The 144,179-nt window shown below is 37.3% G+C and overlaps 1 protein-coding gene, 4 non-coding genes and 2 pseudogenes across 5 annotated transcripts; 3 read left to right on the top strand and 4 right to left on the bottom strand.

The window, feature by feature from the left end:
- Positions 1-58,339: 58,339 nt before the first annotated feature.
- LOC148549146 (uncharacterized) lies at positions 58,340-59,213 on the bottom strand (annotated as a pseudogene).
- Positions 59,214-68,871: 9,658 nt separating this feature from the next.
- MYB67 (myb domain protein 67) lies at positions 68,872-71,721 on the bottom strand. Its single transcript, XM_016313908.3, has 3 exons — positions 71,442-71,721; positions 70,676-70,805; positions 68,872-69,718 (listed from the first exon to the last, which is right to left on the bottom strand). The coding sequence occupies exons 1-3, from the start codon at positions 71,719-71,721 to the stop codon at positions 69,004-69,006; spliced, it is 1,125 nt and encodes a 374-aa protein (XP_016169394.2). The 3' UTR covers positions 68,872-69,003.
- Positions 71,722-89,811: 18,090 nt separating this feature from the next.
- On the top strand, positions 89,812-89,919 carry LOC148549145 (small nucleolar RNA R71). The gene has a single exon (XR_015897647.1). It is a non-coding gene; the product is annotated as a small nucleolar RNA R71 (small nucleolar RNA).
- Positions 89,920-94,743: 4,824 nt separating this feature from the next.
- LOC148549144 (small nucleolar RNA R71) lies at positions 94,744-94,851 on the top strand. The gene has a single exon (XR_015898678.1). It is a non-coding gene; the product is annotated as a small nucleolar RNA R71 (small nucleolar RNA).
- A 9,710-nt stretch (positions 94,852-104,561) lies between these two features.
- LOC148549143 (small nucleolar RNA R71) lies at positions 104,562-104,669 on the bottom strand. The gene has a single exon (XR_015897753.1). It is a non-coding gene; the product is annotated as a small nucleolar RNA R71 (small nucleolar RNA).
- Positions 104,670-111,243: 6,574 nt separating this feature from the next.
- LOC148549142 (uncharacterized) lies at positions 111,244-138,962 on the bottom strand (annotated as a pseudogene).
- LOC148549141 (small nucleolar RNA R71) lies at positions 138,957-139,064 on the top strand. The gene has a single exon (XR_015897706.1). It is a non-coding gene; the product is annotated as a small nucleolar RNA R71 (small nucleolar RNA).
- The last annotated feature ends 5,115 nt before the right edge of the window (positions 139,065-144,179 follow it).

Genomic DNA, 144,179 nt, shown 5'->3' with positions numbered 1-144,179 from the left:
AGTGTGGAACGCCCAATGAAATCCAGCCAACCCTTAGCAACTGCTTTGAGATCCAATCTTCTCAGTTGGTTTGGTTTACATTTTGTGTTATTGATCCACTGAGTTTCAGGTAGACATATGTCTTCTAGAATCTGATCCAGTTTTGGATCAGCTACCACTCTTCTATTAAAGGATTTTGGATCATCCCTTTGTGGAGGTAATTTAAAGATCTCTCTCACCTTGTCAAGATGAAAATAGAGAGTCTTTCCCCGGACCATGGTGCGAAAAGTATGGAACCCTTGTCCATCTTTCTTTTGCTTATCTGTCATCCATAGATTTGCATAGAATTCGTGGACCATTGTTATTCCAACATTGGTCATAGGGTCGGCCAGGATATCCCATCCTCTCTTTTGAATTTGCTCTTGGATCTCTGGGTACTCATCTTCTTTTAATTCAAATCTGGCTTCTAAGATCACTGTCCTCTTGCACATTATTTTGTAATAATATTCTTCATGCTGCTTGGTGTAGAATCTAAAAGGTTTGAAAACAGCTGTTGGGTCGTCTTCTTTCTTGCTTCTTGAAGTGGGTTTTCCACTTTTTGGAGCCATGGAATTCGAATGGAGTGAGAAAGCAAGGCTCTTTTCACACCAAACTTAAAAGGTTTGCTTGTCCCTGAGCAAAAAGAAAAGAAATAAGACAAATAGAAGGAGAAGAATTCGAATGAAATATGGATGAGCAAGGGATGGTTTCGGTTGGTATAAGGGAGGGATAGGGTGGATTTCGAAATTTGAAAAAGATAGTGAAGATATGAGTCAAAATTTGATAAAATATAAGTTTTAAAATTGTTAGAGTATTAAAGATATGAAAAAGATAAAGAAAGATAATATATAAGTTATTAAGGATATGGAACATATTTGAAAGTTTAATAAAGGATTTGAAAAAGAATTGCAAAAGATATAAAAGTTTAAAAAAGATTTCAAAAAGAATTGAGAAAGATTTGAAAAGATTTTGAATTTGAAAGGAATTTGAAATTGAAAGATGATGGTTGAAAGAATCTTGTTTAAAAGATATGATTAGAAAGATAAGGTTTGGAGAAGATACGTTTTGAAAAAGTCAAAAACCCTCTTACCTTTGTTGGGCGTTGAATGCCCAGAATGCCCCTATTCTGGCGTTCAACGCCAACCTTGTGCTCCTCTTGGGCGTTGAACGCCCAGACCGTATCCCATGGCTGGCGTTCAACGCTAGCTTGCCATTCCTTTTTGGGCGTTGAACGCCCAACCAGCGTCCCCTGGCTGGCATTCAACGCCAGCTTTCTTCCCCCCTTCAGGGCGTTGAACGCCCAGCCAGTACTCCCTGGCTGGCGTTCAACGCCCATCCTTCCCTCTTGTCTGGCGTTCAACGTCAGCAAGGGGCTTTTCCCAGGGTGCTCTATTTGTTTTTTTTTTTTTTTTTGCTCTAAACATTGCTGTCTCTGTTCTAGGAGGTACACATGATCATAAACATTAGAAATCAAAGTAACTATGAAAAATACTTGAAATTTCAAGAAAACTAGATTAAATGAGAACAATTTAAAGAAACTGAAAACAATAATATGCTACTAATCTTTGGGAACCCAAGTAATGTTTCATTCTCTGGCCATTAATAGTAAATCTTTTATCAGAGTGGTTACTCTGAAGTTCTATATGACCATAGGGTGATACATTAGTGATCAGGAAAATTCCTATCCAACGTGACTTGAGCTTACCTGGGAAGAGCTTTAGTCTAGAATTGAAGAGTAGAACTTTCTATCCAGGTTCAAAGACTCTGGAAGCTATCTTTCTGTCATGCCACTTCCTGGCCCTTTCTTTATAAATTTTTGTATTTTCAAATGCAGCAAGTCAGAATTCATCCAACTCATTTAGCTGGAGCAACTGTTTCTCTCCTGCTGTCTTTGCATCAAGGTTTAGGAGTTTGGTTGCCCAGTAGGCCTTGTGTTCCAGCTCCACTGGCAGGTGGCACGCCTTCCTATACACCAATTGATATGGTGACGTTCCGATAGGGATCTTGAAAGCTGTTCTGTATGCCCAGGGAGCATCATCAAGCTTTATTGCCCAATCCTTTCTAGAGGTGCTAACCGTCATTTCCAAGATTCTCTTTAGTTCAATATTTGAGACCTCAGCTTGCCCATTTCTCTGTGGATGATATGTGGTGGCCACTTTATGGCGAACTCCATATCGGTTCAGAATATACTCAAGCTGTTTATTGCAGAAATGAGTTCCTCCATCACTAATCAGTGTCCAAGGGACACCAAGCCTACTGAAGATGTTCTTCTGTAGGAACTTCATCACTACTCTAGTGTCATTCGTAGGTGATACGACTGACTCAACCTATTTAGACACATAATCCACTGCCATGAGGATATAGTTGTTTGAGTATGAAGGTGGGAAATGTCCCATGAAGTCTATACCCCATACATCAAACAGCTCAATCTCTAGGATTCCTTGCTGAGGCATGTCGTGACCATGAGTGAGATTGCTAGGCCTTTGGCAACTGTCACAGTGACGAACAAACTCTCAAGAATCCTTAAAGAGTGTGGGCTAGTAAAAACCACTTTGGAGAACCTTTGTGACTGCTCGCTCACCTCCAAAGTGTCCTCCATAATCGGAGTCATGACAATGCCATAGGATTTTATGTGCCTCTTCTTCAGACATATAGTCGCGGATTATACCATCCGAGCATCTCTTAAAGAGATATGGTTCATTCCAGAAGTAGTATCTTGCATCATGAATGAGTTTTCGAGCTTGCTGCCTACTGTATTCTTTGGTGATGAACCTTATAGCCTTGTAATTCACAATATCTGCGAACCAGGGTGTCATCTGAATGGCAAAGAGTTGCTCATCCAGGATGGTTTTAGACACCTCAATAGAGGGAGGAGATGTCCCTGCTACTGGTTCAATCCGAGACAATTGGTCAGCCACTTGATTTTCTGACCTTTTTTGTCTCTGATTTTTATATCAAACTCTTGCAGGAGTAGTACCCATCTTATTAGTCGTGGCTTAGAATCCTGCTTGGTGAGTAAATATTTGAGAGCAGCATGGTTAGTGTAGATAATGACCTTAGATCCTATTAAATAGGATCTTAACTTGTCAATGGCATAAACCACTGCAAGCAATTCTTTCTCTGTGGTAGTGTAGTTCTTCTGTGCGTCATTTAGAACATGGCTGGCATAATAAATGACATGCAGAAGCTTGTCACATCTCTGCCCCAGCAATGCGCCAATGGCATGGTCACTGGCATAATACATCAGTTCGAATGGTAAGTCCTAGTTGGGTGCAGAGATGACATGTGCAGTGATAAGCTTAGCCTTCAGAATTTCAAAGGCATGTAGGCACTCATGGTCAAAGACAAATGGAGTGTCAGTAGCTAATAAGTTGCCCAAGGGTTTTGCAATTTTGGAAAAATCCTTTATGAACCTCCTGTAGAACCCTACATGTCCCAGGAAACTTCTGATTCCTTTAACCTTAGTGGGTGGTGGTAATCGCTCAATTACCTCCACCTTAACTTGATCCACTTCTATTCTCTTGTTCGAAATCTGATGCCCAAGAACAATGCCTTCAGTCACCATGAAGTGGCATTTTTTCCAGCTTAAAACCAGGTTTGTCTCTTGGCATTGTTTGAGAAGTAGGGCCAAATGGTCAAGACAGGAATCAAATGAGTCCCCAAAGACGGAGAAGTCATCCATGAACACTTCAAGGAATTTCTCCACCATATCAGAGAAAATGGAGAGCATGCACCTCTGAAAGGTTGCAGGTGCATTGCACATCCCAAATGGCATCCTCTAATAAGCAAACACGTCATATGGGCATGTAAATGCTGTCTTTTCTTGGTCCTGAAGATCTATTGAAATTTGATTATAGCCTGAATAGCCATCCAAAAAGCATTAGAATGCATGACCCACTAGTCTCTCCATCATTTGATCTATAAATGGCAAAGGAAAATGATTCTTTCTGGTGGCGTTATTGAGCCTCCTATAGTCAATACACATACGCCATCCTGTAGCTGTTTTTGTGGGAATCAGTTCATTCTTTTCATTATGAACCACTATCATGCCTCCCTTTTTGGGGACAACTTAGACAGGGCTCACCCAAGGACTGTCAGAAATAGGATAAATAATCCCAGCCTCCCATAATTTTGTGAGTTACTTTTGCACCACTTCCTTCATGGCTGGATTCAGTCGCTTTTGTGGTTGCACCACTGGTTTGGCATCGTCTTTCAGCAGGATCTTGTGCATGCATCGGGTTGGGCTAATTCCCTTAAGGTCACTTCTTGTCCACCCAAGAGCTGTCTTGTGTGTCTTTAGCACTTGGATTAGTGCCTTTTCTTCTTGTGGTTCTAAGACAGAACTTATAATCACAGGATAAGTATCTCCATCTCCTAAAAATGCATATTTCAAGGATGATGATAATGGCTTGAGCTCGAATTTAGGAGGTTTATCCTCTTCTCTAGGAGTTTTCAAAGGCTCCTTCATTTCTTCTGGCTCCTTTAAATTAGGCTGGGCATCATAAAATATGTCATTTAGCTCTTCTTCAAGTCTCTCAACCATGTTCACTTCTTCCACCAGGAAATCAATGATATCAATACTCATGCACTCCTCTTGGGTGTCTGGATGCTGCATAGCTTTGACAGCATTTAGCACGAACTTATCCTCATTGACTCTCAGGGTCACTTAGCACGAACGTCAATAAGGGTCCGTCCTGTTGCTAGGAATGGTCTTCCTAGAATGAGGGATGCACTCTTGTGCTCGTCTATTTCCAGCACCACAAATCTGTGGGGAAAGCAAAGGGTCCAACCCTAACAATCATGTCCTCAATCACGCCTGATGAAAGCTTAATAGAGCCATCAGCAAGTTGAAGATATATGCGGGTCGGTTTAACTTCGTGAGTTAAACAGAGCCTCTTTATTAATGATGTAGGTATTAGGTTAATAATTGCTCCAAGATCACATAGGGTTGTCCTTGTACAGGCATTCCCTAGGGTGCATGGTATCATAAAGCTCTCAGGGTCTTGCAGTTTCTCTGGTAAGCTCTTTTGGATTACTGCACTGCATTCTTCAGTGAGGAGGACTGTTTCTGCCTCTCTCCAATCCTTCTTATGACTTAAGATGTCTTTCATGAACTTAGCATAAGAAAGTATCTGCTCAAGAGCCTCTATAAATGGGATCTTAATTTCAAGTGTCTTGAGATAATTTGCAAAGCAGGCAAACTGTTTATCTTTTTCCGCTTGGCGAAGCTTCTGAGGAAATGGCATCTTAGCCCTGTACTCATCAACCTTAGTTGATGTAGGTTGTATGCCTACAGAATTAGAAGAGGGTTTATTGGCCTGCTTAGGAGGGGTCTCATCAGCACTTGTATGTGTCTGACTATTCCTGTTTGGGTGTTCAACGCCCTTGTTACCCCTTTCCTTGCGTTCAACGCCAGGAACACTGTCCCCTTCCTAGCGTTAGATGCCAGGAGTGCTGCCCCCTGCTTGGTGTTGAACGCCAATGACATTCCTCTCTAGGTGTTCAATGCCCTTAGAGGTGTCTTAGGCTGCAATTTGGTTATCCTCTGTCAGCTGTTCCTCTCCTGGTTTCCTGTTGTACTGAGGTTGGGTGTTTAATGTTTTTCCACTCTTTAGTTGAATAGTTTGACATTCTTCTTTTATCTGTTTAGATAATTGTTGCCTAGTTTGACTCAGTTGTGCTTCTATATTCTTGTTAGAAGGCTGAGTTTCTCACAAAGCTTCTTGCAGTTCCAGCAACTGCTGTACAAGGGCGTGTAGCTGCTGAGTCAATGGGCCATTTTGTTCTGGAGGGTTTGAATCAGAAGATACTGCTTTAACGTCTCCTTTCATGGAAGTCTCATCAACCGAATACAGATGTTGGTTTGTGGAAACTGTCTTAATAAGTTCATGAGCCTCTTCAATTGTTTTCCTCATATGTATAGATCCACCAGCAGAGTGGGCTAGAGACATCCTGGCCATGTCTGTGAGGCTGTAATGAAAGATGTCTAATTGCACCCATTCTGAAAATATTTCAGTGGGGCATTTCCATAGCATTCTTCTATACCTCCCCAGGCATCATGAAGAGATTCATTATTCTCTTGTTTGAAGCCTTGGATGTCCAGCCTTAATAGGGTTAACCTCCTTGGGGGGAATTATTGATTCAGAAACATGTATACTAACTGCTTCCATGTTTTCAAGCTAGAATTGGGTTAGTTATCTAACCACCTCTTTGCTTGGTTTCTTACAGCAAAGAAAAAGAGCAGCAGTCTATAGACATCCTGATCCATTCCCTCATTGTGTATTGTATCAGCAATTTGTAAGAAATTTGCCAGGAACTCGATACGCTCTTCTTGTGGAAGTCCAGAATACTGGCAGTTTTGCTGCAGCAGAGTAATGAGCTGAGGGTTTAGCTCAAAATTACTTGCTTTAATGGGAGGTACACGATAAACCACTATTTTTATGGTTTATCTTGTATTTAATTGAGTGGTTTCATCAAGTCTTCACCCACTTATTCATACCAATTGCATGATTTTATAATCCCTTCCTAGTATTGTTTTATGATTGAAAACTTGCTTCCTAGAGATCTTTAATTTGTATATTTTAATTCTCCTTTATACCATTCGATGCTGTGATCCGTGTGTTAAGTGTTTCAGGCTTTATAGGGCAGGAATGGCTTAGAGAATGGAGAGGAAGCTCACAAAAATAGAAGGAACACAAGAAACTAAGGAGATGACCAGCGAGCACCGACGCGCGCGCATGGCTCACACGAGTGCGCAGAATGGAGGAAATTGTAGCGACGCGTGCGCGTGCCTAACGCATACGCGTGGAATGGAGTTCTGCAAGATGACGCACACGCATGGACGACGCGTACGCGTGACGAGAAAATTCGCCAAATGACGCGCACGCGTGACTGACGTGTACGCGTAACCTGCACGATCTGCAGAATTAACAGAAAATGCTGGGGGCGATTTCAGGTCACGTTTTGACCCAGCTTTCGGCCCAGAAACACAGAATAAAGCCAAGGAACATGCAGAGACTCAAGACAGACACACAGAGACACATTCACATATTCTCATTGGGATAGTTTTTAAGTTTTTAGATCTGAATCTAGAGAGAGAATTACTCTTCCTCTAGTTTCTCTTTACATTCCTAGTTTGTTAGTTTTGTGCTTTTTCTTTTTGGATATTAAAGAATCATCACCTCTGTTGAAGATATTATTCTAGTTTGTTTTCTTCCTTAAGCTTTTATTTATTTATTCCATATTCTTAATTCTTGTTAAAAGTGGTAATTGGATTATTTTCATGGATTGTTAATGCAAAGGATTACTTTTACTTTTAATTAATTTTGAATCCCTATTTTATTTAAATTATCATGTCTTCTTCTTATGTTTTTTTTATTATTATATTCATGTCAATGGAGTAGATTCCCTACTTGACATGTGGGTTGATTAAAAGGAGACACTTGAGTTGGAAGGCTTAAGTGATGGTTAAATTGGAAGTTGTTGGCTAGTTATGTATTTACTAACGCTAGACCTTCCCAAGGGAGAGGACTAGGATTTGCGAATAAGAGTTAGCTCAATCACTTAACTTTCCTTTATTTAGTAAGGGTTAACTAAGTGAAAAACAACAACCTTTTTGATACTACTTAAGAGATCCCAACAAGGATAGAACTTCCGATTAATCATTCCCCCAGTCAAGGCTTTTTATTTAGAATATTATTAATCTCTTTTAATTTTCATTGCACTAAATTACAATTGTTTATTTTCTGTTAATCAATTCTCAAAACTCTCGGAAAACTCCTGATTAATAAATTAGCACCCTTTCTAGCAACTCGTTGGGAGACGACCTGGGACTCATACTCCCAGTATTTTTATTTGAAACTTTTGTGACAACCTTTCTAAATTGATGAGGAGGATTTTAGCTGGTTAAGAGCTATACTCACAACGCTGTCCTATTACATTATAATCTCTTAATTGGTCTAACTTCTGCCGCTCGTCAGTTTTTGGCGCCGTTGCCGGGGAGTTGCAATTGTGTGCTAAATTATTAATTAGTGTACATTTTTTTATTTTATTTGCGTATTTTATTTTATTTTATTTTATTTTATTACCATGAGATATATATTTCTTTCATTGAATGAGCGTTCACTGCCTGATCTGAGCTTAGCCGCATTTGATCCTGAAATTGAAAGAACTATTTCACGTATTAGGCGAGCTCGACGTCGGTTAGCCTCTGAGGGTGGTGAAGTGATTGTTATCGATTCACCAGTCTCATCTGAGGGCGAATCTGAACCGCCATCTGAGAGCAAAATAAGCTCCTTTACTACTGATTCAGTTGATTCACGTGCAGATAACATGACAGCACCTAGGAGGATTACTCTCCAGGAAGCTGGAGCCCCAGATTTTACACTGCAGCCATATCAAGTGCATCATCCAACTCTGGCTACAGATTTTAAGCTGAAGACTGCATTAATCAACTTGATTCCCAAGTTTCATGGCTTACCTGCTCAGGAGCCCATCAAGCACCTCAAGGATTTTCAGACAGCCTGTTCTACTGTTAGGCGTCATGGTGCAAATGAAACTTCTATTTTGTTAACCGCCTTCCCGTTTTCTCTTGAGGGAAAGGCAAGGGAGTGGTACTACTCCCAACCTGAAGCAACTATTACCAACTGGGATACGCTCAGGAGAGAATTTTTGGAAAAATAATTTCCAGTTGAAGTTACAGACAGATTGAGGAAAGAGATCTTCTGTATTGTTCAAGGAGAATCAGAGACTCTTTATGAGTACTGGGAGCATTTTAAGAACCTTCTAGACGCATGCCCCCATCACATGATTGACAGGCTAGTGTTAATAAGCTATTTCACTCAAGGCATGAAGCTTCGGGATAAAACTACACTAGATGGTGCCAGTAATGGTTCTCTGAAAAAGTACAAGACCGCAGATAAAGCATGGAAACTGATCAGCGACTTAACTGAGTCTACCAGGAATCACAGGCATAGGAGCAGCCACTCAAAAGCTGTTGCAAAAATTTCCTCTAGCACTGAGACTTTTTCTCTTACACAGAGTATATGTCAAATGACCAACCTACTGAAGCAAATGCAGTTGAACCAACAACAACAAGCTCAGCCTTCCCCACCACAACAAAGCCAACAGTTAGTCCCACAAAAAGTATGCGGAATATGTGCTGATTATAGTCATTATACTGATGAACGCTCGTAGCTCCAACAAGAAGACAACACTGTGGCAGCTACTCATAACTTCTATGACCGCTCAAATCAAGGATACGATCAACAAGGCGGCAACTACAACCAAGGTGGGAACTATAACCAAGGATGGCAGGACAACACCAACCAAGGTTGGAGAGATAATTCAAACCATGGATGGAGGGACAACTACAACAGAGGAGGCAGAGATAACAATAGAAATCAGAGGTAGAATAACAACAATAGACAGCAGAATCAGAACCAACCTTACAGAGCTCCTCACCTAAGACAGTCACAAGGACCCCAGCATAACCAACAACAAGTCCCATAGATCACTTATCCCACTTCCTCATCAAATGACGAGATGCTTCGTTCTCTTGCACAAGAATAACAAGATATGCAGACTACACTGAACTCTACTTTAAATGGTTTGAATGCCACTTTACAAGCTTTCGCCGCCCGGATAGATTCATTACCTACTTCCACTAACCAACCTTTAAGCTCCGGTAGAATTCCTTCTCAACCCTTACCTAACCCCAAGGGTGGCATCAATGCCATCACTTTGAGGTCCGGAACCACACTGCAAGAGAGGACCCAAGAGGAGCCAAGCCCAATAGAAAACACCCAAATTAAAGACTCAGTGGACGTGGAAGACGCTGAAATGAGAGATGTTGAAGAGGAAGATGAAGTACAAGACAAGGTTGAAGAAGAAGCAGCTCAGCCAAGGAATGGAGCACCAAAGGATGCAGAGGCTGTAAGTGGCGACATTCCTATCCCATTTCCACACCTTGCAAGGAAGTCCAAAAAGCAGATGGAACTTGATCCCAAAATGGTAGAAATTTTCAAAAAGATTGAGGTAACTGTTCCCCTTTTTGATGTCATTCAGCAAGTACCTAAATATGCAAAGTTTCTGAAAGATTTATGCATATAAAGATAAAATTAATGAATTAGAAACTATTCCTTTATGTAGTTCTATATCTACTTTAATGGGAGGTATACCTGAAAAATGTAGTGACCCAGGTCCATGTATGGTAAATTATACCATTAGAGGTGTAATATTTTCTGATTGCATGTGCAATTTAGGAGCGTGTGTTAGTATAATGCCATTGCCTATATATGATACCTTAAGGCTCCCTCCCTTAAAAAGGTCGGTAGCTCATTTTGTGTTAACAGATAAAAGTATTATTACAGTAGTTGGAATTGCTGAAGATGTACTAGTCAGCATTAAGGGGCTCACTTTTCCCATTGACTTCTATATCCTGGAAATGCCCCCTAATGACTCAGGAAGACCATCATCAATCCTGCTTGGAAGACCATTCCTGAAGACTTCAAAGTTCAAGCTGGATGCATTCTCAGGAACTTACTCCTTTGAAATAGATGGCAGAATAGTGAGTTTCAGTTTAAATGAAGCTATGAAGCACCCTCCGAAAAGAAGTGACCAAGTTACTTGAAGCAGATATCATTTACCCCATCTTAGATAGTGAATGGGTCAGTCCAGTACAAGTGGTGCCCAAGAAGTCTGGAGTCACAACAGTAAAGAATGAGCATGGAGAGCTCCTGACAACTAAAGTGCAGAATTCATGGAGGGTTTGCATTGACTATAGGCGTCTCAACCAAGCTACTCGCAAGAATCACTACCCCTTGCCATTCATTGATCAGATGCTTGATCGCCTATCAGGTAAATCCCATTACTGCTTTTTAGATGGTTATACAGGATATTTTCAAATTCATATAGCTCCTAAAGATCAGGAGAAAACTACTTTTACATGTCCCTTTGGAACGTATGCATACAAAAGGATGCCTTTTGGCTTATGTAATGCACCGTCTACTTTCCAAAGATGCATGATGAGTATCTTTTCAGATCTTATTGAGAACTGTATGGAAGTTTTTATGGATGATTTTAGCGTATATGGTGATTCGTTTAACCTTTGCTTGAATAGTTTAGCTAGAGTATTAGACAGGTGTGTTAGTTCAAACCTTGTATTTAATTTTGAAAAATGTCACTTTATGGTAAAACAAGAGATTGTTCTAGGACATGTTGTTTCTAATACGAGTATTTCTGTAGATCCAGCAAAGGTAAATGTCATTTCTAGTTTACCTTACCCCTCCTCCGTGAGGGAAGTCCGTTCGTTCCTTGGCCATGCAGGTTTTTATAGGAGATTCATTAAGGACTTTAGTAAGGTAGCATTACCTTTATCCAGACTGTTGCAGAAATATATTGAGTTCGAGTTCAGTGAGGATTGCATGCAAGCATTTGATAAGCTGAAGATCGCCCTGACTCAAGCTCTAATTGTGAGAGGACCAGACTGGAGCCAACCTTTTGAGATTATGTGTGATGCCTCCAACCATGCAGTAGAAGCGGCGCTGGCTCAGCGCGAAGGTAAGGATCCTTTCGTAATTGCTTATGCATCTAAGACCTTAGACGCTGCTCAGTCTAATTACACTACTACTGAAAAAGAGCTTCTAGCTATTGTTTTTGCTCTGGATAAATTCTAAGCCTATTTACTTGGTACTAAGGTAGTAGTGTACTCAGACCATGCAGATCTAAAATATTTATTAGCTAAAAAAGAGTCCAAACCAAGGTTGATACGTTGGATACTGTTGCTGCAAGAATTTGATTTAGAAATTAAGGATAGGAGTGGTAACCAGAATTTAGTGGCAGACCACTTGAGTCACCTTGAACACCTTAAGAATGACTCCACTCCTATAAATGATGCTTTTCTATTTGACAGTTTGCAAGCAGTATCTGAAGTAGTTCCTTGGTATGCACCTATGGCTAATTATCTATTTAGCCATACTTTCCCTCCAAATTTTACCAAGCATCAAAGAGACAAGCTGAAAAGTGAGTCTAAATATTATATATGGGATGATCCATATTTGTGGAGGTGTGGTGCTGATCGGGTAATTAGAAGGTGTGTGCCTCAAACAGAATTTCAGTCCGTTTTAGAGGCCTACCACTCTTCTGAGAGTGGAGAAAATTTTGGCCCTCAAAGAACAGCTAGAAAAATTTTAGACTGTGAATTCTGGTGGCCTCTTTTTAAAGATGCTGCTGCATTTTGTAAATCTTGTTTCCCATGCCAAAGATTTGGTAATATATCCAAGAGGGATGAGATGCCTCAACAGATTATGCTTTTCTGTGAAATTTTTTATGTTTGAGCCATTGACTTCATGGGTCCATTTCCAAACTCTAATGGTTACCTTTATATACTGTTAGCTGTAGATTATGTTTCTAAATGGGTGGAAGCAATTCCTACCGGTACTGATGATGCTAACACTGTTGTTTCCTTTGTTAGAAACCACATTATTTGTCGCTTTGGATCACCACGAGCAATCGTGAGTGATCAAGGCACTCAGTTTTGTAACAGGAGACTGACAGGATTACTGAAAAAGCATGGGATTGTTCATAAATTAGCAACAACTTATCATCCCCAAACCAATGGACAAGCAGAAGTGTTTAACAGGGAGATTAAACGTATTCTGGAGAAGATAGTAAAGCCTCATAGGAAGGACTGGAGTGCTAGGCTACAAGATGCATTCTGGGCATATAGAACAGCGTACAAGACACCCATTGGGATGAGCCCCTTCCGCTTAGTGTACGGAAAGGCTTGCCACCTTCCAGTAGAAGTGGAACACAAGGCTTTCTGGGCTGTAACGGAGTGCAACATGAATTTTGAAAAAGCTGGTGTTGAAAGGAAGCTGCAACTAGCAGAATTGGAGAATCTTCGCCTAGAAGCATATGACAACTCCAGGAGATACAAAGAAAAGATGAAGGCTGTCCATGACAAGCACATAAAAAGGAGAGAATTCAGACCAGGGGAGTTAGTTCTTCTTTATAACTCCAGACTGAGTCTTATGCCAAGCAAACTAAGATCAAGATGGGAAGGTCCCTACAGAGTAGAGAAGACAGAGCCATACGGAGTTTTTCACCTGCGTCATCCTTCTAGTTCCAAATTCATGAAGGTCAATGGACATCGCCTAAACCTTTATCATGGTGAGAAGATGAAGGATCACAAAGAGCTAGAGGTTTTCCTCTTGGAAGACCCACCAACAGAAGCAGAATAAGCTTGAAGACCGTCCAACTTAAGGATGTAAAAGCAAAGTGCTAGGTGGGAGACAACCCACCATGGTATGATTGTTCCGTTTCAGTCTTAGTTTTATTTTACTTTTTGTTAATGACTCTTCTCATATTCTCTGCATATAGCCTGCATTTGCATTTGCATATTGCATAAAAAAAAAGCACGTGACGCGCAAGCGTTGCTGACGTGTCCGCGTCATAGGTGCATTAGAAACAAGGAAGAAAAGAAGCAGAGAGTCACGCGGGAGCGTGGCTAGAGGCGTGCCTTAGGCACAAGCATGCCCACGCGAACGCGTCCCTGACGCGTCCACGTCATTTGACAAATCAACCTCCCACGCATGCGCGTTGCCCATGCGCACACGTGACCCTGCAAAATCGATGTAAAGAGGTGTATGGTAGAGAGTTATGATAGAGTAGGGCTGGAATGATGCTGGAAGCACAAGCCCTATCACGCGAACGCGTGCCCCACGCGTCCGCGTCACTTTTAAAAGTAAGGCCATTCACGCGTGCGTGTCACCCACACGCACGCGTCACCCTAAATTTTGGCATTATGCTAACGGAATAGAGAGTTGTGCGTACGTGAGGCTGCTCTCACGCCAATGGCACAGTTCACTTCACGCGAATGCGTGACCCACACATCCGCGTCACTGGAACATAGTGCTAATCACGCGAGCGCGTGCCCCACGCGTCCGCGTCACATGCGACGCACAGTTTATCCAAATCAGCGTCAGATATCTTATCTTTTGTTCCCCAATCTTAATTTTCCCTTCTCACTTCTTATTTATTTCTTCCTCATTCTTTCTTCTCTATCCCTTCTTACTTTTTATCTTTTTCTCCCCTCTTTTTCACATCCATTCTCAAGGTTCTTTTCTTTCTTCTTCCCTTTTTTACTTTTCCATTATTATTATTATTATTATTATTTATATTTTCTTCTTCTTTTTCTTTTTACTTTCATACTCTATGTTTCTTTTTTTTTCTTTTTCTTTTTACATTCTTTTCATTGGTGTTAGAAATTTATTTGGGTAATTATTTTCTTCTATAATTGCTTGTGGATTATTAAGGACTTGTTTGATAATTATCAATTCTTTTTGGGTTGCTTATATGTTCAAATTCAATACTTTCAATAACATATTTATCATGCATGCTAAGTGTTTGTGAAAAAGCCCGTATGGCATTGTGCATTATTTTTAAATTATTCTGTTCTACTACTCTAATGCCTGCTTTTCACAAAACCCCTTTTTATATATTATTGATTGAATATAATTGTCAATACAAACAGGTTGTTAGTTTCACAGACTTGATAATCAAATTGGGTAATTAATGCTTGATCTATGCTACTCATGCCTTTGCCAGCATGCCAATAAACATCTTGCATCTACTTGCCATAACATGCACTTGCTATATTTCCATTGATGAACTTCTCGCATGTAGTCGCGACCATGTGTTAACGACATCCTTCTTTACCGTGCATTGATTATCACTTATACTATCCTCTTCCTTGCTCTAACCCTTAGCTTTAAAAGTTACTTACTTTTTCCCTTTTCAGGATGGCCACCAAGAAGGGTAAAGAGAAAGCTACTTCCAAACCACAAGCGAAGAAAGGAACAAAAAGAGCACTAGCTGCAGAGCCATTTCAACAGCCGTAAAGCCCTCAACAAAAAGAATCAAGAGGATCATTAAGGTCGATGAAAAAGAGAAAGCCTTTCCAGCAAAGGACACTGCGCGGTTCACTAACCGCTACTGTGAGCAGATGTTCCCTATCCTGGCTGAGAGGAATTATAATAATGAATACGTTTTCGTCCTCCCAACCAATATTGTTGAATTTGTTGAGCCTCGCATTGAGCAAAGACATTGGGATTCCTACGGAGACAGTCACGGCAGGTTAATCTTTCATGGGTAGTTGAATTCTACTCCAATTTTCACATGCCAACCATGCAGTATATCTATGTCCGTCAGAAGCAAGTCCCCGTAACTGAAGAGGCCATTCAAAAAGCTTTAGATCTTCCCCCTGCTGATGCGTGAGCATCTTTCCTATCTTTTTCTAGTGAATTTGTATTTAAATTGTTGAGTTTAATCAAGAATTAATTATCTTTTAGCCACTATGGATGCTACTTTGAGTCTTGTATAATTCTGTTTATTTTAGGTAGCATTTGGCTGGATTTGATGGAGTTTCCGCAATAAAAAAGAAGAAGGTGAATGATGTTGTCAACCCGGACCTCTCTGCACTCAAACCTGAATAACTCGAGCTACAAAAATCTAATGGACGTGATTCTAGTGGCGTTAGAAAGCTAACTTCTAGAGCTTTCCAACGATATATAATAGTTTATACTTATTCTCTGAACTCGCTGCCAAGGCTGCGCCTAACTTGAGAAATGCCTAACTTGAGATTTCTCAAGTTAGGCGCAAGACACAACAACAATACGCGAGATTGGTCCTGCCCACTTCAAGTTAGGTGCACTAAAGCCCAAGTTAGGCGTAGATTCACTTAACTAAACTCCAATTCATGCTGCCAAGCCCAAGTTAGGTGTGGATCCTAGTGAAGCCAAGTGGTCCCCATCCATCAATTGAAGATTTGCTGATTGCTATAATTAATTCTGATTTAAATTCAAATTTTAAAAATAGGAAAAGATATTATTTTAATTTTTAGTTTTAGATATTATATTTTTAAATAATTAGGATTAGTTATAAAAATGAGAAACTACTCTTCTAGGAGGCCATCAGATTGGAACTCAATACATTTTACCTAAATCCTTATTTTCTTTCTGAACCATGAGCAACTAAACCTCCACTATTAAGGTTAGGAGCTCTGTCTATTGTATGGATTGATATTATTATTTTCCTATTTTAATTCATGTTTTGATTTATATTTAAATAATTGTTTTCGTTCTTCATTTTATGAATTTGGGTGGAACGGAAGTATGACCCATGTTCTAATTGAGTTCTTGTATAACTTGGAAAAGCTCTTTACTTGAACAATAGCTTGAAAACATATTATCCTGAATTTCTAATTGTTTGTCTTTAACGGGATACGTGACATATAATCCCTTTATTTTTGGATAATTAGGATTCTTGTGGCATATAAACTAGAATTTGATCATCACCCTCTAATTGGAATTAATTGTCCAAGGAATTGGCAGTTGATAAATTTTAGAGGAGACTAGGAAGGTCTAGGGAATTAGGGTCTAGTCACAAATAGTTTTCCATGAATTAAATCTTACATGATTAAAATTAGTTAATAAGAAAAGTCAATCCAAAAAATAGATAACTCTGAAACCTTAACTGTTTTCCCATATATATTTCACAACTCATTTGTTGCTTACTTTCTGAAATTCTTAATTTACTGTTTAATGCTTTTGAATACCAAAACACTCTTTTCTGTTTGTCTAACTAATCCTATCAAACATTATTGTTGCTTAATCCATCAATCCTCGTGGGATCGACCCTTACTCATGTAAGGTATTACTTGGTACGACCTAGTGCACTTGCCGGATAGTCTGTGGTTATAAATACCGCACCACCTGCTCCAGAAGAATTGGACGCATTCCAAGAAGCCTCATTCAAGCACCAGACATACCAATTCGACTGGGACACCGTTCTCAGAGTTATAGCACAACCTGGCAGCAGATGGATCTATGGATACCATCGATTTCGACCTAAGAGCATATTGGCTTCAGCACTCACCTTGGAGGCTCGAGTATGGGCACAAATCATGTCCCATTACATCTTTCTGAGCACTCACGAGTCCTCCTTCACTGCAGACATGGCTGTTCTACTCTAGTGTATTCTTACAGACCAGCACCTCAATTTATCAAGACACATCCGGAATGCTATGGGACACGTACAGATTGCGAGCAACCTACCTTTTCCTGCCTTGGTTTCAGATCTAGTCTCAGTAGCTGGAGTCTCCTATAGAGCTGGGGACACCAATGCCATGATTCTACGAGATGACCAGATAGTCCCTAACGGGAAGTATATCAGATCTCTAGCAGCCACTACCAATCGGAACACAGAACCAGCAGAAGATATCCCTTCTCCTTCCACATCACAAGCATCTTCAACAAACCAACTGCTCCATCAGATACTTGAGAGGTTAGACCGGCATGACCGGAAAGGAAAGCAAAGAGAGCGCCGTAACAAACGCCGATTTACATACCTCGTTGCTTGTTGGTAACCATCCACTTGAAGAAAAACCAGACACCTCGGACTCCACTTCATTTACCAGCACAGGGAGCCATGACGGTCCCGATTGTGGAGATGCTGCTACCAGCCCCCCGTTGTTCCTGACTGATGGCACCGAGGACGGTGCCAAGCTTTAAGTGTGGGGAGGTCGGCTAGTACCTGACTTCCGGAGGTAATTTCTCTTTCTTAACACTAATAAAATAGGATATTTATTTATTTTTCTTTTAGGATAGGATAAATAGCATAGTAATAGGTATTTGCATGCATGTTCTAATTGGTTGAAAAATAATATGTTTCTTCTCAAGACTTTATTTTGAAAATTTTCACTAATTTAAATAAAAAATTTTTGTGTTAAACTTGTTTAAAGATTGTATTTGGAACATGAATTATAGCAAAGAACACACAACCTGTGAGATTTGAGCTTAATTATATGGTTACAATATTTAACCATGATATTTTATTCTTGTGTGTTTGCTTCTCTATGATTGTAATCTATATTTTGTTCCTTCCTATATGTCAAATATTTAATGTGTTATATGCATACATATGATTGAGGCCATTGTTTGATTATTAACTCACTTATCCCAAATAGCCTACCCTTCCATTTACCTTTGTTAGCCACCTTGATCCTTTTAAATCCTATTTGTTCTATATTTTACCACGTTACTAGCCTTAAGCAAAAAAACAAGTAATACCCCAATTTGAATCTTTGGTTAAGCTTAAGATAGAAATTGTGTGTCAATAAAGTATGGGAAAATTGTGGGAACATGGGTTAATAAGGGAATGTGTCATGATAAAATATTAGGAATTTGGGTACCTACTCATGTGAAACTAGAAAAATTATAAGTCCATATGCGTTGATAATGTTATGTTTATTTTTATGCTTCAAAAAAAAACCAAAAATATTCAAGTAATTAAGTGATTAAATAAATAAATAAGGGGACAAAATTACCCCAATGCTAAGCAAGTTAATGAAAAAATCAATGCATATGTGATACAAGTTAAGAGAAAAGTTGATACATGAGTATATGATACAAAAGTGGGAAAATTTTGGATAGCTAGGCATGAATTTAAAAGTATAGAGTGTGTGTGTGTTTAGGTGAGAGCTTAGGTTGATCAAAGATTCAATTTATAGCTCACTTAGCCATATATATATATATATATATATATATATATATATACCCTCACCTTTACTTTGGCCCCATTACAACCTTTAAAAGACGTCATGATATTTGCATTAGTACATTAAATACTTGTTGATTGGTTAGGTGAAGAACAAGGTTTAGAAAGCATGATTAGAGAAGAGTAGAGTGATTACCCTATACACTAGAGTGACTAGAGTGCATATACACCATCAGTGAGGGTTCAATGCTTAATTCTATGTTCTCTGCTTTCATGAGCTGTCTTTCTACAAGTTTACTTGTTTTTACTGTATAAATTTTAATTAGTGATATTTGGTTTATTTTTGTCTTGAAGAACTTATTTACTTTTAACCAAGTAGGCAAAATCATTTTAGCATATAGTTGCATTCATATACATAGGTTGCATTGCATTGTATGAGTCTTACTTTTCCCTACTCATTTATTTTGTCTCCTTAAGCTTAGCATGAGGACATGCTAATGTTTAAGTGTGGGGAGGTTGATAAACCACAATTTTATAGTTTATCTTGTGTTTAATTGAGTGGTTTCATCAAGTCTTCACCCACTTATTCATACTAATTGCATGATTTTATAATCCCTTCCTAGTATTGTTTTATGATTGAAAACTTGCTTCTTAGAGATCTTTAATTGTATATTTAAATTCTCTTTTATACCATTCGACGTCATAATCCGTATGTTAAGTGTTTCAGGCTTTATAGGGCAGGAATGGCTTAGAGAATGGAGAGGAAGCTCGCAAAAATAGAAGGAACACAAGAAACTAAGGAGATGACCAGCGAGCACCGACGCGCGCGCATGGCTCACGCGAGCGCACGGAATGGAGGAAATTGCAGCGACGCATGTGCGTGCCTGACGCGTACGCGTAGAATGGAGCTCTACAAGACGACGCGCACGCATGGACGACGCGTACGCGTGACGAGAAAATTCGCCAAATGACGCGCACGTGTGATTGACGCGTACGCGTGACCTGCACAATCTACAGAATTAACAGAAAATGCTGGGGGCAATTTTGGGCCACGTTTTGACCCAGTTTTCGGCCGAGAAACACAGAATAAAGCCAGGGAACATGCAGAGACTCAAGACAGACATACAGAGACACATTCACATATTCTCATTAGGATAGTTTTTAGGTTTTTAGATCTGAATCTAGAGAGAGAATTACTCTTCCTCTAGTTTCTCTTTACATTCATAGTTTATTAGTTTTATGCTTTTGCTTTTGGATATTAAAGAGTCATCACCTCCGTTGAAGATATTATTCTAGTTTGTTTTCTTCCTTAAGCTTTTATTTATTTATTCCACATTCTTAATTCTTGTTTAAAGTGGTAATTGGATTATTTTCATGGATTGTTAATGCGAAGGATTACTTTTACTTTTAATTAATTTTGAATCCCTATTTTATTTAAATTATCATGTCTTCTTCTTATGTTTTTCTTATTATTATATTCATGTCAATGGAGTAGATTCCCTACTGAAGAACTGAAGATTGATGGTTTAGAAGTTATAGTAAACTCTCGTTGCAAGTATAGTTACTAAACCAATCAATCAAACTTTCTTACAAACGTTTTGGTTGTCACAAGTAACAAACCCCTTTAAAATTGATAACCGAGTATTTAAACCTCGGGTCGTCTTCTCAAGGAATTGCATGGAAGTATGTTCTTATTATTGGTTATGAGTCTTGTAAATTGGGGGTTTTGAAAGTAAGGAAGCAGTATGTTAAATGATAAGAAAAATAAAATAGTAATAATAAAATAAACTCTTGGCAAGGTAATAGAATTGGAAGTCCTATCCTTGTCAATTGTGATGAGAATTGGATTTTAATTCCACTTTGTTAACCTCTAACTATGAAGGTAATTCAAGTGGATTAATTAGCTTAATCCTCAGGTCCTAGTCAATTCCTATGGAAAGACTAGAGTTATTGGAGCAACTCCCAATTTCAACCACTGCTTTATTTGACAGCTCAAGCGTTACCAATTACTTAACCAAAGCCAAAAGGGAAGTGAATCTACTTGAATGAAAAAAATTTTGATAAATCGAAAGCATTCATAGCATAAATAAAACAATCATAAACTGAAATACCTCAAAATATATTAAATAGAACATTCAAATCTTGACATGGGAAGGTTCATAAGCTAAATTGGAACATTAACAAGTAAGAGAATTGGAATAATTAAAAATAGAAGAGAGACATTAATTAAAAGAAAATATTGGACCTGGTATTGAAGCAATAAAATTAAAAGGAATCCTAAATCCTAATCCTAAGAGAGAGGAGAGAACCTCGCTCTCTAAAAACTACATCTAAATCCTAAAATTGTGTATTATGAGCTTGTGTTTTTTGAATGGATGCATTCCTCCACTTTATAGCCTCTAATCTATGTTTTTTGGGCCGAAAACTAGGTCAAAAATAGCCGAGAAATTGCCCCCAGCGATTTCTGTTACGTTCAGGTCGCGGGAAAGTGACGCGGAGGCGTCGCCCACGCGTTCGCGCGGATTGCAATTCACAGATGCGACGCGGGCGCGTCATTCACGCGTTCGTGTCACCTAACTTCGGGGAAGTTATAAAAAGTTATATATCGTTGCGAAGCTTCGGACGTTAGCTTTCCAACGCAACTAGAACCGCGTCGTTTGGATCTCTGTAGCTAAAGGTATAGCCGTTTGAGTGCGAAGAGGTCAGGCTGGACAGCTTAGCAATTTCTCCAACTTCTTGTATTCCTTCTACTTTTGCATGCTTCCTTTCCATCCTCTGAGCCATTCCTGCCCTGTAATCTCTGAAATCATGTTTTCAATCAAAGCACATAATTAGGAAGGCAAATGTAAAACCATGCAAATAGTATGAATAAGTGGGTAAAGAGTTAATAAAATCCACTCAATTGAGCACAAGATAAACCATAAAATAGTGGTTTATCAACCTCCCCACACTTAAACATTAGCATGTCCTCATGCTAAGCTCAAGAGAAGCTATAAAGAAGTGAAGAGGAATGATAGAATGTATGAAATGCAATCCTATCTATATGAATGCAACTATATGCAAAATATTTCTACCTACTTGGTTAAAAGTAAATGAATCTTTCAAGACAAACATAAATCAGATTTCACTAATTCAAATTATACAATAAAAGACAAGTAAACTTGTAAGAAGATAGCTCATGAAAGCAGGGAACATAGAATCAAGCATTGAACCCGTACTGGTAGTGTATATCACTCTAGTCTCTCAAGTGTATAGGGTAATTCACTCTACTCTTCTCTAGTCATGCTTTCTAAATCTTTGTTCTTCATCTAACTAATCAACAAATATTTAATATACTAATGCAAACTTCATGAGGTCTTTTTAGGGTTGTAATGGGGCTGAGGTAAAGGTAAGGATATATGTATGGCCAAGTGAGCTTTATAAAGTGAATCCTTCATTAGTCTAAGATCTCACCTAACATATACATAGTTTATACAATTTTAAAATACCTTACCTAGCTACCCAAATTTTTCCCACTTTTGTATTACATGCTCAAGTATCAAACTTATTTTTGAATTTTGTCCATGTGCATTGATTCTTTTTATTTTGCATTTGGGGTAATATTATTTTTCTTCTCTTTTTTTTTTCTTCTCTCTTTTTTTTTTTTTGTATCCCCTTATTTAATTACTTAATATTTTTTTTCAATGCACATGGTAATTTAATTATTTTGATTTCACATGAGCATGCTTCCCAAATTTTCAAATAACTTATTCAATTTAATTCCCTACTTTTTATATCATCCCATGTTCCCATAAAATTCCCCACACTTAAATTATACACAATATCTATCTTAAGCTAGCCAAGGATTCAACTTGGGATTTATTATTTTGTTTTTCTGCTTAAGGCTAGTAATGTGGTTTATAGAACAAGAGGGGATTAAAAAGCTCAAGGGGGTTAACAAGGGTGATGTAAAAGGTAGGCTTATTTGAGATAACTGAGCTAATAACAAATAATAGCCTCAATCATATGCAAGCATGTAAATACACTAAATAATGGACATATAGAATGGAACAAAGCAAAGATTGCAATTATAGAGAAAAAAACACACAAGAATAAAATATTTATGGTTAAATAATGTAACCATGTAAATAAGCTCAAAATCTCACAGGTTGTGTGTTCTTTGGCTCAAAAATCATGTTCCAAATACAACTTCAAACAAGTTTTAATAGAAAAATTTTTAATTTAAATTAGTGAAATACTATAAAAATTTCTTGAAAAAGAAAATATTACTTCAACCAAGTGGTAACTAAATGCATAAAATCAAACAAACATGCAATTAAATATGCAAATGCAGCAATGAACAAACAAAGAAAATAAAATATTGGTGTTGAGATAGAAGAGTAACTAACCCATGGAGATTGGTATCGACCTCCCCACACTTAAAGATTGCACCGTCATCGGTGCATGCTAAGATGTGCAAGTGGATGGGTTGCTTCAACTGACACTTTTCTCATCAAGGAATGTGCGTAGGAACTTGTTTGTCTCTCCTATGTAAACATCTTCGGGTTCTCTTCCTGGTGGCCATCCTGAAAGAAAAAGGGAAGAAAAGTAACCCAAAATAAAGATAGAAAATAAATAAAATATGGGTATTAATGCCAGATGATAAGGGTCTCATTTGCATGGAAGCTTCAACATGTTCGTGAGAAAACAATAGAAGCACATGGCATATCAGTGGTGCAGAAATTGCAACAAAGGAGAGGAGAATATGGGTAATGCAAGATAGTATAAGTTCATATCAATGCAAGAGAAGTACAAGTATCATAAAAGATTAGCATTGATTTAAATAATGTTACCCAATCAGAATAAAATAAGTCATAAGCACCAAGATAATACCAGAAAAGATATAACAGTTGAATAAGAACATTTGAACACCAATGGTAAAATAATAAATTTAGAAAAGAAAATAAAAATATGAACAAAATTAAAATGCAATGAATGAAAGTATGCAAATAAATTAAATAAAATAAAAAGAAAAATAAGAAGGATGAGAAGGAAAAGAAATATAGTAAGAAAGAAAGAAGAAAAAAAAGAAAAGATAGAAGAGATTAGAATTAGAAAAGAAAAGATAAGATAATTGGCGCTGATCTGGATAAGTTGTGCGGCGCAGGCAACGCGGACGCGTGAGTGACGCGTGAGTGACGCGGACGCGTGAGTGACGCGGTCGCGTGGTGCGCGATAAGGTCAGGTGACGCGGACGCGTAGGTCACGCGATTGCGTGGCCTGATTTGTGTGATTGGCGCGAGTGCAGCCTCGCGTTCACACAACTCTCTGTTCAAAACTCTTTTCGCCAAAAATTTTTTTTTTGGGTGACGCGGTCGCGTGGTTGACGCGATCGCGCGGGTGGTCTTATTTCCAATATGACGCGGACGCGTGGGTGACACGTTCGCGTGGTGGGGCTTGTGCTGCTAGCACCATTCCAGCCCCGCTCCATTATAACTCTCTGCCATGCACCCCTTTACGTCGATTTTACAGAGCCACGCATTCGCGTGGGAGGCATATTTCCCACATGACGCGTACGCGTCAGCGACGCGGTCACGTGGATCAATTTGTGCCAAAGGCACGCCTCCAGCCACGCTCTCGCGTGACTCTCTGTTCACTTTTCTTTTCTTCCTTAATGCACTTGTGACGCGGACACGTCAGCGACGCTTCCGCGTCGCGTGCGTGCTTTTTTTTATGCAAAATGTAGAATGCAGTATGCAGATGTTATGAGTAATTCCAGATTCAATGAAATAAAATAAAATTCAAAAACAAATAAAACTAAATAAAATTATAATTAAAAAAGGAGCGATCATACCATGGTGGGTTGTCTCCCACCTAGCACTTTTAGTTAAAGTCCTTAAGTTGGACATTTGGTGAGCTCCCTGTTATGGTGGCTTGTGCTTGAACTCATCCAGGAATTTTCACCAATGTTTGTAATTCCAATGGCCTCCGGAATCCCAAACTAGGCACATAAAGCCTTTGAGCAGCTTCAAACAGATTCTTAGGCTCCCGGGGTGTTGATTTCTAGACTGAATTCCGGGGTCCCAAATCTTGCTTCTGCACCCGTCTTCTTGTTGATCATCATTTTTCCACTTGGGTGGTGAACAGTCGGAATTCTCACTGAGACATCCAAACAGCTTCCTAGACCCATTCAGTTGAGCTTTATACCAACCTTTGCATTTAAACTTTGAGCACACAACCATGTTGAACCTTGCTTGACAACTCCAACCACTAACTGTCTTCCTATTACTCTTAATGCCACAAAGAGCTCTAAGTTGACCATCCGTCTCCAGTAGCCCATATTCAAGTGGAATTAGAAAGCTAAGGGATATGAATTTTACCCACTTGAATGTTGTGAAGGATGATGGCAAGTAAGGGGGAGGGGTCTCCAATAACTTCGGCAAGGTGATTTCAAGCTCCATTCCCCTGGGCTCTTCTTTAACAGTTTCCACCTCTTTGCAAGCTTCTTCAATTTCAACCTCTTCCTCTTGGTAGCTATCTTCCAATTCAATCTCTTCTTCATTGTTCACCAAGAGTGTGGGAGGTTGTGCTTTTTCTTCTTCCATCTCCATGTCAAGTTCAATGGGAGAGGATTCAATTACGGATAAGAATTCATCAATGATTGAATCCATCTCTTGATCAACCTCTTTAAAGTCTTCAACCATGATATGTCTTGGAGGTTGTACACCCTCTTCAACATCAATTTTAAACGTCTTTGAAGGAGGCTCTATGTGTTGACTTTCCCAAGGAGGTTCATCATCTCCTAAGTCTTCAACCACTTCTTCTTCTTCAATAATTCCGGCTTCCTCCACTTGTTCCAGTACAAATTCATGCTCCTTGCTGTCCACCGGAGTTTCTAATGTCTCCTTCATACTACATTCTTCATTAGATTATCCACATGAAGCCATGGGGGTTCCTTGAGTGTCCGAACGTTGGGAAGCTAATTGATTTATCGCTTGATTCAATTGGTGAAGGGTTGCATGAAATCTTTCCACTGTTTCCTTGAGACGATCCTTTGATTCTTGTTGTGCTCGGCTATCAAAAGTAGGATCATAGTGCTCTTGGATTGATGGATATGGAGATGGTGAATATTGAGGTGGTGGTTCTGAGCGTGGTTCATATGGTGGTTGGTGTGATGGATAAGGATTAGGGTTATATGGTGGTGTTTGGTGGTAAGGGGCTTGTGAGTATGGTGGTTCAAAGTTGTGTTGAGGAGATGGTTTATTGGCATATGATGGAGCTTGCTGGTAACTACAAGGGGGTCCACCATATCTATTGTCTTGGCATGCATTGTAGGATGGTCGTTGTCCATGGTATTTTGGAAGGTGATGTTGCCGAAAGGGTTGATCAGATCCTCGTGGCTCCTTCCATCTCTGATTGTTTTGACCTCGATGCATGTCCCTGTTATAATTTCCATTCCTTGCAACAACATTGGAACCAAACTCAAAGCGAGAGGGGTGAGAACTCATAATAGTAAATAAAAATTAAAAACGAAAATAAAAACAAATTTTAAATTAAAAGGTTATTTAAATTTTGAATTTGAAAATTAAATTTTTGAAATTTGATTTTTGAAATAAGATAAGATAAGATAAAAATTTTAAAATAAAAATCTGAAATTTTTTTTTTCGCAAATTTCCAAAATTCAATTAAAATAAAGGAAAAAAGATATTTTTGAATTAAATGAGGAAAGAGAAAAACAATAAAATGGCAACAAACTTAAAATTTTTAGATTAAAATGGAGAAAACAACTAAGAACAACTTGAAGGTCAAGATGAACACGAAGAACAAATTTTTGAAAAATTTTTTAATAACTAAATAAAAACCAATAACCTCTTAATTTATGAAAAAGCAAAAATAAAAACAAAAATAAAAACAAATAAACAAGCAAAAAGTAAATATTTACAATAACCAATAATAAGGCACACGTTTGCAATTCCCCGGCAACGGCGCCATTTTGAAGAATTGAAGATTGATGGTTTAGAAGTTATAGTAAACTCTCGTTGCAAGTATAGTTACTAAACCAAGCAATCAACCTTTCTTACAAACGTTTTGGTTGTCACAAGTAACAAACCCCTTTAAAATTGATAATCGAGTATTTAAACCTTGGGTCGTCTTCTCAAGGAATTGCAGGGAAGTATGTTCTTATTATTGGTTATGAGTCTTGTAAATTGGTGGTTTTGAAAGTAAGGAAGCAGTATGTTAAATGATAAGAAAAATAAAATAGTAATAATAAAATAAACTCTTGGCAAGGTAATAGAATTGGAAATCCTATCCTTGTCAATTGTGATGAGAATTAGATTTTAATCCCACTTTGTTAACCTCTAACTACGAAGGTAATTCAAGTGGATTAATTAGCTTAATCCTCAGGTCCTAGTCAATTCCTATGGAAAGACTAGAGTTATTGGAGCAACTCCCAATTTCAACCACTGCTTTATTTGACAGCTCAAGCGTTACCAATTACTTAACCAAAGCCAAAAGGGAAGAGAATCTACTTGAATGAAAATAATTTGGATAAATTGAAAGCATTCATAGCATAAATAAAACAATCATAAACTGAAATACCTCAAAATATATTAAATAGAACATTCAAATCTTTACATGGGAAGGTTCATAAACTAAATTGGAACATTAACAAGTAAAAAAATTGGAATAATTAAAAATAGAAGAGAGACATTAATTAAAGGAAAATATTGGACCTGGTATTGAAGCAATAAAATTAAAAAGAATCCTAAATCCTAATCCTAAGAGAGAGGAGAGAACCTGTCTCTCTAAAAACTACATCTAAATCCTAAAAGTGTGTATTGTGAGCTTGTGTTTTTTGAATGGATGCATTTCTCCACTTTATAGCCTCTAATCTGTGTTTATCGAGCCGAAAACTGGGTCAAAAATAGCCCAGAAATTGCCCCCAGCAATTTCTGTTACGTTCAGGTCGCTGGAAAGTGACGCGGAGGCGTCGTCCACGCGTTCGCGCGGATTGCAATTCGCAAATGCGGCGTGGGCGCGTCATTCATGCGTTCGTGTCACCTAACTTCGGGGCAGCTATGGAAAATTATATATCTTTGTGAAGCCCCGGACGTTAGCTTTCCAACGCAACTGGAACCGCGTCGTTTGGACCTCTGTAGTTAAAGTTATAGCCATTTGAGTGCGAAGAGGTCAGGCTGGACAACTTAGCAATTTCTCCAACTTCTTGTATTCCTTCCACTTTTGCATGATTCCTTTCCATCCTCTGAGCCATTCCTGCCCTGTAATCTCTGAAATCACTTAACACACATATCAAGACATCTAATGGTAATAAGAGAGGATTTAAACATAGGGAACTTAAGGCCAGAGAAGCATGTTTTCAATCAAAGCACATAATTAGGAAAGCAAATGTAAAACCATGCAAATAGTATGAATAAGTGGGTAAAGAGTTAATAAAAATCACTCAATTGAGCACAAGATAAACCATAAAATAGTGGTTTATCACCTACTTGACATGGGGGTTGATTAAAAGGAGACACTTGAGTTGGAAGGCTTAAGTGATGGTTAAATTGGAAGTTGTTGGCTAGTTCTGTATTTACTAACGCTAGAACATCCCAAGGGAGAGGACTAGGATTTGTGAATAAAAGTTAGCTCAATCACTTGACTTTCCTTTATTTAGTAAGGGTTAACTAAGTGAAAACAACATCCTTTTTGATACTACACTTAAGAGATCCCAACAAGGATAGAACTTCCGATTAATCATTCCTCCAGTCAAGGCTTTTTATTTAGAATATTATAAATCTCTTTTAATTTTTATTGCACTAAATTACAATTGTTTATTTTCTGTTAATCAATTCTCAAAACTCTCGAAAAACTCCTGATTAATAAATTAACACCCTTTCTAGCAACTCGTTGGGAGACGACCTGGGACTCATACTCCCAGTATTTTTATTTAAAACTTTTGTGACAACATTTCTAAATTGATGAGGCAGATTTTAGCTGGTTAAGAGCTATACTCGCAACGCTGTCCTATTACATTATAATCTCTTAATTGATCTAACTTCTGCCACTCGTCAGTACACTGATACTTCTTCCAAATAAGTCAGGCGTGGGGGCTGTATAGGACCCCAAAGTTCTTCTGAACTGTTCATTTCCATTTGAGTCCATGGTGAAAGAAGGTAGGAGAATTCGAATAATTAGAAGTAAAAATAGAAATTAGAATTAAAATATTTTTATCTTTATTTTATTTATTTATTTATTTCCAAAAATAAGAAGAAAATTAAAAGCAAATTAACTAAAAGGAATTGGAAATTGAAAGGTGATTTTCGAAATTAGAAGAAAGAAATATTTAAAATTGAAAAGACTTTGATTTTAAAAGAATGTAAGTTAGGTGAGTTTTAAAATTATAGAGAAAAAGATAAGATAAAGATTTTAAAAAGATAAGGTGATATTTCTTAACCTTTTTTCAAAGATAGGATTTAAATTAAAAAGATTTGAAAATTAAATTTGAAAAAGATAGTAAAGATTTAAAAAGATTTGAAATTAAAATTTGAAAGAAGATAAGATAGAAAAGTCTTAAATTAAAAAGATAGGATAAGATTTGAAAAGATTTGAAAAGATAGGATAAATCTAAAGATGAAAACTTTACTAACAAGAAAACACCAAACTTAAAATTTTTAAATCAAGATAAGAAAAGAAAGCAAGGTTTTCGAAAAATTGAATAAAGATAAAAGAAATATATTTTTTGATTTTTTTTTGAATTAAAGAAGAAAGAGAAAAATAACTAAAAGACACCAAACTTAAAATTTTTTTATCAAACATACTAATTTTTCGAAAATTAGAAAGAAAAACACCAAAAGACACCAATCTTAAAAATTTTAAGATCATACAAAGAAAAGAAACAAGAACAACTTTAATACCAAGAAAAACACTCAAGAACAATTAAAAGTGCCTAATCTAAGCAACAAGGTAGTCTGGTAGTTTGTCAAACTTGAACAATCCCCGGCAACTGTGCCAAAAACTTGGTGCACAAAATTGACTCCGCAATATTTGCACAGATAGACCGGCAAGTGCACTGGGTCGTCCAAGTAATACTTCAGGTGAGTGAGGGTCGATCTCACAGAGATTGTTAGTTTGAACAAGCAATAACTATCTTGTAGATCTTAGTCAGGCAGATAGAAAATATAGTTGTTGTGGAAAAACGCATAAAAATAGAATAGAAAAAGTATTACTGGGTAGATGTGAAATCGATGATAAGAGAATGGTTGAGGCTTCAGATATGCTTCCTCCTTCTTGATCAACTTTTCTCACTGTCTACTTCAACTTCTGATGATTCATTCCATGGCAGGCTGTAAGTGATTAACACCAGGTCAGTGGTCATTAATCTCCTATGCTTCAGATCAAATATTAGGTCAGTGGTCATCCAATCTGAACAGGGGTGAAGCTCCTACAGTCCATTCCCTTGGTGATTCTACTCAAAGCGCCACAGACAAGTCGGATCTTCCATATCAGAGAATGCTGCTCCATTGATTCTAGCCTATACCACAAAGGCCCTAATCGCCCCGCACCTCGGCTGAACTGATGTCTCCAAGTCCCCAACGAAGTTGTGGATTAGCCGTCTAAGAGATGTATAATCAAGCTTGTGGTTCAGTACTATCCCGACAAAGGCTTTGCAAGAACCCATGTAGAATAGGGATGACGGTCAAGTTACACTCCCAATTCATTAGGATGAAGAACGAAGATACATCCTAGAATGGAATCAAGCATAGAATGAAATAGAACAATGATATTATTAATCCATAAGAATCAGCAGAGCTCCTAACCTTAACCTAGGAGGTTAGTGTCTCATAGCTTACAGAAAGTAATAGTGTATTCGAAAATATGGCATAAAGTTTTGAACAAGGGTGATCCTTGTTCTATATATACTAATCTAATAATTAAGAAGTACAAAAGTATGATAGACTAAACTAGAGGTGCAAAATCCATCCTTGGGCCCACTTGAGTTGAGTGTTTGGGTTGAGCTTGGGTGAAGCCACAAGTGGTACTCCCTCTGGGGCGTTGGACGCCAGCTGCTCCCTTTTGGGCGTCCAATGCCAGGAATAGGGTTGGTAGCTGGTGTTGAAGGCCAGCTTTGGGCCTTCATTTCCAGAGCAAACTATAAACTACTTTATATTGCTGGAAATCCCTAGATGTTAGCTTTCCATAGCCATTGAGAGCGCACCATTTGAACCTCTATAGCCCCAGAAATGCTCCTTCGAGTGCATGGATATCAGAATTTGACAGCATCTGTAGTCCTTTCTTTGTCTCCCAATCAGACTCTTCCAAAGCTCTTCAATTTCAGCCAGAAAATACCTGAAATCATCTTAAAACACACAAACTCAAAATAGAATCCAAAAATATGAATTTTGCACTAAAACCTATGAAAATATAATAAAACTTAAACAAAATATAACTAAACCTATATGAATATGATGCCAAAAAGCGTATAAAATATCTGCTCATCATTGGCGCTGGAGTAAATCATCGCCAGAGCATATCGCTTAGACAACGTCATTTTTGTCCTTCCTCTAACACAGTGGCAGCATCGTTTTTGCTTTGGTGTGTAATTTCAAGGTTGAGTCAGAGTTTTGGATTATTTTAAATAATGGGCACAGATAATGGCGGTTAAAACCGCCCAGTCGCTCAAAATTGCCATTTTATGCAAATTAATTATGGCAGCAACATAAAATGCCATAATATCCGAATATTATGGCAGTTCTTTAGAACTGCTGTAATATTAATGCCATTTTAAACTATTTTTTTTAGTGTGGGGAACCCCTGATTTTCTTACTTAATTAGTGGGCTACTGCTTTTGTATAAGATAATAGTTTCCTTTAATTTTAATTTTTTTCTGGCATAACTTATGACAGAAAGCAAAAGATAAAATGAGAGGGATGAGGCATTCTTTTGATGTATGACTAATACAAGAAACAAAATTCATAAATGAAATAACTCAACGAGATATCATGATTAACAAAGCATAAGGTTAATCAATTTAAGAAGTGAAATAACATAGAATTTTTAAGTAGAAAATCATTATAAACAGATGAGCATCAACCAATTGCATGAGATGATTTTTCAAGCAAGAAATTAACTACATAAAAAGTTAAAATGAACAAAAATACTAGCTGCCAAATGTACCTGTAATTAGTTCAGGGTACAAAGTTAGCAAGCTTCCCACATTCTGGATCATCCTCAATACTTTGTGTGTCAAGAGCAACCTTCCAGGCCTCTCTACCATGCCAGACAACAACATCTATGATAGGCCCTTTATGATCATAGCTCTAAAACAAAGAACCTTTTTGCCTTCTTGGAGTACGAAAATCAATTGAGTATATACTAAGAAAATAGTGGGTAATTAAACAAGAACACAAAGTAACATGTTTGGCACCCACATCCTCAGATTGCTTTCTCAGAAGATCAAGCCTATTTTGGAGATCTTCACGCACCTTTTTAAGTTCAGCATTTTCTATAGTGAACCAAAACATGCCACTCTCAAGAGAAAGTTACAAAGCCATTATTGAATTGGCAACAAATTCCTTAACTTATTAAAATTATGCTAAAAATGAAAGTAAAATAAATTCAATAAACATGACCATTATATTATGTGTGTGTGTGTATGTATTGATTAAACTAATAATTTTTAATGATGGTAAAACTGATGGCCATTGAAGGGTTAAAAGCGACATAAATACAGAGTAAGAAAATAATGGCAATAGGTAGAGTAAAGAACAACAATAGGCCTGAAAAATAGCCAATTTTAATATACAAGAATAGCTTCCTCACTGACAAGAAGTGCCATTATTCTATTATTGCAGTAAGCTATTTTCTTTTACATCACTGAATTATGTTCCTCTGCATCTCAAAATAAAATCAGTCTATGCACACAAAAATGATAAAAAAGTTTACATAATTCAATAAATATTAGGGGCTAACACACTTTACCGCTTACATTGAGAAAATTCTCAAATCAAGATCCATCTTATTTTCATCAATAAAAAAATAAGATAATAAAGCAAATATATTATGATTAGAAACATACTTCCAATTGCAGTGCACAAATTTTCTTCTTTGTACTTGTGGATATAATCAAGAAAAATACATTGATGTACAAAATTAGCAAAATGAAGGAAAATATCTTTAATAAGCTAAGGCAGGAGTTATGAACTGAAAATAGCATCAATTGAACATAAACCAACTAAAGAATGATAAAATGAATCTAGTTCCTTATACATAAATTTCAATATCAGACTCACATTAAGCTTTAAGTATAAGACAACAACCCAGTAAATTAGTAAATCACAGCTCATGGTCATAGACAGTATTATGACAATAGTTACCAAAAAAGAAAAGCAATTAAATAGATAAAAAAAGTAAGACTAAAACTAATTTTAAAGTTAATAAAAAATTTTAGAACAAAACAAACAAAAAAGAACAAACCAAAAGTGAATGAGCAAAGCAAATGGAAGGAGGCACTAGTAGCGAGCAGAACCTACAGGAGAATTATGTCCAATGTGGAGCTTTTAATTTTTCAGCGATTTGAAGTGGCATGAGTAGACGTTGGAGAGTAGCTAGGACAGATCTGAACTATGATGAGTGGCAGCGGTGATGGAGGCTAGAGGTTACAATGGTGGGACTCTTCTCCAACTGCATCATATTTAAACCTCTCACTGCACAGGCGGAGATTGCGATCAAATCGACGTGAGAGACAAAGCAGAGAAGCATGACGTTAACCCCGAATCCGGTAATAACAGTGCTTTTTTCAAAGATGGGAAAGGTGCGTGTGACGAAGTTAGTGGAAACGAATGTGAGATTGGAAGGATATGAAAGTTCGAGGATAGATAGGCGACAAAAGCTAGGTTTTACTCATTTGAGTTGTCGTGAAAGATAAAAGAGATGAGATTGAGGGAGGAGAGAGAAAAAAGGCATATTAATTTCCGTTTCCACCTAAATTGAACTAGGAGATATAATAGCTGCTTCCAGTTTCGCTGCAACAACTGTCGCAAAATGGATAGATAACGGAAACTTTAAAAATCACTGCTAATTAGCTGCCACTATCTACCATTTCTATTGTAGTGGCATTCTTGCATTTGTTCCAGCTCCTGCCTCAAGGACTCTAGCTCGACATCTCGAGCATCCCTCTCTGCTATGCGTGCAAGGAGTTCCTTATACCTCTCCGTAGCCAGATATAGCTGTTGACCCTGATCTTGGAGGCTCTAGGTCAGGTTGTAGATTTGCTTACACAAATTGACATCATGAGGATTTGCAGGGCTGGTGGCTGAGATGGACGAATCCCTTAAGGTACAAGGTGGAGGTGCAGAGGTTACTGGCGAAAAATGATCCCAGCCTGTAAACACGGTTCTTGTACGGCTTGAATGCAATTTGGTACCACACTGCATCAATATCGACTATAGAAGCAGATAAGTTGTTGATGTCCTCCCCACTCTGCTTTGAGATTGCTAGGTTGCAACCTCTAAGTTCTGCGTATATAATTCTTAATACATGATATACAAATGTTAGGATGACAACTATATATAGTTAACATTAATTAAAAATGATTATATGTTATGAAATAAATTAAAATGATTACTCACATAATAATCTGCTGATTGCTAATCAGCGAATCTGTTCGTGTTCTCCTTTAGAGTGTGAGTGTACTTGAAGACCTCCATTATCGTCGCCTCACAGTCCAACAACTTAAGTTGCACATATTGAATGAATAGGTTAAATCAGGTAATAATTAATTTAAAAATCAAAGATAAAATGAGCTTAATATGTTTAAACAAGTCATATACCTTCTGGTCTTTGTCTTCGTAAAAGTGGCTAAACCGCCATTATACTTGCATGCCTTATTGGCCTTATTTGTGGCCTGGTGATATTTAACCCGTCATCATTCTCCCAATACTCATAGAGGGCCTTCTTAATGTCCACCCAAAGCCACTAAATAAGGTGGTTTTGTATCTCATGTACATCCTCAAGTATCTACTGAAACTGCCTAGCCATGTGGTGGTGGATATCTTCTAGATCATGGCATTGTGACTATTTTCATATGTAAATTTCTCCTTGATATATAAACAATTTGTATTAGTCCATCAAATTAAATACATAAACAAAACAAAAGATAGAAACTAAGAAGTTTGAATAAATACACATTTTACCCTGTGCTTATCAAACCATCGCTCTCTGGCTTGGAAATCTTCTTGTAGCTCGGTCATCGGTGGTCATACATCAGCTTGATTATATTAGTACACTCTTATGTACGTGCATTGTTATATGGTGCAAATCTATCAAGGAATACCTTAAGATTTGTAAACACAAATATTATTTAACAATTTCAATATAAATTTCATTTAAAGCCAATTAAAATAGTGCTCACACAGTTAATCCATCAACCAAATTGTAATCTTAATGACCCATTATGTTAGGAGATCTGATTGAAATCCATGAGAGGATTCAAGCACTGTGGTGTTTATCACAGAAAGTGGCATAGATGTAGTGGGCAGCTGAAGGGGGTAGCGACGGTAGAGGAGTCCACTCTAGTGAAGCAGTAAGATGATCAACAGGAGGAGCAACAAGTGCAACAACAAGTCTAACATAATTGGAGTTAGGTACCATAATGAAGGGCTGGTGCTTTGTGGCCTGTGCCTATAACATCCCAAGGGTAGTTGAAGTATAGGGCGATGATTGAAAAGTCCAAGGGTTGCGGTCACCCTCCCTTTACTTGAACGACAAGCCCAACTCCCGACACCTCTACCTATCATCATGTCTACCTGAAACAAAAATGAAATGGTTAAAAATAAGGTAATTCTATTACAATATAATTAATGTTTAATATATAATAAAGAAACACATAAAATGGAACTAAGGCCAATGCAAACCAAAATAAGGTTATTCTTATTCGGATTCATCTTCATCTTTTTGTTCGTCTTCCTCTTCGGAGGTACCTTCCTAATCATCGGAATCGTCTTCATCTTCTTCATCCCCATAGACCCTTTTTTCTTTTTCATCGTTATGCTTCTCTGGTGATAGCTCACTACAAGAAAAAAGGCATGTGGCCACGCTTTTTTCATGCCACACTTTAAAAGATGGCCAAAAGGGTCAATGGTCACGCTTTTATGAGGGTAACAATTGATTAGAGATTTGCCACATTTTTTCTTGTCATGCTTTAAAAGCGTGACAAAAAGGAGTCAATGGCCATGCTTTTTTAAGGGTAGCAATTGATTAGAGATTGGGCCACACTTTTTTTGCCGCGCTTTAGAGAAAAACAGGCACGCTTTTGAAGCGTGGGGAGATAGTTTCGTTATAGTGACATTTTAAAAGCATAGCCGTTTCCTGTAACTCTTTTGGCACGCTTTAAAAGCGTGGCCAAAAGGTTCCCTAAACTAAAAAAAGCTTTCATTTAGAAGAACCATTATTTTTTTGTGGCACACCTTGAGACTCTCGAAACTCTTTCTTCGAAACCCTAAACCTTTTTGTGCTTCATCCTAAATACTGATGGCGCTCTGAAGAACCCCAGCACTCCGAAGAACATCGTTGGCACTCGCAATGCCTCCGTCGGTGCTCCTTTTCGGCACTCCCACCATCGCTACTCCCACCATAAACCCTTAACCCTCTTCTCGGAGGTGACTGATGACAAGTCATATTAGCCTAGTTTTACAAGTCTTTTTCTTTGTTTTTATTAGGTTTTATGCACTTTCTTGCATTCTAAGTAAGTAATTTGGAATGGAATTATATAGTTTCTTTGAATCAAACAACCACCATTTAATTGACACTAAATCATGAGGTTTAAGCTAAATTTAATTGATTTTTAATGATTTATAAACCTTGTGAATTTGGTGATACTTTGATTGGTTGTTTTGATTAATTATAGGTGAAGAAAAGAAGAAAAGAAGAAAGCGTGGCTGAAGAAGTGTGGCCCAAGGAAGAAAGAGTGTGGCAAAGAAAAGTGGGAAGCGTGGCACATGGAAGGAGGAAGCTTTCTCCAAGAGCCCAGTGCTCTCCAAGGGAGCGCAACATTCTCTCAAGGAAGCAATAATGGACCAAGGCAACAAGGCTCAATGCTCTGCTCCTCTTGAGAGCGGAGCACAATTTGAGAAACAAGAAACAAGGGAGCAAAAGCAATGCTCCGCTCTCCTTGGGAGCATTATCGGGCATCCTCCAAATATAAATCAAAGGAAATATTTGCCAAATGCTTCCTCCAAGATTCGAACCAAGTACCTCAAGGAAAACAGGAGAGAGAAGCGCTACTTCCTTCACAAAAGAAAAGAAGCCAGTGTGCCTCCAGCCAGGATCGAACCAGGGACCTCCTCTTGGAAGCATCAATGCTCAGCTCACAAGGAGAGCAGAGCGCTACTCCTTGGCACACACGAGCATCATGACACGGTCCAGGGAAGCAAGGCGCGCGCAAGACATCCCACACAAGGCTCCAATGCTCCGCTCCCCACATGAGCGGAGCATTCCCCTGATGCCTCCCAGCCTTGGACGCAACAAGGATCCCCACACAAGCTTCAATGCTCCGCTCTCCACAAGAGCAGAGCATCCTCCTGGGAGCAACTTGGGCTGAATTTCAATTAAAAATCAAACTTAATTCATTTCTTCACCAAATTAAAAGCCCATCCAAATTCTAAAATCCAAGAATAGAAAGTGTATAAATAGAAGCTAGTTTGATTAAGTTAGGACCTCTAGACTTTACTTTGAAATTTTCTTTACATTTTCATTTTCATTTTTGAGCTTTTACTTTTGAATTTAGATCTTAGAGAATTGGGAAGGGGAATTGATCTCTCTTCTTCCTGGTTCTTGCTTGAGCACTCTTTTGTTTTCTTGCTTTGGATTTTGGGTGGAGAATTGAAGAACTTCTGTTTCAATCTCACCTTGAGATCTCTTGTTTACTTTTCTGCATAATTCAATTTCCATTTCTGTCTACTGATTCATCTTCTACTCTTTCTGCAATTTACTTTTCTTTATTTATTTTGTAATTGCTCTTGTTGGATCAAGGAAGAATTTGAGATCTAGACTTGTTTTCTAGTCTCTTCCACTCCTGAGATCTTCAACCTTCTTTTGAATTGCTGCAATTAAGCATCTGTCACTTTCTGTTTTAATTTCTCAAGCATTTCTACTTTTCTGTTTAGATCTACTTTACTTCAATTCACCTTCTACTCTTCTGTTTAATTGCAATTCACTTGTTCTTGTTTAAATTCTGCAATCCCAATTCCCAATTCCTTTTATAATTTAAGCAATTTACATTTCTTGCACTTTAAGATTCAGCCATTTATATTTTTTGCAATCTAAGTTTCTGCAATTTACATTACTTGTTCTTTAAGATTCAGCACTTTTATTTTCTGTTCTCTTTAATTTACTGCAATTCTTCCCTCTTCCTTTATAATTCATGCAATTTAGTTTCTGCCAAATACAAACTACTCAACCAATACTTGATTCGCTTGACTAAATCAACCACTAAACCAAAATTGCTCAATCCTTCAATCCCTGTGGGATCGACCTCACTCATGTGAGTTATTACTACTTGATGCGACCCGGTATACTTGTCGGTGAGTTTCGTGTTGGATCGTTTTCCACACCATCAAGTTTTTGGCGCCGTTGCCGGGGATTGATTAGATTGACAATGATTAAGTGAAGTGGAGATCTAGATCTAACACTTTTTATTTTCTGTTTCTTTAACTTTTAACTAACACACTAACTATTTGAATTTTTGCTTAAGCTAACTAAAATTTCACTCTAGCAATGGGTTTTGTGTGATTCTTTTTGTTTTGATTGTATGTCAGGTACAAGGAGAGTTATACCCACTTTTGTGAACAAGACGAAAGAACTCTTAGGAGATTAAAAAGAGATGAAAGAGGGAAAAACATTGTTGGAGAAGAGGATTCAGAAGAAGAATTCCAAGATATGGAGGAACACTTAACAAATCCACCAAATCCACCAGAAGGAGCAGCCAATAACAACAATAATCCACCACAGAGGAGAGTTTTGGCTTCCTACACTTTTGCAAATCCTAGACATTGTGGGAGTAGTATCCTTACCCCAAATGTTAATGCAAATAATTTTGAACTGAAGCCACAACTCATCACCTTGGTCCAAAATAATTGTTCCTATGGAGGAGGACCACTTGAAGACCCTAACTGACACTTGTCTACCTTCTTGAGGATTTGTGACACTGTCAAAACTAATGGAGTGCATCCTGACAGTTACAAGCTACTGCTATTTCCATTCTCCCTCAGGGACAAAGCCACTCAATGGTTGGAATTCTTTCCAAGAGACAGCATAAACAATTGGGATGATCTAGTAACCAAGTTCCTTGCTAAATTTTACCCGCCTCAAAGGATCATTAGGTTGAAGACTGAGGTACAAACATTCACACAAATGGAAGCTGAACCCATCTATGAGGCATGGGAGAGATACAAGGCTCTAATCAGGAAGTGCCCTCCTGAAATGTTCACTGAGTGGGATAAGCTGCAGAATTTTTATGAAGGCTTGACTTTGAAATCCTAGGAAGCGTTGGATCATTCAGCTGGAGGCTCTTTGCAACTCATGAAAACTGCAGAGGAAGCCTAAAATCTCATTGATATGGTGGTCAACAACCAATATTTCTTTGCTCACCAAAGGCAACGCCAACCATCACAAAGGAAAGGAGTGATGGAGTTGGAAGGACTGGACTCAATCTTAGCTCAAAATAAGATGATGCAGTAGTAAATTCAACAACAATTTGAGCAAATGGCCAAGAAGATTCACAATCTCCAAGTTGCAGCAATCAACACAAGCTAACCATCAACCACATGGGAGCAAAATGAAGAGACTCAAGAGGAGCAATAGCAAGAACAAGTCCAGTACATGCATAACCAAAATTCTGGGCCAAATGAAGTCTATGGTGATACTTACAACCCCTCATGGAAGAACCATCCTAACCTCAGATGGGGAGACAATCACAATCAACCTCAACAACCATGGCAAAGAAACTCAAACCAAAACAGTTGAAAAAACACAAACCACAACAACCAACAGAATAATAACCAAAACACATACAGAAAACCATAAAACACTTACCCCAACTCTAACCATCATCCATCCAATAACCAAGCCTTCAACCAAAATAATTACCCTCAGCCCTCAACACCCCACAATCAACCAATCGCACAAGACTCTCAGAGGATCACCAATTTGGAGCTCTTGATGGATAAAATGATGAAGTACCAAGAGATGACAATAAAGAACCAGGAAGCCTCCATGAAGAATATGGAGAGGCAAATTGGACAGCTCTCCAAGCAGATTACCATCGAAAGACCATCAAGCTCACTACCAAGTGACACCATTCCTAACCCAAAAGAGGAGTGTAAAGCAATACAACTAAGGAGTGAAAAGATCTTGGTGAAAAATGAAGAAGCAACTAAGAAGCCAAAGGAAGGTGACAAGAAACAAGCTGAAGAAGAGAAAGCCAATGATGAGGATGTAACAGCAAGCAAGCAAACTCAGAATCAGGCTCAAGAAAAGGGAGACCAGCCATAAAAATCAAGAAAAGAGAAGGAAGCAATGGGAGAACCACCCAAGGACCAAAGGCAAGGAGTAAACTTCACACCTCTATTGCCATATCCTCAAAGGTTCAGCAAAGAGACTAAGGACCAACACTTCCCTAAATTTCTTGAAGTCTTCAAAAAATTAGAGATAAATATTCCACTGGCTGAAGCATTGGAACAGATGCCCCTGTATGCAAAGTTCCTGAAAGAGCTTATCAACAACAAGAGGAGTTGGCAAGAGAAGGAAACGATACTTCTCACTGAAGAATGTAGTGCTGTGATTCAAGGAGGTATCCCACCAAAGCTTAAAGATCCAGGGAGCTTTGTAGTTTCATGTACCATAGGCAAAATGACCTTAGACAAAGCTCTCTGTGACCTTGGTGCTAGCATTAATCTGATGCCGTTATCAATGATGAGAAAGCTTGCCATAGAAGAACTTAAACCTACCAGGATGTCTTTGGTGATGGCTGACAGATCAATCAAGACACCCAATGGCATTGTGGAAAACCTGTTAGTGAAGGTTGGGGAGTTTATCTTCCTTGCAGACTTTGTAATTCTGGATACAGAGGAAGAAGGAAACAATTCAATCATCTTGGGAAGGCCATTTTTAGCCACAGCCAGAGCCATTATTGATGTAGAGAAGGGAGAGATGATTTTCAGGGTGCATAATGAGCAAATGGTCATCAATGTCTTCAAATCAATGCAACACCCCCCTGAACAAGAGAACTACATGAAGGTGGACATGATAGAAAGTCTGGTGGAGGAAATGTTAGAAGCCACTTGTCATGAGCAACAGGAAGAAGAAGTGGTAGAAATCTCCAGTGAAGACAAGGAGAAAGAGAAGCCAAAACAGGAGTTGAAGCCTCTCCCCCCCTCACCTCAAATATGCATTCCTGGGAGAAGAAGAGACCCTACCAATGATCGTTAACTCCTCCTTGAACATGGAAGAAGAAACAAGGTTGATTGAAGTGTTGAAAGCTCACAAAGCAACCTTGGGTTGGACAATTGACGATATCAAAGGCATTAGCCCAGCCATTTGTATGCATAAAATTTTGCTAGAAGAATAATCAAAGCCTGTGGTTCAACCCCAAAGAAGGCTCAACCCAGCCATGAAGGAGGTAGTTCAAAAAGAAGTCATGAAGTTATGGAATGCTGGAATAATTTTTCCAATCTCTGACAGCTCATGGGTGAGCTCGGTTCAAGTTGTACCAAAAAAGGGAGGAATGACGGTCATCACCAATGAGAAGAATGAGTTGATCCCTACTAGGACAGTGACTGGGTGGAGGATGTCCATAGATTATAGAAGATTGAATGATGCCACAAGGAAAGATCATTTCCCTTTCCCATTCATTGATCAGATGCTGGAAAGATTGGCCGGCCATGCCTATTATTGCTTCTTGGATGGGTATTCTGGTTACAATCAAATCGTGGTGGACCCCAAGGATCAAGAGAAGACTGCCTTCACATGTCCATTTGGAGTTTTTGCATACAGGAGGATACCCTTTGGGCTATGCAATGCCCCAGCCACATTTCAGAGGTGTATGCTTTCCATTTTCTCTGATATGGTTGAAAAATTTTTAGAAGTCTTCATGGATGATTTTTCTGTCTTTGGCAATTCATTTAACACCTGTTTGCATCATTTAACTCTTGTTTTGAAAAGATGCCAAGAAACTAACTTGGTCTTGAATTGGGAAAAATGCCATTTCATGGTTCCTGAATGGATAGTTCTTGGGCATAAAGTGTCATGCAAAGGTATAGAAGTTGATAAAGCTAAAATAGAAATTATTGAAAAACTTCCTATACCCGTTAATGTGAAAGCAGTAAGGAGTTTTCTTGGGCATGCTGGTTTCTACAGAAGGTTCATCAAAGATTTCTCAAAAATAGCAAAGCCATTGAGCAATTTGCTAGTGATTGACAACCCTTTCATCTTTGATGGCAACTGTAAGCATGCCTTTGAAACCTTAAAGAGAAAACTCATCACAGCACCAATCATCACACCCCCTGATTGGAACTTACCTTTTGAACTTATGTGTGATGCAAGTGACCTTGCTATTGGTGCTGTGCTGGGACAAAAGAAAGATAAGTTGCACCATGTCATATATTATGCCAGCAAAGTGTTAAATGAAACACAGAAAAATTATACCACCACAGAGAAAGAACTTTTGGCAATTGTTTATGCATTTGATAAGTTTAGGCAATACTTGATTGGCTCAAAAGTTATAGTATACACTGACCATGCTGCTCTCAAGTATTTAATGTCTAAACAGGATTCAAAGCCAAGGCTTATTAGGTGGGTACTGCTGCTACAAGAGTTTGATATTGAAGTAAGAGATAGGAAGGAAAGTGAAAATCAAGTAGCAGATCATTTATCAAGAGTACCACAAGAAGCCTATCAAGATAGACCACAACAAGTAAATGGGAACTTCCCTGATGAGCACCTATTCCAAGTTCAACAAACACCTTGGTTTGCTGAGATAGCAAATTACAAAGTAGGAAGGAAGATACCTCAAGAATTTTCTAAGCAACAAGTGAAGAAGCTACTCAATGAAGCAAGGAAGTTCTTGTGGGACGAACCATTTTTATTCAAAAGGTGCTCTGATGGAATGATTAGGAGGTGTGTCCCTGAAAATGAAATGAAGGACATATTGTGGCATTGTCATGGTTCAGCATACGGTGGACACTTTGGACCAGAGAGAACAGCTGCAAAGATACTACAAAGCGGCTTCTATTGGCCAACTATCTTCAAAAATGTCAGAGAATTTGTTCACCAATGCAATGAATGCCAAAGAGCTAGAGGATTGACAAAAAGGAATGAGATGCCTCAAAATTTCATCTTGGAAGTGGAGCTATTTGACCTATGAGGCATTGATTTCATGGGACCCTTTCCCCCTTCTTACTCTTTCAGATACATCTTGGTGGCAGTGGAGTATGTCTCAAAGTGGGTGGAAGCCATAGCCACAACCGCTTGTGATGCACAGATTGTCCTTCAGTTCCTTAAGAAGAAAATTTTCACTAGATATGGAGTGCCCAAGGGTCTTGTCAACGATGGTGGTGGACACTTCTACAACAAACAAATGGAGAAACTCCTCCACAAATATGGAGTAATCCATAAAGTAGCCACACCATACCATCCTCAAACTAATGGGCAGGCTGAATTAGCAAATAGAGAGTTGAAGAAAATTTTAGAAAAAACAGTGAGAAGCACAAGAAAAGATTGGGCCAGGAAGTTAGAAGATGCACTTTGGGCATACAGGACAGCTTTCAAAACTCCCATTGGAAGGTCCCCCTTTCAGCTATTATATGGAAAATCTTGTCACCTCCCTGTAGAGCTTAAACATAAAGCTTTTTGGGCTACCAAAATCCTCAACCTTGATTCTCAAGCAGCAGGAGAAAAGAGGCTGCTACAACTAAATGAGTTGGATGAGTTTAGACTAGAAGCTTATGAGAGTGCTAAGATATACAAGGAAAGAGCTAAGAGGTGGCATGACAAGAAGATTTCAAAGAAAGAGTTCAAGCCAGGTCAGCAAGTGCTCCTGTATAACTCAAGGCTCAAGATCTTCCCTGGCAAGCTCAAGTCCAAATGAACAGGTCCGTATCTAGTAACAAAAGTTCTCCCTTATGGAAGTCTTGAGCTGCTAGATGAAGCTACACAGAGCCACTTCACAGCAAATGGGCACAGAGCAAAGCCTTACTTAGGAGGACAATGGGACAAGGAAAAAGAAGTTCAGAACCTGAACTGAACAAGCATAGAGGATGTCAAGCTAGTGACAATAAAAGAGCGTTTGTTGGGAGGCAACCCAACCTGAGGTAGTTATCTCTTCATCGCCATTTCAATAAAAAGGTTGATTAGCCTTATCTGTAATGCAAGAAGCAAAGTTTGGTGTTGCACACCAAAATAATATAAGGAGAATGAAGGATTCTAAGTTTGGTGTTCCACCAAAATCTCATCATAAAACATATTCTCATCTCCTGCATAATGCTAGCTTCACGCATTTAGATAAACTAGTTAACTATTTTGCTGTTTTCTAGTTATTAGTTTTATTTCTTTTGAAAAAGAAAAAGATTTCACATATAATTTGTTGCATGAGAAACATTGGCAAGGAACTAAGTTTGGTGTTCACACACCAAAGTAAGTTCGAGAGCCCACACATAAGCTTGACAGATTAACCGGATACCTAAAGAGGTTGAAAAGCAAGCAACATTTGAGGAGTATACAGGAAAACAGCCAACAAATTAGGGAATATTTGCATTATGACTTACAAGGAGCAAACAGAAGGGAGAACAAAAAGCTGCAACCCAACAGGTTGTATTTATACTTGATCCTTATTGTTATGTAATGATTTAATTTAGAGATTCATTTATGTCTGGCTGGAATGATCATTTAGTTGCAATCAGGAAGTACATGTTAGAGAAAGCTATTTGCATAATTTTTGCTTAAAAACTATCTGCATAATAATTGTCATCATTCATTAGCTTGAGTATTTTGCTTTGTTTCCCTTGCTGTTTGAATAAAAGAGAGATGTTTGATTTAGAAGAGTAATTGTTCAATGTTGCAAAAGTTAGAATGAAAGTTTGTGCTTGATTTAATTGATAGCTCATAGAATAAATGCTACAAAATGACTTGTAACTCGAAGCTTAAGCTAGTTTGCTGCTATGATCCTTCAATTTATGAAATTCCCTTGCAAATAAACCAAAACAGAAAGAAAAAGAAATAGAAAAAGCCAAAGAAAGTGGCAAAAAAACAAACAATAAGGCTAGACACCAATAGCTTGGACCCTAGGACACATGCATGTGGTGTTTTTGTACTAGGATATGCTTGGACAAGTAAGTTCTAAGGAGTATTTCAAAACTTGGCCACTTAGATCAACTGATTTGGGATTGCCAACTGAAAGTCCACAATAAAGAGCAACCTAGCTACAAAACACTTAGTGATCCAAAGAGATGCTGGGCATCAATGATCCTAGGAGGAAAAAGGTGAGCCATGTGTCTGTGGTGAAGAAATGTTGAGTGAAATTAAGCCAAAGGCCACTGCAACATTTGCCACCAAGCCTTCAATGAGTAATAAGCTCTCTAAGCAAAAGAAAGAAGAAAGAAAATTAACAAGGGAAGTAAGCAAAAAGTAAGGCATTGTAGCAGCAACCTTGGTGAACCCTTAAGGACACATTGTTTGTTTTGACAGCAAGTAATAAATGAGCTACTATTGATCTACATAAAGCCCCATAAACCAAATTCAACTATCTGCTTAATAAGAACATATATACTTCTCTATTTTTCATTCTATCTTCTCTTATGTTTAGTGCTTGCTTGGGGACAAGCAAGTTTTAAGTTTGGTGTTGTGATGACAAGTCATATTAGCCTAGTTTTACTAGTCTTTTTCTTTGTTTTTTATTAGGTTTTATGCACTTTCTTGCATTCTAAGTAAGTAATTTGGAATGGAATTATATAGTTTCTTTGAATCAAACAACCACCATTTAATTGACACTAAATCATGAGGTTTAAGCTAAATTTAATTGATTTTTAATGATTTATAAACCTTGTGAATTTGGTGATACTTTGATTGGCTATTTTGATTAATTATAGGTGAAGAAAAGAAGAAAAGAAGAAAGTGTGGCTGAAGAAGTGTGGCCCAAGGAAGAAAAGAGTGTGGCAAAGAAAAGTGGAAAGCGTGGCACATGGAAGGAGGAAGCTTTTTCCAAGAGCCCAGTGCTCTCCAAGGGAGCGCAACATTCTCTCAAGGAAGCAATAATGGACCAAGGCAACAAGGCTCAATGCTCTGCTCCTCTTGAGAGCGGAGCACAATTTGAGAAACAAGAAACAAGGGAGCAAAAGCAATGCTCCGCTCTCCTTGGGAGCATTATCGGGCATCCTCCAAAATAAATCGAAGTAAATATTTGCCAAATGCTTCCTCCAAGATTCGAACCAAGTACCTCAAGGAAAAGAGGAGAGAGAAGCGCTACTTCCTTCACAAAAGAAAAGAAGCCAGCGTGCCTCCAGCCAGGATCGAACAAGGGACCTCCTCTTGGAAGCATCAATGCTCAGCTCACAAGGAGAGCAGAGCGCTACTCCTTGGCACACACGAGCATCATGACACGGTCTAGGGAAGCAAGGCACGCGCAAGACACCCCACACAAGGCTCCAATGTTCCGCTCCCCACATGAGCGGAGCATTCCCCTGATGCCTCCCAGCCTTGGACGCAACAAGGATCCCCACACAAGCTTCAATGCTCTGCTCTCCACAAGAGCAGAGCATCCTCCTGGGAGCAACTTGGGCTGAATTTCAATTAAAAATCAAACTTAATTCATTTCTTCACCAAATTAAAAGCCAATCCAAATTCTAAAATCCAAGAATAGAAAGTGTATAAATAGAAGCTAGTTTAATTAAGTTAGGACCTCTAGACTTTACTTTGAAATTTTCTTTTCATTTTCATTTTCATTTTTGAGCTTTTACTTTTGAATTTAGATCTTAGAGAATTGGAAAGGGGAATTGATCTCTCTTCTTCCTGGTTCTTGCTTGAGCACTCTTTTGTTTTCTTGCTTTGGATCTTGGGTGGAGAATTGAAGAACTTCTGTTTCAATCTCACCTTGAGATCTCTTGTTTACTTTTCTGCATAATTCAATTTCCATTTCTGTCTACTGATTCATCTTCTACTCTTTCTGCAATTTACTTTTCTTTATTTCTTTTGTAATTGCTCTTGTTGGATCAAGGAAGGATTTGAGATCTAGACTTGTTTTCTAGTCTCTTCCACTCCTGAGATCTTCAACCTTCTTTTGAATTGCTGCAATTAAGCATCTGTCACTTTCTGTTTTAATTTCTCAAGCATTTCTACTTTTCTATTTAGGTCTACTTTACTTCAATTCACCTTCTACTCTTCTGTTTAATTGCAATTCACTTGTTCTTATTTAAATTCTGCAATCCCAATTCCCAATTCCTTTTATAATTCAAGTAATTTATATTTCTTGCACTTTAAGATTCAGCCACTTACATTTCTTGCAATCTAAGTTTCTGCAATTTACATTACTTGTTCTTTAAGATTCAGCACTTTTATTTTCTGTTCTCTTTAATTTACTGCAATTCTTCCCTCTTCCTTTACAATTCATGCAATTTAGTTTCTGCCAAATACAAACTACTCAACCAATACTTGATTCGCTTGACTAAATCAACCACTAAACCAAAATTGCTCAATCCTTCAATTCCTGTGGGATCGACCTCACTCATGTGAGTTATTACTACTTGATGCGACCCGATATACTTGCCGGTGAGTTTCGTGTTGGATCGTTTTCCACACCATCAGTGACTCTCTCTGGCGGTGACTCCCTCGATGCTCACTATCCCTCGCAACCCCTCCGTCCATTCTCCCTCTGCCGTTGCTCCCTTCCGTCGCTACTAACCCCTTCTGCCGCCGCTCCCTTCCATCGAAGCATTGGAGAAGGTTTGTTGTTCAGGGCCACTCCCTTCCGTTGCTCGAAAGAAACCCTTCCTCGTGCAGGACCGAGCTGGTTTTGAGACCTCTGCCACCACTGTTATATTTTGAGAGCTCGAAAGAAACATTGCTTCAAAATGCTGGTAAACCCTAATTCATTATACATTATTAAAGTAGCTGCTAGGGGTGTTCATGGGACGGGTGAAACCGGGTTTGATGTGACCCAGACCCGACCTGAAATATATACCAGCTCTATTTGTTAGACCCGAACCCGGCCCTAAACTTGATAAAACCTACACACTTTTGGGCCACAATTATACCTGGTGAAAACCGGGCCATTAACATTACCTTCTTGTAAGCTAGCATGTGAAAATATCCAAATTTCCAAGACTCCAACCATTATTTGACATGATAAAATTCACTTAAAAAAATATAACAAGAACCAACCCTTTTCTAAAATTAAAGCATAACCACAATCAATACTAATATTGTCTAATAACACCAAATATTTAAATCAATACAAATAAGTGAATAACACAATATTATGCATTAGTCTAGTTAGTCTTATGCATTTTAAACATAAAACATTAACTTATAGTCTTATAATGACTAATAACACAAAATATTAAGGTTTACAATACTTAAATTCCACATAAGAATAGCCATCACTAATAACACAAAATATTAATTGTGTATGATGACCGGGCCACCAGGCCGAGTTCGGGTGACCCGAGCAATGGCCCTGACCCGACCCGAAATAATGACCGAGTCTATTTTTGAGACCCTTACTCGGCCCTAGACCCGGTGAAATCACATCAAATTAGCCCCTAAATTGTTTGGAGCCGGGCTGGGCCATGTACACCCCTAGTAGCTGCTATTGATGGATCATGGATGTCTTACGAATTTATGTGATTTTTGGTGTTAGAGGTTTTGCTTCAAATGAAATTTAGCTCCTTTCGATGTTAAATTTCAGTGTTCCTAACTGTTGTTCTTTTTAATTTTAACTGTAAATGAACTATATACTTTGCATTATTCACTAGTGCTCTATAGATTCTGATTCAGAGAAAATTTTTTACTTTGTATAGTATATCTTAAATTTTTAGTTGAGTTGGGCGTGCTATGTGTTAATCTTTTCCTGATTAATGTGCAGTGCAATGGTTATGGGGTTTGGTTGTGTACAAAGAACAAAGGATTGTGCTTTTTTAAATGGGGAATACAATTGATGTGAATCTTATTGTCAATAATTAGAATTGTTCATCCATTCAATTTCAGAGGCTCTAATCTATGGTGGTTTGGGTTGTGGAGTTCCTACTCTTTTCATACTGCATTTTCTGAATGCTACTTGAAAATGTTTTGCAGAATGCGATATAAAGAAGAAAGTAAGAAAAAGGCACTACAAGATTAAACATATGTTTTGAGTTGTTTGTTCATGCTCATGTCTTTTCATAGTGGTTGTTGTGGTCAGAAAATTCTGCAAAAAAAAGGGTTGAATAAGATCTATTATATTATTCTGCATATATTATATGGCAAATCTTTTAGGTTGAATAATATTATTGGTTGTGTGAGTGATTATTGAATAATGCATGAATATCTTCATTAATTGATTTGATCAATCTAACATTAAACCCTTTTATTTTTAGCTAATTATCCAAAATTACGACAATTATAGTTATTTTATGATGAAGATAGAATTACAGGGATATAATATCGAGCTTATTGTACTATTTGAGTTGCAACCTAATTAATAGTACCACCTAGAATCTGATATTGATGTAGTATAGCATTTATATAGTGATAAGGATTTAAATATGAACTTTTAACATCAATTGATAGTAGTACAACTCTTAATATAAATTCTATTATAAAATTTAGCATCTCGATTGGTTATTTTTTCATATAGTAGTACATTATTATATTGAGACAAGGTCTATATCTCGATTGGGTGATATGGGCAGCCATCCAGGTGCATCTGGATTTCCCAGGGGCATGTTTGGTGATGATATTTTCACTTCGTTTAGGCATCCATCTGGAGAAGGCTCTACCAATATGCCAAGGAAAAGTGCACCCACCGAGAGAACATTGCAGTGCAATTTGGAGGATTTGTACAAAGGGATCACCAAGAAAATGAAGATCACCAGGGATGTTACATATGCCAGCGGATGAGCTATTTACTCTTAAATTATTTTCATGCTTCATATTTCTTTTACTTTCATGAAGAAACATGAAGTTGCTTCCACAGTTGCACTGATTGTTTTATTTAAACTCAATTCTAATTTCGAAGTCAGTGTTAGAGCTTCCATTACTATTTAACTATGATTTTCTGATCTTGTTGATAGATAAGAACTGAGCTATCCCATTGCCATTTTATATGCTCAATCTTATGCTAGGATCTTTATTTTTGTCACGGTAATTGTAGACTTGTGTTCTTAGTAGTGTTCTAAATTTTTTCCAAGATACTAGTTGAAACAAATTGCTTATAAATTATAATAACTTTTCTCTTCCATTCAAACTAGTTTTGTAGATGATTCATGATTTCCCTTTTTTTCCGTTTTATAAATATATTCTGTTAAATGAGCAGGCCGATAACAAAATTCAAGTATTGGGCTAGCCAATCCCATTTTTGGCAGAGTAAGCCCAATAGTGATACCACTTTTTTTTCATGAGAGCAAAAGTTTCAAAGAGAAGTTTCTCTGAAATGGAAAAAGATCCTCTAAAGTGATAATGTTAGTAAAGTGGTAAAGTAATACTTTAATCACCTTTGAATTTGTAACATTTATTATGTGTGAATCCCACTATCTTAATTCAATGATGATTAATGGTGTACTTTTTTTCTTAAAGTGACAATACAGGATCCAGATCCCCTGAAATAATAACTAAAAGGCACATATTTTACTCTAATTTTCTGAAGGATCTTGTTTGGTATCTTGAGACAATACCATTTGTGCTTCTTCATTTCAATAGCTAAAGGGAAACCAGAAATGAATCTATGGTGAAAATAAGGATGCTAAATGTAAAGCTGAAATAGAATAAAGGATATATTTATTGACATTGAAGTAACAAAGGGGACTTAGATTAGCCAGTGCGTAAGTATTTGCTTAAGTCCATTATTAGCTGAAGAAGAGGCCACTTATGATGCGGCTTTTCCTTATCTCTTAGCTATGGATTGAACATAATAAGATATGTTGCAATTGATTTACTATGGTCACATGCACGCATGTTCCTAGATACTAATAGTACCTGGTGCGTGGGTAATTGCTTTAATTTTGTTTTATTTTAAATAAAAATCTGATTCCCCCATAATATATGCTAGAGAGCCATTGAGCATGGATTAATTGTCTGGTATTAATGAATGATTTCAATAGGACTAGATGCCCTTGCGATTGCAAAATGTAAAGGATCTCAAAATGATGGAGTGTTCAAGGTCCCAAAACCAAGAACCATTTCTATTGCAGCATCTGCAGAAGATGAATGCAAGTATGAGTTTATTGTCATTGAAGATGAAAGCAGGCTTGGTGGAATTTCTAGTAATGACAGACGAGCTAATACGAGATACCGAAAATTAACAAATGAATCACCACAAGCAGGTCATAATTTTTAAAATCAATATCTGTTCATTTTGCTATCATTTGAATTTATTTGCAGGTTTTTTCAATTGTGAAAGATCAATGTGTAGGAAAAAAGATATTGTTTAAAACTCATACTAATGTTGGAAGTTCATGTTATTGTGTTGAGTTAATGGTGCCGTGTTTGAAGTTGCAAACGCATGGCACGTGAATCATCTGTCTCAATAGTAATTAGTTTGTTCTTATATTCATATTTGATGCAAATGAATGCTTTTGGTAGCATTAAGATCAACCTTTTAATTTAGTAAAGGGTACTCATTGAGGGTTTATGAAGGTGTCATACTTCGCACCCATTAAGATAGTTGCTACTTACAAAGGCCAATTCAGTTATTATAAAGGAAAATTTTCAAATTCAACATGTTTAATCTATGCAAAATGATTATTTCAAGCTGTCTTAGATGAAATATGAATGTGTATGGGTTTTTAGTATGCATAGAACAATTATCTCAAATGGTTCTCTGGCTTTGTACATGCAGAAAGTTCTGTGACTAAAGATCATGATAGTGATTCACATGAAACTCGTTCAAAGGAGCATGGGGTTCAGATGTAAGATTTTTCTCTCTTTCTCTGAATTTTTTCTTTCATATTCATGGCCCTGTTCCTTTTGCCCTTTTAGGATAAATATTTAGTTTGTCATGATGTTGTCCTAGTTCCTAGTATATTTTTTGTGAAACCGACCCTTGAGTGTATATTTGTTTTATGAAGGATATGAAGAATATTTTTATTGATTATTGAATATGCCAATGATTGCTTTTGTTAATCTATGCAATCAATAATCAATACAATATTTTTCTGTCCACAATAAGTGTTCTTACGTTTTCACTGCTCAATATTATATCCCTTCTTACTGTTGCTTTCATCAATTAGCAATTCTTGTTCAATTAAAATATAAGATGCACTAATACAAAAATATTTAAAATTATGCAAGGTAATAATGAAAACAATTTCGCTCACAACGGATGATTAGTGATTATGAAGTTTCATATTTTGTAATGAAGTATGTAAAGGAAGTAGATAATGTAATAGTTGTTAGAATTGTAATTCATGTATTAGAAATTCATGAGAAGTTGTTTTCACCTTGATTTTTGGTATTTTATTAGAGCATGTCATGTGATCAAACACACTTTTTTGTTTATTAGGTGGTCATTGTCTAATTTTAAAATTATCTATAAATTTTGTAAAGTTTTATTACGAAGATTAAAAATGAATAAGTTACTGAACAAACCTATAGCCATGCTTTAAAAGAGTAGCCATATTGTACGGTAGTAATCAACAGCCACGCTTTAAAAGCGAGCCATATCTCTCCTTATAGGCACGCTTTAAAAGCGCAGCCATATCTCTCACTATTGGCATGCTTTAAAAACGTAGTCATATCTCTCCCATACCGCCACGCTTTTAAGTGTGACAATCTATAAAAGCGTGACAAAAAATAAAGCGTGGTGATAGGTCACCAAAAGCATGGTGATAGAGCAACTGGCACGTTTGCAAATGTGACCCTTTCAAAAGCGTGCCGGTAGCTTAAAAAGTATGGCGAAAAGCTATCATTATGCTGTTTTCAACTTTTCGCGCTTTAAAAGCGTAGCAAAATCCTGATTTTCTTGTAGCATGTCATCTTCTACCCTAAAGTTAATGATGTCATCGTCCATAAAAGGTGACCTAAAGGTGATCGAATCACTAGTTTCAACCACTATCTTCAAAGGAGTTAGGTCATCAACTTAGTAAGGTTCCTGACCCTCTATCCCATCAGACTCAAAACAACCTCTTGGGTTAGTCTTAACCACAACCACCTAACTAGGCTTGCATGATTCTGGGTATGGCAAATAGTATACTTGTCGTGCATAATAGAGAATGATTGAGTGATGTATCAAGATTTTTTTCTCAAAATAAACTAGGATGCAATAGTATAAATAAGAAAATTTTACATTGCTCAATGGTTCATCAAATAAAGAAGTTACACTCTTATTTGAAACATTGATAAGTTAAAAGATATACGTAATGTAGGGTGGAACCTGGTCAAAGTTAAGCAATACATGTGGATGTGAAGCCTAAATTTTCTTCTTAGCTAACCAATATTCACTACCGGCATCCATTACAAATCCTTCCTAAACAAAGATTTGGTAGGTTGGTCCACTTGACGAAGATTCTCTCCTATCATTGTTCCTTGCAACTCTTGTGTTAGTCGATAAGCATAAGATAAATATACTCAAGAAGGGGGTGAATTAAGTATTAATGACAAATTAAAAACTTTGGGAAATATAGATAAAAAATTGTTGAAATATAAACTTGCAAACAAAGGCGACCTACTTCTACCGTGGGCTTATAAGTGAACTTCAAGCGTTTAAACTAGGTACTTAAGATTTTTCGTACCACTTATATAATATAAATAAAACTTTAAATGCGAGTGGTTTCATACTAGAACTATTCCAAGGGTTTGAAGAAGTTTCCAAGCACCTATAAGGAGCTAACTTTTTACACCACTTTAGAAATGTAAATAGTATACCAACCCAACTTCTAGCATGTGATGTGAGATATTTGTCGGTCTAGAATTTACCAATAAATTTTGTCGTGAGTATAGTCTAAACCAATAAGCTATCTTGCACCAAATTTATAAAATGTGTCACCACAATTCAAAATCAATAACCGGGAGTAGAACCCCAGATCGTTCTCCCTAGGAGTTGCCCTAAGATGCACATCATTGGTTAGGAGTTCTCTTGATATTTTGGAGTTGAACACAAGAAAAATAAATGAACTTGAATTAAAACAACGAGCACTAACAATTGGACTAAGGAAACCAATAAATTAAACTAACAAGGGTGAATGACAATCAATCAATGTAAAATCCTTGGCTAGGGGTGAGAATTGGAATTCTTATCATCATTGCCTCCATCAATTGTGACAATAATTGGCTATTGCCCCACTTAGTTAACCTCTAACTATGAAGGAAAGTCAAGTGGAGATAATCAATTTAAGTCCACAAGTACTAGTCAAATCCTAAGGAAAGACTAGCTTTAGTGGCATTCAAATCGACTAGCAACTTCCAATTGTCAATCAGCAAAAGACTTTGACAATTCAAGTGTCTCCAATTACCCAACCCCCAAGCCAAGAGTGAAAATCTACTCCATAACTATAATTGATATTTCCTCAAACACTTGGTGAGCAATAATGAAAGACATTATGAAATTGAGAAGAGAATTCAAACTAAAGCTATCTACTACAAACAATTAACAACAATAAAGCAATTAAGAACAATGAACATGAAATTCCTCAATGCATTAATAGAAATCAATGTAAACAAGATCCAAATCTAAGATCCAAAATAACTAGAATAACAAGAACACTAAATGAGAGTAGGAGAATGAGATCTACAAATAAAAGCAATGAAAAATTGAATTCAAAACAGATCTAACCAAAGGATCCAAGTGAAATTGAAATTGAGAAGGCTAAAACCTAGAGAGAAGTGAGAATTTCTCTCTTTAGAAACATAAACTCAAAAACTAGCCAAAAATTCCCTAATGTGTGAATCCCCCCTTCCTCCTTGGTTCCATGGGTCTTTTCCCTCTAGAATTCAGCTCAGATTGGGCCTAGAGCTCTCCAGAAATCGCCAGCCACAATTTTACTAATGAAGTCACGTGCCGAGCGTCACGCATGCGCGTCGGCCACGTGTACGCATCATCTGAGTTTTTGCAAGCCACGCGTACGCGTCAAGCACGCGTACCTGTTGATGGAATTTTTGCTCAGCCACGCGAATGCGTCAACCTTTGCGCCCCAATCCCAGCAACATGCTCCCATACGTGCGCGTCGCAGCCAAATCTCCAAAGCTCCATTCTTCATGTTCCTTCCACTTGTGCACACTTCCTTTCTCTCTTCTAGGCCATTCTTGCCCTATAAACTCTGAAATCACTTAACAAACATATCAAGGCATCGAATGGTAATAGAAGAGGATTAAAATATAGCACTTTTAAGGTCAAAGAAGCATGTTTTCAACCATGAAGCAAAATAAGGAAGGAGACACAAAACTATGCATTTTATGTGAATAAGTGGGAAAGAATATTGATAAAACCACCCAAATTCTACACAAGATAAACCCTAAAATTGGGGTTTATCAAACCTCCCCACACTTAAACCAAGCATGTCCTCGTGCTAAAAATTGAAAGACCAAAGAACATAGGAGAATGGAGTTTATTAAATGAAAATTACTTATATGGATGCAACTAATGAAAATGTATCTATCTACTTGGTCAAATGTGAATCAACTTCCAAGAACATAAATGAGCGAATAGGGCCAAAGTGATAAGATAATTCATGAACTCTACCAATTCAAATATCAATATAGAGTGTAAATGACTTGCATGAAGAAAGCTCATGAAAGCTGAAATAAGGAGTTGGGCATCAAACCCTCACCGAAAGTGTTTCCGCTCTAGTCGCTCAAGTGTATGGGGTCGATCCACTCAATTCTCTACTAATCTTGATTTTTAAGGCTTGCTCTTCTTCTAACAATCAACATATGTTTAATGCATGAATACACATATCAAGAGGTCTTTTCAAGGGTTGTAATGGGGTTAGGGTGAAGGTAGGATTGTATTTGGTCAAGTTGACTAAAATTGAATCCTTGATTAACCTAAACTTTCCACCTAACTTAAAATACCACACTTGGTCTCTGAAGCCTTCATTCTTCTTGGCGTGTGACACGTCCCATTTGTGGCATGTAAAATGCCCAAGAAATGCTCTAAAGAAGCGTCGAAAGCGTGTAACTTTTGCACGCCCATAATCTTTGGCGTGTAAAATGCCAACTATTCCTAGGGCGGTCATGCATATGTATGACGAGCAAAAATCTCTATTTGTGCATACGCATGGAGCATGCGTACGCATGAATCCTCAATATCCCAGTCTTTGTGCGTATGGGTGATACGTACGCACAACTCAGTAATCTTCAGGTGTTGTGCGTACGCATGGGAAATCCGTACGCACAAATGCCACTTCGAAGGCATTTCAATTTCCCATTCCAACTCATCGTGGCATGTGAAACACCATGCATGCAATACCCTGGGAGTGGTATTTTCATGGCGTGTGACATGCCACTTCCTTGGCGTGTTGTACGCCTATTTCATGCTCAAATTACCTTGGGTCTGATCCTCTGGAAAGTTAGCCCAGCGTGCAATGCCGTGTCTCGGCTTGTTGCACGTCAGGTTCTTCATTGGACATGTGCCATGCCGGTTTCTCGGCGTATCACACGCCAAAGCAATGGCCATCCTAGGAGTGAATTCGTTGGGCGTGTTGCACGCTTGGGAGTTGGCGTGTGACATGCCACTATGCCTCTATCTTTGGCTTCTTGGAACTTGGTCTGGCATGTCACACCCCCTGTCTGGCATGTAAACGCTAGTTCTCTGCCTTTTGTAGGATGCTTTTCTGGTTGCTTTCTTTTGCTTGTGCTTTGCTTTTCTTTTGCTATCCTTTTCCTACATTTAACAAGAGCTCAAAAGACTCAAAGTACTAATAAAATATCATATAAAAGCACATGATAATCAAGTAAAAAGTCATGAATTTCACCTAAGAAACACCCAAGAAAAGTACATAAGATGCCGGTGCATCACCCAAATTGGCCCGGTCCAACCGATTTTGTATTTTTGGTTCATTTGGTCCAACTTCGGGCCAAAACCTTTAAATAAGTGTCCGATTTTCTATTCTAAATATTTTTCTAAGTATTTCTGTAGTTTTATTTTCTCATACACAGTACCGGATAGACTTAAGCTGGTACTGTCGACTAAATTACCGGTACATATTTTTACGCAATTTTTCACAAAAAAATATATTTTTCCACTCAAAAAAAATCCATTGAATCTAAATCTTACCTTTAACAATCATCACAATAAAAAAAATTCAAAACTAACTAAATTTGTATAAAAAATAAAAAATTAATTAAAACTTATGTAAATGTATGTATTTTTTAATCAATAAATTAGATTTTATCATGTACTAATAATACACTAAGCACCTTCCATGTTGCCTTCCGTATCATTCATGGCACCAACAGGAGGTTTGAAATAAGTTCGAAAAATGGTATCATGCTTAAAAACAACATTGTTTGATAATAGCCAGTTTTATTATTAGGTGGCACTACAAGAAAACACGTCTATTGCCACGCTTTTAAAGCGTGGCGAAAAGATGAAAAAGCATGGCGATAGCTTTTCGCCACGCTTTTTGAGCTACCGCCACGCTTTTGAAAGGGTGACCTATGAAAGGGTGGCGGTTGCTCTATCGCCACGCTTATTTCAGTCTATCACCACGCTTTTTTTTCCCACGCTTTTTTACAAATTGGCACTTTTAAAAGCGTGGCTGTAGGTGGGAGATATGGCCACGCTTTTAAAGCGTGGCGATAGGTAGAGATATGGCCACGCTGTTAAAGCGTGGCGATAGGGCAGATCTGGCCACACTTTTACAAGCGTGGCAGTAGACGAGATATGGCCACACTTTTAAAGCGTGGCAGTAGACGAGATATGGCCACGCTTTTAAAGCGTGGCAAAAGGGGAGGTATGGCCACGCTTTTAAAGCGTGGCGAAAGCCTTGTTAAATTAAAAAAAATTCTTTTCCTTACTTGATCTTTATTGCTACACAATATAAATTTTCAATCCTTTTTTATTATCAAAACTACAAATATAGTATGCAATTTTTATTACAAGACATATCAAAAAATAATTAGTGACATATATAATTTAGTATAATTGTTTTATACATTAAAAAATTAATATTCAAATACAAAATAAACCAGGCAGCTCAGACTATACACTCAACATTAAGAAAGATAAGAACAACCCTAAACCAGGCAGCTCAGAAAATTCTAACCATAACCAAAACCAGCCCTTCTCACGTATCACATATGTACAAGTACAATTTACAACTTCAAGCAGATGAACACGAAGAGTGAGATTCCCACAAAATTTAAAACGATCACAGCAAAACAATACTTAAAATCTCGATTTAAGAAACATAATAAAAATAGTAACAAGTTATCATGGAAATGCTCTAACCTTACTTTCAGCTTTGACATCCATATTCGGCATAGCAGGGCTCCCCAATCGGACCATTTCACCACAAAGAAATCACTCATTTAGATTTTTGAAGATTAAAAAAAATGCAAATAGTCATTGAAACTAAACCGTACCATCACTCCGATTGTTCACAACAGGTTATTCAGCAGCTAGGGTTCCTGAATTTGACCCCATCGGAGGTTTATCTGAACTCTTCATCATGCCGCGCTGTGACTTAGTTTCGCAAGGCGATTCGCTAGCTCGTTCTTCTCCCTTTGACGCCTTCCCTTCTTGTCCTTGTTCGTTTCCACCTTCGCTGCCTTCTGAATCCTTCTCTTTTGGGAGAAGCTCCAGCACTCCCTCCGTGCTTTCAACTTTCTCATTCCCCCTGAACTTCCACTTGAGGCGCTTTATCTGCAGCACCCTGTCGCCGTCGACAGAGAAAGAGAGCTTGGAGGAGGCAGAGTCGTTATCCCTGGAGGAGCCACAGTCGATTTAAATACGGCGGGTCTTTCCGCCAAAAATAGAGGTGGTGGAGTAAACGGTGTCGGCAAAGACGTGTTCCTTCTTGAGGAGTATGGAGTGGGGGTTGTTATCATGGAGAGCCTTGGACTTGGAGTAGGTGTCTTTGGGGGAATCGCCGAGGAGGAGAATGATGCGGTTGTGGACGACGAGAGTGAGGTAGAAGGAGGAGTGGGATTCGGGGGAGAATGAGGAAGAGAACTTGGCCTTGGAGAGGTTCCAGAAGAGTCGCGTGGTGGAAGAGAGGGTTTTGGATCCGTGCTTCTTTCAGAATATGAAGGGCTTTATAAGGAGGATGGGAATCGAAGGGGTTGTGGTTGTGGACGTGGACGTGGACGTGGAGGGAGCGGCCTAAGATAGAGCGTGACCATGTTAGAGTCACGAGGCCCATGTCGGTGTGGTATAGGTACATGGTTAGGTTGGGGTTGGAGGGGCCTGGTGGCGCCGGTGGTGGAGGATAATTACGGCAGGTGTGGGATGGCCGAAAGCAGTAAAGGAATGGCGATGACATCAAAATGGCACAGCAAGGGCGGGGATCTGAGCTCTTCTCCTCAAATCCTCAAAATGGCGCAGCGAGGGAAGATTGCCATAAATCGATGAGAGTGACGGTGTAAGAGTTGAGAGTGAGAGTCTCGATGAGGGGTTATTGGGTTTGGGGCGGGTTATTAGGTTTTTTTTTTTAAAAAAACCTTTTGGCCACGCTTTTAAAGCGTGCCAAAAGAGCATCAGGATATGGCCACGCTTTAAAAGCGTGGCAAAAGAGCCCCAGGATATGGCCACGCTTTATAAACGTTACTGTAGTGAAACCTTGTTGCCACACTTTCAAAACGTCCCTGTTTTTGTCTATGGTCACACTTTTGAAGTGTGGCAGAAAAAAAACGTGGCCATATCTCTATTCAACTACCACCCTTACAAAAGCGTGGCCATTGACCCTTTTCGCCACGCTTTTGAAGCGTGGCGAAAAAACGTGGCTGAATCTATATTCAATCGCTACCCTCACAAAAGTGTGGCCATTGACCACTTTTGGCCACGCTTTTAAAGCGTGACAAAAAAAGCGTGGCCATAGGTCTTTTTTCTTGTAGTGTGGTAACTATTGATGATAAAGAAAATATTTAAAAAAATATTGTATAAGAATTTTTTTTACAATTAAAAAAATAAAATATTACGTATATAATAAAAATTAATCTTTATATATATATATATATATATATATATATATATATAATTAAGTACTTTCTTCGTCCTTAAGATTTTGGGTCAAAATCAAAATCGTTTCTAACCTTTTTTTCGTAGTAAAATCATTCTCAACGTTACAAAATGTTATAAAATTGTCCTTTTGTTCATAAACAATCTTTTTTAGACGATTTTTCCCTTAAAAAAACCCCTCCCCCTCCCACTAACCCCAACCCCCTTCATTATCATCATCACCAAGCTTATTTCTCTCTTTCTTTTTCTAGACTCCTACTCTCCCTCACCAAATCATCAAAACCAAACTTTTCCTTTCCTTCACTCTCCATGATTCAAAACACGTAAAAGGTTGTAACTTTGATGGAATAGAATTCAGCAGTTGAAGAAACTCGATCTGGGTCTGAATGGGAGTACAATTATACGAAAAGTTTTTTTTCTCCTCTGAAATTTAGGTAAGCGAGAGAAAGGATTGAGAAAAAGGTTTATGTTTCTGGTTCGTTCTCTTTAGGGGAGATGACGAAGCAACGCAACAGTTCTGCATCAGAGTGATTATCACCGTCTAATTCGAGAAGTTGTTGGAATGGATGAGAGGGGAAGTGAAATTGGAGTGGGAAGCATTGTGATAGGGAGGAGGGGTGTTTGATGGGGAGGCCTTCGAATTCATCCTAGTCCAGAAATCGAAGGTGGTGGGCGGCAGTTTCGGGAGATTGGAGGGTGCGGGTTTGGGATCGAGTTTTGGGAAAGGGAGAGACGGCGCTTGTAGTAGCTACTGGCTTTCGACGGATGGCGGCGGTGGGTGGTAGTTGGAAGGAAGAGAAAGAAGAAAAGAAAGGGAGGAAGAAGAAGGGTAGAACCGGGCGGCGCAGCCAGAGGTTGATGGCAGTAGGTTTCCCGCACCATCACTTTCTTCCTCCTCTTTTCGTTTTTTTTTTTATTTTTTTTAATTTTTGAAGAACATAACCATCATTTCTTTGTTTTTAATTTTTTTTATTTTGATCCAAAATTTTAGAGACAAAAAAAATACTTAACCCATTCTATTTTAATGTATATTTTATATTTTATTATATATACTAGTACTGATTTTAGTATATATCTAACATGATTATAATAAAATTTCTTTCCTTTAATACTTAACCATAAAAATTACTTTGCAACAATAATTATATTTAGTAATAGTTAGGAAAAGGAGAGAAAAAAAAACTAATTTTTTAGCGATTATCAAATGGCCCCATTGGTTACTGAGGTAACCATAAATGTAGAAACGAGCTAGCTGTACTTGAAACTTGGTGTTTACTCACGAATTTTAATTTGGTGTCTCTCAAAGGTGGTCTGATTGAGTGTCATTTGGGTCATGTATGCCACTAACGAATGCTAATTGAAATTCGCTTTCGAAGACTTTTCTATGCGAAGTGTCAAAGTCCAGTGCCATTGATTGCACCCCGACAATGTACAACATACTTTCTCCACACACATGAATTTAATTTGAAGACAAGTATTATCATTGTGTTACAAATTCATAAACGTACGAGAGTACTACTTCAAAACAACTGGGAAATACATGAAAAATTAAATGGATAATTTAACTATTATAGTCAGACTTGCACGTTAGACTTTAAAAACGTTTGGTGTATCTTAGCTTGTAATTGCACTTTGGTGTATCTGAGATTAATTCTTTGTTTTATTTTGTTTTTTATTTAATCTAAGTTGACTAATTTAGGACAAGTTATCCTTGTCGGAATAAGCCATTATTCATGATTGATTGTATTCTTAGTTGGCATCAAAATAAATTATATATTTAAATTGTAAGGAACCATGATGTAGGGATATTTATAACTTATCTGATTTCTCTTTTTTTACTTTTTTTTTTTTGGTAAATTTCTAAAAGTTGCACCTGGGTAATTTTATCACTGATAAAAATACACTCAAATTTTATTATCGACAAAAATGTCCTCAAATAATTAAAAAACGCGACAAAAAGTCCAACATTAAATATGTATTCTCAAAAAAATACTTTAGAGATAGAATTTTGATTCGGTTTTTGCAAACATAATTAAAAAATGAGAAATACATATTTAATGTTGAATATTTTTGTCGCATTATAAAATTATTTGAGGATATTTTTGTCGATAAAAAAATTAGAATATATTTTTGTCAGCGACAAAATTATTCGAGTGCATTTTTTGTAGTTTACCTTTTTTTTTGTATCACTGTATTACACATTTTATTATTTGATAAAGTGTGGAGTCCAATAATTTTGTACTTATTAGATGCATCACTTTTTATGAACTATTAGATTTTATTAAATAAAAATAAAAAAATATGATAAAAAAATGTTACTAGACTTACAAATATAAAACATATTAGTACATACATATATAAATATATTTTAATATATAATATTTTAAAAATAACAAGTGTAGTTTTTTGTTTCTAAATAAATAATTTGACAGTAATATCACAATAATAAGTCCCTAATAATTTGACAATGATATACTCATCACCCAAATGTTTCACCAAAGTAATTTTCATTACAAATTAATGGTAAAGATGACAAAGAGATCGCATTTTTCCAAAGCGTTAAAGGATAAAAATCAAATTGATTTTTTTTTATTAAGAAGCACTTTATCCTTCAAGATAATGGTTAAAGATTGGGATGGGTGTTTATTCTGAACAAATCATACCTCGCAAAAAAACTAAGCCCAAATCAAATTCTAAATGTTCACCGCAAGAAAACAGCTCTATTGCCATATTTTTAAAGCGTGGCGATAGCTTTTTGCCACTCTTTTTGAGTTATTGCCACGCTTTTGAAAAGGTGACGTCTGCAAGCGTGGCGGTTGCTCTATCGCCACGCTTTTGGTAACCTATCGTCACGTTTTTTTTGCCACGCTTTTTATAAATTGCCATGCTTAAAAGCGTGGCCACAGAGATACAGCCACGCTTTTAAAGCATGGCCATAGAGAGAGATATGGTCACGCTTTTAAAGTGTGGCGATAGAGAGATATATGGCCACGCTTTTGAAGCGTGGCGATAGCTAGTGATACAGCCACGCTTTAAAAGCGTAGCAATAGCCTTATAAAATTAAAAAATCCTTTTTCTTATTTTTACCTTCACCGCTGCAAAATATAAATTTTCAGTCCTTTTTTATTACCAAACCTATAAATATAGTATGCAATTTTTATTACAAGACAAATCAAGCAATAATTAGTGACATATAATTTTTACTATAATTGTTTTATACATTAAAAAAGTAATACTCAAATACAAAATAAATCTCGAGTTTAAATTCCAAAACTAAAAACTGAAGAAAAATACAGAAACAATACAACTTAAACCCTAAGTCCTTTGTTGTTCTTCCTTCCTCTGATCTAGTCCTGTCAAACTTCCTTCCCTTAGATCGTACATAAGGCTTGGGGATTTTACAAGCCTTGTGTTGAACTGGAAGTCATAGAAGGCCTTCCCCCTTTGCATAAAGGATACAGAGTATCTATTGCAGAAAATAAAAAAGAATAGTAAGCTCATACAACAATCAAAATATGAAATTCAGAAATAGCAAAATCAACAAGGGAACACAAAATATATTTAGAAATTTCCTTAACTGGCAACTAAAATTCACTCTCAACTAGAATTACATAGCATGTCTTTGATCATCATAGTAGAAATCCACCTCACAAGAACTTAAAGGAAGAAAAAACATGACCAGAAGATAATCAATTATAGGAACTCATGATGTCAAACTCAGTATTTGACTGATTTGGTATGGAAGGTGCTATCAGAAATTCATAAATACTCTTCCAACGGTGACAATAACTAAAGTTCAAGATGCCAATAGATTTTACATCTTAGCACAAAGAATAAAGCATGAGACATATACACATTCATCTATCATAAAGAATCTCAAGCAAAATATTCAAGGCAGGAAAAAGGAAGCCGGGAATATTTGCCGACTTATGATATTTGAGAACTTGGTGGTTGAACATCCAAGAATGTCAAATCACCACCTGCATAATTGAACCAAAATCAATAATTCAGTATACAATGATGGGAAAAATAAAGTAAATTAAAACTCATGATACACATTTAAAATGTGTTAAAAATCTTCCAACAGATGTCTGAATGGTATTGTTCTCTAGTGAGAGAATAGATCATTCTAACAGTAGTAGAGATAGAAACCAAGAAATCATCATAATTAAATGTTTAAACCTCAGCATGACTAGTCTTGGAAGACTACCTTGTCCAGCAGAGGAGATGTAGGAGTTAACTGAATTTTGAGGAAGCCATGGTTCGGCAATACCACTATGGAAAGTGGGTTGTAATTGTGCATCGGGCAGAGCAGCTTGCAATGAGCTAAGATCAAGAAACTGCAAGTGACATAGCAAACATTATAGGTACGTTACAGCAAACTGGAAACAAGTTTACAATTTCTGTCTCCTATCCCTTAAATAACATTGTCAAATTTGTATCTTTTAATTATGTAGCAACGAAGTGTTACTACTCAGTTCTAAATTGACATAACTGATAAATGAATGTACTGAATTATATATCATGCAATCAAGTGAAAAAGCAAAATAAAAGCATTAAACATTGATTATACATGTTCTTATCCCACTGGAAAGAGGTGAAAGAAGAATGGTCATAACACACAAATTATATATGATTCACATTTGCACAAAAATCCAGAATTCGAATTATATCAGCTAACCAACTTCTATAGGCAGACTAAAACAATAGATGTAAATACAGAAGAAGCTCAATACAAGCAAAACCTGAGGTCGAGGTGAAATTAATCATATTTACAAAGCAGAAGAGAAATATTCAATCAAACTAAGAAACTAGTGTCAAAGTGTGATACCAAATTAAAAGAGTGTAAAAAAATGCAGAAATACCAAATGTTACTAAAACTGGTTTATTGAATGTGATATGCACCAAGATATACACATCATCAGCCATACCCTATTCAAATTACATGACATACCATATTACCGTGCTCTACATCTGATACATCAGCATCATCAATAAAATCAAATGGATTAGTTGATTTATGACTGTTTCCATTAGGTTGACTCTCTCCCTGAAAGGAATAACAAAATGATAAGCTAAAGCAAACTGAAACAGACATAATATGAAACGATCCTAAAATTTGTAATTAGATGGTATGTTTTTATGGGCAGAATATCAAGCTAGCCCTTTAAAGATTTTGGACAAAAAATAATTATTTATTTTAAGAAATAAGAATTAAACTGATACGTAAACAAAGAACATTAGATAACTAACTAAACTATGTCAATTTTGAAAGCATCCACTTTGAAAGATGTCTCCATTAGATAACTAACTAATATGTCTCCTGCTGCACATTAATAATGAGGAAAGGAACAGTTTTGCTGCATGAAGAAACAGTTTTTCAGCGCAAGTGAAATGAAGATAGCAAATTGTACAGGATTATTGAATGTAAGTACATAGAAAATATTCGCAACTGAAGATAGGACTCTGCAGCCTCTACCAAGAGGTAAAGAAGCAGATAATTAACAAATCCTAAAGTTCCTCCTCCAACTACGAGATTCCCAAATGACAATCCTAAAGTTTCTCCTCCAACTACAAGATTCCCAAATCCCAATTAACAAATGCCAATTCTATGCCCATCACAAATAACACAAAGCATACTAGTCTAAACTCTCAAGAAACACAATCTGTATCTACAAGATAAAATGCAATCTCTGAAAATGCAAAGTTGCATATATCACTCAAAAATAATAGTATATCTTTCTATCACCTAGGTATCCCATGCTTAGAAATATCATAATAAGGCATCCATAAATTCCTTTGATAAGATAATTTCTTTCAAAAAAGGTTTCATCTGACTAAATAAAAAATCTCATACCTCTAAGCAGAATAAATGCTTTACTTTCTTTTGAAATAAATGTACAAACATGGCTTATGGAATAGCATTTGTTCCACAAATTAATGGAAGAAAAGCTGAATAAAAGAGTAGATTTTCTATTTAGATTCTCTCAACACTTCTAAGAATAGTAAAGCTGCAAAACTCAGTAGCTACTTTTAACATATATGATCATGATAATATATATTCGTTATTATTGTTTCACATTTTCAACAAACCATAGGAAAATGGTACATAGAAGTCTAAAACTTTATCAAGAACAAAAAAAGTAGACATAGTATATATATGATTGGTTCATCATTTTCTCTCATTCTTGGAGTAAAATCTCAGTACTAAGTAGAAGAAGAACCTGTAAAGAACACCCCAAGCTAGCAGGGTCAAGATATCATACCTGGTGAGTACATGAATTATGGGCTGGGTGCTGCCATCTGTCAACGGGTTAAATGGGCTGGGTATCGGATCATCACGTCCACCGTGGAAGCAAGCAGCTGCACACAGTCATTAATTAAAATCGCCAACATACACACATTATTTAACTAACTAAAATCACCACTTCATGCCTTTTCTCTCTTACCTGCGCAGTATATAAACCTAAGATCTGTTTCACCCCCAATATGAATAACCATAAAACTATTTAACATAAATAAAATCATAACAAAAATAGAAAATCAAGAAGTTTAGGGGAAAGAAAACCTAAACCAAATATCAGAATAGAAGAAAAAATAGTAGTTTAGAAAAATCATAAAAAATGAAGAACCAGAGCAGGGGCAACCTTTCATGTAACCATTAATAGTGGATAGTTCCTAAAACATGATATCTAGTTAGCCATCAAGATAGCAATTCTGCTAACAGAGAGAGGTGACAACAATGAACGAACAACCAAAAAACAATATACAACAACTTAATTTCTACCTTTCTATTCTACTATTATTCTTTTTTTCATCACTCATTGCCGCTTATATAAAAACTAACTTCTATATTCTAACACCAGTTAATAAGGCAAATTTTAAAGAGAAGAAAAAGAAAATTCCATGGGGTAATTAATCCAACAATACCAATGGGTTCTTTGAGGACATAACTCTTGAAAGTTTCCATGGGAAGAGAAACGGGTGCCTTCTGCTTAGCGTCGAGTTTCTCGGCAAGGTCAGGGTAAAACTCGAAGCAACCAGCAACATCATCCTAACATAAAATCAAGCGTGAATCAGAGAATTACAGTAACAATCAGAGAGAATGATCTGAAATTGAAGCAGAATTGAAGTACCATGTCCCAGGCAGCTTCATCGAATGGTTTTCCGCAATCAAGGGATTCAAGCTTAGCGAGGTGATCCTTTCTCTCGACGATCTTGGCAGCGATGGCGCAGAGATAGCGGGCTCGGTGAGCGCTGGAAGCAGAAGGCCATTCGTTGCCTTTGTTGCGGTTGAGTGCTCTTCTAGCGGCGGTGACGGCACAGTCAAAACGTGCATTGACTATGCAAAGCAAGCGAACCTCTTGGTGTTAGGGAGGAGGGTAAAGAATGGCGGCGCGGAGGAAGGAAAGGCGACCTCCATTGGTTGACCGACACCATGAGTAGTGTGCGCAGGGAATGCGAGCTCTAGTAGAAACAGATTAGGGGAGACGACGGAGGGAGTGCCGGCAGAGGAGAGAGTGCAAGCGCCGATGATGAGCCCTATCTGAGTTGGGGATGAGCAACAGAGTCTGAGTGTTAGGGTTTCAAAGCATTAGTGTAAGTATCAGGGGAGAAGAGTAGAAGAGTCTGATGAGTCTTATAGCTTGTTGGGAACCTTTTCGCCACGCTTTTTTAGGGGTGCCAAGATCATAAACTTTTTGCCACGTTTTAAAAGTGTCCCTGTTTCTCTCTATGGCCACGCTTTTGAAGCATGGCAAAAAAAAAGTGTGGCCAAATTTTTAATCAATTGTCACCCTCATACAAGCGTGGCCATAGATCCTTTTTGCCACGCTTTTTAAGCGTAACAAGAAAAAACGTGGCCAAATATCTAATCAATCGCCACCCTCATAAAAACGTGGCCATTGACCACTTTTGGCCACGCTTTTAAAGCGTGACAAGAAAAAAGCGTGACCATAGGCCTTTTTTCTTGTAGTGGTTATTATATAAAGCTCTTTCAGATGTTACCATTGTTGAATATTGAATGTTATACAATATTGTTTATATATTTTTTAATATATCCTGAAAAAATACGAAAATAGTGAAATTTAAATGTTAATGTGTTTTATGTCAAATTATTGAGTTTAAACTATGCAGTATAAATTGGAGCATTTTTTGTTTATATAATTTTAGTTTATAAATTTTTGTTTGATTTATATTTTCATGAATGATTTTGATATTTTATATTTTATTTATGTTTATTTGAGTTATTATTATTTCTTTTTTACATTGGATAGTTGTAGTTTTATTATTTATTATAATTTATGAAATTTTATGTTTATGCACACCAAGTGTTTGATAAAATACTTAGACTATTTATAGAGTAGATTTTATATTCTTGGCTTGGGTTAAAAAATTGGGTGACCTTAAAATTTAAATTATTGATGTCCAAGTTAATTGATAATTTAGAGATATTAATTAGTCTTATTTTTACTAATGCTAATTTTTTACTAATTAAATTAGTAAGTTAGTTAGGACTTGTGGATTAAGATTAATTAAACTTAATTGGCTTTTTTCAATTTGTAGAGATTGACACATCGAGTTTGCTTTTTGTAATTATCATGTTGTGGTTAGTGATAAGGATATTAAATCGTGACCACAAACCTATGGTCATCCTTTTTACTAACTTTCACCATGACCATAATTTTTTTTTTTTCTGTAGTGAAGTATTAATTAAAAAAGGTCAATTGTAATATTTTTACTAGATTTTATTAAATTTTTAGAAGAATGTTAGTAAAACTCTTTAATAACATAGAATATATTTAATATTTGTTAAAATATTATTAATATATATAGATAATATTTTAATATTTTAATAACAATTTTTAAATATTAATAAAAGTAAAGTATGTAGCATGAAGTATCTAATAGTGATAAGAGTTTGTTAGCTAGCAAAATGAGATGGTTTATACTGGAACAGATACTTAGATTTGTCTTCAAGATCGAAAATACCTTAAGAATTTGTAATCGGTAAACTATTATGTAATTTATGAAAGAAATCTAATCTACATGCATATATTACTTCTATTATGTCGGAACGATAAATGAAGCATGGTCTAAAAGTTCCATGCAAGTTCATCCATATAGTTGATATCATGAGACATGAATTCAGAGTTAAGTACACTTTCCAGCAACCCAAAGTCAAAATTATTATTATTATTATCATTATTGGAGCCCTCCAAAGAAGCATTAGTATTCATCTCAATGATATTATTAGCTTCTCTGATCTCGTTATCATCATCATCAGCAGCATGTAGTGAATGTTGCATTCCTTGCCCTTCTTCCAATGTCTGAACTCTGAAATCTTCAGCATCATGATCAGTCCTTGAACTCCATAATAAGCTATTCTTAGATGGGATACTATTGGAGACATTACTATTAGTACTATTATTATTCTCTATTATTATTGATGGTTCATAATAAAAATCCGATGAGGTAACAATGCTAGACGGTGCTTGAACAACACTTGGTTGAGCCTGATTATTGGTAGGTAGTGAAGAAGAAGAAGAAGAAAGGCCTTGGCTAGTTTCAATAATGGGAGCATTATTATTAGCACTGTTTGGCATATTTGAAGTAATAATGAGAAAGGAATCATTATTATTGTTAGAGAAGTTTGATGATGATGAGGTTGTTCTCCTGTGAGAAGAGAGAAGAGTGTGTGTTTGTGGATCTAGGCCTTGAGATATGAGCTTCTTTTTAATGCAAGAGTTCCAGAAATTCTTGACCTCATTGTCTGTTCTACCAGGTAGGTGCTTCGCTATTTGAGCCCATCTGAAACAACACATAAACTTTTCTTTCACAAATACATTCATCATTATTTCTTGATTAATTATAGAACAAATTAAAGGGTTAAACACTAAATTGGATATCCCAAAATCTTGTAAGTTATCCAAAAGAAGAGTTAGGTACGCAGTAGTCTGATTTTATTAGTTATTTTTAATAATCATTCATGAAGGTAAAATAAAAATAGTTATTAAATATTATGTAATTAAATATACGTATAAAATTATTTTATATTAATAATATATTAAAATTAAATTCATAAAAAAAATTCAAACGATATGTATAAAAGATTTAACTCGAGAATTAATTATTTTTCTGTCAATATTAACTATTTTTTTAATTTTAAACTCTAAATTTTAAATGAAAATTTTAGATATAAATTCTAGAATCTTTCAAAATATAATAATTAAAAAGTAATTTTGCAATAAGAGAAAAAAATTAGTTAATATTAATTAACTAAAAGTTCATTTTTATATTTAAAAAATAAAATATGTGTCAAAACGGTCCAATCAGCATAGATTAAAAAATTTAGAATCACATACAACAATCGTTTGCATTATCTTTAAAAATTAGGATAAAGATTTATTTAATTGCATACCTGAGTTGATTTGCAAATATTTACATACTTAACCTAAGCAGCAATAGTTGAATAAATTTTCACGTACTTTTATTTAATTTTTTTAGTGCTTAGATTTAATGCATATTTTAATCAACACCAATTATTCAACGTGTATAAAAAATTAAAAATTACTTGTGAGAAAATGATATTAAAAAATAATTGACAATAATCTCATTAAATATGTTCTAAAAAAAGTTAGAAATATTTCTCTTTTCTGATCTATATAAATTTAGATATTGCGGCCGTAATTTTGTCGGGGTAGTCCCTTTTACTATTGTGGCATTTTGTTTGTGTGCTTCTAACTTTCTAAGTTTAGCCTTTATTACCTGTTTCCGAGAATTCTATGAATGTCAATTATGATCTGCTCTTCCTCTAAAGTGAAGGAGCCCCTCTTCAGATCTGGCCTCAGGTAATTTATCCATCTCAATCTGCAACTCTTTCCGCATCTTTGCAATCCTGCCCCAAAAAATAGAAAAATCACACACACAGCCCCCATATTATCTCTAATTTGATTTCTACTAGAGTTCTATATCTTTTTTGTCTCATACTATACACTAAATTAACACAAGAAAAATATTATAGATATAATATAATTTATTATTTTTAGTCAACGATTAGCTAATAATATTTAAAAGTATTAATTAAAAATATAATGTTACACTGCTGAACTAAAAATGTTAACCCGATAACTAAAAATATTAACCAATATAAACTAAAATTGTTAATCCTTAAAATTTTTTCTTAATACAAATATTTTTATTACTAAAGGACACATAAAATTTAAGCTCATGTAAATTTCATTTATTATCTAATGATAACAAGTGTATAAATATATCAACTTAGTATATATAACTATTATATTAAAAACTTTTTATTCTACTGCTTTTTCTTCCAAAACCCAAATTCCTATTGCATCTTTTCTTAAAAAATAAAAATTACTCCTATGATAGAGAAGCTCACTAAAAAAATTTATTAGCGAAAATGTTATCCTTTACTCAACTTGACTCTACTAAAATTTTTTTCCAACATTTACCCAGAATTTAATTGTTTATGCTTATATATATATAGGGAAGAGATCAGAGAATGAAATGCCTGCAAATTTAGGGACAGAACTCCAACTTTTGTGGCCATGAGTTGTGATATATCTGAGAAGCTTCTCATCTTCTTCAGGAGACCACAACCCTCTTTTGATCTTCTGTTTGGTGCAGCAACGATGCCCCATTTCTCTTTCTCTCTCTCTTCCAAAACCAGCACTAATAATGCTCTCAAGAGTGAATTGATACCAGCTTTTGAATTTGGAGGCACTCCATTTATAAATGGTAACCTTTGTTAAGTGACATAATACAAAATGGGTCCCACGCTGTTGGATCATGAGTGAGATAGACTGTGAGAGAAATAATGATGGTTACTATAGAGTGCATGACAAGTACTATATGCAATGGATTCTCTCTATCATTTGCCCAAATTGCAACACATAAAGTGTGTGCTAAGACTTTCAATTTTTATAAGTAATAGAAACCTTTTTATCTTTTTTCTTTTAAGATAATTCAACTTTTAACTAAAATAAATTATTTTTGGAATTTAAACTGACAGAAAAAGACATGTAATTATTTTTAAGTGTCTTCATAAATAGTTATATTTTTAACATATTCTTTCAAATAAAAATCTTTTTAAATTTGCATAAATAATTCTACAAATCTTCTATTTTTTTAATTTATTTGCTTTTTTTAAATAATAATAAGGATCAAATTCTAAATTTCTTTATCATAAAAGCTCCAGTATTCATTATGAAATTAAACTATTTTACTCAAAAATTTAAACCAATAAAAAAAAAGTACATCAATTAATATCAAACAAAAAAAAAAAGGATTAGAAATCAAATTGGGTAGGAAGAAAAACTATTAGGTGTTCTAATATATACATGAGAAGAAAATTATTTATTTTTCTGTGTGGTAGGAAGAGAACAGTAAACGTAATAATCATGAGGGTATTTTCTTCTCCAATTTGTCTAGTTTGTTTAAGAATTTTATTAAAGTGGTGGGATCCCTTAGCTTGCTCAGAATAAAAGATATAAGAATGGGGTTTTTGTGAATAAAATAAACTACTCAATGGAAAAACATAAATAATATTTCTTTCTATTAAGAGAAACGCAACAGTAAACCTTTGGGAAAAAGAAGCAATAATATAAGCTATTTTGGGTGTTGATTCCTTCGCAAAGTTGATATGTCTCCTTATAAAGTATAAGCATAATTATTTTTTGTACAAGTATGTAATTAACCTGCATGTTCTTATATTTCTATTTTTCATCGAAGCCATATATATAATGCATGTAAAAGTATTTTGGGAAAGTAAGGTTTATTTTAAATTCTTGACTATATATATATATATATATATCGAGATCGAGAGAGAGAGAGAGAGAGAGTTTAAGATTAGGAAGAGACAACAATTGAGATCATAGGCATTTATTAACGTGTTTTTAAAAATTCTTTGACGTGAAGATAAGGACGATGAAGTTATTGGCTTTGGCAATACAAGTATTCATGGTCTATAGTGATCTTTTGTGTTTTTGACTCTAATCTAAATTATTAAAAATGGGTTAATTACCAATTTAATATTTAAAAGATTTTATCGCTGACAAACAAATATTTAAAAGATATTATTGACAAAATAATTTTAAATTGATTTAAAAATATCAAAAAAAACTAATAAATAATATATTTTATTAAAAAATAAAAAAATTATATTTAACAAATAGTTTATCTATTTAATTTAAATTTTTGTGACACTATTTGAATAAATATTTAAAAGATATAAAATAAATTTGGAATAAAATTTGAATTCTCAGTTTTGTTTATTTTAAAAAAAATATGGTCATTCACAAAAAAAATTTAAAACTTGACTTGACAAAAAGTTACTAAATTTTAAGGATGAAAATCTTATTTTTTAATAATGATTACAAAAAATTATATTAAAATTTAATTTCTAAAGTTATATTTTTTAGAATATATATTTAATATCTAATTATTTTTATCGTATTTTTAAATTTTTTGAAAATTTATTTGTAGTTAGTATTCTTTATGATTTTTTTGTCAGCGATATAAACTTTTAAATATTATTATAGTATTTAATTCAATTAAGAATGTTTAGTAGATAAGAAAAATCAACTCAAAATTATTTTATTTTATATTCTTTAATTAATTACTACTTATCTTATTTTATATCTTTTAATTATTAACAAAATAATTGAATAATATTAAATATAATAAATATATAATTATGTATGTTACATGCATAAATTTTTTATTGTTAAATTAAATAAGCTAGTTTTAGGTTATTATCTCCATAGAATAATTCCTAAAGTTTTATGGTGGATTTCGTTTTCTCCCTTCTCTCATTCAAGTCGTATTGTTATTGTATTTAGTTCTAAATTTAGTAAATGTAGTACGCTCATATTTTTTAAGAAAAATGTCCAAAAGCCATCAAATTTTATTATTATTGATTATTTGTAGTTATTAACTCAATTTTTTTTAATCTAATAATTTAATAATATACTTTAACCCATATTTTTAAATATTAATAATTAATTAATTATTAAAAATAATAAATTTTAATAACAGTCTTGTATTTTTTATTTTTTAATATAAAATTTGGAGGTTTGATTTTTCTTTAAGAGTCAAGCAAGCATATATATATATAAAAGAAGAATGTTAGGGCCAGCAATTTTGGTGTTTTGTAATCATCAATTGGTCATCAATAGTGTTTTTAATGGTGTGAGATTACATCTAATGGTAGGAAATCACTCACTTTTATTTTGATAGTTAAGTGTTGGCCAAAAAACACAAAAGTTGCTGACCCCTAGATTTTTCTATATAAAATTTCAGATTGTATAGCATTATTTTTCCCAAGTCTAGTTCCGTGTTATGTGGCCTCGTATTCGTATTTCGTATGCAATGTCAATGCAAGAAATAAACAATCAGTAAATTGTAAATTAAAGCAAGGGAATCATCAACATAAAAAGAAAGGGAAAAGGGGGAAAGAGTTATCAAAATGGCCAATTTATTACCAAGACAAATCACGGTTTTATTTTATATTTAAAAAATGAGCTGTACTTAACACTTCATGTTTACTCATCAAGTTGGTGTGTCCCTCAAAGGTCTAATTGAGTGTCACCTTGTTAGCCATGTCACTAATAACGATAATGCACAGCATAGTTTCTCCACACACATGAATTTGAAAACTAAATAAAAAAGGTTATTGTGTTATATAATTCATACACCTACAAGAATATATAGTAGTATGTACTTCAACAACAGTAGGGAAAAAGATGTAATGAATAATCTAATTTATTTGTTATAGTCAGACTTGCACGTTAGACTTTGAAAATTCTGGGTGTGTCGTCTTAGCCAGTAATTCCACTTTGGTGGGTCTAACAACTCTTTAAGTAATTCTATATATGACCACCGAGACTAATTCTAATGTATTAGGACAAATTATATATCGCTGTTGGAAATAAGCAATTCATGAATGCTTGTATATATTCTTAGTTGACAAAAAAAAAAAAAAATTTGAGAACCTTTGTTACGTGATGTAGGGATTTTGTAATTTTATTCCACTGCTTATTATGCATAGGATCACACACATAATATTCCTCTTCATTGGATCCTTCATTAAGCATATATTTTACGTCTTGGATGCATATAACGTTTACTAAGCAATTACATTACCTTGTTTCCCCTTCTTATGAGTATTTTGGATGTCATATGGTTGTTTCTCTTTGTCGCTTGATACGTACATCACTTGATGCAGTGTAATTGGTAGAAGAGTTGTATGAGAGTCCATTCTGTATGTAGCTGTCATTAAGGCAAAGAATTTGATAATCCATCATGTTTGGACTATTTAATGGCCTTAATATAAAATATATTTTTTAAAATTTTTTTAATAATTATTAAATATTTTTATTTAATTTTATTTTTAAATTAATTTTTTATTTATTATTTAATTCTAAAATTGATATTTTATTTTATAATTATTATTTTATTATTCATTATTTATATTTATTAACAATTAGAAACAACAATAAAATAAATCTTCTATTAATCATGATTTCCATAAATATTTTGACAAAATCAACTAATTTTTTCTCTTGATCTATTACATTCATAAATATAAAAACAATAATAACAATAACAAGGAACTCATCTTCACCGTGGAAACTTGGAGACCCACTACTGATCTTCGTTTTTACGAGCTAGAGAAAACAAGCTTCAAACACGAGGAATATATAATTGATCACTCTATGTGATACTAAAGTTTGTTAACACATAATACAGTTGATATTAGTAATGTCAAATCAGATTTAGTAAAGGGAACAAAGTGCTTCACTTCTAAAGATTAGAATGGGTAATAATCAACGTGGCTAGTTTTAAGTAACTGCGATTACGTCGACCAGGATCACTTAATAATTTATTTTAGATGTATTTTGATTTGGTATACACCAACATACTTACAATGATATATACAGTTCACCTTCAAAAATTCAATTACAAAATCAAAATTCCTAATTTTCTCGCGAAACTGAAGGCAGAAGAGAACTGAGGGAAGCAGAATTTTTGTCTTTCTACGTGGATTTTATGGACACAACGTGCTTATGCTGTTAGACGGTTTTTGGAACTGTCCTTCTATCGGGATCACCGTCGCAAGACATTTGTGAAAATAAGGGGTTAGGGCATCAATTGGGAATTTTGATTTTCATAGTGTTTCTAATTTTTATCGATTTAATGGATCGAGAAAAAAAAAATGGTTAATTTACATTGTCAAAATATTTATAGAGGTCACTATTAATGAAAAATATATTTTGTTATTGTTTCTAATTGTTAATAAATATAAATGATGAATAATAAAATAATAATTATAAAATAAAAAATAAATTTTAGAATTAAATAATAGATAATTAATTTGTAAATAAAATTAAATAAAAACTATTTAGTAACTATTAAAAAAATAAAAAAGATATATTTTATTATTGGAATCATTTAATAGTCCAAACGTTATGAGATCGTCAAAGGATCCTTTGTCCTATATTAACTTACGACAGATTATAAAAAAATGAAGAGCTATTTGGAAAGGAGGAAATATATTTAATTGGATGTGAATGATAATTGAGGAACCCATTAGCCAGCTACAAATCTTTAAATAAAGTTGCGATCCACAACAAATTAGTTATCATTGACTTATCAAAATGGGAGATACTATATACATACAACTAAAAAAAATAGAGAAAGGATTTCATTTATGCATTTTTTCATAAAACATTATTCTTTTTGGTAAATATTTCTATTTATATACATGTTAATACCTTAACCCAAAGCATAAAAGCCCGGTCCAAAAAGGATGAAAGCTCCACCCAAGAGGGTGGCCTCTACCACATGTCCGACCTCTTTAAAGAGGTCAGACACGATAAAAGAGGTTGGTTTATGCTTATCCAAATAAGTAACTATCTTTCCGAATCTCTCCAACTATCTCTATCTTCACTAAAAGATAGATCCAAATAAACTCCCAAGATAAAGGGAACATTTATCCATTAATAAAGGTAGAACAACTCTACTATAAATACACTGACACTCCTCAGGTATATTCACGTTCTATTCTACGAAACCTTGCTCCACTACAAAAAAAAAGGCCTATGGTCACAGTAAAAAACTGTGACCATAGCTAGTGAAAAGGGTGACCATAGATCTATGGTCACGGTTTTGGACCTATGGTCACTGGTTTTTTACCGTGGCGTATTCCGCCGTGGTCATAGGTCTATGGTCACGGTTTTTTAACCTATGGCCACAGTTTCCATGGTCACGGTTACAATAGTCCATACTTTGCTCGAGATTTGATGGCCCAAACTGGCATCCAAAGCCAGCCTAAAACATCTTGGCGTAAAACAACCAAACTGGCACCAGAATTGGAGTTAAACGCCCAAACTGGCACCAAAGCTGGCGTTTAACTCCAGGAACAGCCTATGCACATGAAAGCTTCAATTCTCAGCCCAAGCACACACCAAGTGGGCCCCGGAAGTGGATTTCTGCACTATCTGCACTTAGTTACTCATTTTCTGTAAACTAGGTTACCAGTTTAGTATAAAAACTACTTTTAGAGATTTATTTTACATCTTTTGGAAATCTTTGATCAGACTTTTATCATATTTTATGTTTGGAGAGGCTGGCCTCACGGCCATGCCTAGACCTTTTTCACTTATGTATTTTCTACGGGTGGAGTTTCTACACCCCATAGATTAAGATGTGGAGCTCTGCTGTTCTTTATGAATTAATGCAATTACTACTATTTTCTATTCAATTCATGCCTACTTCTTCTCCAAGATATACTCTCGTACTTAATTTAGTTAAGTCAGAATGAAGGGGTGACCCGTGAAAATCACCCAATCTTCGTTACTCACTTAGCCAAGATCGCGTGCCTGACAACCACAAAGTGGTCTACATGATGTTCAACATAGTCATTGGACGACAGCTGGAGTATATTCTCTTGGGTATCTAATACACGGACTGAGTCCGTGAGATTAGTATCTTCGTGGTATAGGCTAGAACCAATTGGAAGCATTCCTGGGATCCGGAAAGTCTAAACCTTGTCTGTGGTATTCCGAGTAGGATCTAGGAAGGGATGACTGTGACGAGCTTCAAACCTGCGAATGTTGGGCGCAAGTGACAGTGTGCAAAAGGATCAATGGATTCTATTCCGACGCTAGCGAGAACCAACAGATGATTAGCCATGCGGTAGCTGTACCTGGTATTTTTCATCCGAGACGAGAAATCCGACAGTTGATTAGCCGTGCAGAAACCGTAGAGGACCATTTTCACTGAGAGGATCTTACAGCTTGCCATGGAAGGAAGTAACGCATGGTTGGTGGTGCACGAAATTGTGATCATCAATGGCGCCATCAACATGGTACGCTCAATTGTAATCTCAACTCTTTATCACAACTTCGCACAACTAACCAGCAAGTACACTGGGTCGTCCAAGTAATAAACCTTACGCGAGTAAGGGTCGATCCCACGGAGATTGTTGGTATGAAGCAAGCTATGGTCACCTTATAAATCTCAGTCAGGCGGATATAAAATAGTTATGGAGTTTTCGAACATAAAAAATAAATAGATAGAACATAAGGATAGAAATACTTATGTAATTCATTGGTTAGAATTTCAGATAAGCGTATAGAGATGCATTCGTTCCTCTGAACCTCTGCTTTCCTACTGTCTTCATCCAATCAATCTTACTCCTTTCCATGGCTGACTTTATGTAAGGACATCACCGTTGTCAATGGCTACTTTTGATCCTCTCTAGAAAATGGTCCGATGCGCTGTCACTGCATGGCTAATCGTCTGAAGGCATCACCCTTGTCAATGGCTGCATCCCATCCTCTTGTGAAAATGGTCCAAATGCTCTGTCACAGCACGTCTAATCATCTGAGGTTCTCGATCATGCTGGAATAGGATTCACCCTCCTTTTGCGTCTGTCACTACGCCCAGCACTCGCGAGTTTGAAGTTCATCACAGTCATTCAATCCCAGAGTCCTACTCGGAATACCACAGACAAGGTTTAGACTTTTCAGACTCTCATGAATGCCGCCATCAATCTAGCTTATACCACGAAGATTCTGATTAAGAGATCCAAAAGATACTCATTCAATCTAAGGTAGAACGGAAGTGGTTGTCAGGCACGCGTTCGTGGGGGAATGATGATGATTGTCACGTTCATCACATTCAGGTTGAAGTGCGAATGAATATCTTAGAAGCGGAATAAGTTGAATTGAATAGAAAAACAGTAGTGCTTTGCATTAATCTTTGAGGAACAGCAGAGCTCCACACCTTAATCTATGGAGTGTAGAAACTCTACCGTTAAAAATACATAAGTGAAAGGTTCAGGCATGGCCGAATGGCCAGCCCCTCTGATCTAAGAACCAGATGTCCCAAGATGTCTAATACAATAGTAAAAAGTCCTATTTATAATAAACTAGCTACTAGGGTTTACAGAAGTAAGTAATTGATGCATAAATCCACTTCCGGGACCCACTTGGTGTGTGCTTGGGCTGAGCTTGAATGTTACACGTACAGAGGCTCTTTCTGGAGTTGAATGCCAGGTTGTAACGTATTTCTGGCGTTCAACTCTGGTTTGTGATGTGTTTCTGGCGTTTAACTCCAGGCAGCAGCGTAGAACTGGTGTTCAACGCCCTTTTACGTCCTCTAAAATCGGTCAAAGTATGGACTATTATACATTGATGGAAAGCCCTGGATGTCTAATTTCCAACGCATTTAAAAGCGCGCCATTTTGAGTTCTGTAGCTCCAGAAAATCTATTTTGAGTGCAGGGAGGTCAGAATCCAACAGCATCAGCAGTCCTTCTTCTACCTCTGAATCTGACTTTTGCACAAGTCCCTCAATTTCAGCCAGAAAATACCTGAAATCACAGAAAAACACACAAACTCATAGTAAAGTCCAGAAATGTGAATTTAACATAAAAAATAATAAAAACATCCCTAAAAGTAACTAGATTCTACTAAAAACATACTAAAAACAATGCCAAAAAGCGTATAAATTATCCGCTCATCACAACACCAAACTTAAATTGTTGCTTGTCCCCAAGCAACTGAAAATCAAGTAGGATAAAAAGAAGAGAATATAATATAAATTCCAAACTATCAATGAAACATAGCTACAATTAGATGAGCGGGACTTGTAGCTTTTTGCCTCTTGAATAGTTTTGGCATCTCACTTTATCCATTGAAGTTCAGAATGATTGGCATCTATAGGAACTCAGAGTTCAGATAGTGTTATTGATTCTCCTAGTTCAGTATGATGATTCTTGAACACAGCTATTTTATGAGTCTTGGCCGTGGCCCTAAGCACTTTGTTTTCCAGTATTACCACCGGATACATAAATGCCACAGACACATAATTGGGTGAACCTTTTCAGATTGTGACTCAACTTTGCTAAAGTCCCCAATTAGAGGTGTCCAGGGTTCTTAAGCACACTATTTTTTTTTGCTTTGGACCTTGACTTTAACCGCTCAGTCTCAAGTTTTCACTTGACACCTTCACGCCACAAGCACATGGTTAGGGACAGCTTGGTTTAGCCGCTTAGACCAGGATTTTATTCCTTTAGGCCCTTCTATCCACTGATGCTCAAAGCCTTGGGATCTTTTTTATTTGCCCTTGCCTTTTGGTTTTAAGGGTTATTGGCTTTTTGCTCTTGCCTCTTGGTTTTAAGAGCTTTTGGCTTTTTCTGCTTGCTTTTTCTTTTTCTTTCTATTTTTTTTCGCTCCTTTTTTTTTTCTGCAAGCTTTGTTCTTTGCTGCTTTTTCTTGCTTCAAGAATCATTTTTATGATTTTTCAGATTATCAAATAACATGTCTCCTTGTCATCATTCTTTCAAGAGCCAACATATTTAACATTCTTAAACAACAACTTCAAAAGACATATGCACTGTTCAAGCATTTTAGAAAACAAGAAGCATTGTCACCACATCAATATAATTAAACTAAGTTCAAGGATAAATTCGAAACTCATGTACTTCTTGTTCTTTTGAATTAAAACATTTTTCATTTAAGAGAGGTGATGGATTCATAGGACATTCATAACTTTAAGACATAGTTACTAACTACTAATGATCATGTAATAAGACACAAACATAGATAAGCACTTAACACAGAAAACGAAAAACAGAGAGTGTAAGAACAAGGAATGAGTCCACCTTAGTGATGGTGGCATTTCCTTCTTGAGGAACCAATGATGTCCTTGAGCTCTTCTATGTCTCTTCCTTGTCTTTGTTGCTCCTCCCTCATTGCTTTTTGATCTTCTCTAATTTCATGAAGGATGATGCAATGCTCTTGATGTTCCACCCTTAGTTGTCCCATGTTGGAACTTAATTCTCCTAGGGAGGTGTTGATTTGCTCCCAATATTTTTGTGGAGGGAAATGCATTGGAGGCATCTCCGGGATTTCATTCTTCTTGAGCTTGAAAGGGACCTCAGGGATCACCTTCTTCTTGGCCACAACATCATAGAAGTGGTCTTGATGAGCTTTGGAGATGAATCTTTCCATCTCCCACAACTCGGAGGTGGAAGCTTTTGTCTTTTCTTTCCCTTTTCTAGAGGATTCTCCGGTCTTAGGTGCCATCAATGGTAATGGAAAAATAGAAAGCTTATGCTTTTACCACACCAAACTTAGAATATTGCTCGCCCTCGAGCAAGAAAAGAAAGAATAGATGAAGAAGAAGAAGAAAATATGGAGGAGAGGGGGGAGTGGTGTATTCGGCCAAGAAGAGAAGAGAGGGTTGTGTTGTGTGAAAATGAGGAAGAATGGAGGGCTATATATAGGGAAGGGATGAGGGGAAGGTTCGGCCATAAGGGTGGGTTTGGGTGGGAAATTGATTTTGAATTTTGAAGGTAGGTGGAGTTTATGAGGTAGGTGGGGATCCTGTGGGGTCCACAGATCCTGAGGTGATCTTGTGGGGTCTACAGATCCTTAGGTGTTCAAGGATTTACAACCTTGCACCAAATTGGGCAGGCAAAATGCCCTCGCACACAACTCTGGGCGTTCAGCGCCAGATTGGTGCTTGTTCTGGGCGTTGAACGCCCATTTGTTGCCCATTTCTGGCGTTGAACGCCAGAACCATGCTTGTTCTGGGCGTTCAGCGCCAGCTCTTCCCCAGGGTGCAATTCTGGCATTCAAACGCCCAGATGCTGCCCATTTTGGGCGTTCAGCGCCAGAACCATGCTCTGTTCTGGCGTTGAACGCCAGCCAGATGCTTCTTACTGGCGTTTAAACGCCAGTAAGGTCTTCCTCCAAGGTGTGATATTTCTACTACTGTTTTTGATTCCGTTTTCAATTTTTACATTTATTTTGTGACTCCACATGATCATGAACCTAATAAAACATGAAAAACAATAAAAATAGAAATTAGATAAAAATTGGGTTGCCTCCCAACAAGCGCTTCTTTAATGTCAATAGCTTGACAGTGGGCTCTCATGGAGCCTCACAGGTGTTCAGAGCATTGTTGAGACTCTCCAACACCAAACTTAGAGTTTGGATATGGGAGTTCAACACCAAATTTAGAGTTTGGTTGTGGCCTCCCAACACCAAACTTAGAGTTTGACTGTGGGGGCTCTGGTTGACTCTGCAATGAGAGAAGCTTACTGTGCTTCCTCTCCATGGGTATAGAGAGAGATCCTTGAGTTTTAAACACAAGGTTGTCCTCATTTAATTAAAGGATCAATTCTCCTCTGTCCACATCAATCACAACTCTTGTTGTGGCTAGAAAGGGTCTTCCAAGGATGATGAATTCATCCTCATCCTTTCCAGTGTCTAGGACTATGAAATCAGCAGGGATGTAAAGGCCTTCAACCTTTACTAACACGTCCTCTACTTGTCCATAAGCCTGTTTTCTTGAATTGTCTGCCATCTCTAATGAGATTTTAGTGGCTTGCACCCCATAGATTCCCAGTTTCTCTATTACAGAGAGGGGCATGAGGTTTATCCCTGAACCAAGGTCACACAGAGCCTTTTCAAAGATCATGTTGCCTATGGTACAAGGTATTACGAACTTTCCAGGATCCTGTTTCTTCTGAGGCAATGTCAGTTGATCCAGATCACTTAGTTCATTGGTGAACAAGGGAGGTTCATCTTTCCAAGTCTCAATACCAAATAATTTGGCATTCAGCTTCATGATTGCACCAAGAAACTTGGCAGCTTGCTCTTCAGTAACATCCTCATTCTCTTCAGAAGAGGAATACTCATCAGAGCTCATGAATGGGTGGTATGCAAAATTGTTACTCAGGTTGTGAATTATTGTTCGAAATTGATTCCCTGGCGATGGCACCAAAAACGGATGCACAGAACCAAGGTTTAAACATATCTTCACAACTTCGCATAACTAACCAGCAAGTGCACTGGGTCGTCCAAGTAATACCTTACGTGAGTAAGGGTCGAATCCCACAGAGATTGTTGGTATGAAGCAAGCTATGGTCACCTTGTAAATCTCAGTCAGGCGGATATAAAATAGTTATGGAGTTTTCGAAATTAATTAATAAGTAAACATAGAATAGGGATAGAAACACTTATGTAATTCATTGGTGAGAATTTCAGATAAGCGTATAGAGATGCTTTCGTTCCTCTGAACCTCTGCTTTCCTGCTGCCTTCATCCAATCAGTCTTTCTCCTTTCCATGGCTGGCTTTATGCAAGGGCATCACCGTTGTCAGTGGCTACATCCCCTCCTCTTGTGAAAATGGTCCAAGATGCCTTATCACGGCACGGCTAATCATCTGAGGTTCCCGATCATGCTGGAATAGGATTCACCCTCCTTTTGCGTCTTTCACTACGCCCAGCACTCACGAGTTTGAAGCTCGTCACAGTCATTCAATCCCAGAGTCCTACTCGAAATACCACAGACAAGGTTTAGACTTTTCGGACTCTTATGAATGCCGCCATCAATCTAGCTTATACCACGAAGATTCCGATTAAGAGATCCAAGAGATACTCATTCAATCTAAGGTAGAACAGAGGTGGTTGTCAGGCACGCGTTCATGGGGAATGATGATGATTGTCACGTTCATCATATTCAGGTTGAAGTGCAAATGAATATCTTAGAAGCAGAATAAGTTGAATTGAATAGAAAAACAGTAGTACTTTGCATTAATCTTTGAGGAACAGCAGAGCTCCACACCTTAATCTATGGAGTGTAGAAACTCTACCGTATGAAAATACATAAGTGATAATGGTCCAGGCATACCCGAATGGCCAGCCCCTCTGATCTAAGAACCAGGCGTCCAAAGATCTAAAATGATCAAAAGATAAAACTCAGGATCTTAAATACAATAGTAAAAAGTCCTATTTATAATAAGCTAGCTACTAGGGTTTACAGAAGTAAGTAATTGATGCATAAATCCACTTCCGGGGCCCACTTGGTGTGTGCTTGGGCTGAGCTTGAAGTCTACACGTGGAGAGGCCATTCTTGGAGTTGAACGCCAGCTTTTGTGCCAGTTTGGGCGTTGAACTCCACTTTGCAACTTGTTTCTGGCGCTGGACGCCAGAATTGGGCAGAGAACTGACGTTGAACGCCAGTTTGGGTCATCTAAACTCGGGCAAAGTATGGACTATTATATATTGATGGAAAGCCCTGGATGTCTACTTTCCAACAAAATTAAAAGCGCGCCATTTTGATTTCTGTAGCTCCAGAAAATCTATTTTGAGTGCAGGGAGGTCAGAATCTAACAGCATCAGCAGTCCTTCTTCAACCTCTGAATCTGATTTTTGCTCAAGTCCCTCAATTTCAGCCAGAAAATACCTGAAATCACAGAAAAACACACAAACTCATAGTAAAGTCCAAAAATGTGAATTTAACATAAAAACCAATGAAAACATCCCTAAAAGTAACTAGATTCTACTAAAAACATACTAAAAACAATGCCAAAAAGCGTATAAATTATCCGCTCATCACAACACCAAACTTAAATTGTTGCTTGTCCCCAAGCAACTGAAAATCAAGTAGGATAAAAAGAAGAGAATATACTATAAATTCCAAACTATCAATGAAACATAGCTCCAATCAGATGAGCGAGACTTATAGCTCTTTGCCTCTTGAATAGTTTTGGCATCTCACTTTATCCATTGAAGTTCAGAATGATTGGCTTCTATAGGAACTCAGAGTTCAGATAGTGTTATTGATTCTCCTAGTTCAGTATGATGATTCTTGAACACAGCTATTTTATGAGTCTTGGCCGTGGCCCTAAGCACTTTGTTTTCCAGTATTACCACCGGATACATAAATGCCACAGACACATAATTGGGTGAACCTTTTCAGATTGTGACTCAACTTTGCTAAAGTCCCCAATTAGAGGTGTCCAGGGTTCTTAAGCACACTCTTTTTTTTTGCTTTGGACCTTGACTTTAACCGCTCAGTCTCAAGTTTTCACTTGACACCTACACGCCACAAGCACATGGTTAGGGACAGCTTGGTTTAGCCGCTTAGGCCAGGATTTTATTCCTTTAGGCCCTCATATCCACTGATGCTCAAAGCCTTGGGATCCTTTTTATTTGCCCTTGCCTTTTGGTTTTAAGGGTTATTGGCTTTTTGCTCTTGCCTCTTGGTTTTAAGAGATTTTGGCTTTTTCTGCTTGCTTTTTTGTTCTTTCTTTTATTTTTTTTTTGCCTTTTTTTTTTCTTTTTTTTTCTGCAAGCTTTGTTCTTTGCTGCTTTTTCTTGCTTCAAGAATCATTTTTATGATTTTTCAGATTATCAAATAACATGTCTCCTTGTCATCATTCTTTCAAGAGCCAACATATTTAACATTCTTAAACAACAACTTCAAAAGACATATGCACTGTTCAAGCATTCATTCAGAAAACAAGAAGCATTGTCACCACATCAATATAATTAAACTAAGTTCAAGGATAAATTCGAAACTCATGTACTTCTTGTTCTTTTGAATTAAAACATTTTTCATTTAAGAGAGGTGATGGATTTATAGGACATTCATAACTTTAAGACATAGTTACTAACTACTAATGATCATGTAATAAAGACACAAACATAGATAAGCACTTTAACATAGAGAAAACGAAAACAGAGAATGTAAGAACAAGGAATGAATCCACCTTAGTGATGGTGACATTTTCTTCTTGAGGAACCAATGATGTCCTTGAGCTCTTCTATGTCTCTTCCTTGTCTTTGTTGCGCCTCCCTCATTGCTTTTTGATCTTCTCTTATTTCATGAAGGATGATGGAGTGCTCTTGATGTTCCACCCTTAGTTGTCCCATGTTGGAACTTAATTCTCCTAGGGAGGTGTTAATTTACTCCCAATAGTTTTGTGGAGGAAAATACATTTGAGGCATCTCCGGGATCTCATGGTGATGAGCTTCCTGCGCCTCTTGAGCTCCATGGATGGGCTCTCTTGCTTGCTCCATCTTTTTCTTAGTGATGGGCTTCTCTTCCTCAATGGGTATGTCTCCTTCTATGGAAGCTCCAGCTGAGTAACATAGATGGCAGATAAGATGAGGAAAAGCTAGCCTTGCCCCAGGAGAGGGCTTTTCGGCTATTTTGTAGAGTTCAAGGGAGATGACTTCATAAACCTCTACTTCTTCTCCAATCATGATGGCATGGATCATGATGGCCCGATCCACAGTAACTTCAGATCGGTTGCTAGTGGGGATGATGGAGCGTTGGATGAACTCCAACCATCCTCTAGCCACAGGCTTGAGATCCAATCTTCTTAGTTGAACCGGCTTGCCTTTGGAGTCAATCTTCCATTGAGCTCCTTCCACACATATGTCCATGAGGACTTGGTCCAACCTTTGATTAAAGTTGACCCTTCTAGTGTAGGGGCGCTCATCTCTTTGCATCATAGGCAAGTTAAACGCCAACCTCACATTCTCCGGACTAAAATCTAAGTATTTCCCCCGAACCATTGTAACATAGTTCTTTGGATCCGGGTTCTTACTTTGATCATGGTTCTTGGTGATCCATGCATTGGCATAGAACTCTTGAACCATTAGGATGCCGACTTGTTGGATGGGATTTGTTAGAACTTCCCAACCTCTTCTTTGAATTTCATGTCGGATCTCCGGATACTCATTTCTTTTGAGTTTGAAAGGGACCTTGGGGATCACCTTCTTCTTGGCCACAACATCATAGAAGTGGTCTTGATGAGCTTTGGAGATGAATCTTTCCATCTCCCATGACTCGGAGGTGGAAGCTTTTGTCTTCCCTTTTCCTCTTCTAGAGGATTCTCCGGTCTTAGGTGCCATCAATGGTAATGGAAAAACAAAAAGCTTATGCTTTTACCACACCAAACTTAGAATATTGCTCTCCCTCGAGCAAGAAAAGAAAGAATTAGATGAAGAAGAAGAAGAAAATATGGAGAAGAGGGGGGAGGTGTGTCTCGGCCAAGAAGGGAAAGAGAGGGTTGTGTTGTGTGAAAATGAAGAAGAATGGAAGGCTTTATATAGGGAAGGGAGGGGGGGTTAAGGTTCGGCCATTTAGGGTGGGTTTGGGTGGGAAATTGATTTTGAATTTTGAAGGTAGGTGGAGTTTATGAGGTAGGTTTATGGGGGAAGAGTGGATGGATGTGAGTGGTGAAGAAGTGATGGAGAAGAGAGATTGAGGTGATTGGTGAAGGGTTTTGGAGAAGAGTGTTTATGGGATTGTGTGAAAGGGGGTGAGAAGAAGTAAGTGGAGGTAGGTGGGGATCCTGTGGGGTCCACAGATCCTGAGGTGCTTAAGGATTTACAACCTTGCACCAAATTAGGCATGTAAAATGCCTTTGCACACAACTCTGGGCGTTCAGCGCCAGATTGGTGCTTGTTCTGGGCGTTGAACACCCATTTGTTGCCCATTTCTGGCGTTGAACGCCAGAACCATGCTTGTTCTGGGCGTTCAGCGCCAGCTCTTCTCCAGGGTGCATTTCTGGCGTTCAAACGCCCAGATGCTGCCCATTTCTGGCGTTCAGCGCCAGAACCATGCTCTGTTCTGGCGTTGAACGCCCAAAACATGCTTCTTACTGGCGTTTAAATGCCAGTAAGGTCTTCCTCCAGGGTGTGATTTTTCTTCTGCTGTTTTTGATTCCGTTTTCAATTTTTATTATTTATTTTGTGACTCCACATGATCATGAACCTAAGAAAACATGAAAAACAAAAATAAAATTAGATAAATAAACATTGGGTTGCCTCCCAACAAGCGCTTCTTTAATGTCAATAGCTTGACAGTGGGCTCTCATGGAGCCTCACAAATGTGCAGAGCTTTGTTGAGACCACCCAACACCAAACTTAGAGTTTGGATATGGGGGTTTGACACCAAACTTAGAGTTTGGTTGTGGCCTCCCAACACCAAACTTAGAGTTTGACTGTGGGGGCTTTGGTTGACTCTGCTTTGAGAGAAGCTTTTTCTGCTTCCTCTCCATGGATGCAGAGAGAGATCCTTGAGTTGTAAACACAAGGTTGTCCTCATTCATTTGAAGGATCAATTCTCCTCTGTCCACATCAATCACAGCTCTTGCTGTGGCTAGGAAAGGTCTTCCTAGGATGATGGATTCATCCTCTTCCTTTCCAGTATCCAAGACTATGAAGTCAGTAGGGATGTAAAGGCCTTCAACCTTCACTAACACGTCCTCTACTTGTCCATAAGCCTGTTTTCTTGAATTGTCTGCCATCTCTAATGAGATTTTAGCAGCTTGCACCCCATAGATTCCCAATTTCTCTATTACAAAAAGGGGCATGAGGTTTATCCCTGAACCAAGGTCACACAGAGCCTTAAAGATCATGGTGCCTATGGTACAAGGTATTATGAACTTTCCAGGATCCTGTCTCTTCTGAGGCAATGTCAGTTGATCCAGATCACTTAGTTCATTGGTGAACAAGGGAGGTTCATCTTCCCAAGTCTCAATACCAAATAATTTGGCATTTAGCTTCATGATTGCACCAAGGAACTTGGCAGCTTGCTCTTCAATAATATCCTCATTCTCTTCAGAAGAGGAATACTCATCAGAGCTCATGAATGGCATAAGGAGGTTCAATGGAATCTCTATGGTCTCTAGATGAGCCTCAGAGTCCTTTGGTTCCTCAGAGGGAAGCTCCTTATTGATCACTGGACGTCCCAGGAGGTCTTCCTCCTTGGGATTCACGTCCTTCTCCTCTCTTGTGGGTTCAGCCATGGTAATTAATCCAATGGCCTTGCACTCTCCTTTTGGATTCTCTTCTGTATTGCTTGGGAGAGTACTATGAGGGATTTCAGTGATCCTTTTACTCAGCTAGCCCACTTGTGCTTCCAAATTTCTAATGGAAGACCTTGTTTCATTCATGAAACTTGCAGTGGTCTTGGATAGATCAGAGACTAAGTTTGCTAAATTAGAGGTACTTTGTTCAGAGTTCTCTGTCTGTTGCTGAGTGGATGATGGAAAAGGCTTGTTATTGCTAAACCTGTTTCTTCCACCATTATTAAAGCCTTGTTGAGGCCTTTGATCCTTCCATGAGAGATTTGGATGATTTCTCCATGATGGATTATAGGTGTTTCCATAAGGTTCACCTAAGTAATTCACCTCTTCTATTGCAGGGTTCTCAGGATCATAAGCTTCTTCTTCAGAAGATGCCTCTTGAGTACTGTTGGATGCAGCTTGCATTCCATTCAGACTCTGAGAAATCATATTGACTTGCTGAGTCAAAATTTTATTCTGAGCCAATATGGCATTCAGAGTATCAATTTCAAGAACTCCCTTCTTCATAGGCGTCCCATTACTCACAGGATTCCTCTCAGAAGTGTACATGAACTGGTTATTAGCAACCATGTCAATGCGTTCTTCAGCTTCTGCAGGCGTTTTCTTTAGGTGAATGGATCCACCTGCAGAAGTATCCAATGACATTTTAGCCAATTCAGATAGACCATCATAGAATATATCCAGGATGGTCCATTCTGAAAGCATGTCAGAAGGACACTTTTTGGTCAGTCCTTTGTATCTCTCCCAAGATTCATAGAGGGATTCACCTTCTTTCTGTCTGAAGGTCTGAACATCCACTCTAAGCTTACTCAGCTTTTGAGGAGGAAAGAACTTGGCTAAGAAAGCCTTGACCAGCTTATCCCAAGAGTTCAGGCTATCCTTAGGTTGAGAGTCCAACCATACTCTAGCTCTGTCTCTTACAGCAAAAGGGAAAAGCATGAGCCTGTAGACTTCAGGATGTACTCCATTAGTCTTAACAGTATCACATATCTGCAAGAATTCAGTTAAGAACTGAAAAGGATCTTCAGATGGAAGTCCATGAAACTTGCAGTTCTGCTGCATCAGAGAAACTAATTGAGGTTTCAGCTCAAAGTTGTTTGCTCCAATGGCAGGAATGGAGATGCTTCTTCCATGTAAATTGGAATTAGGTGCAGTAAAGTCACCAAGCATCCTCCTTGCATTATTATTATTTTCGGCTGCCATCTCCTTTTCTTATTCGAAAATTTCTGAAAGGTTATCTTTGGATTGTTGTATTTTAGCTTCTCTTAGTTTCCTCTTCAGAGTCCTTTCAGGTTCTGGATCTGCTTCAACAAGAATAGTCTTGTCCTTGCTCCTGCTCATATGACAAAAAAGAGGGCACAGAAATAATAATAATAATAATAATAATAATAATAATAATAGGGATCCTTTATACCACAGTATAGAGGTCCTTGTGTGAGTAGAAGAAAAGAAGAAGAAAATCTAAACTCAGAGAGAGAGGGTTCGGATTTTTGGGGAGTGATGGAGAGATGTTAGTAGATTTATAAATAAAATAGAAGGAGATGAGAGAGAAGGATAATTTTCAAAAATAATTTTTGAAAAAGAATTAGTGATTTTCGAAAATAGTTTTTGAAAAAGGTTAGTAATTTTCGAAAATAAAAATCAGAAATTAAAATAATTAGTTAATTAAAAAGAAATTTTTGAAAAAGGGGGAGATATTTTTGAAAATTAGAGGGAGAGAGAGTTAGTTAGGTAGTTTTGAAAAAGATAAGAAACAAACAAAAAGTTAGTTAGTTAGTTGAAACAAATTTTGAAAAGATAAGAAGTTAGGAAGTTAGAAAAGATATTTTGAAATCAAATTTTTGAAAAAGATAGGATAAGAAGATATTTTTGAAAAGATATGATTTAAATTAGTTTTTGAAAAAGATTTAACTTTTAAAATCACAATTAATGACTTGATTCATAAGAAATCACAAGATATGATTCTAGAACTCAAAGTTTGAATCTTTCTTAACAAGCAAGTAACAAACTTGAAATTTTTGAATCAAAACATTAATTGTTGAAGATATTTTCGAAAATATGATGTAAAATTAAGAAAAATATTTTTGAAAAATATTTTTGGAATTTTCGAGAATAGATAAGAAAAATGAAAAAGATTTGATTTTTGAAATTTTTTATGATGAGAGGGAAAAACATGAAAAAGATGCAATGCATGAAATTTTTAGATCAAAACAATGAATGCATGCAAGAATGCTATGGATGTCAAGATGAACACCAAGAACACTTTGAATGTCAAGATGAACATCAAGAACTTATTTTTGAAAATTTTTATATGCAAAGAAAACATGCAAGACACCAAACTTAGAAATCTTTCATGTTTAGACTCTATGGATGCAAAAATGCACATGTAAAACAAGAAAAGACACAAAACATGCAAATGCAAAGATCAAACAAGAAGACTTACCAAGAACAACTTGAAGATCATGAAGAACACTATGAATGCATGAATTTTTGAAAAAATGCAAGATGCACATGCAATTGACACCAAACTTATAACATGACTCAAGACTCAAACAAGAAACACAAAAAATATTTTTGATTTTTATTATTTTATGATTTTTTTTGTATTTTTATAAAATTGATTGAAAAAGAAACATAAGGATTGCAAAATTTTTAATATGAATTCCAGGAATCTTATGCTCTTTAGTCTAAAGCTCCAATCAAAGGGTCAGGCATGGCTTAATAGCCAGCCAAGCTTTAGTATGTAACTCAGACATGACACGCCTAACATGCCCTACAGTCGTGGCTTTACAGCCAGCCAGGCTTCAACAAGCTTTATGAAACACTAGAATTCATTCTTAAAAATTCTGAAGAAAAATATATTTTTGAAAACATTTTTATTTTTTTTTCGAAAACTGATGAGAAATTTTTTTGAAAGATTTTTGAAAAATTTTTGAAAATTAAAACAAAAAGAAAATTACCTAATCTGAGCAACAAGATGAACCGTTAGTTGTCCAAACTCGAACAATCCCCGGCAACGGCGCCAAAAACTTGGTATGCGAAATTGTTACTCAGGTTGTGAATTATTGTTCGAAATTGATTCCCTGGCGATGGCACCAAAAACGGATGCACAAAACCAAGGTTTAAACATATTTTCACAACTTCGCATAACTAACCAGCAAGTGCACTGGGTCGTCCAAGTAATACCTTACGTGAGTAAGGGTCGAATCCCACGGAGATTGTTGGTATGAAGCAAGCTATGGTCACCTTGTAAATCTCAGTCAGGCGGATATAAAATAGTTATGGAGTTTTCGAAATTAATTAATAAGTAAACATAGAATACGGATAGAAACACTTATGTAATTCATTGGTGAGAATTTCAGATAAGCGTATAGAGATGCTTTCGTTCCTCTGAACCTCTGCTTTCCTGCTGCCTTCATCCAATCAGTCTTACTCCTTTCCATGGCTGGCTTTATGCAAGGGCATCACCGTTGTCAGTGGCTACATCCCCTCCTCTTGTGAAAATGGTCCAAGATGCCCTGTCACGGCACGGCTAATCATCTGAGGTTCCCAATCATGCTGGAATAGGATTCACCCTCCTTTTGCATCTGTCACTAGGCCCAGCACTCGCGAGTTTGAAGCTCGTCACAGTCATTCAATCCCAGAGTCCTACTCGGAATACCACAGACAAGGTTTAGACTTTCCGGACTCTCATGAATGCCGCCATCAATCTAGCTTATACCACGAAGATTCTGATTAAGAGATCCAAGAGATACTCATTCAATCTAAGGTAGAACGGAAGTGGTTGTCAGGCACGCGTTCATGGGGGAATGATGATGATTGTCACGTTCATCACATTCAGGTTGAAGTGCGAATGAATATCTTAGAAGCGGAATAAGTTGAATTGAATAGAAAAACAGTAGTACTTTGCATTAATCTTTGAGGAACAGCAGAGCTCCACACCTTAATCTATGGAGTGTAGAAACTCTACCGTATGAAAATACATAAGTGATAATGGTCCAGGCATGGCCGAATGGCCAGCCCCTCTGATCTAAGAACCAGGCGTCCAAAGATCTAAAATGATCAAAAGATAAAACTCAGGATCTCAAATACAATAGTAAAAAGTCCTATTTAAAATAAGCTAGCTACTAGGGTTTACAAAAGTAAGTAATTGATGCATAAATCCACTTCCGGGGCCCACTTGGTGTGTGCTTGGGCTGAGCTTGAAGTCTACACGTGGAGAGGCCATTCTTGGAGTTGAACGCCAGCTTTTGTGCCAGTTTGGGCGTTGAACTCCACTTTGCAACTTGTTTCTGGCGCTGGACGCCAGAATTGGGCAGAGAACTGGCGTTGAACGCCAGTTTGCGTCGTCTAAACTCGGGCAAAGTATGGACTATTATATATTTCTGGAAAGCTCTGGATGTCTACTTTCCATCGCAATTGGAAGCGCGCCATTTTGATTTCTGTAGCTCCAGAAAATCCATTTTGAGTGCAGGGAGGTCAGAATCCAACAGCATCAGCAGTCCTTCTTCAACCTCTGAATATGATTTTTGCTCAAGTCCCTCAATTTCAGCTAGAAAATACCTGAAATCACAGAAAAATACAAAAACTCATAGTAAAGTCCAGAAATGTGAATTTAACATAAAAACCAATGAAAACATCCCTAAAAGTAACTAGATTCTACTAAAAACATACTAAAAACAATGCCAAAAAGCGTATAAATTATCCGCTCATCAATGGCATAAGGAGGTTCAATGGAATCTCTATGGTCTCTAGATGAGTCTCAGATTCCTTTGGTTCCTCAGAGGGAAGCTCCTAATTGATCACTAGACGTCCCATGAGGTCTTCCTCCTTGGGATTCACGTCCTCTCCTTCCTTCACAGGTTCGGCCATGGTGATTAATTCAATGGCCTTGCACTCTCCTTTAGGATTTTCTTCTGTATTGCTTGGGAGAGTACTAGGAGGGATTTCAGTGATCCTTTTACTCAGCTGGCCCACTTGTGCCTCCAAATTTCTAATGGATGACCTTGTTTCATTCATGAAACTCATAGTGGCCTTATATAGATCAGAGACTAAGTTTGTTAAATTAGAGGTATTTTGTTCAGAGTTCTCTGTCTGTTGCTGAGTGGATGATGGAAAGGGTTTACTATTGTTAAACCTATTTCTTCCACCATTATTAAAGCCTTGTTGAGGCTTTTGATCCTTCCATGAGAAATTTCGATGATTTCTCCATGATGGGTTATAGGTGTTTCCATAAGGTTCACCCATATAATTTACCTCTGCTATTGCAGGGTTTTCAGGATCATAGGCTTCTTCTTCAGAAGCTGCCTCTTGAGTACTGTCGGATGCAGCTTGCATTCCATTCAGACTCTGAGAAATCATATTGACTTGCTGAGTCAAAATTTTATTCTAAGCCAATATGGCATTCAGAGTATCAATTTCAAGAACTCCCTTCTTCATAGGCGTCCCATTACTCACAGGATTCCTCTCAGAAGTGTACATGAACTGGTTATTAGCAACCTTGTCAATGCGTTCTTCAGCTTCTGCAGGCGTTTTCTTTAGGTGAATGGATCCACCTGCAGAAGTATCCAATGACATCTTAGCCAATTCAGACAGACCATCATAGAATATATCCAGGATGGTCCATTCTGAAAGCATGTCAGAAGGACACTTTTTGGTCAGTCCTTTGTATCTCTCCCAAGCTTCATAGAGGGATTCACCTTCTTTCTGTTTGAAGGTTTGAACATCCACTCTAAGCTTACTCAGCTTTTGAGGAGGAAAGAACTTGGCTAAGAAAGCCTTGACCAGCTTATCCCAAGAGTTCAGGCTATCCTTAGGTTGAGAGTCCAACCATATTCTAGCTCTGTCTCTTACAGCAAAAGGGAAAAGCATGAGCCTGTAGACTTTAGGATCTACTCTATTAGTCTTAACAGTATCACATATCTGCAAGAATTCAGTTAAGAACTGAAAAGGATCTTCTGATGGAAGTCCATGAAACTTGCAGTTTTGCTGCATCAGAGAAACTAATTGAGGTTTAAGCTCAAAATTGTTTGCTCCAATGGCAGGAATGGAGATGCTTCTTCCATGTAAATTGGAATTAGGTGCAGTAAAGTCACCAAGCATCCTCCTTGCATTATTATTATTTTCGGCTGCCATCTCCTCTTCTTGTTCGAAAATTTCTGAAAGGTGCTTGCTGGATTGTTGTAATTTAGCTTCTCTTAGTTTCCTCTTCAGAGTCCTTTCAGGTTCTGGATTAGCTTCAACAAGAATGCCTTTTTCCTTGTTCCTGCTCATAAGAAAGAGAAGAGAACAAGAAAAGAAGAGGAATCATCTATGTCACAGTAAAGAGGTTCCTTATTGTTAGTAGAAGAAGAAAAGGAATAGGGGTGAAGAAGAATGAAGAATCCAAACACAAGGGTAAGGATAGGAGCAGTGACGTGAGATGAAGAGAAGTGTTAGTAGATGAATAAATAATTAGAAGGAGATGAGGGAGAAGGATTTTCGAAAATTATTTTTGAAAAAAGGTTAGTGATTTTCGAAAATAGTTTTTGAAAAAGGTTAGTAATTTTCGAAAATTAAAATAAAAAATTAAAATAATTAGTTAATTAAAAAGAATTATTGAAAAAGAGGGAAGATATTTTCGAAAATTAGAGAGAGAGAGTTAGTTAGGGTAGTTTTGAAAAAGATAAGAAACAAACAAAAAGTTAGTTAGTTAGTTGAAACAAATTTTGAAAAGATAAGAAGTTAGGAAAAGATATTTTGAAATCAAATTTTTGAAAAAGATAAGATAAGAAGATATTTTTGAAAAGATATGATTGAAATTAGTTTTGAAAAAGATTTGATTTTTAAAATCACAATTAATGACTTGATTCACAAGAAATCACAAGATATGATTCTAGAACTCAAAGTTTGAATCTTTCTTAACAAGCAAGTAACAAACTTGAAATTTTTGAATCAAAACATTAATTGATGATGTTATTTTCGAAAATTAGGAGATAAAGATAAGAAAAAGATTTTTGAAAAATATTTTTAAAATTTTTGAAAATAACTAAGAAAAATGAAAAAGATTTGATTTTTGAAAAAGATTTTGAAAAAGATAAGATTTTTAAATTGAAAATTTGATTTGACTCATAAGAAACAACTAGATTTTAAAATTTTTTGAAAGAGTCAAATCTAATTTTCGAAAATTTAAGAGAGAAAAAGGGGAAGATTTTTTTTTGATTTTTTGAATTTTTTAATGATGAGAGGGAAAAAAACATGAAAATGATGCAATGCATGAAAATTTTGGATCAAAACAATGAATGCATGCAAGAATGCTATGATTGTCAAGATAAACACCAAGAACACTATGAATGTCAAGATGAACATCAAGAACTTATTTTTGAAAAAATTTTTAATGCAAAGAAAACATGCAAGACACCAAACTTAAAAATTTTTCATGTATAGACATTATGAATGCAAGAATGCATATGAAAAACAAGAAAAGACACAAAACATGAAAACATCAAGATCAAACAAGAAGACTTACCAAGAACAATTTGAAGATTATGAAGAACACTATGAATGCATGAATTTTTCGAAAAATGCAAGATGAATATGCAATTGACACCAAACTTTCAACTTGACTCAAGACTCAAACAAGAAACATGAAATATTTTTGATTTTTATGATTTTATGATTTTTTTTTTGTATTTTTATTTTATATTATTCGAAAATCATTTGAAAAAGAAAAATAAGGATTCCAAAATTTTTAATATGAATTCCATGAATCTTATGCTCTTTAGTCTAAAGCTCCAATCAAAGGGTCAGGCATGGCTTAATAGCCAGCCAAGCTTTAGTATGTAACTCAGACATGACACGCCTGACATACCCTATCCAGAAGAATTGGACATGGCTTTACAGCCAGCCAGGCTTCAACATGCTTCATGACACACTAGAATTCATTCTTAAAAATTCTGAAGAAAAATATATTTTTGAAAACATTTTTATTTAAAATTTTTTTTTCGAAAACAAAGGAGAAAATTTTTGAAAGATTTTTGAAAAATTTTTGAAAACTTTTTGAAAAGAAAACGAAAAGAAAGTTACCCAATCTGAGCAACAAGATGAACCGTCAGTTGTCCAAACTCGAACAATCTCCGGCAACGGCGCCAAAAACTTGGTGCACGAAATTGTGATCATCAATGGTGCCATCAACATGGTACGCTCAATTGTAATCTCAACTCTTTATCACAACTTCGCACAACTAACCAGCAAGTGCACTGGGTCGTCCAAGTAATAAACCTTACACGAGTAAGGGTCGATCCCACGGAGATTGTTGGTATGAAGCAAGCTATGGTCACCTTGTAAATCTCAGTCAGGCGGATATAAAATAGTTATGGAGTTTTCGAACATAAATAATAAATAGATAGAACATAAGGATAGAAATACTTATGTAATTCATTGGTTATAATTTCAGATAAGCGTATAGAGATGCATTTGTTCCTCTGAACCTGTGCTTTCCTGCTGTCTTCATCCAATCAATCTTACTCCTTTCCATGGCTGGCTTTATGTAAGGACATCACCGTTGTCAATGGCTACTTTTGATCCTCTCTGGAAAATGGTCCGATGCGCTGTCACTGCATGGCTAATCGTCTGAAGGCATCACCCTTGTCAATGGCTGCATCCCATCCTCTTGTGAAATGGTCCAAATGCTCTGTCACAGCACGGCTAATCATCTGAGGTTCTCGATCATGCTGGAATAGGATTCACCCTCCTTTTGCGTCTGTCACTACGCCCAGCACTCGCGAGTTTGAAGTTCATCACAGTCATTCAATCCCAGAGTCCTACTCGGAATACCACAGACAAGGTTTAGACTTTCCGGACTCTCATGAATGCCGCCATCAATCTAGCTTATACCACGAAGATTCTGATTAAGAGATCCAAGAGATACTCATTCAATCTAAGGTAGAACGGAAGTGGTTGTCAGGCACGCATTCGTGGGGAAATGATGATGATTGTCACGTTCATCACATTCAGGTTGAAGTGCGAATGAATATCTTAGAAGCGGAATAAGTTGAATTGAATAGAAAAACAGTAGTGCTTTGCATTAATCTTTGAGGAACAGCAGAGCTCCACACCTTAATCTATGGAGTGTAGAAACTCTACCGTTAAAAATACATAAGTGAAAGGTTCAGGCATGGCCGAATGGCCAGCCCCTCTGATCTAAGAACCAGACGTCCCAAGATGTCTAATACAATAGTAAAAAGTCCTATTTATAATAAACTAGCTACTAGGGTTTACAGAAGTAAGTAATTGATGCATAAATCCATTTCCGGGGCCCACTTGGTGTGTGCTTGGGCTGAGCTTGAATGTTACACGTGCAGAGGCTCTTTCTGGAGTTGAACACCAGGTTGTAACGTATTTCTGGCGTTCAACTCTGGTTTGTGATGTTTTTCTGGCATTTAACTCCAGATAGCAGCATAGAACTGGCGTTCAACGCCCTTTTACGTCCTCTAAACTCAGTCAAAGTATGGACTATTATACATTGCTGGAAAGCCCTAGATGTCTACTTTCCAAAGCAATTGGAAGCGCGCCAGTTTGAGTTCTGTATCTCCAGAAAATCCATTTTGAGTGCAGGGAGGTCAGAATCCAACAGCATCAGCAGTCCTTCTTCTACCTCTGAATCTGATTTTTGCTCAAGTCCCTCAATTTCAGCCAGAAAATACCTGAAATCACAGAAAAACACACAAACTCATAGTAAAGTCCATAAATGTGAATTTAACATAAAAACTAATAAAAACATCCCTAAAAGTAACTAGATTCTACTAAAAACATACTAAAAATAATGCCAAAAAGCGTATAAATTATCCGCTCATCAGTTGGAAGAAGGCAATAGAAAAGCAGAGGTTCAAAAGCAACAAAGCATCTCCAGACGCTTATCTGAAATTCCCACCAATGAATTACATAAGTAAATTTATCTTATTTTATGTTTTATTTATATTTTAATTATCAAAACCTCATAACCATTTGAATATGCCTGACTGAGATTTACAAGATGACCATAGCTTGCTTCAAGCCGACAATCTCCGTGGGATCGACCCTTACTCACGTAAGGTTTATTACTTAGACGACCCAGTGCACTTGCTGGTTAGTTGTGCGGAGATATGAAAAGTGTGAATCACGATTTCCGTGCACCAAGTGTGAATCCGTCTTCTTGTTGATCATCATTTTTCTACTTGGGTGGTGAACAGTCGGAATTCTCACAGAGACATCCAAACAATTTCCTAGACCCATTCATTTGAGAATTATACCAACCCTTATACTTCAATTTGGAGCATGCAACCATATTGAACCTTGCATGACAATTCTTACCACTAACCATCTCCCTTTTACTCTTATAGCCACAAAGAGCTCTAAGTTTCCCATCTGTCTCAAGCAAAGCATATTCAAGTGAGCTAATTAAGCTTAGAGATGAGAGATTTATCCACTTGAATGAAGGGATGGATGGTGATGGCTTTGGGGGAGAGGTCTCCAACAACCTTGGCAAGGTGATTTCCAGCTCCATTCCCTTGGGCTCTTCTTTGACAACTTCCACCACTTTACAAGCTTCTTCAATATCAACCTCTTCCTCTTGGTAGCTTTCTTCCAATTCAATCTCTTCTTCATTGTTCACCAAGGGCATGGGAGGTTGTGCTTCTTCTTCTTTAATCTCCATGTCAAGTCCAATGGGAGAGGATTCAAATGTAGATAAGAATTCATCAATGATTGAATCCATGTCTTGATCATCCCTTCAAAGTCTTTAACCATGATATGCCTTGGAGGTTGTACACCCTCCTCAACATCAAATTCAAACTCCTTAGAAGGGGGCTCTATGACTAGGCTTTCCCATGGACGTTCCGCATCTCCTAAGTCTTCGACCACTTCTTCCTCTTTAACGAGTACAGCTTCCTCCAATTGTTCCAATACAAAGTCATGCTGCTCACTGTCCACCAGAGTTTCTAGTGTCTCCTTCATGCTATGTTCTTCATTAGATTCTCCACATGAAGCCGTGGGAGTTCCTTGAATGCCCGAACGTCGGGAAGGTAATCGATTTATTGCTTGCTCCAGTTGATGAAGGGTTGCATGAAATTGATCTACTATTTCCTTGAGGCAAGCCTGTGATTCTCGGGTTGATGGATATGGACATGGTGCATATAGAAGTGGTGGTTCTTGGGGGTAATTGGATTGGAATTGGGGTGGATAAGGGTTAGGGTCATATGGTGGTGAATGGTTGTAGGTGGCTTGTGAGTATGGTGGTTCAAAGCTATGTTGAGGAGGTGGTTCATTGGCATATGATGGAGCTTGCTGGGAACTACAAGGGGTCCACCATATCTATCATCTTGGTATGCACCTCGGAATATCTCTTGACCATAGTAATTTGGTGGAGGTGGTTTGTCACGAAGGGGTCCACCATAACTATTGTCTTGGCATGCATTGTAGAATGGTCATTGTCCATGGTATCTTGGAAGGTGTTGTTGCCGAAAAGGTTGATCAGATCCTCGTGGCTCCTTCCATCTTTGATTGTTTCAACCTTGATGCATGTTCCTGTTATAGCTTCCATTCTTTTCAAAAACATTAGAACCAAACTCAAAGCGACGGGGGTGAGAACTCATAGTAACTAATAAAAATTAAAAAAAAAATAAAAATAAATAAACAAGCAAAATAAAATATTTACAATAACTAATAATAAGGCACACGTTTGCAATTCCCCAGCAACGACGCCATTTTGACGAGCAGAAGATTAATGGTTTAGAATTCACAATAAATTCTTGTTGCAAGTATAGTTTCTAAACCAAGCAATAATCCTTTCATACAAAAACTTGTTTGTCACTTAAGCAAACCCAATAAAATTGATAACCGAAGTATTGAAACCTCAGGTCGTCTCTCAAGGAATTGCAGGAAAGTATGATTTATTATTCGTTATGGAAAAAGTATATTTTGTTTTGGGTTTTTAAAATAAGGAACAAGTAATTTAAATGACAAGAAAAATAAATTAATAATTAGAAAATCTCTTGGCAAGGTATGAGAACTGAAAATCCTATCCTAGTTATCCTTATCAGGTGTGATGAGAATTGGACTTTTCTCCCACTTAGTTAACCATTACTAAATAAAGGAAAGTCAAGTGGACTAATTAACTTGATTCCTCAAGTCCTAGTCAACTCCTATGGAAAGACTAGCTTTAAAGGGATCCAAATCAATCAGCAATCCCAATTTCCAATCAACTACTGAGTTTGATAACTCAAGTGTCACCAATTACTCAACCAAAGTCAAAAGGGAAGAAAATCTACTCGAATGAAAATAATTTGAATTAATTAGAAGCATCAATAACATAAATTAAAGAAAGCAATCATAAATCTGAAATACCTCAATATGTATTAATTAAGAAAATCAATCCTAACATGGAGTTCATAAACCAAATTAAAAAGATAAATAACAATTAAAGTAATAGAATAAATAAAAGTAGAAAATAAATTAAAGGAACATTGAACCTGTGATTGAAGAGAAGTAGCCTAATCATAATAGAAATCCTAAATCCTAATCCTAATCCTAAATCCTAAGAGAGAGGAGAGAGTCTCTCTCTCTAAAAGCTACATCTAAACCTAAAATTGTGTATATGAAAGTTGTCTCTTATGTTGTATGAATTCATTCCCCCACTTTATAGCCTTTAATCTGTGTTTTCTGGGCTGAGAACTGGGTCAAAATGCGGCCCAAAATCGTCCCAGCATTTTCTGTTAATTCTGCAGATCACGCAGGTCATGCGTACGAGTCATCCATGCGTTCGCGTCATTTGGCGATTTTCCTTGTCACGCGTACGCATCGTCCACGCGTTCTCGTCATTCGTGCAGACTCCAATCCACGCGTTCGCGTCGCTGCGATTTTCTCCAATCCACGCGTTCGCGTGGGCCATGCGCTCGCATCGGTGTTCGCTGGTCATCTCCTTAGTTTCTTGTGTTCCTTCCATTTTTGCAAGCTTCCTCTCTATTTTCTAAGTCATTCCTGCCCTATGAAGCCTGAAACACTTAACACACATATCACGGCATCGGATGGTGTAAAGGAGAATTAAAATATACTAATTAAAGATCTTTAGGAAGCAAGTTTTCAATCATAGAATAATTCTAGGAAGGAATTATAAAATTATGCAATTAGTATGAATAAGTGGGTGAAGACTTGATGAAACCATTCAATTAAACACAAGATAAACCATAAAATAGTGGTTTATCAAGTATCATGAGATATGTTGAAGCCTGGCTGGCTGTGAAGCCATGTCTAATCTTTTGGACTGAGGCTTCTACTTCTCATTGACATGCTTGTATGTTTTATACTAAAGCTTGGCTGGTTATTTGGCCATGTCTAATCTTTTGGACCGAAGCTTTCACTTAAAGCTTGGCTGGCCATTGGCCATGTCTAATTCTTTTGGACCGAAACTTTAGACTAACATTGCATGATTCTTGGGATTCAGTAATTAAAAACTTTGTATCCCTTTACTTTCTTTTTCCTTTCGAAAAAAAAATTTAATAAAATCATAAAAACCAAAAATATTTTGTGTTTCTTGTTTGAGTCTAGTGTCAAGTTTTAAGTTTGGTGTCAATTGCATATCTTGATTTTTCTTTAAATTTTTGAAAATTCATCATGTGTTCTTCTTTGATCTTCAAATTGTTCTTGATGATTTTTCTTGTTTTGTGTCTTTTCTTGTTTTTCTTATGCATTTTCAAATTCATAGTGTCTAAACAATAAAAATTTTTAAGTTTGGTGTCCTGCATGTGTTTCTTTTCTTAAAAATTTTCAAAAATATGTTCTTGATGTTCATCATGATCTTCAAAGTGTTCTTGGTGTTCATCTTGACATTCAAAGTGTTCTTGCATGCATTTTTTGTCTTAATCTTAAACTTTTATGTTTTGTATCATTTTTGTATTTTTCTCTCTCATCATTAAAATTCAAAAAAATAAAAAAATATCTTTCCCTTATTTTACTCATAAATTTTCAAAATTTTGAGTTGATTTGGTCAAAAAAAAATTTTCAAAATTTAGTTGTTTCTTGTTAGTCAAGTCAAAATTTCAATTTAAAAATCCTATCTTTTCAAATCCTTTTCAAGAATCAAATCTTTTTCATTTTTCTTTCATGTTTTTCGAAAATTTCAAATTTAATTTTCAAAATCTTTTCCTTATTTTTATTTCATATTTTCGAATTTGTTACTAACATTTAATGTTTTGATTCAAAAATTTTAAGTTGTTACTTGCCTATTAAGAAATGATCAATCTTTAAATGCTAGAATCTTATCTTTTAGTTTCTTGTTAGTCAAGTAATCAACTTTAATTTAAAAAATCAAATCTTTTTAATTTTCTTTTCAAATATTTTTCAAAATAGATTTCAATCATATCTTTTTCAAAACTTCATTTCAAAATCTTTTTCTAACTTCTTATCTTTTCAAAAATTGATTTTCAAATCTTTTTCAATTAACTACTTGACTTTTTGTTTGATTTTAAAAGTTTTCTATTTCAATCATATCTTTTTCAAAACCACCTAACTACTTTTCTCTCTCCAATTTTCGAAAATCACTAACCACTTTTTCAAAAATATTTTTAATTAATTAATTTATTTAGTTTTCAAATTTTATTTTATTTCTTCTCTTAATTTTTGAATACTAACCAATAATTAAAATAAAAACAAAAATATTTTTCTTTTCTTATAATTAAAATTCGAATAACTCTCTCTCTCATCTCTTTCTATTTATTTTATTTATTTACTAATACTTCTTCTCTACTTATAATTTGAACCCTCTCCCTCTCTCTGTGTTCGAATTCTCCTTCTCACTTCTTCATTCTATTTCTTCTATTCTTCTACTCACATAAAAAAATCTCTATACTGTGACATAGAGGATTCCTTTTCTTTTCTGTTCTCTTCTTTTTCATATGAGTAGGAACAAGGATAAGAACATTCTTGTTGAAGCTGATCCTGAACCTAAAAGGACTCTGAAAAGGAAGCTAAGAGAAGCTAAAGCACAAAACTCTGGAGAGGACCTAACAGAAATTTTCAAAAAAGAAGTAGTTGTGGCAGCCGAAAATAACAACAATGGTGGAGATGCAAGGAAGATGCTTGGTGACTTTACTGCACCCACTTCTGACTTCTATGGAGGAAGCATCTCAATTCCTGCAATTGGAGCAAACAACTTTGAGCTTAAGCCTCAATTAGTTTCTCTAATGCAGTAAAATTGCAAGTTTCATGGACTTCCATTCGAAGATCTTCATCAGTTTTTAGTTGAATTCTTGCAAATCTGTGACACTGTTAAGACCAATGGGTTTAATCCTGAGGTCTACAGACTTATGCTTTTCCCTTTTGCTGTAAGAGATAGAGCTAGGACATAGTTGGACTCACAACCTAAGGAAAGCCTGAACTCTTGGGAAAAGCTGGTCAATGCCTTCTTGGCCAAATTCTTTCCACCTCAAAAGTTGAGCAAGCTTAGAGTGGAAGTCCAAATCTTCAGACAGAAGGAAGGTGAATCCCTCTATGAAGCTTGGGAAAGATACAAGCAATTGATTAGAAGGTGTCCTTCTGACATGCTTTCAGAATGGAGCATCCTATGTATATTCTATGATGGTCTGTCTGAATTGTCCAAGATGTCATTGGATCACTCTGCTGGTGGATCTCTTCATCTGAAGAAGACACCTGCAGAAGCCCAGGAACTCATTGAAATGGTTTCAAATAACCAGTTCATGTACACTTCTGAAAGAAATCCTGTGAATAATGGGATAACTCAGAAGAAAGGAGTTCTTGAGATTGATACTCTGAATGCAATATTGGCTCAGAATAAAATATTGACTCAGCAAGTCAATATGATTTCTCAGAGTCTGACTGGAATGCAAGCTGCATCCGGCAGTGCTAAAGAAGCTTCCTCTGAAGAAGAAGCTTATGACCCTAAGAATCCTGCAATGAAAGAGGTGAATTACATGGGAGAATCCTATTGAAACACCTATAATCCTTCATGGAAGAATCATCCTAATTTCTCATGGAAGGATCAACAGAAGCCTCAATAAGGCTTCAATAATAATAATGGTGGAAGAAATAGGTTTGGCAATAGCAAGCCTTTCCCATCATCTTCTGAGCAACAGACAGAGAATTCTAAGTAGAGCCTCTCTGACTTAGCAACCATAGTCTCTGATCTATCTAAGACCACTCTCAGTTTCATGACTGAAACAAGGTCCTCCATTAGAAATTTGGAGGCACAAGTAGGTCAACTGAGTAAAAGAGTTACTGAAACTCCTCCTAGTACTCTCCCAAGCAATACAGAAGAGAATCCAAAAAGAGAATGCAAGGCCATCAATATACCCAACATGGCCGAACCTGGAGAGAATCAGAAGGCAGTGATTTCCAATAAGGAAGACCTCAATGGACGTCCATTAGCCAATAAAGAGTTCCCCATTGAGGAACAAAAGGAATCTGAGGCTCATATAGAGACCATAGAGATTCCCCTGAACTTACTGTTGCCATTTATGAGCTCTGATGAGTATTCTTCCTCTGAAGAGGATGAAGATATTATTGAAGAGCAAGTTGCTCAGTATCTAGGAGCAATCATGAAGCTGAATGCCAAGTTATTTGGTAATGAGACTTGGGAGAATGAATCTCCATTGCTCATCAATGAACTAAATACATTGGTTCATTAGAAATTACCTCAAAAGAAACCGGATCCCGGAAAGTTCTTAATACCTTGCATCATAGGCACCATGACCTTTAAGAAGGCTCTGTGTGACCTTGGTTCAAGTATAAACCTCATGCCACTCTCTGTAATGGAGAAACTAGGGATCTTTGAGGTACAAGCTCCAAGAATCTCACTAGAGATGGCAGACAATTCAAGGAAACATGCTTATGGACTTGTAGAGGATGTCTTAGTGAAGGTTGAAGGCTTTTATATCCCTGCTGATTTCATAACCCTAGACACTGGGAAGGAAGAGGATGAATCCATCATCCTTGGAAGACCCTTCCTAGCCACAGAAAGAGTTGTGATTGATGTGGACAAAGGAGAGTTAGTCCTTTAATTGAATAAGGACTACCTTGTGTTTCAGGCTCAAGGATCTTCTTCTGTAACCATGGAAAGGAAGCATGAAAGGCTTCTCTCAATACAGAGTCAAACAGAACCCCCACACTCAACTTCTAAGTTTAGTGTTGGGAGGCCACCATCAAGCTCGGAGTCTATGTGAAGCTCTCTAAGAGCTCACTGTCAAGATATTGACATCAAAGAAGCGCTTATTGGGAGGCAACCCAATGTTAATTAATTAATTATATTTATTTATATTCCATTGTCATTTTATGTTTTCCTTAGGTTGATGATCATGTGAAGTCATAAAAACAACTGTAGAATTAAAGCAAAAATAAAAACAGCATAAAAAGTAGCACACCATGGAGGACAGGCTTAACGCCAGTAAGGATAGCAGAATGGGCGTTTAACACCCAGCCTGCCAGCATTCTGGGAGTTTAACACCAGAAAAGGGTGTCTGACATCTAGCTGGCGTTAAATGCCAGAAAGGGGCAGCAGACTGGCGTTTAACGGCAGGAAAGGTAGCAGAGCCGGCGTTTAACGCCAAAATTGGCACACAGAAGGCGTTTGAATGCCAGAATGGTGCAGGGAGCAGAATTCCTTGATACCTCAGGATCTGTGGACCCCACAGGATCCCCACCTATCCCACCTCTTCTTCTCTCCTCTTCACACCTTTTCATAACACTCTTCCCCAAATACCCTTGACCAATCCCATCAATAAATCTTCCCCAAACACCCTTCACCTATCAAATCTTACCCTCTTCTCCATAATCTCTTCACCACTCACATCCATCCATCATAAAGCCCCACCTACCTCACCATTCAAATTCAAACCATTTCCCTCCCAAACCCACCCCTTCACAACCGAATTCCCTCTCTCTCTTACCCTATAAATACCCCTCCTTACCACCATCCATTTTACACATCATACACAATACAACCCCCTTGGCCGAACCCTCTCATCACCTCCATCTCTTTCATTTCTTCTTCTTCTACTCCTTTCTTTCTTCTTTTGCTCGAGGACGAGCAAACCTTTTAAGTTTAGTGTGGAAAAAGCCCTGCTTTTTTATTTTTCCATAACCACTAATGGCACCTAAGACCAGAGAAACCTCTAGAAAGAGGAAAGGGAAGGCAATTGCTTCCACCTCCGAGTCATGGGAGATGGAGAGATTCATCTCAAAGGTCCATCAAAACCACTTCTATGAAGTTGTGGCCAAGAAAAAGGTGATTCCCGAAGTCCCTTTCAAGCTCAAAAAGAGTGAATATCCGGAGATCCGACGTGAGATTCAAAGAAGAGGTTGGAAAGCTCTCACCAACCCAATCCAACATGTCGGAATCTTAATGGTTCAAGAGTTCTATGCCAATGCATGGATCACTAGGAACCATGACCAAAGTATGAACCCGAACCCAAAGAATTGGCTCACAATGGTTTGGGGGAATTACTTGGATTTTAGTCCGGAAAATGTAAGATTGGCATTTAACTTGACAATGATGAGAGGAGATCCTGATCCTTTCACTAGAAGGGTCAACTTTGATCAAAGGTTGGACCAAGTCCTCATGGACATCTGTGTGGAAGGAGCTCAATGGAAGAGAGACTCAAGAGGTAAGCCGGTTCAATTAAGAAGGCTTGACCTTAAACCCGTGGCTAGGGGATGGTTGGAGTTCATCCAACGCTCTATCATTCCTACTAGCAACCGGTCTGAAGTTATAATAGACCGGGCTATCATGATCCATAGCATCATGATTGGAGAGGAAGTAGAAGTTCATGAGATCATATCCCTAGAACTCTACAAGGTGGCGGACAAGCCCTCTACTTTGGCAAGGTTAGCCTTCCCTCATCTCATCTGTACCCTATGCAATTTAGCTGAAATTGTCATAGAGGAAGACATCCTCATTGAAGGAGACAAGCCCATCACTAAGAAGAAGATGGAGCAAACAAGAGAGCCCACTCATGGACCTCAACAAGAGCATGAAGAAATTCCTCATCAAGAAATCCCTGAGATACCTCAAGGGATGCACTTTCCTCCACAAAACTATTTGGAGCAAATCAACACCTCCTTAGGAGAATTGAGTTCCAACATGGGGCAACTAAGGATGGAGCACCAAGAGCACTCCATTATCTTCAATGAAATCAGAGAGGACTAAAGAGCCATGAGGGAGGAGCAACAAAGGCAAGGAAGAGATATAGTGGAGCTCAAGCACTCCATAAGATCTTCAAGAGGAAGAACTAGCCGCCATCACTAAGGTGGACCCGTTCTTTAATTTCCTTGTTTTTATTTTTCTGTTTTTCGAAATTTATGCTTTATGTTTTGTCTATGTTTGTGTCTTTATTACATGATCATTAGTGTCTAGTGTCTATGTCTTAAAGCTATGAATGTCCTATGAATCCTTCACCTTTCTTAAATGAAAAATGTTTTTAATTGCAAAAGAACAAGAGGTACATGGATTTCGAATTTTATCTTGAAATTAGCTTAATTATTTTGATGTGGTGGCAATACTTTTATTTTCTGAATGAATGCTTGAACAGTGCATATTTTTGATATTGTTGTTTATGAATGTTAAAATTGTTGGCTCTTGAAAGAATAATGAAAAAAGAAATGTTATTGATAATCTGAAAAATCATAAAATTGATTCTTGAAGCAAGAAAAAGCAGTGAAAAGCTTGCAAAAAAACAAGAAAAGAAAAAAAAAGTGGCGAAAAAGAAAGAAAGAAAAAGAAAAAGCAAGCAGAAAAAGCCAGTAGCCCTTTAAACCAAAAGGCAAGGGTAAAAAGGATCCAAGGCTTTGAGCATTAATGGATAGGACGGCCCAAAGGAATAAAATCCTGGCCTAAGCAGCTAAACCAAGCTATCGCTAACCATGTGCTTGTGGCGTGAAGGTGTCAAGTGAAAAGTTTGAGACTGAGCGGTTAAAGTCGTGGTCCAAAGAAAAAAGAGTGTGCTTAAGAGCTCTGGACACCTCTAATTGGGGACTCTAGCAAAGCTGAGTCACAATCTGAAAAGGTTCACCCAGTTATGTGTCTGTGGCATTTATGTATCCGGTGGTAATATTGGAAAACAAAATGCTTAGGGTCACATTTACTATGAGCTTGTGTGTTTCTCTGTGATTTCAGGGATTTTCTGGCTGAAATTTAGGGACCTAAGCAAAAATCTGATTCAGAGGCTGAAAAAGGACTGTAGATGTTGTTGGATTCTGACCCTTCTGCACTCGAAGTGGATTTTCTGGAGCTACAGAAGCCCAATTGGCGCGCTCTCGATTGCGTTGAAAAGTAGACATCCTGCTTTCTAGAAATATATAATAGTTCATACTTTGCCCGAGATTTGATGGCCCAAACTAGCATCCAAAGCCAGCCTAAAACATCTTGGCGTAAAACGCCCAAACTGGCACCAGAATTGGAGTTAAACGCCCAAACTGGCACCAAAGCTGGCGTTTAACTCCAGGAACAGCCTATGCACGTGAAAGCTTCAATGCTCAGCCCAAGCACACACCAAGTGGGCCCCGGAAGTGGATTTCTGCACTATCTGCACTTAGTTACTCATTTTCTGTAAACCTAGGTTACCAGTTTAGTATAAAAACTACTTTTAGATATTTATTTTACATCTTTTGGAAATCTTTTATCAGAATTTTATCATATTTTACATTTGGAGAGGCTGGCCTCACGGCCATGCCTAGACCTTTTTCACTTATGTATTTTCTACGGTGGAGTTTCTACACCCCATAGATTAAGGTGTGAAGCTCTGCTATTTTTCATGAATTAATGCAATTACTACTGTTTTCTATTCAATTCATGCCTACTTCTTCTCCAAGATATACTCTCGTACTTAATTCAGTTAAGTCAGAATGAAGGGGTGACCCGTGACAATCACCTAATCTTCGTTACTCGCTTAGCCAAGATCGCGTGCCTGACAACCACAAAGTGGTCTACATGATGTTTAACGTAGTCATTGGATGACAGCTGGAGCATATTCTCTTGGGTATCTAATATATGGACCGAGTTCGTGAGATTAGTATCTTCGTGGTATAGGCTAGAACCAATTGGCAGCATTCCTGGGATTCGAAAAGTCTATACCTTGTCTGTGGTATTCCGAGTAGGATCTGGGAAGGGATGACTGTGACGAGCTTCAAACCTATGAATGTTGGGCGCAAGTGACAGTGTGCAAAAGGATCAATGGATTCTATTCCGATGCTAGCGGAAACCGACAGATGATTAGCCATGCGGTAGCTGTACTTGGTATTTTTCATCCGAGACGAGAAATCCGACAGTTGATTAGCTGTGCAGAAACTGTAGAGGACCATTTTCACTGAGAGGATTTTACAGCTTGCCATGGAAGGAAGTAACACATGGTTGGAAGAAGGCAATAGGAAAGCAGAGGTTCAGAAGCAACAAAGCATCTCCAAACGCTTATCTGAAATTCCCACCAATGATTTACATAAGGAACTTTATTTTATTTTATGTTTTATTTATATTTTAATTATCAAAACCTCATAACCATTTGAATCCGCCTGACTGAGATTTACAAGATGACCATAGCTTGCTTCAAGCCAACAATCTCCGTGGGATCGACCCTTACTCACGTAAGGTTTATTACTTGGACGACCCAGTGCACTTGCTGGTTAGTTGTGCAGAGATGTGAAAAGTGTGAATCACGATTTTCGTGCACCAGTGACCATAGCCTTAACTATGGTCACGGTTACCCCACCTTAAAACTGTGACCATAGTCTTATCTATGGTCACGGTTTTTACCGTGACCATAGCCTCTATGGTCACCTCCACTTAAAACCGTGACCATAGCCCTATCTATGGCCACGGTTTTCACTGTGACCATAGCCTCTATGATCACCCCTCCTTAAAATCGTGACCATAGCCCTATCTATGGTCACCCCACAAAACCTTGCTGACTTAAGTATTGGAGTCACTTGCAGGTACCACCCCTCACTTCCTCATGAGGACTTCGAACGGTGGCACCTCGGCACAAGAACAATTTGGATGCTACCTCATAGGAAGTCTGGACCTTATGTTCAGGCCCAAATCAACGTTTCAGGTAATCCTCGAAACATTAGCGCCATTGCTAGGGACCTGGAATTCTACCATTGATATGAAGATGGTCAAACGCCATCTGAATCAGAACCGGAGCCCCACCGTGATGATCTCACACTTGCAATACTTCCTCCCCAGGACAGTACACACATTCCCCAAAGAGAAGCAACTTCTGGAATACCCCAACTAAGGTGGATCCAATCAGAGGTCCACCTGCCCGAGGATGAGGAACCTTCCCATCTGACACTTAGTTCACGGGTACCGTAGACAACTAGAGAATCTTGAACAAGAAGCTGAACATCAATGGAAAGCAGAACGAGAACTGCTAAGGGAGGTGCGACGATGAAAGGAGCTAGAAGAAAGCTCCTAATATTGGAAGCTGACCTCCGAAGAAGGAATAATCGAGTAGATCAGGAAGAAAGCCCTCTAGGAGGAGAAGGCCTGTTCGTAGAAGATATCATGTGGCTCAAAGTTCCAAGAAATTTCAAAATCTCCGATATAGATCTCTACGATGGAACAACTGACCTAAGGCATCATCTCAGTGTAACACCCTAACTATCAAAATGTCACGCTTCCGGCTGCGCTACTCTGATAGCTCGGGTATTACAACGACTTTTAAATTATTTAATACTAAAATATGAGCCTGTTAAAAAAACTTAAATCGTATTTTTACAAAACTTACATCCATACTTACATTACAAATTACAATACTCACAAAGAATATATATATATATATATATATACATATTATTAATTTACAAGCATTTCATATCAATTTCTTATCCCTCTTACAAAACTTGTAAAATTAAAAGCGAGGAAACATAAATACTAGAACAATACAAAACATAGGATAAATAGAAAAGTAATAGGCTCTTCCGAACTTCGTCGCCCTTAACCTGAAAAAGAAAATACCAGTAAGGGAGTGAGAACATCGTCCTCGCAGGTTCTCACTATGGGGTTAAAGAATTACTATAATAGGATACGTGAAATAAAACTCTTTTTAAACCATAGTGTTTAATAATCGTCTTATGCATCCTTCTAAAAACCAAAGATTTACCATTAAAATCTGAAATCTTTTCTGAAAGAGGAAACTGTTATTTCTTCAAAATTCAAAATGTTTTTTCTAAACAGCATGAATGACCAACCTGTTCCAAACATAGGTTCATTAAGTCTATGCTGAACCAGTTTAGTTTTTCATACTTTTCTAAACCAAGAACTCAAATCAAACACGACTTTCTGCCCATCTCATAATCAACCATGGCCTAGGCCCAAACGATCCAAACAATAGACAATACACCACAATCCAACCAAGTTTCAGTCACAAACACAAGTAGAAAAGTTCAAACACAATCAAGCAGTTACATCAAGTTGAGCAATTAGAAATTAAACATAATTATTCACATAGGCACACCAAGTACAATATGCACACCCAAACAATGTCATAAAGATGAATATGATGAATGCCTGTCCTATGGCTAATGAGTCTCATCTGTCGGTTATCAAGCCAACCCGACAAGTCCGGTTTGCTAAACCCTTGGACTGTCTCCCGACGAGCATCTTCATGAGTCTATGCATAGCTTTTTCTCATATATATATATATATATATATATATATCAAATTGCTCAATGGGAGTACCATTCTCGGGAATTTATAAGTGCCCAGTCACCCTTACGTCGTAGGGTCAACAGAGTATCGAGTCTCAACCTGGAACACGTGGTGGCAAGCCATGGTACTTTACCCAGGGAAACTCGTATCTTAGATAAAAGAAGTGCAAAAGCCACATATTCATTAAATCATCATTTTTTCACTTCATTAACACTTCATATCAAGTCAAAAACATCATTTCTACCATATATCACTTTCTTCTCAAATCACTTTTCTTTAAAAACCAAAATCAAATTCAATTCTTTCTTAACTTCAAGAATCCTCTTTTCTAAAATCATTTCAAGCTTATAAGCCACCTTTCTCAAAAGTAAATTTTCTTTTTTAAAACAAGCGACATTTTCACAACATCCTTGTAAAACTCCTAAACAACTCAGAAATCATGCCAAATTAAAAATTCCTTCTAAAATATTCACAAAAAATTCATCATAACACAGGATTTGGTAGTGAAATTTCTCAGCAGAGTCTCAAGACTTTAGGGGAGAATAACCTAACTCATTTCCTCGAATTCATTTAAAATCTTTAAAACCTTAGCTTCTTGATTTGAATTACTAAAAATAGAGTTTCGGCCAAACCAAGTCGTGTAATTAATTACTCCAAACACATTTCAAAACCATTCTTTTTTACTTAAACCAAACCAATTTCAATTCCATGATTAAATCCGAAGCATTTCCAATTGCTCAGAAATCGTTTTAGTATTGCAAAACTCAGAATTTAAAGAATACATTAAACTTTTCTCAAGATATTGTAAAATGAGACTTGTCAATTGAAATTCAAGTTTTTCAAAGTCACTTGGTGTACGAAATTGTAATCATCAACAATGGCGCCAAAGACTTGGAGCTCTCAAACGTGAATCACACTTTGTCACAATTCCGCACAACTAACCAGCAAGTGCACTGGGTCGTCCAAGTAATACCTTACGTGAGTAAGGGTCGATCCCATGGAAATTGTCGGCTTGAAGCAAGCTATGGTCATCTTGTAAATCTCAGTCAGGTAGATTCAAATGGTTATGGAGGATTGATAATTAAAAGATGAATAAAACATAGAATAAAGATAGAGATACTTATGTAATTCTTTGGTAGGAATTTTAGATAAGCGTATGAAGATGCTTTGTTCCTTCTGAACCTCTGCTTTTCTATTGCCTTCTTCCAACCATTCATACTCCTTTCTATGGCAAGCTTTATGTTGGGCATCACCGTTGTCAATGGCTACTTCCCGTCCTCTCAGAGAAAATATTCCAAATGCGCTGTCACCGCACGGCTAATCATCTGTCGGTTCTCGATCATGTTGGAATAGGATCCATTGATCCTTTTGTGTCTGTCACACACCCAACAATCGCGAGTTTGAAGCTCGTCACAGTCATCCCTTCCCAGATCCTACTCGGAATACCACAGACAAGGTTTAGACTTTCTGGATCTCAAGAATGACCGCCAATAATTCTAGCCTATTGATAAACCACTATTTTATGGTTTATCTTGTGCTTAATTGAGTGGTTTTTATCAACTCTTTACCCACTTATTCATACTATTTGCATGGTTTTACATTTGCCTTCCTAATTATGTGCTTTCATTGAAAACATGCTTCTTTGGCCTTAAGTTCCCTATGTTTAAATCCTCTCTTATTACCATTAGATGCCTTGATATGTGTGTTAAGTGATTTCAGAGATTACAGGGCAGGAATGGCTCAGAGGATGGAAAGGAAGCATGCAAAAGTGGAAGGAATACAAGAAACTGAAGGAACTGCTAAAGCTGTCCAGCCTGACCTCTCTGCACTCAAACGGTCATAACTTTATCTACAGAGGTCCAAATGATGTGGTTCTAGTTGCGTTGGAAAGCTAACGTCCGGGACTTTGATTTGATATATACTTTGCCATAGCTGCCACGAAGTTAGGGGACGCGAACGCGTGAATGACGTGCCCGCGTCGCATCTGCGAACTTCAATCCGCGCGGACGCGTGGACGACGCCTCCGCGTCACTTTCCCGCGACCTGAACGTAACAGAAATCGCAGGGGCGATTTCTGGGCTATTTTTGACCTAGTTTTCAGCCCGGAACACACAGATTAGAGGCTATAAAGTGGGGAAATGCATCCGTTCATAATCATGCTTTCACAATACACAATTTTAGTTTTAGATGTAGTTTTTAGAGAGAGAGGTTCTCTCCTCTCTCTTAGGATTAGGATTTAGGATTTTTATTATGTTTAAGCTATGATCTCTTCAATCACAGGTTCAATGTTCCTTTTATTTATTTTTCCAATTTAATTTATGAACTTTTCCATGTTACATTTGATATCTTTATTAGTGCAACTTGAGGTATTTCAGAATTATGATTAGTTTCTTTTATTTATATAAATAATTTAGAATTTTCCATTTTGGCTTTGGTTGAGTCATTGGAGACACTTGAGTTATCAAACTCATTGTTGATTGAAAATTAGAATTCTTCAAGAATTAATTCGAGTTCCAATAACTCTAGCCTTTCCCAAGGAAAGACTAGGACCTGAGGAATCAAAATTAATTCATCTACTTAACTTACCTTCATAGTTAGAGGTTAACAAAGTGGGAGAAAAATCCAATTCTCATCACAATTGATAAGGATAACTAGGATAGGAATTCTGATTTTCATACCTTGCCAAGAGTTTTATTAGATATTAATTTATTAATTCCTGTAATTTATTTTTCCTGTTATTTAAATTACCTATTCCTCACTCTCAAAACCCCCCAATTTACAAGACTCATAACCAATAATAAGAACACCTCCCTGTAATTCCTTGAGAAGACGACCCGAGGTTTAAATACTCGGTTATCAATTTTAAAGGGGTTTGTTACTTGTGACAACCAAAACTTTTGTAAGAAAGGTTGATTGCTTGGTTTAGTAACTATACTTGCAACGAGAGTTTACTATAACCTCTAAACCATCAATCTTCAGTTCTTCAAAATAGCGCCGTTGCCGGGGAATTACAAACGTGTGCCTTATTATTGGTTATTGTAAATATTTTTCTTTTACTTGTTTATTTATTTTTATTTTTGTTTTTATTTTTGCTTTTTCATAAATTAAGAGGTTATTGGTTTTTATTTAGTTATTAAAAATTTTTCAAAAATTTGTTCTTCGTGTTCATCTTGATCTTCAATTTGTTCTTCGTGTTCATCTTGACCTTCAAGTTGTTCGTGGTTGTTTTCTTCGTTTTGATCTAAAAATTTTAAGTTTGGTATCATTTTATTGTTTTTCTCTTTCCTCATTAAACTCAAAAATTCAAAATTTAAAACTCAAATTTCAAATTTCAAATTTCAATTTTCAAAATTCAATTTAAAAAAAAATTTAAAATCTCAAATTTCAAAATTTAAAAATTTCAAATATTTAAATTCCAAAATTCAAAATCCAAATTTAAAATTTTAAAAATCAAACCCTTTCAAAATTTAAATCTTTTTCAAATTTTTATCTTATATTGTTGACTTTTTCAAAATTCATTTTCCAAAATTTAAAAATTTAAATTTCAAAATTTTCAAATTTCAAAATTTAAATTTCGATAACCTTTTAATTTAAATTTGTTTTTATTTTCGTTTTTAATTTTTATTTGCTACTATGAACTCTTACCCCTTTGGCTATGAGTCTGGTTACAATTATGTTGCAGGAAGAGGAAATTACAATGAGAACAGGCATCAAGGTTGGAACAATCAACGATGGGAGGAGCCACAAGGATTTGATCAACTCTCATGGCAACAACCACCTCCAATGGACTATCAACAACCAGCACCATATGCCTATAAATCCTCTCCTCAACATGACTTTGGACCACCATACTCACAAGCCCCTTTTCACCATTCACCTCCATATGACCCTAACCCGTATCCACCATACCAACCACCTTATGAGCCAAATGAACCCTCCTATCCACCCCAAACCTCCATGGAAAAATCACTTACCGATCTAAACTCTACTATACAAGCTCTCGTCGCCCAAATCAGACCATCAAATACCTTTAACAATCAACCCTCAAGCTTTAGTGCACTTCCTTTTCAACCACAGAATGATTTCTCCATCCCATCACCACCATCCATGGAAGAGCACCCACATCCATCAATCCAAGAGCAACATGATCTCAATGATGCTATTGACATGGAACAAGAGAGAAGGGATCATCTCAAGGAACTAGCGGATCGATTTCATGCAACTCTATATCAACTAAATTAAGCGATAAGTCGATTAGCTTCCCAACGCTCGAACACTCAAAGTGCTCCCATGGCTACATGTGGAGAATCAATAAAAGAGCGTAGCATAAATGAGATACTAGAAACTCCAAGGGACAGTAAGGAGCATGAATTTGTATTGGAACAAGTGGAGGAAGCCGGAATTATTGAAGAAGAAGAAGTGGTTGAAGACTTGGGATATGCTAAACCTCCATGGGAAAGTCAAGACATAGAACCTCCTTCCAAGACGGTTGCATTTGATGCTGAGGAGGGTGTACAACCTCCAAGGCATATCATAGTTGAAGACTTGGAGGAGGTTGGTCAAGAGATGGAGATTAAAGAAGAAGAAGCACAACCTCCCATGCCCTTGGTAAATAATGAAGAAGAGATTGAATTGGAAGAAAGCTACCAAGAGGAAGAGGTTGATATTGAAGAAACTTGCAAAGAGGTGGAAGTTGTCAGAGAAGAGCACAAGAGAGTGGCGCCTGCAAATTCGTTAGAAATACTTCCCCCTAAGTTGCCATCATCCTTCACAACATTCAAGTGGATAAAATTCATATCCCTTAGCTTTCTAATTCCACTTGAATATGGGCTACTAGAGACGGATGGTCAACTTAGAGCTCTTTGTGGCATTAAGAGTAAGAGGAAGATGGTCAGTGGTAAGAATTGTCCTGCAAGGTTCATTATGGTTGGAAGCTTTAAGTTTAAACGCAAAGGTTGGTGTAGAGCTCAATTGAATGGGTCTAGGAAGTTGTTTGGACGCTTCACTGAGAATTCTAAAGCTGAACCACTCGGATGGAATCATGATAATCAACTTGAAGACGGGTGTAGAAACAAGATTTGGGATCCCAGAGGCCATTGGAATTCCAAACACTGGTGGAGATTCCTGGATGAATACAAGCATAAACCACTATAACAGGAGGACTCCCCAAATGTCCAACTTAAGGACTTTAACTAAAAGTGCTAGGTGGGAGACAACCCACCATGTTATGATCGTTCGTTTTTCATTTTTATTTAGTTTTATTTGTTTTCAAGTTTTATTTTATTTTATTGTATTGAACCTGGAGTTTTTCATAACATTCATATTAGCATTGCATACTGCATACTGCATTATATAAAAAAAAAAAGCACGCACGCGATGCGGCAGCGTCGCTGACGCGTCCGCGTCACCAGTGCATTGGGAAGAAAAGAAGATTGAACAGAGAGTCACGCGAAAGCGTGGCTAGAGGCGTGCCTTTGGCACAAATTGATCCACGCGACCGCGTCGCTGACGCGTCTGCGTCATGTGGGAAAAATGCCTCCCATGCGTCCGCATCACCCACACAGCCGCGTGACCTGAAAATCGACGTGAAAAGGGTGTATAGCCGAAAGTTATGCTGGAGTGGTGCTGGACTAGCGCTAGACGCACAGCGCTTACCACACGAACGCGTGCCCCACGCGTCCACGTCATATCCCAATATTGGCCACTCACGCGGTCGCATGACCCACGCGATCGCGTCACCCAAAATTTGGCAAAATAAGATTTTGAATAGAGAGTTGTGCGAGCGCGCGACTACCCTCGCGCCAGTAGCATAAAACGTGTCACGCGACCGTGTGACCGACGCGACCGCGTCAATCCGAATAAGCGCAAGTCGCGCGAACGCGTCACCCACGCGTCCGCGTCGCTTGCGCCGCACAGCTTACCCTAAAATGCCAAAATATCTTATCTTTCTTTTCCCCAAATCCTATTTTCTCTTTTCCTTCCTTATTTCTTCCTTACTTCTTCTTCCCTTCTTTCCCTTCTCATTCTTCTTATTTTTCTTTTTATTTTATACTTTCATTCATTGCATTATTTTCATTAGTGTTAGAAATTTAGTTGGGTCATTATTTCCTATATTTTTGTGGATTATTAAAGGAATTGTTTGACAATTATATATTACTTTTTAAAGGAGTGCTTGCATGTTCAATTTAATACTTTCTATAGCTTATTTACATGCTTGCTATGTGTTTGTGAAAAAGCCCATATGGCATTGTGCACTATTTTTAGATTTCTTTTATTCTACTACTCTAAATGCTTGCTTTTCACAAAATCCTTTTTATATTATATTATTTAAATATAATTATTATTACAAACATGTTGTTAGTTTGAAAGACCTGGTAATCTAACTTGGACATTGAATGCTTGATCTATGCTACTCATGCCTTTGCCAGCATGCCAATAAACATCTTGCATTTAATTGTCATTACATGCACTTGCTATATTTCCATTGATGAACTTTTCACATGTAGTCATGACCATGTGTTAACGTCATTCTTCTTTATTGTGCATTGATTACCACCTTTTCCACTCTCTTCCTTGCTCTAACCCCTTGCTTTAAAAGTTACTTTCTTTTTCCTTTTTCAGGATGGCCACCAAGAAGGGTAAAGAGAAAGCTACTCCCAAACCATCGGCAAGGAAAGGAACAAAAAGAGCTCCAGCTGAGGAACCACAACCCCCGTCCACTTGTACATCTTAGCATGCACCGAGGACGGTGCAACCTTTAAGTGTGGGGAGGTTGATACCGATCTCCGTGGGTTAGTACCTTCTTGTCTCAACACCAATACTCTATTTTCTTTGTTTGTTCATTGTTGCATTTGCATATTTAATTGCATGTTTGTTTGATTTTATGCATTTAGTTACTACTTGGTTGAAGTAATATTTTCTTTTTCAAAATTTTTTATAGTATTTCACTAATTTAAATTAAAAACTTTTCTATTAAAACTTGTTTGAAGTTGTATTTGGAACATGGTTTTTGAGCCAAAGAACACACAACCTGTGAGATTTTGAGCTTATTTACATGGTTACATTATTTAACCATAAATTTTTATTCTTGTGTGTTTTCTTCTTTATGATTGCAATCTTTGCTTTGTTCCAATCTATATGTCCATTATTTAGTGTATTTACATGCTTGCATATGATTGAGGCCATTATTTGTTATTAGCTCACTTATCCCAAATAAGCCTACCTTTTACATCACCTTTGTTAACCACTTTGATCTTTTTAACCCCCTTCTATTTCATAACCATATTACTAGCCTTAAGCAGAAAAACAAAATAAAAATCCCAAGTTGAATCCTTGGTTAGTTTAAGATAGATATTGTGTATAATTTAAGTGTGGGGAATTTTATGGGAACATGGGATGATATGAAAAAGTAGGGAATTAAATTGAATGAGTTATTTGAAAATTTGGGAAGCATGCTCATGTGAAATTAAAATAATTAAATTACCATGTGCATTGAAAAAAAAATATTAAGTAATTAAATAAGGGGATACAAAAAAAAAGAAAAAAGAAAAGAGAAGAAAAATAATATTACCCCAAATGCAAAATAAAAAGAATCAATGCACATGGGACAAAATTCAAAAATAAGTTTGATACTTGAGCATGAAATACAAAAGTGGAAAAAATTTGGATAGCTAGGTAAAGTATTTTAAATTATATAAAGTATGTATATGTTAGGTGAGATCTTAGACTAATCAAGGATTCACTTTGTTAGCTCACTTAGCCTTATATATATACCCTCACCCTTACCTTAGCCCCATTACAACCTTGAAAAGAACTCATGATGTTTGCATTGGTACATTAAATTTTTGTTGATTGGTTAGATGAAGAACAAAGTTTAGAAAGCATGACTAGATAAGAGTAGAGTGATTAACCCTAGACACTTGAGAGTTAGAGTGATATACACTACCAGTAAGGGTTCAGTGCTTAATTCTATGTTCCCTGCTTTCATGGGCTATCTTCTTACAAGTTTATTTAATCTTTATTGTATAATTTGAATTAGTGAAATCTGATTTATGTTTGTCTTAAAGAGCTTATTTACTTTTAACCAAGTAGGTAGAAATATTTTGCATGTAGTTGCATTCACATAGATAGGTTGCATTGCATACTCTCTATCATTTCTCTTCACTCCTTTATAGCTTCTCTTGAGCTTAGCATGAGGACATGCTAATGTTTAAGTGTGGGGAGGTTGATAAACCACTATTTTATGGTTTATCTTGTGCTTAATTGAGTGGCTTTTATCAACTCTTTACCCACTTATTCATACTATTTGCATGGTTTTACATTTGCCTTCCTAATTATGTGCTTTCATTGAAAACATGCTTCTTTGGCCTTAAGTTCCCTATGTTTAAATCCTCTCTTATTACCATTAGATGCTTTGATATGTGTGTTAAGTGATTTCAGAGATTACAGGGCAGGAATGGCTCAGAGGATGGAAAGGAAGCATGCAAAAGTGGAAGGAATACAAGAAAATGAAGGAACTGCTAAAGCTGTCCAGCCTGACCTCTCTGCACTCAAACGGTCATAACTTGAGCTACAGAGGTCCAAATGATGCGGTTCCAGTTGCGTTGAAAAGCTAACGTCTGGGGATTCGATTTGATATATAATTTGTTATAGTTGCCCCAAAGTTAGGCGACACGAACGCGTGAATGACGCGCCCGCGTCGCATCTGCGAACTTCAATCCGCGCTGATGCGTAGACGACGCCTCCGCGTCACTTTCCCGCGACCTGAACGTAACAGAAATCGCAGGGGCGATTTCTGGGCTATTTTTGACCCAATTTTCAGCCCAAAACACACAGATTAGAGGCTATAAAGTGGGGGAATACATCCATTCATAATCATGCTTTCACAATACACAATTTTAGTTTTAGATGTAGTTTTTAGAGAGAGAGGTTCCCTCCTCTCTCTTAGGATTAGGATTTAGGATTTTTATTATGTTTAAGCTATGATCTCTTCAATCACAGGTTCAATGTTCCTTTTATTTATTTTTCCAATTTAATTTATGAACTTTTCCATGTTACATTTGTTATCTTTATTAGTGCAACTTAAGGTATTTCAGAATTATGATTGCTTTCTTTTATTTATATAAATAATTTAGAATTTTCCCTTTTGGCTTTGGTTGAGTCATTGGAGACACTTGAGTTATCAAACTCACTGTTGATTGAAAATTAGAATTCTTCAAGAATTAATTCGAGTTCCAATAACTCTAGCCTTTCCCAAGGAAAGACTAGGACCTGAGGAATCAAAATTAATTCATCCACTTAACTTTCCTTCATAGTTAGAGGTTAACAAAGTGGGAGAAAAATCTAATTCTCATCACAATTGATAAGGATAACTAGGATAGGAATTCTGATTTTCATACCTTGCCAAGAGTTTTATTAGATATTAATTTATTAATTCCTGCAATTTATTTTCCTTGTTATTTAAATTACCTATTCCTCACTCTCAAAATCCCCAATTTACAAGACTCATAACCAATAATAAGAACACCTCCCTGCAATTCCTTGAGAAGACGACCCGAGGTTTAAATACTCGGTTATCAATTTTAAAGGGGTTTGTTACTTGTGACAACCAAAACTTTTGTAAGAAAGGTTGATTACTTGGTTTAGTAACTATACTTGCAACGAGAGTTTACTATAGCCTCTAAACCATCAATCTTCAGTTCTTCACCTATACCACGAAGGTTCCAATCTTAGATTAGAAACCCAAGAGATATGCATTCAAGCCATTGCTAGTAGAACAGATTTGGTTGTCAGGCACATATTCATAGGTGAGAATGATGATGAGTGTCACGGATCATCAGATTCATCAAGTTGAAGAACAAATTTATATCTTAGAGAAGAAGTAGGCGTGAATTGAATAGAAGAACAATAGTAATTGTATTAATTCATGAAGAACAACAGAGCTCCACACCTTAATCTATGGTGTGTAGAAACTCCACCGTTGAAAATACATAAGTACAGGGTCTAGGGATGGCCGTGAGACCAGCCCCCAAATGTGAAAAGGTCTATGAAAGTATGATCAAGTGTATCAAAAGTATTAAAATACAATAGCAAAAGGTCCTATTTATAGAAAACTAGTAGCCTAGGGTTTACAGAAATAGGTAATTAATGCAGAAATCTTCTTCCGGGCCCACTTGGTGTGTGCTTGGGCTGAGCATTGAAGCTTTCATGTGTAGAGACTTTTTTTGGAGTTAAACGCCAGCTTTTGTGCCAGTTTGGGCGTTTAACTCCAGCTTTTATGCCAGTTCTGGCGTTTTTGACGCCAGAATTTCTATGCTGACTTTGAACGCCAGTTTGGGCCATCAAATCTTGGGAAAAGTATGGACTATTATCTATTGCTGGAAAGCCCAGGATGTCTACTTTCCAACGCAATTGAGAGCACGCCAATTGGGTTTCTGTAGCTCCAGAAAATCCACTTCGAGTGCAGGGAGGTCAGAATCCAACAGCATCTGCAGTCCTTTTTCAGCCTCTGAATCAGATTTTTGCTCAGGCCCCTCAATTTCAGCCAGAAAATACCTAAAATCACAGAAAAACACACAAACCCATAGTAAAGTCCAGAAATGTGATTTTTATTTAAAAACTAATAAAAAATTATAAAAACTAACTAAAATATACTAAAAACATACTAAAAATAATGCCAAAAAGCGTATAAATTATCTGCTCATCACAACAGCAAACTTAAATTGTTGCTTGTCCCCAAGCAACCAAAAACAAAGTATGATAAAAAGAAGAGAATATACATTGAATTCCAAAAACATATATGAAGATCAGTCTTAATTAGATGAGCGGGGCTATTAGCTTTTTGCTTCTGAACAGTTTTGGCATCTCACTTTATCCGTTGAAGTTCAGAATGATTGGCATCTATAGGAACTCAGAATTCAGATGGTGTTATTGATTCTCCTAGTTCAGTATGTTGATTCTTGAACACAGCTACTTTATGAGTCTTGGCCGTGACCCAAAGCATTTTGTTTTCCAGTATTACCACCGGATACATAAATGCCACAGACACATAACTGGGTGAACCTTTTCAGATTGTGACTCAGCTTTGCTAGAGTCCCCAATTAGAGGTGTCCAGAGCTCTTAAGCACACTCTTTTTGCTTTTGGACCACGACTTTAACCGCTCAGTCTCAAGTTTTCACTTGACACCTTCACGCCACAAGCACATAGTTAGGGACAGCTTGGTTTAGCCGCTTAGGCCAGGATTTTATTCCTGTGGGCCCTCCTATCCACTGATGCTCAAAGCCTTGGATCCTTTTTATTTCACCCTTGCCTTTTGGTTTAAAGGGCTATTGGCTTTTTCTGCTTGCTTTTTATTTTTCTATCTCTTTTTTTTTGCATATATATTTTTTTCTGCAAGCTTTTCATTGCTTTTTCTTGCTTCAAGAATCAATTTTATGATTTTTCAGATCATCAAATAACATTTCTCCTTTTTCCATCATTCTTTCAAGAGCCAACAATTTTAACATTCATGAACAACAAATTCAAAAAAATATGCACTGTTCAAGCATTCATTCAGAAAGACAAAAGTATTGTCACCACATCAAAATAACTAAACTATTTTAAAATTTGAAATTCATGCACTTCTTTTTCTTTTTCAATTAAAAATATTTTTCATTTAAGAAAGGTGATGGACTCATTTTCATAGCTTTAAGGCATAAACACTTAGACACTAATGATCATGTAATAAAAGACACAAACATAAATAAATATAATGCATAAAAATTCGAAAAACAGGAAATAAAGAACAAGAAAATTAAAGAACGGGTCCACCTTAGTGATGGCGGCTTGTTCTTCCTCTTGAAGATCTCATGGAGTGCTTGAGCTCATCAATGTCTCTTCCTTGCCTTTTTTGCTCCTCTCTCATGGTTCTTTGGTATTCTCTAATTTCATGGAGGAGGATGGAATGCTCTTGATTTGCTCCCAATAGTTTTGTGGAGAAAAATGCATCCCTTGAGGCATCTCAGGGATTTCATGATGAGAAATTTTCTCATGCTCTTGTCCATGAGTAGGATATCTTGTTTGCTCCATCCTTTTCTTAGTGATGGGCTTGTCCTCATCAATGAGGACGTCTTCCTCTATGTCAATTCCAGCTGAATTGCAAAGGTGACAAATAAGATGAGGGAAGGCTGACCTTGCCAAAGTAGAGGACTTGTTCGCCACCTTGTAGAGTTCTTGGGATATAACCTCATGAACTTTTACTTCCTCTCTAATCATGATGCTATGAATCATGATAGCTCGGTCTATAGTAACTTCAGACCGGTTGCTAGTGGGAATGATTGAGCGTTGGATGAACTCCAACCATTCCCTAGCCACGTGCTTGAGGTCATGCCTTCTTAGTTGAACCGGCTTCCCTCTTGAATCTCTCTTCCATTGAGCGCCCTCTTCACAAATGTCTATGAGGACTTGGTCCAACCTTTGATCAAAGTTGACCCTTCTAGTGTAGGGGTGTGCATCTCCTTGTATCATGGGCAAGTTGAATGCCAACCTTACATTTTCTGGACTTAAATCTAAGTATTTCCCTTGGACCATTGTAAGCCAATTCTTAGGGTCCGGGTTCACACTTTGATCATGGTTCTTGGTGATCCATGCATTGTCATAGAACTCTTGAACCATTAAGATTCTGACTTGTTGAATGGGGTTGGTGAGAACTTCCCAACCTCTTCTTTGAATCTCATGTCAGATCTTCGAATATTCACCCTTTTTGAGTTTGAAAGGGACCTCGGGGATCACCTTCTTCTTGGCCACAACTTCATAGAAGTGGTCTTGATGCACCTTTGAGATGAATCTCTCCATCTCCCATGACTCGGAGGTGGAAGCTTTTGCCTTCCCTTTCCTCTTTCTAGAGGTTTTTCCGGCCTTTGGTGCCATAAATGGTTATGGAAAAACAAAAAGAAATGCTTTTACAACACCAAACTTAGAAGATTTGCTCGTCCTCGAGCAAAAGAAGAAAGAAGAGAGTAGAAGAAGAAGAAATTGAGAAGATGGAGGTGGGTTGGTGTTTCAGCCAAGGGGGAGAAGTAGTGTTTATGTTGTGTTAAAATGAAGGAGTGAGGATGGGTTTCTATAGGGGTGGAGAGAGGGTTAGGATTCGGCCATATAGGGTGGGTTTGGGAGGGAAAGTGGTTTGAATTTGAAAGGTGAGGTAGGTAAGGTTTATGATGGATGGATGCGGATTGGTGAAAGGTATTTGGGGAAGAGGTATTGAGTTGATTGGTGAAGGGTATTTAGGGAAGAGTGTTATGAAAAGGTGTGAAGAAGAGAGAGAGTGAGTTGAGGTTGGTGGGGATCCTGTGGGGTCCACAGATCCTGAGGTGTCAAGGATTTCTCATCCCTGCACCAATTAGGCGTGCAAAATGCCCTTTTCTGCCAATCCTGGCGTTAAACGCCAGGTTGCTGCCCATTTCTGGCATTAAACGCCAGCTCTGTGCCCCTTTCTGGCGTTAAACACCCAAAATGGTGCCACATTCTGCTACCTTTACTGGCGTTTAAACGCCAGTAAGTTTCTCCTCCAGGGTGTTCTGTTTTGAATACTATTTTTCATTCTGTTTCTACTTTTTCAGTTGTTTTTGTGACTTCACATGATCATCAACCTTCAGAAAACATAAAATAACAATAGAAAATAGAAATTTAACATAGATAAGTAAAAATTGGGTTGCCTCCCAACAAGCGACTTCTTTTAATGTCAATAGCTTGACAGTTGCCTCTTATGGAGCCTCACAGATACTCAGAGCATGGCCTCCCAACACCAAACTTAGAGTTTGAATGTGGGGGCTCTGTTTGACTCTGCATTGAGAGAAGCTTTTCATGCTTCTTCTCCATGATTACTGATGACAAGTCATCTTAGCCTAGTTTCACTAGTCTTTTTCCTTTGTTTTCATTTAGTTTTATGCACTTTCTTAAGCCATAAGTAAGCCAATTGGGTTCAATTTCATGTTTCCTTTGATTCAATCAACCATGGATAAATTGATGCATTTTCATGAGTTTTTGTGCCATAATTGCTCATATGACAAGAAGAAGAACAACTCTCATGATTATGGCATAGCTTTGATACAATTGTTGATTGATGATAGGTGAAATAAAGCTTGGAAGAAGGTTGCAAGAATGGGCTTGAAAAGAGGGATTCACGTTTGAGCTAACGTTTGCCTCAAACGTTAACTCAAACGTGAGAAGCAGATGAAGAACACCCTGGAGAAGAGCCAACGTTTGCGCCAACGTTTGCCTCAAACGTTGAGGCAAACGTTGGCTGAAGAAGAAGCAAGGGAAGGCAACGTTTGCGCCAACGTTTGCCTCAAACGTGAGGTCAAACGTTGGCGCCAAAAAGAAGAGAAAAAGCACCCCTGGAGCAAACCAACGTTTTCGCCAACGTTTGCCTCAAACGTGAGGTCAAACGTTGGCGCCAATTTAGCATAAAGAAGAGTCCCTGATTGATGAGTTAATTGAGCCACGTTTGCGCCAACGTTTGCCTCAAACGTTGGGCCAAACGTTGGCCAAAGGAGTAGCATGGGGGAACCACGTTTGAGCTCACGTTTGACCTCAAACGTTGGCTCAAACGTGGATGACAGCAAGTGGCCGAGCTGCATAATTGGTTTCACGAAGACGTTTGAGTTAACGTTTGCCTCAAACGTTGACTCAAACGTGAATGGTTCATGGCCCGGTTCACAAATAGATTTCTTCCCAATACCAAGAGCAATCAACGGAGGCTACTATCAACCCAATTCCATCAAGACTAAAGGCCCAATTCAAGGCTTAATGATCATTTGAAGAAAGTGTATAAATAGCTTAGGATTTGAAGTTTTAGAGGAGCTTTTCCTTTTTAATTTTGCTGAGTAGTTTTTGGAGAGCTTTTGGGTTTTGAGCTATTTGGAGATTTTGAGTCTTGGGTGTTGAAGAATTGAGGAAATTCTGTCTCAATCTCACCTTGAGATCTCTCTGTTTTCTTTACTACACTTTTTGAGAAATCAATATTTGAATTCCTTTCTTCTACTGCTTGATCTTTACTTTTCTTGCAATTGAATTCTAAATTTGGATTTAGGAAGGCATTGAGATTTAGACTTGGTTATCTAGTCTCTTGGGTCCTGAGATCTACATCTTTCAGTTTCAATTTCCTTGTTTCGTTGCTACACCAAGCTTATTGCTATTGTCATTTGAGATCCGGTTTAATTGAATCCATCTTTTATATTTCTGTTTGTTGAATTTTACTTTTCCTTGTTTAATTTCTGCAATCCCAATTCCCAACTCCTTTTATGATTCAAGCAATTTACATTTCTTGCACTTTAAGATTCTGCAATTTACATTTCTTGCGTTCTAAGTTTTTGCCATTTAATTTCTTGTTCTTTAAGATTCAGCTCTTTTTCTTTTTTTTTGTTCCCTTTAATTTCCTGCAAATCACCCACTCCCCTTTACATTCTATGCAATTTAATTCCTGTCAACACAATTTCACACAATCAACACTTGTTTGCTTGACTAATTCAACCACTAAACTAAAGTTGCTCAATCCTTCAATCCTTGTGGGATCGACCTCACTCCCGTGAGTTTTATTACTTGATGCGACCCGGTACACTTGCCGGTGAGTTTTGTGTCAGATTGTTTTCTGCACATCAAGTTTTTGGCGCCGTTGCCGGGGATTGAATAGATTGACAATGATTAAGTGAGGTGGTAGTTTAGATCAAGCATTTTTTCTTTAATTTTGACTAACCTACTAACTGTTTGAATTTTTGCTTAAGCTAACTAAAACTTCATTCTAGCAATAGATTGAAGTATCACTGGTTGTGTGTTTCTTGTTTTGTTTGTATGTTAGGTACAGGGAGAGCTACTCCTATCTTATCCGAAGCTGACCAGAGAACTCTCAGGAGATTAAGAAGAGCTGAGAGAGGGAAAGGTATTGTTGGAGAGGAAGAATCTGAGGAAGAATATCACGAGATGGAAGGAGATCCATCTAATCCCAATCCACCACAGAGGAGAGTGTTGGCCTCCTACACTTTTGCAAATCCCAGACACTGTGGAAGCAGCATCTTAACTCCCAATGTCAATGCAAACAACTTCGAGCTAAAACCACAACTCATTACACTTGTCCAGAACAATTGTTCCTATGGAGGCAGCCCATTGGAAGATCCCAACCAGCATCTATCTACCTTCTTAAGGATTTGTGACACTGTCAAATCCAATGGCGTGAATCTTGAAACTTACAAGCTTCTGTTGTTCCCGTTCTCATTAAGGGACAAGGCCGCACAATGGCTTGAAACTTTTTCCCAAGGAAGTATCACTAGTTGGGATGATTTGGTGACTAAATTTCTAGCCAAATTCTATCCACCCCAAAGGATCATCAGGCTGAAAACCGAGGTACAGACATTCACACAATTAGATGCCGAATCCTTGTATGAAGCATGGGAGAGGTACAAAGCCTTAATCAGAAAGTGTCCTCCAGAGATGTTCAATGAATGGGACGTGCTGCAGAATTTCTATGAAGGCCTGACATTGAAATCTCAAGAGGCATTAGATCATTCTGCTGGAGGTTCATTACAACTGATGAAAACTGCTGAGGAAGCCCAGAATCTTGTGGACATGGTGGCCAACAATCAATATTTCTTTTCTTATCAAAGAAACCGCCAACCATCACAGAGAAAGGGGGTACTAGAACTGGAAGGAGTAGACTCTATTTTGGCTCAAAACAAGATGATGCAACAACAAATTCAACAACAGTTTGAACAAATGGCAAAAAGGATTGACAGCCTTCAAGTAGCAGCTGTGAACACAAGCCACCCATCAACTGTATGGGTGCAAAATGAAGAAAGCCAAGAAGAGCAACAACAGGAGCAAGTGCAGTACATGCATAACCAAAACTCTGGACAGAATGAAGTTTATGGTGATACCTACAATCCATCCTGGAAGAACCACCCAAACCTCAGATGGAGAGACAATCACAACCAGAACCAACAACCATGGCAGAGGAACTCAAACCAAAACACTTCAAGGAACAACCAAAACCACAACCAGCAGCAAACTAACCAAAACCCTTAAGAAAACCTCAAAACAACTACCCCAACCCCAACCATTATCAATCCAATAACCAACCCACCAACCAAAATGCCTACCATCCACCATCCACATCTCACAACCCACCACAAGCATCACCAGAATCTCAAAGAATCACTAACTTGGAAACCTTGATAGACAAAATGTGGAAACACCAAGAAATGACAACCAAGAACCATGAAGCCTCCATGAAGAGCCTAGAGAGGCAGATTGGGCAAATCTCCAAGCAGATTTCTGTTGAGAGACCTTCAAGCTCACTACCAAGTGACACCATTCCTAATCCAAAAGAAGAGTGCAAAGCTATACAACTACGGAGTGGAAAGACATTGGTAGACAACAACAAGGAGGTAACCAAGAAGCCTTTGGATAGCAATAAAGAATCATCAGAGAAAGGGGAAGCTAGCAACAAAGACATGACAACAAGAAGAAATGCCCCAGAGAAGCTCAAAGAGAAAGACAACCAGCCACATAGTTCAGAGGAAGCAATTCCGGGACAGCAGCAAGTGGAGAAGAGCATTACACCTCCACTACCATACCCTCAGAGGTTCAACAAAGAAACCAAGGATCAACACTTCCGCAAATTCCTGGAAACTTTCAAGAAGCTGGAAATCAACATTCCCCTGGCTGAAGCATTGGAACAGATGCCCTTATATGCCAAGTTCTTGAAGGAACTCATTAACAAGAAAAAAAGCTGGTTGGAGAAGGAAACTATACTTCTCACTGAAGAATGTAGCGCGGTGCTTCAAAAGGGAATCCCACCAAAACTTAAAGATCCAGGAAGTTTTGTAGTTGCTTGCACCATAGGCAACATGACATTAGACAAGGCTCTTTGTGATCTCGGAGCTAGTATCAACCTAATGCCCCTGTCTATGATGAGGAAGCTTGCTATAGAAGAACTCAAACCCACCAGGATGTCACTAGTCATGGCTGATAGATCGATCAAGACACCCAATGGAATTGTGGAAAACCTGTTGGTGAAGGTTGGGGAGTTTATTTTTCCAGCAGATTTTGTGATTTTGGATAATGAAGAGGAAGGAAACAATTCAATCATTTTGGGAAGGCCATTTCTAGCCACAGCAAGAGCCATCATTGATGTAGAAAAAGGAGAGATGATCTTCAGGGTCCATAATGAACAAATGGTCATAAACGTTTTCAAGTCAATGCAACACATTCCTGAGCAAGAGGATTACGTGAGAGTGGATATGATAGAGAGTTTGGTGGAAGAAATGTTGGAAGATAATCCTCAAGAGCAAGAAGAAAATCAAGAGACAACAGAGGAACAAGTAGCCGAGATGTCTATTGAGCAAGGGGAAAAACAAGACAAGAAGGAAGAAGTACGAAAACAAGAACTAAAGCCATTACCCACCCATCTCAAATATGCATTCTTGGGTGCATCAGAGAACTTCCCAGTGATCATCAATTCGTCATTAACAAAAAAGGAAGAAGGAGAACTTCTTGATGTACTCAAAGCTCACAAAGACGCTTTAGGATGGACCATTGACGACCTGAGAGGCATCAGCTCTGCAGTATGTATGCATAAGATCCTCTTGGAAGATAACTCCAAGCCAGTAGTTCAACCTCAAAGAAGGCTAAATCCCACGATGAAGGAAGTTGTCCAGAAGGAAGTAATGAAGTTGTGGAATGCAGGGATAATCTTCCCAATGTCCGACAGCTCATGGGTAAGCCCGGTCCAAGTTGTACCAAAGAAAGGAGGAATGATGGTCATCACCAATGAGAATAATGAGTTAATCCCTACTAGAACAGTGACGGGGTGGAGGATGTGCATAGACTATAGAAGATTGAATGACGCCACCAGGAAAGATCATTTTCTTCTCCCATTCATTGATCAGATGCTGGAAAGATTGGCCGGCCATGCCTATTATTGCTTTTTGGACGGATATTCTGGGTATAATCAAATCGTGGTGGACCCCAAGGATCAAGAGAAGACTGCCTTTACATGCCCATTTGGAGTCTTTGCATACAGGAGGATGCCCTTTGGGCTTTGTAACGCCCCAGCCACATTTCAAAGGTGTATGCTCTCCATCTTCTCTGATATGGTCGAAAAGTTTCTAGAGGTCTTCATGGATGACTTCTCTGTTTTTGGTGACAATTTCAATACTTGCCTGAAACATCTAACTCTCGTCTTGAAACGGTGCCAAGAAACTAATTTAGTTTTGAACTGGGAGAAATGCCATTTCATGGTGCCCGAAGGGATTATTCTTGGTCACAAAGTTTTAAGAAAAGGGATAGAAGTTGACAAGGCAAAAGTGGAAATCATAGAGAAGCTCCCTCCACCAACTAATGTGAAATCTGTTAGAAGTTTCTTGGGGCATGCAGGATTTTATAGAAGGTTTATCAAGGATTTTTCTAAAATAGCTAAACCTTTGAGCAGTCTGCTTATGATTGATACTCCTTTTGTTTTTGATGAAAATTGCCAGCATGCCTTTGAAACTTTAAAAAATAGACTCACAACAGCACTAATCATCACACCCCCAGATTGGGAACTACCTTTTGAACTCATGTGTGATGCAAGTGACATTGCAATTGGTGCTGTGCTTGGACAAAAGAAGGAAAAATTGCATCACGTCATATATTATGCAAGTAAAGTATTGAATGAAGCTTAAAAAAATTACACCACAACAGAGAAGGAATTGTTAGCTGTAGTTTATGCATTTGATAAGTTCAGATCATACTTGATAGGATCCAAAATTATGGTTTATACTGATCATGCTGCCATTAAGTATTTAATGTCAAAACAGGATGCTAAGCCAAGACTTATCAGGTGGATATTACTCTTGCAAGAATTTGATATTGAAATAAAGGACAGGAAGGGCACTGAAAACCAAGTTACTGATCATTTATCAAGACTACCACAAGAAACAATCCAAGAAGCCTCACAGCCTGTGAATGAAAGCTTCCCAGATGAACATTTGCTGCAGATTCAACAAGCACCTTGGTTTGCTGACATAGCAAACTACAAAGTAGGGAGGAAGATACCTCAAGAATTATCTAAGCAACAAGTGAAGAAGTTAATCAATGAAGCAAGGAAGTTCTTGTGAGATGAACATTTCCTGTTCAAGAGATGCTCTGATGGAGTAATTAGGAGATGTGTTCTTGAGAGTGAAATAAGAAATATACTGTAGCATTGTCATGGCTCAGCCTATGGTGGACATTTTGGGCCAGAAAGAACAGCTGCAAAGATACTACAGAGTGGGTTCTATTGGCCAACTATCTTCAAAGATGCTAGAGAATTTGTTCACCAATGCAACGAATGCCAGAGAACAGGAGGCTTGACAAGAAGGAATGAGATGCCTCAAAACTTCATTCTGGAAGTGGAATTATTTGATTTATAGGGTATTGACTTCATGGGATCTTTCCCCCCTTCCTATTCTTTCAGATATATTTTGGTGGCAGTAGAATACGTCTCAAAGTGGGTGGAAGCCATAGCCACAACCACCTGTGATGCACAAATTGTCCTTCAATTCCTTAAGAAGCATATTTTCACTAGATATGGGGTTCCCAAGGGTCTTGTGAGTGACGGTGGTGGCCATTTTTGCAACAAACAGATGGAGAAGCTCCTCCATAAATATGGAGTGATTCATAAAGTAGCCACGCCATATCACCCCCAGACCAATGGACAGGCTGAATTGGCAAATCGGGAATTGAAGAAGATTCTGGAAAAGACAGTAGAAAGTTCAAGAAAAGATTGGGCTCGGAAGCTGGAGGATGCACTCTAGGCATACAGGACAGCTTTCAAAACTTCCATTAGGAAGTCACCCTTTCAGCTATTATATGGCAAATCATGTCACCTCCCTGTGGAGCTTGAACACAAAGCTTTTTGGGCTACTAAACTCCTAAACCTTGACTCTGAAGCAGCAGGTGAGAAAAGGTTGTTGCAGCTAAATGAGCTGGATGAATTTAGGCTAGAAGCCTATGAAAGTGCCAAGATATACAAGGAAAAAGCCAAGAGGTGGCATGACAAGAAGGTCATGAAGAAAGAATTCAAACCAGGGCAGCAAGTACTTTTGTACAACTCACGGCTCAAGATATTCCCTGGCAAGCTTAAATCTAAGTGGACTAGTCCATATTTGGTAACCAAGGTTTTTCCTTATGGAAGTATTGAATTGCTAGATGAAGCAACAAAGAGTCAATTCACAGCAAATGGTCACAGAGCAAAGCTGTACTTAGGAGGACATTGGGACAAGGAAAAAGAGGTTCAGAGATTACAACGTCCTTGAAGCAAAAATAAAGAATGTCAAGCTAGTGACATTAAAAGAGCGCTTGTTGGGAGGCAACCCAACCTGAGGTAGTCATTTTCTTTCAATGCTAGTTTAATAAAAAGATTAAGTGGATTCACCTGCAGTGCAATGAGCTAAGTTTGGTGTCACACACCAAAACAATTTAAAGGAGAATGAAGGATTTTAAGTTTGGTGTTCCACCAAAAATCTAATTTAAAAACACATTCTCACCTTCTGCATAAAGGGTTGCTAGTTCCAAGCAATCAGATGAATCATTTAATCATTGTTTGCTTCTACTTTGTAGTTTTATTATTTTTAGCTAAGACACTAGGAATTCACATATGATCAACTCGATGCATCAAAGGTAGTGGCAAGGGACTAAGTTTGGTGTTCACACACCAAAGTAAGTTCAAAAGCCCATAAGAAGGTCCTGCACACTAACTAGTTATCTAAGGGCTTGAGAAACAAGCAACTTCCCTTTAATTCTGCAGGGATTCAAACACTTTCTCGGGAGGGCTTCACACCATCAGTTGAGAGTAAGAAGAAGATGCCACCAAAAGGTTGTATTGACACTTAACTCCATCAGCATGCAATTTTTCTAAATTTGAAGTTTGAATATGCCCATCTTAGCAGTAACTGTTAGTTCAGTAGTTATGCATCTTGAATATTATTGTCAATAAGAATGCTAGTCTAAGTGTACTTGTGTGTTTACTTTCACTTAACTAATGCATGCTTTGTCCCCTGCATCTTTTCAATTCAATAAAAGAAATGTTTGAAACATGGAGTAAGATGGTTCATTGCTAGCTAGAAGTCAAATAAGAGTAAGTGGTGGCATGTATGTGTGATTGTATGGCAACTCACTATTAGTGAATAAAAGGAATAGACTGTTCTCTTTTTAAGAAGAAAGTAGTTCACTGTCTATGGATCTCAACAAAATAAAAGTCCTTGAATGAAAAAAAAAACAAAAAGAGAAAAGAAAAAGCCAAAAGTGGCAACAGAACAAAAGAAAAAAAAAGAAACAAAGCTAGACACCAATAGCTTGAACCTTAGAATATATGCCTATGGTGTCTTTGTACTAGGATCTGCTTGGATTATTAAGTTCTTCGGAGTGCATCAACACTTGGTAACTTGGGTTAACTAACCCGGGATTATCAACTGAAAGTCCACTATCAAGAGCAACCTGGCTACAAGACATTTAGTAACCCAAAGAGGTGCTGGGCATCAATATTCTAAGAAGGCATGTGAGCCAAGTGTCTAAAGTGAATAATGTGTCAAGCATAAATAAAGAAAAGAGCTTGTTACACATGACACTGAACTAAAGTTTATAAAGAAAAGAATTCAGTAAACATGGACAAAGGAATAATGAGAGGTCATAGCAGTGTGTTGCTTGATGCTTAGAGAGAACTTTCTAGGCCTACTTGTCAATAAGAAGTGAGTAGTTACATATCTGCATAAAACCCCATGAGCTACCAATAATACTCTGCTAACATGAGCATTCTCTTTTGTTTTCATTCTTTCTTCTTAATAATTCTGTTCTTGCTTGGGGAAAAGCAAGTTTTAAGTTTGGTGTTGTGATGACAAGTCATCTTAGCCTAGTTTCACTAGTCTTTTTCCTTTGTTTTCATTTAGTTTTATGCACTTTCTTAAGCCATAAGTAAGCCAATTGGGTTGAATTTCATGTTTCCTTTGATTCAATCAACCATGGATAAATTGATGCATTTTCATGAGTTTTTGTGCCATAATTGCTCATATGACAAGAAGAAGAACAACTCTCATGATTATGGCATAGCTTTGATACAATTGTTGATTGATGATAGGTGAAATAAAGCTTGGAAGAAGGTTGCAAGAATGGGCTTGAAAAGAGGGATTCACGTTTGAGCTAACGTTTGCCTCAAACGTTAACTCAAACGTGAGAAGCAGATGAAGAACACCCTGGAGAAGAGCCAACATTTGTGCCAAACGTTTGCCTCAAACGTTGAGGCAAATGTTGGCTGAAGAAGAAGCAAGGGAAGGCAACGCTTGCGCCAACGTTTGCCTCAAACGTGAGGTCAAACGTTGGCACCAAAAAGAAGAGAAAAAGCACCCCTGGAGTAAACCAACGTTTTCGCCAACGTTTGCCTCAAACGTGAGGTCAAACGTTGGCGCCAATTTAGCATAAAGAAGAGTCCCTGATTGATGAGTTAATTGAGCCACGTTTGCGCCAACATTTGCCTTAAACGTTGGGCCAAACGTTGGCCAAAGGAGTAGCATGGGGGAACCACGTTTGAGCTCACGTTTGACCTCAAACGTTGGCTCACACGTGGATGACAGCAAGTGGCCGAGCTGCATAATTGGTTTCACGAAGACGTTTGAGTCAACGTTTGCCTCAAACGTTGACTCAAACGTGAATGGTTCATGGCCCAGTTCACAAATGGATTTCTTCCCAACACCAAGAGCAATCAACGGAGGCTACTATCAACCCAATTCTATCAAGACTAAAGGCCCAATTCAAGGCTTAATGATCATTTGAAGAAAGTGTATAAAGAGCTTAGGATTTGAAGTTTTAGAGGAGCTTTTCCTTTTTAGTTTTGCTGAATAGTTTTTGGAGAGCATTTGGGTTTTGAGCTATTTGGAGATTTTGAGTCTTGGGTGTTGAAGAATTGAGAAAATTCTGTCTCAATCTCACCTTGAGATCTCTCTGTTTTCTTTACTACACTTTTTGAGAAATCAATATTTGAATTCCTTTCTTCTACTGCTTGATCTTTACTTTTCTTGCAATTGAATTCTAAATTTGGATCTAGGAAGGTATTGAGATTTAAACTTGGTTATCTAGTCTCTTGGGTCCTGAGATCTACATCTTTCAGTTTCAATTTCCTTGTTTCATTGCTACACCAAGCTTATTGCTATTGTCATTTGAGATCTGGTTTAATTGAATCCATCTTTTATATTTCTGTTTGTTGAATTTTACTTTTTCTTGTTTAATTTCTGCAATCCCAATTCCCAATTCCTTTTATGATTCAAGCAATTTACATTTCTTGCACTTTAAGATTCTGCAATTTACATTTCTTGCGTTCTAAGTTTTTGCCATTTAATTTCTTGTTCTTTAAGATTCAGCTCTTTTTCTTTTTTTTGTTCCCTTTAATTTCCTGCAAATCACCCACTCCCCTTTACATTCTATGCAATTTAATTCCTGTCAACACAATTTCACACAATCAACACTTGTTTGCTTGACTAATTCAACCACTAAACTAAAGTTTCTCAATCCTTCAATCCTTGTGGGATCGACCTCACTCCCATGAGTTTTATTACTTGATGCGACCCGGTACACTTGCCGGTGAGTTTTGTGTCGGATCGTTTTCCGCACATCAATTACAGAGGGAAATCCTTGAGCTTTAAACACAAGGGAGTCCTCATTCACTTGAAGGGCCAATTCTCCTCTGTCAACATCAATCATAGCTTTTGCTGTGGCTAGGAAGGGTCTGCCAAGGATGATGGATTCATCCATACACTTTCCAGTCTCTAGGATTATGAAATCAGCAGGGATGTAATGGTCTTCAACCTTTACCAAGACATCCTCTACAAGTCCATAAGCTTGTTTCCTTGAATTGTCTGCCATCTCTAATGAGATTCTTGCAGCTTGAACCTCAAAAATTCCCAATTTCTCCATTACAGAGAGAGGCATGAGGTTTATGCTCGACCCTAGATCACACAGAGTCTTTTCAAAGGTCATGGTGCCTATGGTATAAGGTATTGAGAACTTTCCAGGATCTTGTCTCTTCAGAGGTAATCTTTGCCTGGTCAAGTCATCCAGTTCTTTGATGAGCAATGGGGGTTCATCCTCCCAAGTTTCATTACCAAATAACTTGGCATTTAGCCTCATGATTGCTCCAAGGTACTTAGCAACTTGTTCTTCAGTAACATCTTCATCCTCTTCATAGGAAGAATACTCATCAGAGCTCATGAATGGTAGAAGTAGATTCAATGGAATATCTATGGTCTCAATGTGATCCTTAGATTCCCATAGTTTCTCATTAGGAAACTCTATAGAGGCCAGTGAACATCCATTGAGGTCTTCCTCACTGGAGATCACTGCCTCTTCCTCCTCTCCAGGTTCGGCCGTGTGGGGTATGTTGATGGCCTTGTACTCTCCTTTTGGATTCTCTTCTGTATTGCTTGGAAGAGTACTAGGAGGGAGTTCAGTAACTTTCTTGCTCAGCTGACCCACTTGTGCCTTCAAATTTCTAATGGAGGACCTTGTTTTAGTCATGAAACTTTGAGTGGTTTTAATTAGATCAGAGACTACAGTTGCTAAGTCAGAGTGGCTCTGCTTAGAATTCTCTCTCTATTGCTGAGAAGATGATGGAAAGGGCTTGCTATTGCTAAACCTATTTCTTCCACCATTATTGTTGTTGAAGCCTTGTTGAGGCCTCTGTTGATCCTTCCATGAGAGGTTTGGATGATTTCTCCATGAAGGATTATAGGTGTTTCCATAGGGTTCTCCCATGTAATTCACCTCTTCCATTGCTGGGTTCTCAGGATCATAAGCTTCTTCTTCAGATGAAGCTTCTTTGGTACTGCCTGTTGCTGCTTGCATTCCAGACAGACTTTGAGAAATCATATTGACTTGTTGAGTCAATATTTTGTTTTGAGCCAATATGGCATTCAGAGTATCAATTTCAAGAACTCCTTTCTTCTGATTTGTCCCATTATTCACAGGATTCCTTTCAGAAGTGTACATGAATTGGTTATTTGCAACCATTTCAATGAGTTCTTGAGCTTCTGCAGGCGTCTTATTCAGATGAAGAGATCCTCCAGCAGTGCTGTCGAATGACATCTTGGACAGTTCAGATAGACCATCATAAAAAATACCTATGATGCTCCATTCTGAAAGCATGTCAGAAGGACACCTTCTGATCAATTGCTTATATCTTTCCCATGCTTCATAGAGGAATTCACCTTCCTTCTGTCTGAAGGTTTGAACATCCACTCTAAGCTTGCTCAATTTTTGAGGTAGAAAGAACTTTGCCAAGAAGGCATTGACTAGCTTCTCCCAAGAGTTCAGGATTTCTTTAGGTTGTGAATCCAACCATGTTCTAGCTCTGTCTCTTATAGCAAAGGAAAAAAGCATAAGCTTGTAGACCTCGGGATCAACCCTATTGGTCTTGACAGTGTCACAGATTTGCAAGAATTCAGCTAAGAACTTATGAGGATCTTCCAATGGAAGTCCATGAAACTTGCAATTCTGTTGCATCAGAGAAACTAATTGAGGCTTAAGCTCAAAGTTGTTTGCTCTAATGGCAGGGATTGAGATGCTTCTCCCACAGAAGTCGGGAGTAGGTGCAGTAAAGTCACCAAGCACCTTCCTTGCATTGTTGGCATTGTTGTTATTTTCGGCTGCCATGGCTTCTTCTTGTTTGAAAAGTTCTGTTTGGTCCTCTATAGAGAGTTGTACTTTAGCTTCCCTTAGCTTTCTCTTCAAGGTCCTTTCAGGTTCAGGATCAGCTTCAACAAGAATGCCCTTGTCCTTACTCCTGCTCATATGAAAAGAGAGAAGAAGAAAATATGAAATTCTCTATGTCACAGTATAGAGATTCCTTGAGGTGTCAGAGGAAAAGAAGAATAGAAGGAAGAGGTAGAGAAGAGAGAATTCGAAATTATCAAGGGAGATAGAGTTCGAATTGCATATTGAGGAGGAGTGTTAGTCCTTAAATAGAAGGGTGTGAGAAGAGGGGAAGTATTTTTGAAATTAAAGTAAAAGATTTTGAAATAATTAAAAGAAATTTTGAAAATTTGGTAATTGATTTTCAAAAACTAAGATTGGGAAAGAAATTAAGTGATTTTTGAAAAAGATTTTGAAATTAGAAATCAAAAAGATATGATTGAAACTTAATTTTGAAAAAGATGTGATTGAAAAGATATGATTGAGAGGATATGATTGAAAATCAAATTAAAAAGAGAAAGTTGTAAAATTAAAGTTGATTACTTGATTAACAAGAAATTAGAAGATATGATTCTAGAATTAAAACTTTTGATCCTTTCTTAATAGGCAAGTAACAACTTGAAATTTTTGTATTAAATCACTAATTGTAGCAAGGATTTTCAAAAATAGTAATAATTTAAAAAAATGGAAAGAAATTGATTTTGAAAAGGTATGATTGAAAAGATAGGATTTGAAAAAAATTTGATTTTGAAAAATTATGAATATTTGAAAAAGATTTGAATTAAAAACAAAATCTTCCCTCTAGTGTCCTTCTGGTGTTAAACGCCCAGAATGGCATCCATTCTGGTGTTTAACGCCCAAAATGCTACCTTTTTGGGCGTTTAACGCCAAGCCAGGTACCCTGGCTGACGTTTAAACGCCAGTTTTCCTTCTTCACTGGGCGTTTTTGAACGCCCAGATTTTTCTGTGTAATTCCTCTGCTGAGTGTTCTGAATCTTCAATTCTCTGTGTTATTGACTTGAAAAGACATAATTTTAAAATTTTTTTGAATTTTAATGATGAGACACAACAATAAAAAGGATGCAACTAAGATCAAGTAAACAATGCATGCAAGACACCAAACTTAGAAGTTTGTATACTAAGGACTATAACAATTTAAAAATGCATATGAGAAACAACAAAAGACACAAAATAAGAGGAATTAAAGATCAGAGCATTGAAATCATCAAGAACAACTTGAAGATCAATGAAGAACATAATGCATGTAATTTTTGAAAATTAGAAGAATAAAGACATGTAATTGACACCAACTTAAAAATTGACACTAGACTCAAACAAGAAACATAAAATATTTTTTATTTTTATGATTTTATAAAATTTTTTTGTGATTTTTTTCGAAAAGTATATGGAAAAGAAAATAAAGAGATTCAAAATTTTTAATGAGAATTCCAGGAATCATTACAATGTTAGTCTAAAACTCTGGTCCAGGAATTAGACATGGCTTACTAGCTAACCAAGCTTTCAGTGAAAGCTTCGGTCCAAAATACTAGACATGGCCAATGGCCAGCCAAGCTTTAGCAGATCATTACTTTCAACAGCAAAATTGATAGAAATCAACAAGCTCTTGTGATGATAAGTTGAAACCTCGGTCTAAAAGATTAGACATGGCTTCACAGCCAGCCAGACTTCAACAAATCATCATGAAACTCTAGAATTCATTCTTAAAAACTCTAAAGAACAGAATAGAATTTTTTTTTTTTGAAAATTTTTTTCGAAAATAAAAAGTAAAAAGCTTAAACATAAAATAAAATTACCTAATCTAAGCAACAAGATGAACCGTCAGTTGTCCAAACTCGAACAATCCCTGGCAACGGCACCAAAAACTTGGTGTTGTTGCCGGACCAAAAACTTGGCACTGTTGTTGCCAGAAACTGTAACACCCTACCATACAGAGACTTATGCTTAAGTCATAATTCAGAGATGGCAAGGTATTACGACCTCTAAAACAAAAATTTAGTACGTATAGTAGTATGAATGATTGATTATAACTAGGAGCCTTGTAGAAAAAAAAGGGTAAACAAAAACCGCAACTCGAAAGCGCAACACTCCGATCACTAACACAACGAGCAAAGGATAAGCTAACGCAAGATCATATATATAAAGAGTATCAAAAACAGGAATATCAAGACTCAAAATCCGGCTGCGAAGGTAACCGGTTCGAGCATAGCAATATATACATATAATAAAATAAGGAAAACCCCAAGGAAAACCCAAAGGGACACAAATACCGAAAACCTAATCTCCAAAATCCCCTCTAGAAGGAGTCATCACAGTTTGTATTATTTAATGGAGATAAAAGTATCTAAACAAGATATATAAATCAAGATAGAGTCCCGAGAACAAGAATCTTCGCTAATCCAGAAGTCCCCAGCATGCCTCAACGAGAAGCCTCGCGTCCTGCATCTGAAAACCACAAAATCCGCATGGGTGAGAACCAGAGGTCCCCAGTACGGTAACAGCTTCCACATATATAATACATAATAATAGAGGAAAGCCGAAGGCAATCCTAGAACTTCCCCCAGAAAATATCAAAGCTTATAAACAAGCTAAACCGTAAGCGGCAACTAACTAAAGATCCTTCAGTCTAACTAATACTTCCCTTTCTACTTCCTTCAGACCTCCCAACAACCAGCAGGAGTATAATATAGCAAACACAGTTATATCAGACAAGAGATTTACAAATAGGAACAAATAAGGCATTTAGGCAATTAGCAAGTAATATGCAGTCAAATAGGCAATCTCAAACAATTCATGTAGTATGCTTATGATGCATGCCTGTCCCTAGTGGCTGATGATATCATCTGTCGGTTATAGAGCCAACCTGACAAGTCCTGGTAGCTAGCCATTGGACTGTCCCTCTGTCGTGCATCCCCAACTCGAGTTATACTCATCATAAACTTGATCATAATCATGATCCATATCCATCACCCTCGCTGGTGAATATTTATGGGGGCGAGCTCATCCGGGCCTTTCACAGTGCCCGGCCACACTTACGACATAGGGTCAAAAGAGCTTCGAGTCTCAACCTGGAGCACATGGTGGCTAGCCATTGCTACTACCCAGGGAAACCCTCATCTCCAATGGTGGAAGTGCAAACCTTCACAATTCAATCAACATCATATATGCATTTATACTTGGCCATAAACATGGCTCCGCCGTAACACGGCAATAATCTAGCCATCCGGCTCACGGTTAAATCCATAACCAGCCAATTCATTAACAATTACGGCCCTTCGCCCATGGCACAACAAGCACTTCCACCGCCATTCTCCGCATCTCACATAATCATCTTTGATCCTCAATGATCATTCATTTTTCCCTTGCTTCACTCGCAAGTTACCACATTCACTAGCCCTTTTTCTCATGCTAGGCATATCATAATGATTTAAGACATAAGTGGTGAGATCGGAGGCTTAGAAGTATGAAATTTGGCTTTTAAAACTCAAAAATCAACTTTGGGATGAAAATAGGTCCACGCGTACGCGCACTCCATGCGCACGCGTGGATGGCGCTTTCTCGAAGAACGGCGCGTACGCACCAAGTGCGCCTACGCGCGAGGGGTCATTCTGCTAAAAATTTTCTAAGTTAAAAGCTGCAGAATTTACAGATTCAAACCCCAATCTTCCGACGGACATAACTTCCTCATTTTAAATCGTTTTTCACCCGTTCTTCAAACGGCATGGACATCCCGGATCCAATTTCATTTCTAAATAGATTTGGCACAAATCAGAGATCCGTAGTCCAAGTTATGTCTCGTCAAAGTATGCCCAAAAACCATGTTTTCATACAAAACCACAAGGTGCCATTTTCAAAACAAGCCACTTTCAACTCTTTTCAAAATCAATCAAACATGCCAATTTCAACCCTTCTCTTTAAAATCATTCAAAATGTACCAAAATCAACAACAAGCCATCCTCAACTCACAAATTGACACTTTACCAAGGTTTCCAAAACCACATCCAACCATTTTAACACTTCTCAATCAAATGGCTAAAGGACAAACACAATATCATGTCATACATCATTCCTCATCCCAATTTCCAATAATACCATTTTCAATTAACCATCATTATACATAATCAACATCATACTCACCATCAACATGATACCACCCATCAATTCAACATCAATCATCCATCAAGCATATATCACAACATGCATTTCTCATATTTCACACAATCAAGGCATCAATATTCATAATCACATATATGAACACATCATATATTTCAACCATTCAACAACACCAACAATTCAATGCCTATCTTAGGGCCTCTAGCCTAAGTATTTCCTACCACATTACATATTAGATACGGGAAACCAAAACCATACCTTAGCCGATTCCCCAAGCTCAACCGGAGCACTTCCAAACCACTTGTCCACAAGCTCTCAAGGTATCAACACCTCCAAGAACAGATTTTATCACACAAAACCCTCTTCCAAGCTTTTCAAAATCACCAATCAAGCTCCAATATTCACATATACACAACCTAAGCCACAATCATCATACCCATACACAACATCTCAATACCCAAACATCATAGAACAACAAATTATACTAGGGTTGAGAATCTTACCACACCCAAGGTCCAAGGAGACAAGATTAACCTTCTC

Source organism: Arachis ipaensis, chromosome B8 (genome assembly GCF_059453495.1).
Source record: "Arachis ipaensis isolate K30076 ecotype BB chromosome B8, ASM5945349v1, whole genome shotgun sequence".
NCBI classification, from domain to species: domain Eukaryota; kingdom Viridiplantae; phylum Streptophyta; class Magnoliopsida; order Fabales; family Fabaceae; genus Arachis; species Arachis ipaensis.
This window is presented reverse-complemented; position numbering and strand designations above follow the sequence as displayed.

Excerpts from the sequence above, each read along its gene's own strand:
- MYB67 (XM_016313908.3), bottom strand. The coding sequence starts at position 71,721 with ATGATCCAACAGCGTGGGACCCATTTTGTATTATGTCACTTAACAAAG. Across the intron at positions 70,806-71,441 it reads TTCTGTCCCTAAATTTGCAG|GATTGCAAAGATGCGGAAAG; the intron begins GCATTTCATTCT and ends TTTTTGGGGCAG. Across the intron at positions 69,719-70,675 it reads CATAGAATTCTCGGAAACAG|ATGGGCTCAAATAGCGAAGC; the intron begins GTAATAAAGGCT and ends GTGTTGTTTCAG.